The 144,179-nt window shown below is 41.5% G+C and overlaps 4 protein-coding genes and 1 long non-coding RNA gene across 15 annotated transcripts in view; 3 read left to right on the top strand and 2 right to left on the bottom strand.

Annotated features, from left to right (window-relative positions):
* The window catches only part of anxa4 (annexin A4), a 22,409-nt gene extending 3,209 nt beyond the window's left edge, over positions 1–19,200 (bottom strand). Inside the window, exons 1-10 of one of the 3 annotated variants that reach the window (XM_069183023.1) lie at positions 19,084–19,200; positions 10,945–11,002; positions 8,797–8,884; positions 7,937–8,031; positions 5,230–5,343; positions 4,643–4,733; positions 3,769–3,848; positions 3,068–3,124; positions 2,022–2,115; positions 208–303 (exon numbers count right to left, since the gene is read on the bottom strand). In XM_069183023.1, the coding sequence (XP_069039124.1) occupies positions 208–303; positions 2,022–2,115; positions 3,068–3,124; positions 3,769–3,848; positions 4,643–4,733; positions 5,230–5,343; positions 7,937–8,031; positions 8,797–8,884; positions 10,945–10,953 (724 nt within the window). In that variant the 5' untranslated portion in view covers positions 10,954–11,002; positions 19,084–19,200. Of the gene's footprint in view, positions 1–207; positions 304–2,021; positions 2,116–3,067; positions 3,125–3,768; positions 3,849–4,642; positions 4,734–5,229; positions 5,344–7,936; positions 8,032–8,796; positions 8,885–10,944; positions 11,003–15,050; positions 15,133–18,805; positions 18,914–19,083 lie in introns of those variants that run through there. The other 2 variants (XM_069183025.1, XM_069183027.1) reach the window with 2 other exon arrangements.
* A 7,277-nt stretch (positions 19,201–26,477) lies between these two features.
* Positions 26,478–89,473, top strand: aak1b (AP2 associated kinase 1b). Of its 9 annotated transcripts, none has more exons than XM_015364402.2 (21): positions 26,478–27,648; positions 44,687–44,805; positions 45,811–45,919; positions 47,119–47,261; positions 47,591–47,712; positions 48,411–48,492; positions 49,149–49,281; positions 50,219–50,322; positions 51,301–51,380; positions 52,616–52,773; positions 55,696–55,970; positions 56,498–56,842; positions 57,342–57,538; positions 58,182–58,375; positions 59,354–59,467; positions 61,344–61,436; positions 66,539–66,643; positions 67,027–67,128; positions 69,573–69,776; positions 70,665–70,772; positions 85,046–89,473. In XM_015364402.2, exons 1-21 carry the CDS (start codon positions 27,486–27,488, stop codon positions 85,864–85,866), a joined length of 3,771 nt encoding a protein of 1,256 aa, XP_015219888.2. In that variant the 5' UTR covers positions 26,478–27,485; the 3' UTR covers positions 85,867–89,473. The 9 variants fall into 9 exon arrangements, with proteins under 9 accessions (XP_015219888.2, XP_015219819.2, XP_015220007.2 ...); XM_015364333.2 differs by having other exon boundaries at positions 61,341–61,436; XM_015364847.2 differs by lacking the exon at positions 85,046–89,473 and adding an exon at positions 72,918–82,083 and having other exon boundaries at positions 26,480–27,648; positions 61,341–61,436.
* Positions 89,474–90,233: 760 nt separating this feature from the next.
* Positions 90,234–96,792, top strand: nfu1 (NFU1 iron-sulfur cluster scaffold homolog (S. cerevisiae)). Its single transcript, XM_015338498.2, has 8 exons — positions 90,234–90,321; positions 91,751–91,860; positions 92,516–92,651; positions 93,083–93,149; positions 93,503–93,617; positions 94,159–94,222; positions 94,680–94,854; positions 95,659–96,792. The coding sequence occupies exons 1-8, from the start codon at positions 90,263–90,265 to the stop codon at positions 95,701–95,703; spliced, it is 771 nt and encodes a 256-aa protein (XP_015193984.1). The 5' UTR covers positions 90,234–90,262; the 3' UTR covers positions 95,704–96,792.
* Positions 96,793–96,886: 94 nt separating this feature from the next.
* LOC107075819 (uncharacterized) lies at positions 96,887–98,224 on the bottom strand. The gene is made up of 2 exons (XR_001477342.2): positions 98,037–98,224; positions 96,887–97,087 (listed from the first exon to the last, which is right to left on the bottom strand). It is a non-coding gene; the product is annotated as an uncharacterized lncRNA (long non-coding RNA).
* Positions 98,225–98,272: 48 nt separating this feature from the next.
* Positions 98,273–135,235, top strand: gfpt1 (glutamine--fructose-6-phosphate transaminase 1). The gene is made up of 19 exons (XM_006625478.3): positions 98,273–98,397; positions 104,991–105,098; positions 105,281–105,388; positions 106,217–106,342; positions 106,737–106,795; positions 107,431–107,565; positions 108,122–108,183; positions 108,589–108,668; positions 108,869–108,977; positions 109,337–109,500; positions 111,727–111,822; positions 112,690–112,787; positions 113,274–113,394; positions 115,175–115,332; positions 123,724–123,838; positions 124,897–125,024; positions 127,860–128,027; positions 128,457–128,618; positions 131,876–135,235. The coding sequence occupies exons 1-19, from the start codon at positions 98,391–98,393 to the stop codon at positions 131,918–131,920; spliced, it is 2,049 nt and encodes a 682-aa protein (XP_006625541.1). The 5' UTR covers positions 98,273–98,390; the 3' UTR covers positions 131,921–135,235.
* The last annotated feature ends 8,944 nt before the right edge of the window (positions 135,236–144,179 follow it).

Below are 144,179 nucleotides of genomic sequence, written 5' to 3'. Positions count from 1 at the left end.
ATATAAGAATTGGACCCAACACAGCATGCTCTCCTAAGACACTCTGTTAATACCTCTTGCTAAACAAAATACGCAGTATTGCAGTGTGAAACTTGTCATAAAAAGTGTGTTTTTAGGGAAGGATGTCAGGAGTTGCACACACAGCTACCTGAACTATATAAAAGGCTGGATGAGCTAGTTAGCATCACTCTTACATTGTATTCTTACCTATAGCCAAGAAGACTTCCTCAAGACAGCCAGACATCTCCCTCTTAATGCTCTCCTCAATGTCTTTGCCCGAGATCTTCTGATATTCCTGAAACACTGTAAAACAGAGCAGATCTCCCTCACTGCAATGGCACTATCCCTCACCCCAAGGTATGCTGTACAAATGCTCTCTGCAAGATGTGACCTCTGTTCTTATCATTTTATATTATCTATAATTTAATAGGTTGGGGATATATGAGAGGCCAGCAAGTGTGACTCCCCACAGTATCCCCCCCATCTCCTGTGTGTCCCCAGTTGGGGTGCTCATAAAAACGCATGGGAACATTATGCCTAATCTACAAAGTCAGCTTTGTCCAGTCGGAACTGCTTTAAGCATTATTGTTACAACAGACTTCTTATTCTAAGATTTACAAAGGGGAAGCATTCATTGCTAAAAGCGAAGTGACATTGCTGGCAGCCCAATTTACACTTCAACATGCCCCTGACAGAGAGGGGGTTTTCAAAGGCCTCCTAGAAGCTGTTTTTGTGGACACAGCTATTTCAATTGGAATTTATCGATCTCAGCAGAAACTTAAAAGCGAGCAAAACCAAATAAGAGGAAATGCAAAAAGGGAGCAATGAGTAAGACCTGCACATGATATACAATAGCATTTTAATCTTTGCATTCGGGGCTTTTGTGACCTTGCTCTGAAAAATAATTAAAAAATTCCATTATTACTTTGACCTTTTCCCCCTTCAGTTTTATATCCTTAATGCTAACTGCTGGTTCACACGTGCCTGGATGAGAAGCCAACGATGAGAAGATAACTTCTGTGGGATACAACCACAGCTGCTGGCACAGAAACGCCCAAAGAACTTCAAGTTAAACAGTAACCATACAATGGGTCCTACAGTAGTTCTAAACAGGTGAAATTGGGAAAATGGTTATCTAAGGAAACAGCTGTGGTTAGCTTATGAAAGGAAATCAAAGTGGAGTCATTATGAACTCATTGTAAATGCTTTTATTAAATAAAGATGAAGATGAATGTCTTAATAACAAAGGAATCTGTCACTGATCCAACCTAGTGTAATTAGATTATTTGTGTAATCAGACTGTAGACAGTCAATGAGTACAAGTACTTGGGTCCCTGATAAAATGAATGTTGTAAGATCACTTATAAAAATGGGCAACAGAGACTATTTTTTTTTAAATCAGCTATTTCAAGGTAGACATGACCAATTTAACACTTTTTCTACACGTCATTTATAGAAAGGGTCTAAACGTACAGTACCGTCTCACTTGCTGGTTTTGCAACATCAATACCTTTAATTGTACTGTAATAATACTGTAATGTAATAAAAATGAGTGAAAATAAGTAGAGAAATCGTTGGGGCAAATTCAGTCAACTTAAATTTCTTCTACAAGCAAAAGGTTGGAAAGAAGGCCAAGAGCATTATGGAATGTGTGTCTCAACCCCTCCATTGTGAATTTACACTACACCTATCTGGGAGGCCTCTCTGTGTCCCCAGGTATAAAAGTAACAGATTCAGAAAATCTTTCATCCCTGCGGCAACATCCGTCTCAAACAATGTCAAGTTACTTTCTTACAGTATCTCCTGCTTAAAGATTTCCTGATAAAAAGAGACCATAGTACCAACATCTCTTCTAGAGATATTTGTCCTCCTTGTTTTTGTTGTTGTCTTATGGCACAGTCCACTACAAATTTTCCCCGAGGATAATAATGCTGGAATCGAACTGAACACTTCTGAATCAGAATCCCCCCAGAAAGGTGTGAGAATGTACAATTTTCAAACACTGAGGCAGGGAGCTATACCTTGCAGCAGGTGAGGCTTGTTCCGGACACACAGCACTGTCAGGAACTTCACTTCGTCAGTACCCCAGCGCGCTTCCCCTGCCTCGTAGATGTCCTGTCGGAGATGATCACGTCAAGCGACTGACAGAAACTGTAACCCGATGGACTCATACACTCAACTTCAAGCTGTTTTGATCAGGTGATCAGAAGAGACAAACAGTACATCTTGGCAATTGGGAATGAAGAAACAAACATTTTGGCTCCTGAGCTTAACTGAGAGGCGGGTCACTCATGTCCAAAGCAGGTTCAACAGCTTAAACAATGTTCCTCTTCTTTCTACTTTTCAATGTGGAATTAACCTCTACTTGCTCCTTTGCCGCCAACACACATTGACCCAGCTCCCCACTCAAACCTCATCAGTCTTTCTTGGTAATCTGCTTGGTTTTAAAGATTGATCTGCAAACCACCTTAAACTTTCTATAAGGAACAGACTCGCAGTCTGACAGATTGTTCAGTGCGCCCACAACTCATGGTATCGAGACACACTTCCTGTTTTCACTATAACACGATTCCAATCCATACCTTTCTCATCCCACTTCTGTCAGGACTGAATCTCTTAAGTCCTTCCCGAAATTGATTTGTCCCACGATAAATGATTTGTTTGTTTTGTATTTGTCTGTTCTCCAGTGTGAATTCCCATTGATCGGTCTGCACTCTGAAGCAGTGCATGGTTTTAATTCAGATTGGTTCCTGTGACAGTGCATTTACATCATGACCACGACATTGGAATTAAAGGCACAGTTTTTCTTCCAGGAAGATGATTATGTAAATTGCCTACTTTAATCAATAAAAACCACTGCATCCTGTCCTACAGCATGAATTCTTCTTGCCAGCTTCCTCCCTTTAGCTGACTGATTAAATGGCTGATGCCTAACACTCTTGAGGCTCAGACTGCACCACCCATCTTAGTCTATTCTATTCCAATTTTTTTATTTTAATGGAATGGTTTAGTTAATCATTTAGATTTATTGAACAATATTAATTTAAAAAAAAACTGACAGTCTCACCTTGGCATCCTGCACAGCCTGTGCCATGTCCACATTACTGCTCTCATCACGTCCAGCCTGCCAGAGAGAAGAGAAAGGTCATGTCGAGGTTTATAGAAAACAATTAAGATGTAGTGTGCAGTCCGTAAGTATTTGGACAGTAACAATTTTTGTTGTTTTGGCTCTGTACTCCAGAAAGTTGGATTGGAGAATGTCAGCTTTAATTCGTGGGTATTTACATCTATATTGGGTAAATAATATAGAAATAACAGCCTTTTTTATACACAGTCCTCCCATTTTAGTCCAAATACTTATGGACTGCACTGTATGAGTTTCAGCAAGGCAGTCCTCCATTGTCCAAGAGGCTGCATGTCATTGAGTTAAAAACCATAGCATTGGAATTTAGAAAATTAGAAGTGGTAAAACTGTCCATGCCCTATACTTAACTTCATATTTCCCACCTGTTCTAGCAATTAAATGCCTGTTAAATTACCTCTGGGACTTTTCTGACTTACTTCTCTCAGATATAAAATCGCAGTAGAAATGGCATTGTCATGCCTGAAATGGAAGTTTCCACCAAGCTATTTCCAAGGGCTTATGCAGCAGACGTTTTTCTGGTTGTTGTAAATTGATGGATAATGTGGATTTACTTTACTATCAACTGACGTTTCAGATGCAGACCCTCAAGGCACATGATCCCAATGGTGGAAGAGTATTCTCACCGTGAGCAGAGATACCAGGACCCTCTTGAACATTCCAGACGTGTCGGAGCAGACAGCGTCTTCCAGAGTCTCCCCGTACTCTGCACAACACAATCTCATTAATCTCTGGTCACTCGGTCACACCAGCAGCAACAGTCGGACAACATGCATCAATAAAAACCCCGCTCTCACACAGCATGTCCTGTGCCCAGCACGGGTCTTATGTCTTCATTTTCATACAAGCACAGGTCTGCTTGTTAATGTTCCATTAGAATTGTACTGAACTGAAAACACTAAGAATCAGAAGGCTGTTTCTTTGGTTCCCTTTTCACTACGTCATAACCATTACTGGTTAACGGTTTCCCCCTCTCCCCAGGTAAGAAATCCCCTTGAATGTCCTCCAGCATCCCAAAGGCATACAGATGATCTTTGATTGGCTATTATAAATGGTGGTAAAACAGTCCATGCCCTATACTTTACTTCACATCTTCCACCTGTGAAAGCGGTGAAATGCCTGTTAAAGTGGGGCCTTAAAATATAACCTTTTTAACAGCCAATCAAACCTAAACTGCATTCTTTTGGACTGTCGGCGAAAATTAGCACATGGTGAGAAATCCATACAAACATGTGGCCAACACATGGTATGTGGTGTGCTAACCATCACAGCACCACGACTCTCCTGACAATAATGGGATGCTGCAAATGAAGGCAGAGTTGTGTGAAGGGGATACTACCTTGGATAGCATGACATACCAGCATTATCCTGTTCCAGTTCATACTGGTTACATCTCCTGTTATACAAAAAATTCTTTGTGCTTTTGGTTGGCATCATTTTTTTTCCTGCCACCACTATACCTCCGTTTGTACCCCCTCTATGTTCATAAGGGACATGTACCTTTTTTGTAAACTGCTGCGATCTCTTTGATTTCCGAGTTGCTTCGAGATGCCAGGATTTCAATGAGACAGCCTTCATCTGTACCTGCACCCTGGGAGAGAGAGAGGAAGATAATGTAATAATAATGTTTCTTTATTAGCCCTATACAATTTCTTGCATTAGGAATTCGTCTTTTCACATACCCCAGCTTTTCTCCATGGAGACACAGACACACAGACAGGGAGAGAAGCTTGGGGTCAGAGCACAGGGTCTGCCATTGTACGGCGCCCCTGGAGCAATTAGGGTTAAGGGCCTTGCTCAGGGGCCCAACGGAGTAGGATTCCTCTGCCGGCCGCAGGATTTGAACCGGCAACCTTCCAGTCACAGGCGCAGATCCTTAGCCACAGAGCCACCGCTCCGCCCATGGGTGTCAATAACAAACACAAACAGCAGGGAACTCCTTCCAGTAGGGATGCAATCTGATCCTAGTGTGATTTTCTGTTCCGCACTCAAGCAAGAGTAAGATTTGAATGGACAGGTGATTCCGTGATAACTCATGTATCATTCCTGACTGTTTCCCAGGTCAGATAGTGTTCCAGTGGTCTGACCTTCATGGCGTTTCTGAGCTCGTAGGCATCGTACATAGGCGCCGTCATCAGGAGCCCAACCACCACCTTTTCGAAGTTCCCAGTCAGCTCCGATTTGATCTCATCAGGCATGTCCTGACGAAGAGAGAGAGAGATGTCAATCAGTCAAACTGTAGTCAGACTTTATTCCATTGAAGGGGAGATGAACAATCAATTTTGCTCAACTGGACTGTAGCACTATTATATTTAGTGACCCCTTTTTCCACATTCATGGGTCGAATTTGTCTCTGTGTGGTAGGAGAATAAACACAGATGCTCTCTTCCACAGCATTTTCGTCCCACAGTTCTACCTCACCCGACCTGCAGCGGTCTCTGTAGTAAAGACTTAGTTCAGTTGAGAAAGAGTTAACATGTTTATGAAGCAGTGCATCACAGGTTTTGATGTAGTTACTCAATTTCAGGAAAGTGTTGGATATAGGCTGTGTGTAGATCTGTTATCTGAGTAAGGCCGGCATGCGAGTGTTGCACTGCAACATAAAAAACATTAAATTTAAAAAAAAAAGTTCTGTGGTCCCCTATATTCTCACAAAAGGGGGCCATTTTCTTTTATTTGCAATATTAAAAGTTTTAAAGATGGATTGGACCACTCTGTCCAAATGCGTGACCATCATTACATAGTGAAGCATATTTTTAGAATACTTTTCTACTACTTTAGTGGTATTTAAACTAACTCAACTTTTTTACAACTTATGTTTAATCGGGCAAAACAATGCCGTAAATTCTTCTAATTGTGGTTCAAGTGTGTCAACATTAATTTGTAGTTTTTCCGATATTTCTATTAACTATTTGGGCTGAAGGTTGGCAGAGTATGAATCAAGTCTTTGCTCCACCTAATCTAATGAGTTAAGTGATCTTTGGTTGTGGCATCAATCAGTTATGGATTCTTTAAGAAAATGGAGTACTGGATCTATAGAACGGTTGATCTGTCTACACCTAGCTTAGAATTTAATGATTATAACAGTAGTTAATTGTGTCATCTATCATTCCCCTCGGTTCACACAATGATTAAGCTCGGCCTCACATCTTTTGGGCCATTTTCTTTACCATTTCTGCATTTCGGCCAATGGATACAATCAGTATATCATCACACTCCGAGAGCACGCCAGCTGTTATCAGAAAAAGTTCAACAACCTAAACCCCCTGTCGGTGTGTGGGACAAGGAACCTTTTATTGAGTAATAATTCCAGCCATACCGCAGAGTTTCAGTTCTCCTTTTCATATTTAACCGTTGACTTTCGCTGGTCAAACTGAGGGACAATGACCCACCCTCACCCCACACAGAGAGCATTGCACCCACGCACAGACATGCTGATGTTGCCCTTGCTGCCACCTGCTAGAGATAACAGACATTACCACACTGCTGGCGTTAACGATTGTTTACCTGGTCAATACATCAGTACAAGCCTGTGCCTGTCTCTGTCCCCACAATACCTCAATTCCACTTAATGTTTAACTTCCAGTTCTATCAGGATACAAGAAAAGTGTTTCCCACACTGACAATCCAGCACCCTTTAGCTGCAGGAAGTCACATTGTGATATAATACACCTACTGTCCATCTACCTCTATCAGCAACCTTCATTTATAGAAGCAGAGAGAGCCACAGCACTACTGACACCTCAGATTCTTCTCAATTAAACTGGCAATGAGGCTTTTTATGGATGTGAGCCTTTCCTCGATTAAATTTTGCGATTTGAGTTTTGCTCGATTCATAAATAAATTAATAAATTGTGGCTTCCTGTTAATTTGTAATCCAGGCATAAAGGTGTCAGCAAATACTTCAAATCAATAATTCTTTTTCAAAAAGTACTGGTGCTTGTGTGGTTGAATGCTACTAGTAAGCTGTTCTCTAAATTGAATTACTATTTAACATATAAAATAAAAATCGACAATTTGATTGTCTAGAATTAGCAGGGCTTAAAAACTGCAAGACACTAGAACTCTTTTCATTAAGAGAGGGGTCCGATAACTGTATTTATGTAACAGAATGCTTAATTCAAATCTGTTTAAAATAGTTTTAAGAAGCAATTAACATGGTAAAATCCAGCACACCGATTTATAAGGTTGTTACTACAAAGCGTGTGTGGCCTTGCACATGGGGTACAGATCACTCTGCATAATTAAGGATAGTTAAATTGGTTCACAGAACTTCAAAAGCCCAATTAGGTGACTAAAGCCTCAGGTGGAGTTTTACAGGGATATTATAAACACTCAGAGTTTTACATTTAATAGTACAATCTCCAACTTTCTCTTGGTTGAAAACTCCAGAGTGGAGACTCCAAGGAATTAGGAGAATTCGCTGATACAAAAATGTTTTGTTGGTTCTTTATTCAGAGGAATATGAATTCATTTATTTAGAGGAATAGGTCTGCCCCTTCCATTAGATTTAGAAGAAATGAAAGGAAAAGCGCAAAATGAGATTAATACCAGCATTAACCTCCTACTAACAGGTTGCAAGTAGTGGTTATTTCATTTGAGCAGGTGCAGAGTAATTTACAAACTAAAATAACATGAAGACGTGTGCCACCACAGCAGTGAAGTCATTTATACCAAGCAGTGAAGGAGGGGAAAAGGAGTTCTGGCTGGGGAACTGTTCCGATCTGGTGAGAAACTGAATCCATGATTGGGCTGTGCCTGTCAGAGGGGGAGTCTGGAGTACAAGATCTTTACCTTTCCCACTGATGCCTTGAATGCCTGCTTGATGAGCTGCCTCTGGGCGATTGTTCGTTTGGCCAGAACTTTGATGATGGCTTCTTCATCAGTACCTGAGGACAACAAACCAATTTACAGCAACACAACTCTGACGACATCAGCTGCTTTTAGTGCTCCCGTACTGAACCGTATGTCATCCAGCCACTGGAACAATATCTGCAGATTCAAGTCTGAGCTATACATACAAATAATGGGATGCCTACGCCAGCACAGGGTGAGTACAGGGCATGTGACTCTTCACACTCTCCATGAGGGAGCCATTGTCCAACAACACAGACAATGTGAACCCATCTTCTAGCACAGAGCTTCCCAGTTTCAATGCGTTGTCTGTTGCAAATACTACTCTTACTAAAATCAGGCTGGGGCAATTACTCTTCATTTACTTGCATTAACTTCATCTGCACTCCAAAACATCCTCCAAGGAAGTTCATATTTGCCCTGATACATTTTTACTTTTAATAGCAAATCAGTGTAAACAGATAGCAAGACAGTCAAAAATAAACATTGGCACAATTAGATTTACTTCTTATCTTTTTTCCCCTCATTCATTACTATTGCGTGCCTATTGTCGAATCTTTAATAAACTGCGGTATGGTCAACCCTATTTTTTTGGCTATCTGTGCAATCCAGGTGGTGACAGGAGGTCACTGCAAATCTGGACCAGCGATTCTGTTGATCAGGGCAGTGCCCCCCAGTAGCCCTCCAACCAAGGCACAGGGCAAAAGAGCAGGGCACTCAGCAGTGTCATTGCCTTCCCACAACCTCCTGGCTCTCACTGGTCAGTCCCCCACAGCTCCCCCTCCTCCCCGGTCACTCACCTGCACCCTTCATGGCGGCTCTCAGGTTCTGGGCATCCTGCTCTGCGTTGAACCCCGACGCCTCGGTCACTGTACCCCGTGAGCCGATCTGGAAGGTGTAGGGTTGAATGAGGTCACCGCGCCAGTACAGTGAAGGTTTGAAATTAGTTTTAATTGGTTATGGAAAAGACCATCTTTCTCAGTGACCATAAATGTCAGGTTAGAGACGCCTTTTTAAGCATAGATTTAGGACGAACATTTAGGTTCAACATAGATATACAATATACAGCTCCCAGCTGGATGATGTGACAGCAGCCAAAGCGCACCAGTACGCTCACCACACACCAGCTCTCAGTGAGGAAGAGAACAGAGTGATGAAGTCAGTTCAGAGATGGGAATTATTAGAAGGCCAGGACTGGGAAAGACCAATGGAAAAAGTTTGGCCAGGGCACCAGGCTAATGCCACTTCTCTTTTCAAGAAACGCCCTTGGATTTTTAATGACACCAGGGCTAACAACTATTCCATATAGCAGGTGTTTGAAATAAACATTTCTTATCACTGATGAAGCCCACTGTAATGGACTGGCGCCCTGTCCAGGGTGTACCCTGCCTTGCGCTCGTTGCTTGCCGGGTAGGCTCCGGCTTCTCGCGACACTGTATGGTGTCAGAATTTGTGTCAGAATTTTTTAAACAAGCAACTAATGAAGTTTATAGTGTTATGCACTGAACTGGCAATACGCCGTTTCGTTGGCTATATTATCGGGTAAATATGTAACTCATCTCCTTGCAAAAATTCTTGGCAATACCTGGTTGAGACTAAAGAAGAAACGTCGTCTGATAGTGTGGTGATGTTTGGGTACAATGGTTAAAATGAGTCCATTCCCTTTGGATTCCACCTCTGCTTTAGGAAGACCAATGTCAGTCACCTGGTGACACGGCCCAGGCATGGACCAGTGACCTCAGGGCTACAGGGCTCTCGGCTCAAATGGTACAGGCTCAGCTCATCAAGACCGTAGAACTCCAAACTCGTTAATAGCTGGTTGAAGTGTGAGATGAATTTCATCTTCACTCCATTCTGTATTCTGAATAAGGCACATTAATTTTGTATAAATAAGAACAGAACATGGTAGTACAATTATACATTGCCTAAATTACAGAGCAATAAAAGACTTAGGCAACTATTATTATCCTGTAACAATCTATAATTATATGTTGGTGGAAAATTGTTGTCTGGGAGCAGAGGAAGGAATTCTGGGTACTAGACTGAATTTTATTAGGAGCCTATGTATTCTGTCACAGGTATAGTCTGTGGGCATAAAATTGAACTTAAATATCATTCAGCACACAAGATTCCTTTGTGCTACATTAAAAATGTAGGACAATACTGACAGGCTTGTTCCAAGGCAGTATCTGTAGGAAAATCTTAGAATGTTCTACAGCAGAGTACAGAGCAATGAAAAAGTCTGTAAAGGCAAAACTAAACAAATTTTCATCTTACATTTCAAACTGCGCATGCTGCTGAGGTTTCCAGAACTTTCCATGTATTGTAACTGTCCAAACAAAGTTTCAGTTTCTGTAGACTAATCAAAGGTTTCTATTTTCTTTCCTGTTGTAGTGTTTGTTGTTGAAATCGATACAAAAAAATCACTAAGCAAATTACTTAATTAGAGGTCATGGCTTCAGGAAAAAACCTTATTGGTACTGTGAATGTAGCCATAAAAGTAAGGTGTTTCGAACGCAAGTGTACTGTATATTTTGACAGTTCATGCATGTTTTATGGTATGCCTGTTTGTATGAATGCCAGTTAAAGACTTTACTAAAGAGTGACTAACTTTTCATAAAAAATTCTGTATCTTCACTGCCTAGGTTTTTCATTTTTAATAAACTGGATTTCATTTCCCAGTATTCAATTAAAAATAAGGGGTAGGAAGAAACACGTCTCTTTATCTCAACTTCTCATTTGATGCTGCACAAATAAAAATTCTCTCCAGCACTTTCTAAAAAAAAATTAGTAGAAATAGCAAGCCTTTTTCAGAATTCAGAGAACTTTTGGTCAAAACACCCCTCCTTTAAAATGACTGCCGTTAAATGAAAGTCTTCCGAAAGCAAGGATTTTGTAGGACAGTGTCAGTCTCTTTGCACAGACACAGAAATGGACTTTGGACTTACCGCTGCCATGGTAACAGGAGAGAGTCTGCCTCAGAGGTGGAGGAGATGGAGGAGATACCTGGGTGAGCAAACAAAACAGTCATTATAAAACTGAGTGTCTGGACAATGCAGCCCTGTCTGTGATGCACCCAGGGGCCAGGGGCAAAGGTCATTCACCATGTACGGTCATTCTACACTCCACACCAGTCTACAACAGTCACACCATGGCACGCTAAGGATCAACCCTGTCAAGCCACACACTAAACCTGTAAAACTGCAGCTGCTTAAGATACCAAGAGAGTCGAGATGTTCTACAACTCTTTCCCCTCCTCATTCACTCATTCATTCTTACAAAGTGATGCTCTAGTTACTGAAAAACTAGGCAACATTTACCCAATCAAAGCATCATAAGAGTTTAGTTAAGCCAGTTATAATCCAAGTGAGCACTGTCCAGTGGTAACAATACGTCCAGAGACTCTGCCATTTGCTTTTCACTTACTGTAAATATGGATACAAAAAAAAATAAGACTCCCGCACAGACTTATTGCAAAGTTGTTGGAACTGAGGTGGTCTTTTGTGTCTGGACTGCAGGTGAAAACCGGTGTCGGATTGTGAGAGCCGTGGTCAGTGATCCCTTGGGTGATTTCAGGAAGGAGACGGCTATTCCCGTCAGTCTGGTTTAATGTTTTCACAGTAGTAAAGGGTGGAAGGGCACTATTTGCCTCAATGTATGCACATCTACTCTCTACCCAATATAAAAATTCTCTGCTCATCCTTGAAACAGCTTCACTCACTCTGTGTGGTCTTTATCCTCAATGTTGCAAAGCACATGCATGGAATCAGAAGCTTTTCGACTTCTCTCTCCTTAAATGAACCGTGGGGTTATGCTGGTTATACTGAGGGTCATCAAATGAGAAACACAATGTGTTTCATCAGAGCAGACAAGACAGTACCAGCATGAATATAACCATTTCCTTGGACATGTCTAATTTACTGACCATACCCCCAACCCCAAGATGGCGATCAGAGCTATGCCAAAGTTGTATTGGTACAGGTCACAGGGGGACCAAAGTTATAGTAGAGCAACAGTTTAGGAGGATACGATTACTTGGGTATTACATACAATAGCCACTGTGTTTGATAAGGTATGGTGTCACTTTTTCTTCTCTTTCTCTTTTGTGCATACTTCCCTTTCCTTTTCAGCTACTCCTTCCACCTTTGTGCAAACTATACAGCAGACAGTGATCCTCTTGAGAGTGAGTGACACTCTTTGACTAGATCCCCATACATTACCACACAATAAGGGGTGACATGGGTGAAGGTGCCAGGCTGGTGAGGACTGGAGCTGGGGTAGAGGGACAGAATGAAGCAAAGGAGAGAGGAATGAAAGACACAGGTCTGTGCCACCCAACAACCTGTAAGACACACACAGTCCTCAAGCAGCCCTGCTTGTTTACTCCTGGACATTCCTGCCATCGATTCAGAGAACGGTAAGCTCCTGAAAATGGGGCTGGTAGGCCAAAAAGTGTTTAAAAAGCCTGTTGTGGGCAAGGCACAGGCACTTTTTTCTTCACCCCAGGTTCCCAGGGCAAGGGAAGCCCTCTCTGTGTCACTACAGCAGAATGGAACACTTGATTCAGAAGCAACAGGCCAAAGGAAGGCAGCAGCAACACAACTGAGGTACTGCGCCTGGACTGGTTTTCCACCCTTTTTCCTGGCGCCTCAGATGGGACAGAGGCAGCGGAAACTGACTAATAAAGCTCACAGCCATCTGCTTGGGTTGGGAGGAATCCGAGTTTCTTCTGGCCCTGAAATGGTTGAGGAACTGTTTGTAAGAAAGTGTTTTTTTGTTCCCCCCAGCTGTGCTGGGTTTACATTTCTTCTTCTTCTTGGACAGGAAAATAAATCCCTCTTTAGGAACACAAACCCATTCTGGTGTAGGTCCTATCAGCAATTAAAGGAAAGCTGGCTATACTCTATTCATTGAAGAGACCGAACTGTGCAGTTCTTTTTTCCCCTTCTTCCCAACATTAAGCATTGGTTTGAACTGTGGCTTGAGCTGGAAAATCTCTTATGCGCCGTCTTTTTTTTCTCCTGTTTAAGCGGTCCATGCTACCTTCTTGAAGATTACAATCTCCAGTATTGAATCTACCCGTCGTGTGCTGGTGTGTGGATGCACTGGTGGCCTTCGGGTGTTCAACTACTTGTATGAGAGAAGGGTCCTAGCACCTTTAAAATCCTTAACAGCTAACTGTGGTGCCTGAGACTCAATGCACGTCTGCACTGTGCACTTCTTGCATGGTCTACCTTGTTCTTTTCTCCCTGCTACACATTTATTATTTTCCACAACATATTTATAGTCCTGGTTGTATGGTTTCTAATGGACTGTCTACATTGTGTGGTGTTGTCTGTTGTACTGTGTTGTCTGCTGTACAGTTATGTCCCGAGTGATCAGCGCGAATAAGAATTCCAATGTACATATGGCAATAAACTCCTCTACTCTGCTTAAAATTGCAAGGTGGTGTAGTCAGCTACATTTCCTGCACGTTGCCACTATTGTGATACTCGGCCTAGCACTTGATTCATTCATACAGTGCAATTATAAATGACCAGAGAGAATACGTAAAAAAGCAAATCATTTCAGATGACACATACTACATGCGAGATTTCTGGAATTCTGTGCCTTTTGTTTCTCTTTGCTGAAAGATACCGCTACTCTTTCAAGAGACCCAATTAAACAACAGTCTTTAAAATGATCACCTAGCGGACACCATCACCCAAATCATGGTTAAAATGGATTCACGGGACCCAGCTGAAGAGTGACCCAGGAACCGTGACCGTCAGTGGCATTTAGTCTCCCCCTTTAAAAACAACTCACATCACCCATTTAAGACACTAGAGAGTCATTTGTCTCAATGACAATTAGAGGCTGAAGGTCAGCATAGTGCAGTTTTGCTCCGCTTACTGCATCTTACTGTAAGATCAGCTTACATTTTCACTTCCAATTAATTAAGCAGTGAGTCTCCCAGTTTGTGATGACACTGGCACAGAGATCCACTGTGATCAAGAGATACACAGGCCACATTGTATTTTAGGGCATGGCATCTGTAAATAAGCACACTGTCCAAGATTACCTGGGTCTGTCAATGACTGGGTTCTACATTTAAATGGGACTTAACCAGACACCACATTGTGAAATGCATCTCGCTTGCTTTGCTGGAACAAGAGACAAGAATGTTGACTCGGATACACATTTCTACAAGGGGTAGACAATTACTGAAGGTCCACAGAGGCCATGTACAATCAAAAACAACAGGAGCTAAAATCCCACAAATCCATGAATTATACAGTGAAAATGCAATGACAAAATAAAACATTGCCAAGGCTCCAGGATGAGGTGCCAGCAGTACAGATATGTCTATCAGTTTATCCACTTATTAGACACTAGTAACAGGCTTAATCTTTGCAAGTTAAATTTTCACTGTCTCTTTAATTACTCAAACAAGCATATGGTCAGGTCTAGCCAGTCCTTTCTCTGTTCATTCACTGTGCATTATGTAGTAATGGGTATCACATGTACGAATAATAAAAGAGCAGGTTTTCAACAAAAAAGAGATTGTATTCTGTGGTTTAGTTCTACGCTGTGGCAGTTAAGGAATAGAAGTGTTTGCATTAATTAATTTAATTTAACTATCAAAGCAATTTCTCTCTTCTCCAATGAATATGCTGTGTAGTGAGGCCGTTTGAGCATACATAGAGAACACACACATCCTTTGGTATGATAAGAGCGCCATAATCAATTGAATTTATCTCATTTCCTTCCTTTCAGTTTTTAAAGAGGTTTACAACAGGCAATTCTGCTGAAGCTAACTTGTGAATGCCAAGCCAAATTAATAGTAGTCATTAAAAATGCTACAAATATGATCAATAGCAAATACTTAACAAAAGGGAAAGAGAAAAAGTGATGTCAATCACGCTTTTTTATCGCAGAAAAATATAACAAGGGAGTCCTTTAATTGTCATTTTAAATGAGATTCAGGAATAAAACTGGTCAAAACGGATCGGTGAGTGGGGGCAAAGTCACATGCTACACGTATAGGACACTAAGGCCGTGTCTAAATACGCACACTTGCTGTCTTGCGTCCTTCGTATGTCTGTTCTCGCTCAAGTCTGGAAGGGCTCAGGGTGTCTCATTTCTAAAGGTGATGTTTCACAGGGGTGCTCACGACCGTCCCCAATGCCCCCTTCTCTGAAGCCCGCATCAGAACGGGCTCCGCAGCAAGGAACTACCCACAAGTCTTTGCGGAATCGTGACGTTTCATGTCGTAGCCTATCAAAGCGGAGAGAAGTTGCCATGGAGAATATGATATTCACGTATAAGTAAAATTGAGCTTTGTACAGTTTTAAAATGTATTAGGTCACTGTAGATTCATAATGTATATATTCTAGCAACGACGTTTTGACATAAAGCTTTTAGTTTAACACCCAATTTGAAGTGATGAAGATTCGTTTAACTGCGGTGTATTTTGTACAAGGAATATTTAATAATACAAAGCTTTTAGGTATTGTCAAGTTTACCTTATTTAGTTTATCTTGAACGAACGTGGATGAGCGCGTTACGTTTCTCGTACTGTCATTTTTGTACTGGGACAGACAATTGTGCCACGTTCTCCTTAGTTTACTTCGACCGTTTTGAGAAGTGCCCTGCTCAACATGAATGAACCCACGGGTCACGACGTCTGTGCTGGGATAGGTCAAGCTGCGAGCCGAGAATTAAACATTCTTTTTTTTTTAATTATCTGCCGACCTGCACTTAGCCACTGGAAAATCGACATCAACAACAGAAGATTTTGATTCTGAACTCTGTAACCAGCAAGCGACCCCAAACGGGGGGGTCTCCCATTACAATTGTTATAACGACGCGCCCTCGAATACTCACGCAGATGAAGTCCACATGTGCCCCACGTCACAGAAGTGTGGACTTGGAGGAAGGGCTTAGGGCGCAGAGCGAGAACTGGGACACGGCCATTGTGTCTAGACAACTTTTCAAAATCAACCCAGCATTTTCTTTTCTAACTTTACCATAAAAAACAAGTATACAGATAAGAAAGGGGACGTTGAAAGCTACAAAATGAGAACCGATTTCAACATGACATCGTAGGAACTAGTTCGGAAACACTGCAGTGCTCACTCTCTCTACCCTTTACTTTCTGTGGTCGTTTTTAACAGTGGAAAACTATTTAATGTACTGTAAGAGTTCAAATAAAGGTTGCAGAAATATGGCACAAGCCATCCAGCAATGGGTCATTTCCATAATTACCCCTGAATTAATACCTAACTAACCACCTGATCCATGTTGAAAGTATTCATTCCACTCCTGTGCTTAACTTCTTCATAAGAGATACAGTACAAAGACACCCCAGACATGCAGGATTGTAGAGGCTTGGAGCTCTGCAGAAACTGGACACTTTAGATTTAGTGCTCAGTTTATTCATTTCTGTCTTTCAGTTTCATAGCAACTTCACAATGAATTCCATTATTAACAAACTGCTTTCTTGGCGAATTTTACATCCCATCCACAGGTCTAGAGCAAGTGAATGAACAAGCAAAAAACAAAAATCTGGATTTGGAATTAATTAAGTAGAATGCTCCACCTTTTCAAAATGTGGTTTATAACCCCTTCAGATCTCCTTGCTTAGTTTCCAATATCTGTAACAATAGAGACTTCTCCCACATGAAATGCAAATGATGGTGGATTTCACAGCATAGCACAAAGGAGAGTCTTTCATTCAAATCTGCGCTGCATCCAATCCTTGGAAATTTTAAAATCTGGGACTTGAATTGTTGGTATGGATGTCATGAGTGCAGTTTGCTCACAATCTGCAGTACTTAAATCACTAGTATCCGACAAGCTGAGAAAAGTCGTTAAATTTATTGGTCCAATTAAAGCAATAGTTAGGTTTTAAAGAAGTAAACTACAGTGCTTCCCCATTCCTGGTGCTTGTGACCCATTCCTGCTGGAAGTTCCAACCCATCTACAGCCAGAGACAGTAAGAGATGAACCTGGTGCTTGCAGTTATAGTAAGAAAGGAGGTTAATATTAAGCAAGTAAAATGTAGGTTTTTCTTTACTTACCACTACTGTCCCAGAAGGATTTAAAAATAAGCCTGTTTGATTTTACTTAAACAGCCATGTCTCATTTCTATTGTCCTTTTAAAATAAACAGCTCCCCTATAATACAAACATATACTGTAGGGAAGTCCGATAGTGTTAACCAAGTGAACAAAAAAATGACTATGTGCCAACAAGATTGTGCACTACTTGTAGGTGTAATAGAGCAAATGTTTTCACCAAAAGGGATGTTTTAATACACATTCCTTGTTTTTAAGTTATCAGCTGTGTCAAAGAATGAAAGCATTTGTTACAGCTCGCTATCAGTTTTAGTCTTGATTTACTAGTGACATCAAGATCAGATCAGTTCCAGACTGAAAAAATATGATCTGCTAGGAAACACAACACCAGTGTGTCATTCCAGCTCAGCTTTCTATTGAAATGAAGTCTGATTAATTATGATAATCATTTTCCTCTATAGAAGTCCTGTTAAATTATACGTTATGTTTTAGTGAAATCTCTAGCACTGAAAAAGTCCAAACAATGTAATCATTCCAATTGAATTAGCAGCTTAACAAAGGGCTCAGTTAAGTGAAGAGCTGGATCAAAAACCAGGAGAAATTGTCACCAAAGGCCAGATCTGGAATATCCCTCTTTACCATAGCAGCTTTAACTTCAGATCTCTAATTACACCAAGCAAAACCCATGATCAATAACTTATGATTCTGCATCCATACTAGCTATCAGTGTTAAAATGAAGAGGACTTTGCAGAGAACAGCTCCGAGTTACAAAACTGGACATTTTAATCACCATAAGTGAATTGCATGCAGGGTTTTTCTTTATATGTGGTAGAATCATAATCCTCACAACTTATCTGACTGTATAAGATAACTCATGCTCACAAACTATCTTAGAAGTTATCTTTGCATAAATCTAGTTTCAGAATGAAGAGGTCTGAGTGGGGGATGGACTGAGGGAGATATCAGGTAGGGTGATCCATAAGTAATAAATAATGCACGATCGCAGCACACTGCATCAGTGGTTCTAAATTCTGCCCTGAGGTACCCCCGTGTCTGCTGGTGTTTTTTCCCCCCAACAAAGCTCTCCCTCACAGATACTAATTGACACCCATTAAAAAAAAAGGACTTATTTCTTAATGAGACATAATTCAAATTATTGTACCTAGAAACAAGTGTAAACCGTTGCCATAACTTGTATCGGTTAAAATTCTGAAACTATTCGCCATCGGACTGAATCGGACTGATACACGCGCTTTCATTCACTCGCCATAATTCACTGCAACAGGCGAGGGTTACTTTCGCCCTGCGTCGCTCTAACTTTAAAAACTACACCAGGCCTGCGTGACTACACACCCTCCGCGATCTGTATGTTACTTAGTAGCAGCGGAGAGTTTCATCAAAGCATCTAAAGCCCCTAATGGAATGGCCAGAAATAAAAATAAAGGGCAACTTTTTTGATCTTCACCGGCAAATTGAATTAAAAAAAAATCAAAATGGCACACCGCGGTGGTTCTTAGACTTTAAAAAGCAAACAAAGTGTCACAATACAATGATGATAACGAAGTATAACAAAACTGGGATTATTTGGTAATAACGTTTTCTGGAGGACAAGGTCCTTAAGATAAGAAACCGTGCGACCACAAACTTCGAATTCGTGGCCAAGCGCATTTGTCTTTTTTTCTCCTTCTCTGGAGAACTAAACAAACCCGCCCTTCTTGACAGCCTTCAGCGACCAATACACACAACTTACTCGTACTGCGAGTTTGAGTTGAAACCCGAAAGTGAAAACAACAGACGTCGCCGTTGATTAAGCGCAGGTGTTGCATTGATCCGAATTGTTATCCGTGTATAAACATACGTAAAAGTGACCGTTCGTATCCTGTTTCCTCTACTTTCGATTTATTCCGCCCCTTGATAGGTTACTCGATGATGTTCTTCCTTTCGGATGCACGGTCTCTGTTTGAATCCTGTTTTTTTTTATTTTGTTAGCTCTTAAACATACACAGCTGCCATCTCGTAAGCACTCACCTGTCAGTCTTGGGTCGCTTACGACAGTGTCAAGAGGCTGCAATCTTGGAGCTCCCAAATTTGAAGGATAGGAGTGTGTTCAGGGTTTTATGGGCGAGGACAGAAATCTGGGCGGTCCGCAAACTTGAGTCTCGTGTTTCGGCTGTTGAGTAAAACGGAAGTACTGTACATCCCAACCACATTGCAGAAACCTCAGAAACTACATCGGTAGTTGTACCTCCCTACCGGAGCCTGTGCGTTCTCGGGATAGGCCCCAACCTCTCCACGACTCTGAATCGGATAAAGCGGTCAGAAATCGGGTGGCTGGATGTGGCTTGTTGTGGAAGAGCCTGTTACAGTATATATACATACCCATAACTCATACTCTTATTCATAAAGCATTTTGTCAGGCCGACTTTAATGTAAAGCTGCTGTTTAGGGAACAATGTTCATCACTTTAATGTTAACGTCCCCGGAGCCTTGTGAACACAATAATAAACCGAAGCAAACCGGTTGGATGGAGCCACTTTCGTCAAGCACTTTTGTTTTTTAAGACCACGGTAATGGAAAAGCAGAGTTGCGAGCATTTTGATAGCAGCTGTTTTATACCAGTGAATATATTTGTGATGATCACTGTAATAGTTCATATGCGCCAATGGTAATCTAGTAGATTGAGCAGTTTTGACGTTTGTCAGCCGATGAAGAAAATTGTTTCAAACTTTCGAAATTACCTGTTGTTTTTCCTCTCACGTAGGTGGATTAAGGTACATAATTCTGAAAAACCGCCGCGTTATCCTCAACTACCATATACACCCACACTAAACACGCTCTCCTCCATCCAGGTTTTTGGAGTATTATATGTCGGTTTTCATGTTACTAAAAGAAGGAGCTCATTTCTTTCTGTGTCTGTGTGCGCTGTACTGTGACTAGTGAGGCACAGCTGGCTCCACGTTGTGCTCATCACATCAGGCTTGGCAGTCGCGCCGCACCCTAAATGATACGGCCCTCCCTCCATCGCACAGTTCCAAAATAAGTTTCGGGATGGTGACGTCACCCCCCCGTAATCATTCTTGCCCTCTGGAAAATATACGTTTGTATGACTGGCAATGTATACCCTACACTAAAAATAGTACAAAGATTTCTCTAGAATGTCACACCAGTTTTGGGAGCTTTGGGATATTCCCATAGCAACCTTTAAGTTACTTTCATAAATATAGGTTTCTACAAGATGAACGATTTTAGGATAGATTTATTTACTGTATATAGGGATGCTATGTAACACCCCGAAGTACTTAATGGCAGAAAAAAAACAATAGCAAGATAAAATAAAAGCTGAAAGTTACAAAAAAAAGGTTAATTGCACGAATTACACATTTTATATTATGCATTGTAATGCTATTTCATTTTTAGTTTTTTCTACATGTGTTCCATGATTATTTTTAATTATTGATTTGATAGCATTGTGATTAACACTGCTGATTCACAGCTCTTGGGTCCTGGGTTTGGGTCATGACTGGGGTGGTTTCGGTGTGGAGTTCGCATGCTCTGCCTGGGTCCGTGTGGGTTTTCTCTGCGTTTTCCGTACACATTCCAAAGACAAGCTGGCATGAGCAGGTGATGTCACTCCAGACGGTATAGAAGTCTCCTGGGGCAGGAGCCCTGGCCTTAGGGCGCAGTAGAATGTGGAGTAGGGAGTGGAGCAGTGTAGTTGTGACAGAAATGCCTGTAAAAGACTGTGTTTGAATCCTTGCTTGCTTTGACAGTGTCTCTGAACTGTCCCTGTGTGAGAGTGCATGTGTATGAGCCCTGCAGTGGAATGGTGTCCAGTCCAGGGGGGAGTCCTGCCTTGCTGCCTGTGCATTTGGAATACCTGAGACCCCTACAAGGAGTGAGTGGGATTCTGCTGTTGGATAGATGGACTTAAAGGCAGGACTTGAAATATATGCATTCACAAGTGCTTTATTATTATTGTTTTTATTTGCTCAGCAGGCAATTCACAATATACACAATAATACATCATACATTGTAAAATCATCCAAATTCAGTAAATAAGTAAAAATAGAAATGACAAAGAAAACAGCGAGGTAGGCACCACTTAGAATTGCAATGCCTGTGCTGCACAGAAGACAATGAAGGCAATGTCCGTGAAGAAGGGAGCAGTGTGTAGGCGAGGGATCACTGACTACAGTGAGGAAGGAAGGCCACTGAGCAGAGAGTTTCATCAGTCAGTGGTAAACATCTCCAGCAGGGCGACAGAGATCCTACAGGTAATGTCTGCACAGGTGAGGCCCGAGGAGACACGGAACGGAGGTCAGGGGCTGAGCACTCCTGATTTGAATGGGTGGTTCTCTCCTTCCCTGCCGAGCCGGGGGTGAGAATGCAGGGGCCCTGGGGGTGCAGGAGGGGAGAGGCGGAACAGTCTAGAGACAAGGGCAGAGAGAACAACACGTACACTGCATTATGGTTTGGTTTGTCGCCCTATAAAAGCAAATGTGTAAATGTCCCCCAGTGTCTCTGAGAATGATTTATTAGTAGAAAACTATTTCAGTCTGATGAGGATGCAAATCCCTTACACAAGGGTGTCCTTTTTGCATACTAGCACAGTGACATGAAGGAAATGTAGTGAAATGAATGGATGTGTTTTTTGCAGTGTACATTAGATGCACTTTAGCAGCTCCCCACCTGACAGTAGGGTGTCCCTTTATACAGTATATCTGTGATTCTATAACTGTGTATACAATGTATCAGACTTCTCAATAGTTTTCTTAAAGGTTATTCTAGATGCACAATACAGAAAGCATTATTTGCTGTAATGTTTGGTACTTTATTGAAATTCTCCTTCTTGTATAGCACCACACCCACAATAACATGTGGAGTTGTTGACCTGGTTAATTCTGCACTTTTAAGGGAGTTTCCTTCACAGACAGGGTAAAGGAATCAAATCTCTTTTGCCTCAGAAACTATTACCGATGGACCTGCGACAAGCTTTCAGAATCCTGAAAAGTATTCCCAAAACCAGACAAGTGGATTTGAGGATCCACGAAATGCAGACCAGAGAACACAAGTGCAAAGTAAATGAGGCATTAAAGATCTGGAACAAGAGTTTTACAAAAATGTCGAGGGAGTCTGAAACAAGCCATTTGCTGAATCTGATGCCATGAATAAAACTCTTAAAACAAAATGGCATTAAAAATAAATTAAATGGGCTTTTCTTTTGTTCTTATAAACAGGTAAATGCTTTTTCTTCATGTAGAGTGCAACAAGCAGCTTACGAAAGTAGTCCTAGGGGTTTGAATATGCAAAACAAAGCAAGAAACTACCCTTAAACAAATACTGTAATAATCAGTTTCCCTGTCCCATCATGCCTAGGCTGGACACGTGCTACACTTACAGGTAGTTGATATCATTCTGTTAATAGTGATATTACTTGTGCTGTGTCAATACAGAGCTTTTTATGTGGACAATATCAATGTTTTAGCATAACTATGTTCAATGTTGGAATCACTTGAAGATACAACATGACAGTCTAAGAATAAAGATTAAATGAATGACTGAATACATACAGTATTTAAGTAATAAACAGTCCACTTTTATAGACTCTGGCTCCTGTGTCCCTGAATTGGATTAAGTGATTAGACAGATGAGTAGATAGTGGATAGCCCACTTTAAGCAGTATTAAAGTACTTCTTAAAATAATGAATTATTCCATGACTGATATTTTAGTTTTGTTTCACATTTCAGACCATATATCATATACTGCAAGTAAAAAATGTTTAATCTGTCTAATCTGTTTACTTACTGCATTGTCTTGTAATTGTAATTGTCACATAGATCAATATAAAAGTATTTATTTAACACTGTTTTTCTGAGCTTTATTTTTATCATATTTGTCAATGATCTATCCCTCATACTTCAAGTGTGTTGTAGACTTTCTTCACAGAGAAAAAAGAGAAAGCAAGAGAGTTCCTTTAAACATGCTGGAGCTCGAAGGCCTGTTACAAATCACCAAAACGAAAAGAGGCTCGGGCTAGGCAGCTTGTCGGACAGGTGTTGCAGTCCAGCTGTATTATAAGAGCTGTTAGTCAGGAGTCTTATCAGAAGATGGTCAAGCTGAAGAAAATTATCTCAATAGGAAAGAGGGTTATAGAGAAGAAGGTCTAGTCCAGGTAAATAAGCATTACCACCAAACATCACAGGCTCTTAGAGTCTTAAAATGTCAGATCACAGAAGGTAAACATGCCTGGGTGTGGTCAGTACCATGATGGTAGATCTTTAAGGAAAACCTGATGACTCCTGGAAGCGGTGTAACCGGTCTGCATAAGAACAGGCTGCAATTACACAGGGACTACCAGTAGAGGCCGCCAAAGGTACTCCAATTTGTGTGACACGACTCCAGCTGTTGACTTTTAGATTGTGGTGAAGGAGATGGAGAAATACACTTTCTCGCTGGCCTTTTCTTGTATGTTCCCATCCAGGGAGACCACGGTATTTGAGGGTAGGCTCTACGGATGGTGATCTTGGCAGCACTCTTCCACTCTTTTTTAAACCACAGTTTCTAAAAACCAATGCCCCATTACAGTGACCTGGGACACTGTGCTGTGGGAAGTTGAGATAAGATGTTATTCTGTTCTGGATTTGTCAGACAACCTGGCCTGCTTGATGTTCCCTCTTAATTAAATTGATTAAGCAATCTGCTCACTTATCTTCCAGTTCTGTTGAGTAGAAGGGCTGCTGATACTGTACATAAAGATTATCATGCATCATTTTAAGGATCACCCTAACTCACTCACAAGGTGCAAGGCACTAATCAGATTCTGTTTTCATGGACCTCTTTCCCTGGTACCAGTTAGAACAATGCTATTTATATTATTATCCAGACTATTAATTTTGCCGGATAACACAAATAAAAATGTCACATAACTACGTGCATTAAAACTACTTTGAAATATTGCGTGTAATACAGTACATAGAAGATTAAAAACGCATCCAGCTACCTGGGACTGCTGACTACAGTCCCCAGTCGTATGATATAAATAAATTAAAGCTCATTATTTATAATTAGATTAATGACGTAACTGAGACTTCATATGAGATGGGCAAAAACTAGAAAACCCTATACAAGTCACAGACTGGAGCCTGAGTCCCCATTGTTAATGTATGTGATCCATGTAGGAAATACACTTTTGTATTGTACTGAATGGAACTGCACACTGTGACTGCATGAGATGCTTTTTGAAAAAAAACACACACACACCACAGAAAGAACAAAGACACAGGCTCCACCTGGTCTGGAATGAATACCTCAATATACCTTTGAGATATCCCCCCCCAGAATTAATATTTCATATTTTCCCAGTCTGTTTTGAATAGGCTTGACACACTGAGAAGCATGGGTCTTGTGTTGCTTTTAATCAAGTCAGAGTCGTAGAAGTAAAGAATTCTAGCTGTAGGGATTAAGAGGAGTTGCTTATTGCTGACTGTTTTTCAGTAAAGAAATAAGATTTCAGTGACTGTTAATGAAGTACATAGTAATGTTTAGGTTACAGTTTACTTTATACATGACTAAGTGAATGACTACATTGTTCTACTTCAATATTATATTGAATATATATATATATTTAGGAATATATTAGGTATATGGCTATTTAACATTCCAAATATTGGAATATTAATAACTACTGATGATCCTCATACTGCTAATAATAATTCAGAAAGAATAAAAGTATAGTGTACTAAATTCAAAGGCCATTTCCTTTACTCAACACAGAACATAAGCAGTGATGTGATGGCTCCCTCTTAAGGACGTTTTACGCTGTTACCTAGCAGTTATTTTTATATAGATACTTTAATGATCCAGTTAGGAAAATTGCATGTTTATAAGAAAACAGGAAGGGTTACAAACAAGAAGAGGTCATTCAGCCCAACTAGTCTGTTTGTTCATTTGTAGTTGATTGATCTGGGGATTTCAGATGCTGTTTCCTGAATGAAGCCAGCGTATTGGCTTCACCAACTCAGCCAGATAGCTTGTTCCACTCTTCCACCACCCTTTGGGTAAATAAAACAGTCTTCTGTTCTCTGGTTCATGTTTTGCTCTTCATTCTGAAGACGTCCACTGGGCGAGACTTTGTAAAATCCCTTGAAGATTCTGAAAATTTGTATCACATTCCGTTTTAGTCTTCTGTGTTCAAAACTATAAACGTTCAGTTCTTTTATCATGTCAGTGTGGAACATTTTGCTCATGAAGGAGATGTGGAAAATAATATTTATTTCTAATTATACCCTTTTCAGGTCAGTTGCAATAGTAGCACCAACAATAGCATCATTTAAGTAATTCTTATCCTGATTATTGTAATCGGTCATGAGACAGAGTGACTGTCATAATAACGTGCTCTAGTGTACGGTACCATCTGAATATAAAAAGGGATATAGAGAGAACGTGATGCACTTCTTGGTTGAAATGAATCTAGTCCTATATGTGCAGAACTTCTTTTGGGGGTAGAAAAGGCTATACAGATAAAATTATATTTAAAATTAATACTTAAAAGTATCCTAATATTGTTTTCATTTAATTGAGAAATTAAAACCATAAAACATCTATTACTTTTTTTGTTTTATATCGTGATATATTATGTGAATATTAATGCGTTATTTTAGTGCAATATTTATTTTCTACTATCGATGTTTTGTGTATGCCTGTGCATCTGTGTGGTTATATGCAGATACATATATACATAAGGAATTATGACTTTAAAATATATGCAGTATATAGATTATGCGCAGTCATTTATTGATGTACTGCATCGTGAAAGCTAGAAGGCAAAATGGCTCAAAATGTTTGCATTTTTGTGAATTAATTCTGACCGCCCAAGGTCATGGGCGAAGATCAGACAGAAAGGGAAAAAGAGATAGTCTCGGGTTCGTTCATTCATAGTATTCATTCCAAGATGTGGCCTTTCTGTTAAAACTGCAACATCTACACCAAAAACGACAATACCCAGTTGGTTATATATACACATATTATGAATTGAGGACTACACTACAACCTATTCATGTCGCTTCAGAAAGTTTCTAAGGATAGTCGATACCAAACGATATCCAGAGTTTTTCTGGTGAGCAAAAAAACACTACGAGTACCACAATGCTTTGAGAGAAAGGGGCTGATTTCTGTCAACATCGTATTTCAAACTACTTTTGAAATGTAATGCATTGTACGAGGCCGACACACGCATACTGCTCTGTACAATGATTTGGTTTATTTTTAAAATTGTATTAGGAAAATGTTTAATCGACTCTAATTGCGGATGGGAGTTGTAGTTCTTGAGTTGTCACTTTGCGCTCCTACTTTCCTCACCCAGTGGGTGTAAACCAGCCCGGGACTACAATTACCATCCTTCGCCGCGGAGTGACAGTAATTCAGATTATCGTCTTTATTTTTATTTTCAGATTTTAGGAAAGACGATATCGCGTATCTGCAGTGAATCTCAGTGCACCGAGGCCTAAAAATGCGATAGAGTGGAGAAGTTGTTTTTTCCATTTCCTGTTTTGTTGTATTTCCTGGTATGGGGACGAGCCGCTCAGCTGTTTTTTAAGAGCAAACCTAGACGTTGAAATAAACCAGAGGGGGTTTGGGAAAAAAAGGGCTCTGGTTAATTGGGAATTCGTACATAAAATAAACCCCACAGAAGAGGCCGAAAAGGCTTTGAAGAAATCGTGAAAGACAAGATAAATATACCATACTGATGGCAGGGCTGGAAGGAGAGATTTTCGAATAGAAACAAGCATCCGAACTGGGGCAGGATTTTTTTTTTAAGCTACACAATCATTGCACCAGTTCGCTCGCATCCCTGGCTGGCGTGATGAAATGAGTCTCTACCCATGCCTTATTTACCAAGGCTCCGGGGAAGCAATGGAGAAGACGCTGTTTTAAGCTGAGAAGGGAAGAAAAGAATAAAAAAAGATCGCTTAGCTTTGCTATTGCAATAATTGTATTTAACGCCTGAGCATCTTAGCGACATCGTCGGAAGGGGGTAGCTTTTTAATTTTCTTTATTTTTTTTTTATTTATTCGTCATGGATTCGGCCACTTGCTTCTGGGGCGCCTAACCAGTTTAACCTTGGGCTTTTCTTACGTGGAAGATAGGAAAGTGACAGCCGTATTGCAAGGGGCTGTTTTGCCAAAGCATAAGCAGACAGGATCCCTTTGGCACGTTTTCAGGTTCAGCTGAATAGCTGTCATAGCCGGGACACTCGCCGGATTTGGCACTTTTGGCGCTGCCAGTGTTATACCGCCTTCACACCGGAGCTCGAACCTGGCTGGGGCGGACCGGGACGTTTCCTTGGGATTGCTTTCTCTTTTCGCACATTGAACTTCTTTCCTCCTCCTCCTCCTCCTCCCCCCGTCCCGTCGTCCGACTGCCGGGGAAGATGAAGAAGTTTTTCGACTCTCGTCGGGAGCAGGTCGGCTCCGGCCCGGGCTCCGGCGCCGGCGGAGGCGGCGGGAGCGGGTCCGGCGGCGGCGGCAGTTACATTGGAAGGGTGTTCAGCGTCGGACGGCACCAGGTCACGGTGGAGGAGACGCTGGCGGAAGGTGAGAAACGGCCCGGGCACCCTCAATAGCTGCTGCTTTGTCAGTGTGGTTGATGTTCACACGCTAGCAAGTCACCGCTCACCGCTTTTCTGCAATGGGATGGTTAGCGCGTTTTCCACCTGAGGGCTGTTTGGTGAACTCTACCCTGTGGGCGCCACTGTGGACGTTGTCTGGGACTGGGCTCCGTCATACTGCAGTGCATGCTGTGTATGTGAGCCTAAAATATAGATCAGGCTTTAAAACCACTAACGGGTCCATACATGCCACACAGGTGCAGAGCACTTTAGCACTTGCACCCCATCTATAATAATCTTAGATAAGATTTGATTGTAAAGCTTGGACTCAGCTCCCTCAGTCGAGAGACCACACAGACCAGATCCTTCCTGTTCTTGTTTGGCCAAGCATTTTTGCTCTTTATGTGTGGAAGCTTATGAGGTGCTCCCCAATAGGAAACGGGGATTCTCAGAAGCACCCCCTACTTCTGCAAGAGTGGGAGGGGAAAAGTGTGAACCCCTTCACCTGATAATTCCCTGAGATTTTGGGCCCATGTGTGATGAATGAACACGGAGGAGGTGGGCAGGTCCATGTTGTTGTCTTCCTCTTTCCTGTCGCTCCGTTCCTTAGTCATCATGACATTATCTTGGTGAGTGGTTTTCTTGTTGCTGATACTTTGCGGTTTGCTCTACGTGTTGCTAATGAGCGACACCCTCTATTCGGCACCCCTCCCCACACCAGAAAAAAACCCAACAGATTGTCACAATAACTTCTGCAGGAACATACCAAGAACTGTGCATGCAGCAGTCTTATGAAAACACACTCACACATGCAAGTGGAGATATATCACACAAAGAAAAGGGTACTAGGTGTTTCCTCTAGAGAATCTATAAAGTTCGTTGAGGGTTAGCGTTAGTATTTGGATTGTGAATGAAGGAAAAGGTAAATGTATTGAACATATGCCCTGGAATCATCGGAGAGATTCTTGTAAAACTTAAACACATCCATATACTCAAAAAAAGGCTTCTCAGGAGACTGACACTGAGATTTTCTGAGACCGAGATATAAATAACACTCCCCATGTTAAAGCATTTCCAACCATTCCAGGGTTGAATGCTCCTCTGTATGACTCAACACGAGCTGCTGGATGTTTCATGCTGCTTACCTTTTTTGGGATAAGATGTGGAGTGCAAATATGAAGGAAAGTTCTTTGCCTGGTTAATTAACCGAGTTGCAGAAGCAAATCCGCACTAAGTTCAAAAGGCGAATTCATACGTTCTGTATGACATGGAGCAAACCAAAAAAAAAAATGAAACCGTGCTCCTTCAGTCACAATCGGTTCCATGAACCTTGTTTTGTGTTATTTGTATTCTACACACCTGTGCCTGCTTATATGCTTACCAGAAACGTCCCAAGCAGCTGTTCTCTCTGGCTTTGATTTTTAGAATTAGTTTAGCGTGTGGTCGCTGGTATATTGATCTGTACAATGCTTTTGAAGTGTCCAGGATAACAAAGATGTTTTGACATAAGATGCATGGTGGAATTAAACGGCCAGCGCTCACCTGAGAATATCTGAGGTGGGTGGAGAGGAACAGCTGGATCTGTGCCACTGGGCTTGCAAGCCAGGATGTCTCCAAGACATTGTGGGCTTCATTCGAATGGCAATTGCAAGGACAGCATGTTCCCTGGTTTCTGCAATATAGCCGAACAGCTACGCCTTAAAAGCAAAATCCAGCAAGTACTGCAGTCAGCAGAGAAGGCCGTGAGCATTCACAGCTTAGGTTCTTGTGTAAACAGCTGTGTGCTGAAAAGGGAAAATAAATTATTCTAAAATAGCTGCGTCGGTGGCAGATTCATTCAAAAATCAATTGCATCAAGTGCTTCAAAAGCAGTGAAAACGGTGCACATACTGTACCTATCCCACAGTAGAGTTAATCTTTAAGCAGAGTATGTAGTGGAACCCTATGGCCAGGGGTAATAATGTTAATGTAATAATAATAATAATGTTAATCATAAGAATGTTTCTTTATTAGCCCTGTACAATTTCTTGCATTAGGAATTCGTCTTTTTGCATACCACAGCTTTTCTCCATGGAGACACAGACACACAGACAGGGAGAGAAGCTTGGGTTCAGAGCGCAGGGTCTGCCATTTTACAGCGCCCCTGGAGCAGTTAGGGTTAAGGGCCTTGCTCAGGGGCCCAACGGAGTAGGATTCCTCTGCCGGCCACGGGATTTGAACCGGCAACCTTCCAGTCACAGGCGCGGATCCTGAGCCACAGAGCCACCGCTCCGCCCTCAGACTCGAGTCTGGAGTGTCTTACCTCTGGAGATCAATGGTTCATGTTCGGGCTGTGAATCTCATTGATTGTGCCTGGCAGTCTGCAGCCAGGAGCTCAGCCCTGGACTGAGCCCTGTAGGACCCGTCCAGTTCTCGGTTCTCTGGACTGGGAGAAGTTGTCGGTGCACTCCCAGCGTGTCCTGTTCTGGATGAGCTGCGCATGTTTTTAGTTGCTATTTGTCGGATCTGTCTGCCATCTCATTTGCAAATCCCAAGGTGCTTCAACCCTGTCAATCCGGTCAGCAGTAAACACAGCTCCTGTGTATCATGGCAGATGCTATAGAAAACGAACTGTACTCACACTGTTTAGTCCCCCTCCATAAGAAACAATTGAAATAAAGCTGGAATGAGAGAGTAGATGTGCCTGTGATGGACTCTTAAAGGAGCACTTCAAGCTTCGCTTCTGGCCCTCCTGCTGTGTGTCTTGCTGTAATGTGCGATGTTCTGTTTTATGATTGTTTCAGTTTTCAGTGTTGATTGATCGAAACTCTGGTGGCAAACACATTTCTTTTTATATTCTTTCTAAAGACACCACCATCCTTAATTGAAATTGACATTAAAGCAAACTTAATTACAGTTATGTTTATGCTACCAGGGCTCTCAAATTTATCAACACATCAGATAAACCTGTCAGTGATTGAGAGTATCTATTACGTTGTGCTTTTCTTATTGCCAGACTTGTATGGGTTCCCTAGTCTGTCTCTAAGGGCCCCCTGAAAACTTGCACCCTAGAAAATGTACCGTTAAACTGGCTGTTCAAGAAGAGATGTCTTGGACTTAGTCATCTGGAATTAAAAAAAAGGCAGAAAAAGGCCAATTCTGACGCACTGTGTTTTACACTGAAATCTGACCCTGTCGCATATCCTGTCTAATTTAGTGTGGAAATTTCTTCTGCGCAGGTAGTATTCGCTAACGTGGTCTGTAACAAATGACAAAAGGAAAAAAAAATGTTTGCAGATGAATAAGCAACGGTAAAGGAATTAAAGGGAAACTGTGAAATAGAGGGCAAACGGCTCCGTTAAAGTGGGCAACATTTTGATCCGCTGGCACATTTCAAAGAGAGCAGTGACGTATTTGTGGCGCAGAACTCCTAAGTCGTCTCCCGTGTACAAGCCAATCGCAGCGCCACTGTCCATTTGAAGTCAATTACATCACATTAAAAAGCTCTGATTGAATTGTATCTGAGCGTAATGAGCTTTCATAAGTGAGGCATGACTGCTGCAGCGTGTTCCATCCATGCAGCTGCTGGGACCATGAATCTGGCGTTCCCGGTCATTCCTGTTTTCTCCTGGCCTGTGGAAGAAGGGTGTATCATTAAGTCTCCATTCCCAGGAAGGACATGAATTATCGTTAACTTACGGCTCCGTTTCTTTGCTTGTTTTATTTTTTGTTTAAGCCGTTTAAAAACAAAACTGTGTTGAAATATGAATAAAATGCAAATCTGACTAGGGGAACCACCTATTGAGCAGACGTTTCAAGTTGTGGGTCATTTTAAATGTGCCGATGCTGAAGTGCTTATTCCCATCTTCGGTGTGTCTGTCTGGGTGGATAAGATTTTCAGTTGCCATTGATTTCATGACCCTGGCTGTTCCAACACAGATCATTTTCTTCTGTGCTGCCTGACATGCTGTAGCCTTTCTAAACGTGTGAGAGTCGAATCTCCTGACAAACCTGACATCTCATTTCAAAGGTGGAAATTTGAATCGAATGTCTAGATTTATTTAATCGTCAGCTTTACAGTGTACAGTAGTGCGCAAATTAAATCGAATAAATACCATTTGCTGGACTTTACGTTCCACAAAACATGTGTTGTTTAGATACAAACTAAACAAACAGAGAAAAAAAACAGCATTTGACAGGTTTTATTTTACTGGTTATTATTTTACTGAGTGTGACATTTTTAAACAATCAGCGTCTTTCCAGATTTACCCCAGAATTAACAAAAAATCGGTGACTCTCCGGCTGATCCGTTACCCCATCTAGAATTTCCTTATCAAAATGGAATGAACAGGAAATATTCCGAGTATTTTACCTTGGGATATGTGAACATTTTCTTTTTTGGTTTAAAATAATGGATTCTGTGGGTAATTAGTCACCTCTAGGTTTGCACTGAAATGTGTAACGGTTGAAAGAGGATTACTAGTTCAGGAGGTGTTTTACTTGTCAGGTCCTTTTCAACATTGATCATCATGCATTTGCAGCTGCTGTTGTTTCTGCTGACATTATTCACCTCCTTAACTCTCAGTGAAAAGATACCCCTTGCCTTAAGTCCCCTGGTAGGAAGAGTGTGTTATGTTGCACTATTTCAATCAATCAATCAATCAATCAATCAATCAAAGTTTATCAAATGCACAACAATATAGCGCGCAGCAGTAGTTGCTGGCAATGAAATGTCTTTTCTATGAGCTCACCGGATGGGGGGGATAAAAGTCACAAAATTAGTTACAAAATAAAGTTACATAATGATAGATAATAGTGCAATAGAAATTGAATAGAATAAATTCAGACAAAACTCAATATAAATAGAACTGCTATGTGTCCAGGGTGTATGCAATAAATTATGTCCAAGTAGTGCAGGATGCCGAATACGATGAAAACTGTATGTCCATGTAGCCATTACGGGTGATTTGCTGAAGGGACTGCAGGTCTTATTGCCTGGAGGTAGAAGCTGTTCTGTATTCTGTTGGACTTTGACTGAATGCTTCGGTACCATTTACCGGACAGTAGGAGAGAAAACAGTTTGTGACTGGGATGACTGGGGTCCTTGAGAATGGACCTGGCCTTCCTAAGACATCTAGCTGGGTAGATTTCCTGGATGTTTGGTAGCTCACAGCCAGTAATGAGCTGCGCTGACTTCGCCACCCTCTGCAGTACTTTGTGATGCCAGGCGGAGCAGGTCCCATTCCAGGCAGTGATGCAGCCAGTCAGGATACTCTCAATAGTGCACCTGTAGAAGCTATTTGTGGTGTACGCTTGACCTCCATGTTTCGTCATGCTTTGAGTAAGTTCTTCGTGTGCTCCTGACAGAGTCAACCCAATGGGCTTCTACAGAATCAACAATAAAACATAACTCAGAAGACAGAAGTGGAAACGATAGAAAAGAGCACTTAAGACTGCAGACATGAGGCACTTAATTACACACAGGGCTGTGGGAGTCTGGATCATGCTACACAGTCATGTTCTTGATGACGAAGATTTCCATGGCTTCCTTCAGGAAAGTGCTGGACAAGACCATTGGATTAAACACTTAGTAGAGGCCAGAGGAGCTTACGTGGCTGGACCTAATTTTTGCTGGAACAGTTAGAACAGCAAAGGACCTACACTGAAACTACAACCCTTCATTTAATTTGATCCTTTTTAAAGAGAATATTGCATCATTCACGCTTAATGCAAGACCAGCGGGGAATGTTTTCACACTGTAGTTCTGCTGACAGCTTGGGTTGAAATACGTTGTGAGTGATAATACCTATAACACAAGGAAATCAGCTGTAGTCATTTGTTCAGGAAAGGCATTGTTAAGCGCTCCTAAGTGTTATTGTATAGCGATCTGTAGTGTGGCTTTCTGTGTGGCTGTTGGCAGGAGAAGCTAATGCACAGAGCTCTCCCGGGTTCAGAACACTGGACTCCAGCCTCAGTGCTGGCGTGCTCGTCTGTGAGGTAATGGGCAAGCCGCTGCCCTGCAGGCCCGCAGGCCCGCAGGCCCGGGCTGTCTGTGGAGCTGGAGCAAGTGGCGATTCAGTAAGTGGTGGAGAAGACACACTGCCTTCAACAAACAGAGGCTGCCGAAAGAGGTCAGAAAGGTGGTGTCTCTGGAAGATCGACTAATCTCTAAATCTAGAGAAAGGGAAATCAATGAAAGCATTCTTCAGAGCGCTTCCTTGTGTGTATTAAAAAAAAAAGGGTTTAGTAAGATGAGATGCAGTTTTCCATACTGCCAGCGCTTACTCATTTTAAAACCCACTCTGCTTTACATTATATACATAACATTCACTTAATGCCCTGAATTTGAAAATCTCGGTAACTGGGAATTTCATAAGCAGTGGAAAGCGTGTGGTCACTGTAATTGGTAAAATATGGGACTAATCTGGAGGTTTGATGACCGAAGACTGGTAAATCCAGAAAGGATGTAATGTAAAGTAGAGGTCTGACATCAGCAGGTCTTGGAAAAATTACAAAAGATTTGGAAATAAAAAGCAATAGATGTAAAAGAAGAGATGTGTGATGCCTTGGCCTTTGCTGTACTGGGATACAATTTGTGCAGGACTGCTGGTGTCGATAAAGAAAGATGAAAAGTTATTGACAGTTGCAAGGAGTGGATTTAGGAGACTGTTAAAAATAACAAAAAGAGAGATGACCAGAAATGTAGTGATCAGCAATAAAGTAGGACAGAGAGAAGTCGTATTGGACAGGATATGGAAAAAGAGGACGTTTACGGTTTGGTCATCTAATGAGAATGAACAACAAAGGATCACAAGCCAGACCTCTGCACAGCTAGATAATACGAAGAAGAAGCAGAGGAAGACCTTCAAGGAAATGGGTTGTAAGATGGCCATGAGGAAAGCAATAGACATGACAAAAGATGGAAACTACTGCTATCATTTTGTTGCAACCTGGAGACAGCTGTCAGATGAGAGAGAGGTTTAGGAATTCAGTAAGCTAGGAATAGCATATTTCAAACTCTCTGATCTGATCTGTGGGAGGTACTAAAACCTACTGTTGATGTAATAGGCCTTGCTTGGTATTCAACTATATTAAGTGCTCATTAAGAGCATACAATCTGTGTCAGTTATAAGTGTAGCCATGTGCATAGGTTGTGCTCTGTGATATAAATCTTGTACATTGGAGCTGCTTTTGGGAATACTAGACAGGTGAGCACTTTCTATAGGAAGATGGAGGTGATTTCTGCTGGAGGCCAATAGGGTTTTAACTGGTGTGTGCGGACTATCAATATATCTTGTATTTATGTAACATTCCCTTTCTTTTGTCTTTAAAACCTAAGTAATGCTTGGTCTTATTTGTAGTTCAAACAAAGTACTGGCACACTCAAAATGCACAAACTTTGACTTTCACACATTTCACAAAAACCTTTTGATTCTTAAGCCACTCCAGTGTAGATCTGGATTGTTGTGTAGCTCAAAGGTGAAGTTTTGTCTCAGTTTTAGGTATAAAGCAGCCTTTCCTCTACAGTTTGCCAGTACTTTTCTCCATCTATACTTCCATCAGTCTTGACAAGTTCCCAGTCCCTCTGATGAGAAGCTGAACTATAACGCAGTGCTGCCACCATAACTTTACTTTAGATAACACCATAACTTCCAGCCTTAATGCTTTGTATTTAGATCAAAGTTTTGATTTTGTTTGGTCTTCCCATAAAATGTTTGCAACATCTCTTTGGTGCTTTATTTTAAACTGTGCGTAGGATTGGATATGTTTTTTTCAGTTCTGTGTAAACCCCCATTTTTTCCGTCTAGCTTTGTAATATCAGTGTTACCTGTGCTTGCACCTTGCAACCTTTATTATGCTCCTTTTCTTTAACTGGATTTGTTTTTTCCTCACTTTCTAAAATTCGTTCTTTTGCCTGTTTTCCTTAATTGACTTATTAAATCATTTGAGTCATACTTTTTTAACCTTTGGTTTTCTTATGCTTGGGGAAAAATGAGTTCTGTATTTTCTGCAGAATCATTTTACTGTACTCGACCGATTAAATGTCATCCAAGTAATATTGATAGATATTGATTCTATATTTATCCTGACGTGTATTACCTCTCTTCAGCTCTGTCTCATTCTTTCATAGTTTGTTTTCCCTAATTGGAAGGCATTTGTTTTGGAATGCCTTTGCCTGTCCAGTTTTAAAATCTACCTCAAAGCGTACCATATTGTAATCATTGTTCCTTAATGGTTATATCTAATAACCCTAATGGAGATATTTGATCACACGTTAGATGGCTGCTCGGAATTATTGTAATGATTTACATTCAGTATAGCTCAGTTTAGGTAGAGAACATCACGGCATCTTTCCCTCACATTAGTTGCAAAAATCGCGAGCTGATGTTCATTTGCAGTGAAATGAAATGGCAGTGGGACACTGTAAACTGGAAGCACATCCATGTAATGTTTCCTCAGAAACTGGTGGAAACATTGCATTTTAAGATGTTATACAGTTTGCACTGATCCTTGACAGCCTGCGTTGTGAAGTCTTGACCCTTGGTGGAGCTCGATCCAGTGATCTCTGCGGTGCTCCGTTGATGCCCCCGTTCCTTCAGTGTGACTGACTCCCAGGATACCCCAAGCAGGGGTTTCGGCCCTCGATACGGCTGCGATTTCATATCCTGATCCTCTGGAGGCAACAGCTGCATTTCTTTTAAAAAACAAAATGCTCTCATTTGTAGAATCATACCATCTGATTTAGGAGGCCACCTTGACCAGTGATGTTCCATTAGCAGTTAGTCTGCAATCCAGTCAGTGGCTCATGGACATGAAATCCAGCTTGAAGGCATTCAATGCCTGCTTGCTTCAGTGCAGTGATCCTGTGCATCATTTTAGACTGATTTCAGAATTTCTTTTGCAACGTTTTCAATGTGTTAGTCTTCAGTTGCTTTTGTCCAGTTTAGAAAATGCAAACCCGTCTCCCTCTCCCCACTGTACTCTTCCAGAATGCCATCTCTTCATCCTCAGAGGTAGAGTGTAATGTTCAATATGGGAGACCTAGAGCAGGTGTCCACCGTGCATGGATATCACTCATGAAACTGGAGGGGTCAGTGTGATGTGGCAGCCCAGGAACCCTTTCCTAGTCATTTTTAAAAGTAGTCAAACACATAAGGTTGAACTGAAAAATCATAGGTCCTCCACTTATTCAATCACGGTATTTGAGGCTTGTAATTGAAACACTGATTTGATTTAACTCTGGGAGTAGTCCCTCTCCCCAGCTGTGGGCACAGAAACCTTCTCATGTTACTGTATATTGGAGCTCATGTTCTCAGCGTCCTGGTTTTCTTGGTTTGGCACTATCAAGCATCCTGGACTTGGAATGTGTTTGTTTAGAACTGAGCAATAAGAGCTGGAAGGGACACTACATCCCCTCCATCACCCATATCAATTGGGAAACAGCACTCCAAAAGTGAAAGCGTCCTCTTCAAGCACGCAGCATTGACAGTGTTTTCATGTTTGAAAGCTTGGCAGGACAGTCTTGCTGACTTGTGTAATTAGTTATCAACAGCAGCTCGTGCAGCCAGTTACTACTTTTAGAAGTATGCACCCTAGAACACTCACTGACTCTTAATGGCAGTGGCACCAGCACTGTTGAACAAAGGTTTAATTTGGTAGATTAAAAGAAATCCCTTCTATCAATTCTACAATTGATTTTATCGTTTTAATGCGCCGATGTAAGGTCTAGAATTCAGAGTTTTATAGTGTATTTTGAGGGATCCATCACACACCCACATCCCTATCATTCCCCCCTCCATGAGTCAGATCTCCATAAGTATAAAGTATTGTGGACAGTGCAGGTCCTCTGAATGTACATTAAGCTTCAATAATGATGTAGAGACCGTACATGTAAAACAGTAGAGTATATATAATTTTTCTTTAGTAATTTAGTAGCTCCAATTGTCTTTGCTTTCTCCCATATTTCATTATAAAAATACATTTTATAATTGCAGTTCCTGCTGTTTTCTAGCTATTCCTTCTCATTCTTTTCTGAACTAGTTATCCCAGAAGTGGGAGGTTGTCTCTAGGGCTGATCGCAGAGCTGGAGTGATGCTTTCACACATGATACAGAGTTTGTGACATGGACTCTTGGAGATCGGTACCTTATGACTCTGTAGCACTTCATCTATCACCATGCCACTGTACGTCAGGGACAAACAAGATAATATCAAAAGCCATGGTTTATATCAGTGTCAATTTCCTGTTTATTGCCTGGTAAATGAGTTCTGCTCTTTCTCAGAAGACTTTGGCTGATGGAAGGGAGTGCACTTTGATCTTTGCAACTTTGATCTGCTTCTCTTCTTCATAAGCAAGGACCTCGAGGAGCCTTTTGAGAAGAGATTCTGCTCTGGAACAGCTGATGCGAGCAATAGTATCCCATTGCAGTGAATCCCTAAGAAAACATCATAGTACATAGCGAGGAAATTAATTGTGGGTGGGCAATAAGCAATTTAGAAAATATAATGAGAAAGAAAACACTTCTTAAAATGAAAATAATAAACAACCCGGATAACAATTCAAAATAATATCATCCCATTAAAACAGTGTAAAAAGGGGGTGGAAATATCTAGAGAGAAGCAGTAAAGAATAATGTAATGGGGGCTGAAATATGTTTTTCAGTATTATGACCACAGAAGAGCAGTGGGGTGAAGCGAAGTGTCTTGTTATCTCATGTCTTGGCCAGCCCCTGCTCTGCGTTAGCTTATCGCCCTGTCTGGAGCGTGCACAGCACAGTGCCGGCGTTAGCCGAGAAGGCCATCTCCTGAATAATGGATAAGGCAAGTGATTTATTTATCACTGGTGCGGATGGGCATTTCACCATCTGTATTCGCAGGGTTTGCCAACCTGTGGCAGCATGTCATTCTGTTTTAATGCCTTGCTGGTGTTTTACTGTTTGCAGGTTCGACTGCGTTCACTCTTAGCAGTGAGTAACAGCACGTTGGTACACTTACAATAAAGTTCAACAATAAACCCTTTATAGATCATGAATGCAGTATATTAACTAATAGACTTGTTGTAAACATTGTTCGTGTCTACTAATGTAGACTTGTTAGGCTATCTTCTCATTTATCTAATACATGAACACATGAATGTAAAATTCAACATCACACTCTCAAGTTTGTTTTTTGATCTCTGTAACACCTCGTCTCAGACTGTATTGCCGGAAAAAAACATTTCACTTGTTGTTTTGCTTTTACTTCCAGCAGCATTTATTGTGTGTTGATTTGTAAGTTTCCTATTGATAGTTCAGACTATTATTCTTTCTCTGTGAAGTGTTTGAGAAGGCCTAATTAACATTATTGAACCTTATTATAAAGTGTTACTCATTTTGTCATTTATAATTATTATTACTAATTTGATTTAACTCTTTAGAATTTATTTTTTCTCCCTCAGGTGTCCCCCATTTTACAAAACCTCTTATGTTATGAGCTGAAGCAAATCAGGAATCCCATGTTGACGAAGGTGACTGAGCTCCTTCAAGAACCAGCTGAGATTGTGAGGTCAATTTAGGGACTAGCATGATGGGGCAGGTGGCCTTCTCTGGTTTGCAGTCTTATTGTTCAGTCTCCTCAGATCGCTGTGTGTGTGTGGGGAGCTGATTTCCAAATCTTTTCTTTATTTTTGTGTACAAGAGAACAAAAATATTAACTAAAGTTAGAGACATCAAGTGCAAAATGTGCTTTTACTTCTTTTTCAAGCCTTTTTGCCAGTACGAATCAGTGATTACAGAAAAATAACTTTCTTAATTGGGTCATTAAAGTTCTGAATAATCTTTCTGCTCAGACACTGACAGTGTAGGTTGTGTTTCTGCAGTGTGGCTTGTGATAGCGGTTACCTCTTGTGTGGACCAGCAGATGCTCATTAATAACTGTTCCTCACATAAGTACTCATGAAGACTTTATTCTCACACTTGTACAGGTCTTTTCCATTTAAAGTGCTTTCCATTTAAAATTGGAGGGGAGGGACCAACTTCATTCACAAATCTGGGAGATCTGTGACAGCTGTGATGGCCAGCAGACCCACTGCACAGTAACTCAGGTGGAGGAGCAGGAATTAGCAGTTGAATTAAAGGGGAACTTAAAATGGGCCAGACTGTTACAAACCCTGGGCAGAATTTAGCCAGGTCACAGAGATTTACAATCCAACCTTGTCAGCAGTAGCAGCACTGAAAGCAGTGATACTTGTACTTGATCCTGGAGGGCTACAGTCCTATAGGCTTTCCAGGGTAGCAAATTCATTCCAGAAAACTAATTAATTCTATCAGGAAGTAATCATGTAGAATGAGAACCAACAGTTAATATTATAAGTTTAAAGCTTGTGTTGCATCGTGTGATGAGTTGAAATTTGTGGAAAAAGACATTCAACCCAGTGACCAGTGAACTGCAGAAAGACTTCTTCATTTCTTTGCAGTTAAACATATAATTTCATTGTCAGATTAACTAATATTAGGCTTAATCTGAAGGGTTTTTTAAAAATTGAATGTTAAATGAAATTATTTGACGTTTTGATTCTGTTGCATCTCAAGCAGAGAGCTGATTAAAATTGTGATTAGTCTAGGGATTGATTAAGTGAAACTGTTGGTATGAAAACCAGAAGACAGTAGGACGGACATTTGCTCTGTGTTTAAGACAGAATGGTCTTATTTCAACACAAGATTGATCGTGAGTGCATGTTTTATACTTTCAACAAATTGAGACATTTTTGTGACTGTTCCTCTGTCAGCTAACAGTGACCAACCCATCAAATTAAAGCTTTGCAAATCATATTTTGAATGCATGATGTTTCCTTTCCTGAATGCTCTTTCCAGCCCCTTCTGGCGTTTCTGTAAACAATGAAAGCTCTTCTATACCACAAGTCTGACATAACAATGCTCTTATTTCTGAGCATGTAGGCATTACACTGGCTGTAATTACTTGCTAACATTGATAGCTCATATTTAAAATAAATGTTATATTAGATTTCAGAAATGTGTTGGAGTATTTTAATAATATTTTGGATAAATGTTGCTTTGTCTGATGCTTTCGTCTGATACACTAGACCTGCACGCAGTCTAGTTTTACACCCATGTGAATGCAGGAATCATGAGTTTAACAAATAAAAAGACATTGTTTTCCACTATTGATAGCACTGATATTGTGTGCGTTCAGTGCACACACTCAGAATAAGGCAGTCTTGAACTGTTACTTTCACATGTTGTGTCTTCTCTGATGTTAATCTTCATTAATTGAAAACGCACCAGAGGATGTTTCACTGCATAGAGGAAACTGCATCATTTCCGTTGTGATCAGACTGCGTTAGGACATGACAGGTGCTTCACAGACACTGATCCCAGCAAGGCATCCTGGGCTGGACTCTCTTGGTGCCTACAATACAGAGATGAACTGCTTCTTCCTAAGAACATATACAGAACTGTGTTTTATTGACATGAAGACCCCCCGGAGCAGCCATAGGTGAATTGTGCCATTTTGTACATGTGTGCCCTGTGGAATATCAGCTTTGTCTGAAGGCCTATGTGTCATACAAGGCACAGCTGCAAACCAGGTACCCCTGTGTTTATACATTCTCCCTGTTGTGCATTGTGTTATGTTGTACAAAAGGGGTGTTCGTTTCAATCCTGTGGTGCTTTTGTTTGCGTCTCTGCATAGACCTGTTAATTGCCATCTTCCATGATGGTGTTTGGAATGGTCCGGCTCTTGGGCACTGCACAAAATGACAACTAAGTGGGTGGTGAACCCCAAAGGCCTGTTGACTGAGTATTTTGCAGCTTTAAAACTGGGAAAGCAAGAACAGCCAGTCAGTCCCCAGGGGCTTACTGGAATATAAGCCTGCCCCACTTCTGTCTTTGCTCAAAAGCAGGCCTTTCCTCCCTTCTCTCAATACTCCCCTAACTAACTGAGGAGAGGACAGCAGCACAATAGCACTGCAGTGCAAGCCTGTCACTCACTTCAGACAGCTCTGTTTCAGAAACATGCTTGTCATGCAGGATAATACTGTTCCCTGCTGAAGCGGTATCTAACCTACCCGGATGTGGTGTTTAATACAGTAAGAGAGAGCATATTTATTGGTATTCACCTAACGTGCATTTCCAATTCCCCATGCATGGTCATTTCTGTTGGTGTCGGAAATAATGTTTCAGTTGCCTAAACATAAGTACGTTTGGATTTTTTAGAACTGTAGTGTTATGCGTCCCTTCTTGCTAAACCTGCCATTAATTTGTCTTGTCTTTGCTAACTCCTTTAACCACTCTTTAAACATTGTGAGTTTCAAGTATGCTGCTGTCAATTTCAAACTGATAACCTCTGTAGAACTTATGGTACATGACAAAGCCCTTAGACACTGTGTTGATATCTAAGGGAAGCCGTTATGCTATTGTTGCATGTCCATTATTGCATCATTTGTGTCTTTAGCACCAGTGACTCATTGTGTTGCATTGAGCAAGCTGCTGAAACTCTTTGTAAGGGACTCTCGCAGAATATGATGAAATGCAGTCTCTAATTTCCTTTAGATAGAATGAGACCTTTTTTAAGTGTTGTATACATTCATGTTAACACTTCATAACCCGATTGCCTCAGATCTCAGAAGCTAAGAAGGGCTGGGCCTTGTTGCTATTACGATGGTGCTTTAGACCAGTTAATGGATCAGTAAGTGGCTCGCAGCTCCTCTGATCACTGACTCTTTTAAAGAAAGTCTCCATTGAAGTGAACTTGTTGGCTCTTCCCATGAGGAAACGGGTTGGTAATTGGAAGACACATTTGTTAACATTTGTCAGTTCAAAAAGAAATCGAGCGGGTTCTGAACAAAGCAGGATCTGCTGATTTTTTTTTTGGGAAAAATAACAAAAGCAGTTAAAGTTAATGGCGATTCGAAAGTCGCCTCTCTTTTAATCTAATTGTCACACCTGAAGAAGGCTCCACGGCCGAAACGTTGTGTTCTCTTTCTTCTTTTTTTCAGCATGGAATAAACCTATTACTTGTTCCTTTGCAGCCTACGCATGCTGACGCAGCTACCCACCTGAACTATGTATGATAATGTTTTTCTTTTACAAAAAAGAACTAATTCGTGCTTGAAGTGCTGTAAACAGGTTAATTTGAATGTTGCTGTCCAATGGTAGACTAATTCCAGAGCATGTTTTTCACTTGGGTTTTCTGGGCTGGTCAGGTGGTGAGAAGCTCATTCCTGAAAAGCAGTTAACAGGCGTGGCCACTTAGCTGTTGTGCCCAGCCCAGCCCTGCTGCTTTTGTGTTACTTAGCCGATCAGGAGCCTGCTCTCCTGGTTCTGCCACCCTGTGCTGTGAGCTGAATAGGAGTAAAACTGCTGTGTTGCGTCACACGTGTCACGTGAGCAGCGTTCTCCTGCTGTTTTCTTATTACTTGCCACTTGCACAGTAATATGTGCTGTGACTCATTCCCTGTTATCTTATAAATGCCGATTTGGCACTGCGGCTAGCTACCATGGACAAAAATAGCTCGAGAAAAGTCTTTTTCAGAAGAGATTGCCAGGCGTGGTGCAGGGGAAGTAAATTAAGGTTGTGCTAAGCCAGAAGCAATGTATGCATCTTCTGAGTAATTCCTCATTTCATGTTTCCACCTTCATGTCTATAAAGCCTGTGCACAAGGCTTTCTGCTTGAATATCTACAGTAGGTATCTATCAGGCACTATCTGGTTCAATAAGCTTAGAAAGGTAAAAGAAGACACACAACGCAAGCTAGTCCTAAATGAATTTACTAAAATGACAGCTATACCTGTAATGCAATGTTTTCCAGGCCCGATCTTGCATTTAATCTCTGTTTTCTGAACCTTTATTTAACCAGTTCTTTGCTTTGATCGGTTTCTGCGCCTAAGTCTTAGTTTTAACAGTAATCTCTGTTTTGTGTATTTCCGAGAAAAGTAAAAAAACAGATCTCTGTTTCCACTTATTTTGAAACAGTTGGTTTCTCATAGTTTTCTAAACTATGAGTACAGAAAATGATGGGAACAATGGTGTGTCAAACTCTATGTTAATTAGCATTCTTAGTGATGTGTAGGCTCATTAATTAAATTCCATCTGGGCATTTAAGCAAGAATCCTAAATGAAAGGTGTTCTGAAACCGGCATCTGGCACAGGGTTCAGACAAATTGTTGTTCATGACTCCCCGCTGTTTGAGGGGTGAAACTGTTTTTTGAAAGCTTAATTAGGATTAATGAAGAGAAAGAGCTGAGGTGGAATGAAAAACAGAAGAGACAGCATTAGGAAACATTGGAGTAAAACCTCCTAGGTTTCCAGTCTTGAATGTAATTTGTCCATAGTTATTATCTCTGCTAGAATACACAACGTTCTACATTCAACACCCAACAGGTAGCAAGTCTGATTAATAGCTGTGACCTAACTAGCATACTAAAAATGTGTCAATTGATGGATTCCAACAAAATTATTGGACTGCTCTTCTCAAGGCTAGTGAAGTTTTGTATTTTTAAATACTGTATTTGTAGCTTAATATAATATTTTTAAAATGTTTTTTTTAAATGTAAAAACTGCTTCCCAGAAGCGGTGTCAAAAGCTGTAATCAATGTTTTTGTGCTGGGAATGTTTCAGTGGCTGTGGAACCTCACCTTATGTCGTATATTATCCCAGGTGGGAAATTTGCTTTGCAGGCAGATTAAAAGAAGTACTGTACACAATGCATGATACACTTAACACAGCCTGAATCAGTTAACAAATAAAAGACATTCATGCATAGGATTAAAAATCAAGCCAGAATCTTTAAATGCTCTCGCAGTCTAAAAACAAATAAAAACGGGATTGTCAGTGACTGAAACAGATACTTAAAATACACAATGAAAACAAAATCTAACTATAAATTACTTGTGCAAAGTGAGCAGGTTAATAGCTGTGGAATACAAGATACCTTTATTCTATACTGCTTGAATCTTGGTAGTCTAGGTTGATGCATTAATGGATGGAGCTCAATGGGGTGATCATGACATTAACGCTTGTCACTTGGTCCCTTGTGTTTTTCTACAGGAGGCTTTGCGATCGTGTTTCTCGTGCGTACACACCAGGGTGTGCGCTGCGCCCTCAAGAGGATGTATGTCAACAACGAGCATGACCTGCAGGTGTGCAAGAGGGAGATCCAGATCATGGTGAGGCTATGGCTAAAATTACATATTTCAGGGTTAGAAAGAATCAGCATTGATGAGTGGATTTCAGACCACTTTAAAATGTACACAGCAATGTGTTAAAACTCCAATGTTCACCACAAAATAGACAATTTCCAGGTATGCGCAGTGCCATGTCCTGTGATTCAGAATGAGGCAACAAGCCTTCCGGTGACGTGTGGCCTTATTACATCGCAAATAAGAGGCTTGTGAATGCCTCTTTTAATCCAATAGAAGTATTGCTCTTGATTTCCAGATGGTTTTGCCAACAAATACTACTTGTTAACTCTGCATGCAGATCACGTTGGAACATTTCTGTGGTGAAATGTCTGCTGCACAACCTGTATTTATTTGCTTGTACGTCACATTACATTAGTCCTGGCAGTGACTTGTGAGCCGCATCGCATCGTAATTCGTGGGAACTTGAATGAGAGCTTGGGACAAAGTTCACGATATGGTGCTTAATTCGAAATGTGGATTTTTTTTATACAACATCAATGAATTGATTTAATTGAGTAACTCTTGTATTGTATTGTATATATTGTACTATTATTATATAATTCGTTACACTGTGGCTGTGTTGTGTGTGTTAAGCTGCTGTTGCACTGCAATTTCCCTCACGGGATCAATAAAGTATCTATCTAATTACCGGTCTGAGAAACTGGGGATGATAGTTCCCCTTTAAAAATGAAATCAGATGAATTTCTCCCTAATAACTTCTTTACAATTTGCTCATTACACACTTATAAAAAATGACTCTGAAATTCTGTTGAAGTCAGATTTGTCATGAATTATTCTTGGGTGTGGGGGCACATGTGTAAAATCTGTACCTGTCATTTATACTCCTTTGTGTTTTTTCGCAGAGTTTTGGGTCAGTGTGTTTGTACTGTGTCTTTGGTTCTTGATTGGTTTGTCAAACTGGGAGACTGCGGGACTTGGAGTACTGAATTCCCAAGCCCTGCTTGATAATCACCCTGTGTTTATGTTCAGAGAGATCTGGTTGGGCACAAGAATATTGTGGGCTTCTTGGACTCCAGCATCACAGCAGTGGGCTCAGGGGATGTTTGGGAAGTTCTCATTCTGATGGACTACTGTCGTGGTGAGTCCCTCGTCCTGTGCACCAGTCTGGGCCTGCTTTGTTGACCCCGTTTTCTCTGTCCCCCTATATATGTATATTACCCATCCACCAATCTCTCTGTTCCTGTGTCTAGCTTGTCGGATTGTCCTGCCAAAACTCAGTCTGGCTCTTGAGTTTGTCTCTTGTCTTCCTTTCTAACCCTTGGTATAGACCTTGATTCAATGGCATTCTTTAAAAATCAATGAGGTTCTCATTAATCATAATTAGTCTGCACATTTATGCTCTAGATTTTAATTGCTTAGGTTGTATATTTCTGTGCCTTTTGTTTGATTTATTGTGAAATGAGACGACGTGAAATAAGAGCCACTATAGAAAATAAAGATTATTAAATTATGTGGATGTGCTAAATATTTTTTACATTTATGCAACAGATTTTTGTGTTTCTGCTTTTCATATCTCAACCCCTGTATGCTTGTCTGACTCTTAAGTCGGCCGGTCTTCAGTCTGTGTGCAGTGTCTCTCTCTCTCTGCCTCTCCTTATCCTTCTGTGATTGTGACTCTGTGTCTCCTCTGTCTGCCTAGGCTGAAAAAGCCACTGTGGAGCATACAGTACATCTCCAGCCCAAGTCAGGGATAGAAGATTAAAATTAAACATTTTAAATAATATATGGCATGCAATATAACAATGACACACTTTTGCTTGTTTGCTAAATAATGGATGAAAATCTTTATAAAGAGTAACAGCAGCAGTCCGCAGGCTGTGTTTTCATACACGGCTTTTACTTTTTGTGGTTCTTCAACAACAGGTAGCATCTGCAAACACTCATCAAGGCATCAAAGTGTGCGGTAATAGTTAGGAGAAAGGCATCTATGATAAAGTACACACAATAGAAAGTCTATTCTATATAAAATAGTCTATTTATATAAAATCTGCTCTATGGAAACTACTAAAACAGAGTCACATTTGCCTTTGTTTTTTTAAAGGCAAAAGATCACACCCCTGTTTTATTTCAAAAGAATTTATATTGTGTTTTTGAAGATTACATATAGAAAATTGCCGATCAAAAGAGATTTTTTAACTGTCTTGGCTGTCTGCTAGCTGGTCACTTAGCGACCTCAGTTCTTCACTTGATTTGAATGCTGTGTGGTGCCTTTGCTCTAGAATGGGCTCTGCATTCATTCAAAGGGGTTGTTGACCTGTTTGCCCGTGTGTCCCGCAGGAGGTCAGGTGGTCAATCTAATGAACCAGCGTCTGCAAACGGGCTTCACCGAGACGGAGGTGCTGCAGATCTTTTGCGACACCTGCGAGGCAGTCGCTCGGCTACACCAGTGCAAGACTCCCATCATCCACAGGGACCTCAAGGTGAGTGTCACAATCGCTCAACACCACCCTGGACTCCCTGCTCACCAGTAATGTACTGGAGGAAGTGAGGGATGTGTGTTGATTCCACTTATACTTGAATTCCACCCATATTGTCCCAGTACATTTATACCTGTTTTCAATCTTCCCCGAGAAGAAAAGAGCACATTGAAGGTTTTAGAGCAGAAATGCTCCTTTAAAAGGCCCAGAACTTGGCTAAAGCTTTTCCTTTTGGTTTTATAGGGATATAGGATTGGTTTCACACATTCCAGTTAGCGCTAGTCCTGGACTTGAATTGATGACTGAAGCTCCCACCTCCCTTTTCTCTACAGGTGGAGAACATCCTGCTCCATGACCGAGGCCATTATGTCCTGTGTGATTTTGGCAGCGCCACAAACAGGTTCCAGAACCCTCAGAGCGAGGGGGTGACCGTTGTGGAGGATGAGATAAAGAAGTGAGTTTGATCTTTGAGCCCAGACCAGCTTCACCTAGGGGAGGAGAGGGGAGGGGGGGTGTTAAGTCCCGAATGGCAGGAGGCTGAACACAGAATGGGCTGTACTGTAAGTAGTTTCGACCAGGGCATCTCTGAATCAAATAGCTCTTAGGATTAGGATGATCAAACCGAAAAGAGTTGCGTTTTTTTATCATATCAAATTAAAAAAGTATTGTAATTACAGTATAGTAGTTGTAAAGAGGATGTAACACAAAGAAGTTCAAGAAGGTAACTGTGTCAGCATGCGCAGGCTGCAAAGGAACAAGTAAAGGTTTATTCCGTGCTGAAAAGAGAAGAAAGGAAACACAATGTTTTGGCTGTGGGACCTTCTTCGAATGTAATTTTAGAAAAAATCAGTGCATTTATTAATTAACGTATACTTTTTTGTTGTTTATTAAACTTGGCCAAGAAGACCAATTGAGTTTAAATCCACTTTCAAGAGACACCAGGAGTGTATGGATGGGGCAGGAAGCTCGTTTCAACCTCTTTTAGAAAGGAGTTTTTATCTATATCTAATAGATGTTGTGAAAGGTTTTCTGATAATTTGTCCTTAATCACCTGAGTTAATGCAGAAAGTTCTCTGAGATCTGTCAGGTCCTCAATGTCGACATGTTTAACATGTCATTTAGAATGAATAAATTGTCTTTACTGTCTCTCAGGTACACTACCCTGTCATACCGGGCACCCGAAATGGTCAACTTGTACAGTGGGAAGGTCATCACTGCTAAAGCAGACATCTGGGTGAGTGTCCAGGCTCCACTGACCCAGATCCAATGGAAGTGACCTCTTTTGCCACAACAATATCCTTCAGTGTGCTGTGAAACTCATTCAATTACTCCATGATCTTTGAAAGGTTCTGGACGAAATACTCAAACAAGCTAACAAGTGCTGTTTGTCAGCTTAGTGCTTGGTGTTGTGCTGCATGTTTAGCCCGCTCAGGTACTGTAAGTATGTCAGGCCTCAGTATAGAAAGTGAAATATTTCCTTTGATGTTTGCTGCTGAACTAGGTACGCTTTGCCTTGAGAAAGCATTTAGCAGTGAAGCTGGTTAGTTGACTATAAAAAGTGAGTGAAAGGCATGTTTTTCAGATGTTGTGTTTCTGTGGTTGTAAAACGAAGTCTGTTTTCCCATACTGTGGCTATCGGTGCTTTTAATTAAAATCAGTGCATCACGGAGGGGGAACAAGACTTCTCTTGCTTTGTACTTTGAGCCGTTTTAGTCTTTCTGAGCAGCGGGCTGCTGAAAGTAATACATTGGCTTTCCAGCTCCATTAACAAAATCTGCCCAGGAGCCTTCCGCCTGTGAAATAGATTTACGTTCAGTGTTAATTGGGAGTCTGTTTCCTGTATGTGCTCTTGTAATTCCTGTGCTGTGTGTGTATGTGCATGTGTTCCAGGCTATGGGCTGCCTGCTCTATAAGCTGTGTTACTTCACTCTGCCCTTTGGAGAGAGCCAGGTGGCCATCTGCGACGGCAGCTTCACCATCCCTGACAACTCGCGCTACTCCCACGACATGCACTGCCTGATCCGTGAGTGCCCGCACTGTCTCTCTCTTCCAGCCTGTCGTTGTCACGTACGCTCTCTCTGACCCATGTCCCAGACAGCTTGTGCTGCACCCTCTCTGATGCATGCTGCCTTAATTGTCAGTGTTGTCATCTGTCTCTTATTGTGTCTCCTGTCCCATACACACTGCAGTACTACCGCCATGTGCACAGCCTGACCAATGAACATCTTTCTCTTTTTCTTGAGTGTTTTTCTCTCATCCTTTCTTTGCTGTAACTGAGGCCCCTGTGGAATTCACAGGTTCAGAGCCTGAAAACTCAATGTCAGTCATCCCTTTAACCAATAAACTCACCATCCAATGACTAATTCTGTAAGTTTCCCATTACAATGTGTGACAACGCCTTCTTCACGAATCCCCCATACCGCTATGTTTGTCTTTGTGATATTTATCCTTCTCTCCCTGGTTTGTAGGACATGCTCCATTTCACTGAGGGTATTGCTGTCTGTTCTTCTCTGATGGTTATCTGCCCTCTCAGTTTGTCTGTGTGTAACTTCCCAGACTACTTGATGGCTGAATTTCTGGCGATATTTTTTTTGCAGTTCTTCTTTTAGTTCTAAAGTTCTTATGTGGGGTCCTGATAAAATATTATATTCCCCGTTCCCAGTTTATACTTTTATTTTTAATACACCAACTTGTTCTGGTGGACAGTTTTGTGCCATCTGTGTTATAACTGAGAGATGCCTGTTTGGCTCTAAAAGTCACGTATTCTCTGACTTGTGAGATCAAGAGCATTGAACACTGTTCCTGTGACAAATACTTGTAGAAGAAATTTAACGTTGTGCTCCAGGGCTTACAGATGTTACATGCAGTAGAAAAACAGGAAAACTTTAATGTGATGACTATATTCATTACCGTTGCCTTTTAGCTTTTTCTAAATCCTTTCCCGTACTGTTCTTCTACAGGTTACATGCTGGAGCCAGACCCTGACAAGCGCCCTGATATCTACCAGGTGGCCTATTTTGCTTTCAGACTGGCCCGCCGTGACTGTCCTGTCCAGAACGTACAGGTACCCCTGCTTTATCGTCTCTGCCTGGGAAAATACAGTGCCAGACAAACCAACTGCAAAAAGCTTTTTTTGTTAGAAAATATTTGGACTTAAGCCTTCAGAGTCCTGTTCTATATAGTCATATGTTCTTAGTGAAATAATCCAGACGATTTGCATTAAATGTTTGCTGTTAGCATATGTCCTTTCATTTTCTACCGATTTACCAATTTTCTTAAACAGTTGCATAGAGCCCTGTTAAACCAAACGTCACCAAGCTAGTGCCACTTATTCCCATTTTTAAACAATCTGGGTAACCCTCTAATGAAATTTGTCATCATGTCTTTATAATCTCCACATGCCTGTGCTCTGTCTTCTGCCAAAGCAGGAAAAAAGGTGATTAACAGGAGAAATGAGGTACTCATTAAACATTAAACATGCTTTTATATTCAGGGCTTTGGACAAAACCCCAATATTCATAGCTTTACTCAGTGACACATATTTTCTGCAAATTGGTAAGCATCTGTTTCCTTGTAGAGTGAATGAATATGTGAAGGAATATACATAGGCATGTCACATAGGAAACATAAGAAGATTTGTGAACATCAATAAAAGGTCATATTCAAATAGTTTACAGGATAAAAATAAACAGGAAACAAATTTTAAAAGTTAGTGAACATAAACATTATTAAGAATATATTGCTATTCCTACAAAGATTGTTCCACAGGATGGTTTTTAGTTCACTCTAGTGTTTCACAGTGTGAAATGGTCGAGCGCTCCTCACGATCCGAATTCCCATATTTCGGAAATCCGTCAATTGACCTTTTGCACCTAATTATGAAACCAGTGCCCCTGTGCTGGAATGACAGCAGATAATTGATATGGCTGGTACTGTCACTGTTGGAAATGCACTGCTATACCTGTATATTCATCTGGGAAAAACCGAGGAAGCTGTGCAGCAGCCCTTTTATCCAATAGTCCTCTCTTTCCTATTTTTCCAGAACTCTCCGATTCCAGCTAAACTCCCTGAGCCAATCAGAGCCAGTGAAGCTGCGGCCAAGAAGAGCCAGATCAAAGCCAGGTGAGCTCGAAGGAAGGGATTAGGGCATAAGCACTGGAGGGAGTCTTCTGTATCGGAAGTTGATGGATTGTCATTGGCTGCCAAGAGTTCCATCCTGCACAAGTCACATGCTTGTGTGCAGTCAAATGGTTGCGCCTTGCTTTGTCAAGACAAGAATAACTTGATTAAAATGATAACTTTAATCCAACCAGTTTCCTCCTACTTCTTGTCATTTCCTGGGTTGACCAGTTTATTTACTGATCTTTTTTAGTACACTGGCAAGGCAGACTTGACAGTACAGAAGGATGACTTAATCGACTAAGCCTGTTCTCTGTGTTCATCAAGACAGGGTTTTTAACTGCCAGATGATGGCACAGCCTGCCACACTTGTATCCACCTTTTGCTAGCAGAATTTGCACATGTAATTAGGCAGTACACTCTTCTTTTTTAGCCAAGTGCCACAAGACATTAATATTTTTAACAAGCACATTACTTTTTTACTGTTACTGAAAGCAGTATCAGGATTATGTCTGAACACATTTGTATAATCTTGTAACCCATGCTGGAAGCTAAAGATGAACTATTTTCCGCACCACAAAGAAACTGGCTTGCGTGCACATGGTGTGAGCTCTGCTAATTTCAGGAGAGCAGAATAATTAACAGTATCCTGTAAACCATGAAAGGGTGCTTAAATGTATAGGTGTACCAGAGACTGGACACGAACCCCTAAAGAACATGGAGGGCCAGTGTGTCTGCAGGTTCTTATTCCAGTTCAGCTCTTAATGAACTGAATCATATTATTATTGATTTAATTTGGCCAATTTAACAACTTTTACCAGTTCTTGAGGTGTAGCTGCATTGATGAGACCTAGTAATCCTGCAGAAACAGAAGTCCTGAGGGAGCAGAACTGGACACCCCTATATAGAATGTATAAGTGCTTTGCAACTGTTGGAAACTGTCCCTCAAATATTTACATCCCACTGATATAAACACAAAAATAGAAAGACTAACAAAGCTTGGACAAATGTGGCTAGGGGTTAGGGTATAATTTGTTAATTGGGTTAAAGCAATTTTACTGGGTTAATCATGAACGCCTGTATCGTACTGCCCATACCCCTCGTGCAGTGTGTGAGTATTTATTCTCGAGCTGCTCCGTGAACACTGTGGATCTAAGCAAAGTGCTGCTTGTCTTTTTGTAGTTTGTGATGCAGCATAATGTCTTCCCATCTCTCACCGCATGTCCCTCTCTGCCTAGGCTGACGGACCCCATCCCGACTCTGGAGACCTCCATCGCCCCTCGCCAGCGTCCCAAGGCGGGGCAGCCGCAGCCCAATGCTGGCATCCTGCCCATCCAGCCCGCCCTCACCCCTCGGAAAAGGGCCAACGTGGCAGCCGGAGCAGTGCAGCAGCCAGGTACTGCCGGCACGTCGCCCCACGTGGCTCTTTCCAAGACCACTCTTTCTTTTTCCACTTCTGCATCTGTGGGCTTCACACAGTCAAGGTCTTCGATGTGCGTTTCGCTCAGCACAAGTCGAAATCCAGCTCCCCCGAGCTTTTATCTGCAGCTGGGCCCCCTCGCTGTCTGTGCTACGGGCCCCTGCAGGGCCTTCGAGCCTCCTGGCTAAGGTCTCACACCAATCCACTACTATATCCAGTCTGATTGTCTGGTTAAATGGATGAATGCTAAGAACATAAGAAAGGTTTCAAAAACAAGAGGAGGTAATTCGGCCCATCTAGCCTATTTGGTAGTTAGTTGCGAATTGATCAGAGACTATTCTTTCCAGTCCCGAAACATGAAGCAAATCCATTGTTAGTCCTCAGGCTTGCAGCATATTGAAATTTTATTCTACCTATGCATGCTAATCCTTGATTAGGGGGCCTTGAGTTGTGCACAGCCTCATTTGTAACCGGTACTGGTGTCCCTGTAGCTACTCCACATTCTTTAATCTTAAGAAGCTATTAGGATATCAGCACGGAGGCTGTAAATAAGAAGAGAATGAAAAAGTAATACTGTGATATAGAAATATTGTGGTAGAAGTATTTGCAATTTATAAAAAAAAAATCAAAAACTTTTTGAGAAATGCTCTGAAATACTCTTGAATCAAGGATATTAGTAACACAGGGATGCCTGATTAAATAAATGTCAGTAGCCCTGTACTCTGCTCTGTTTAATCAGTATTCTAATATGCATGATTTTGGATTAATAGCTATAATAGAGATTATTAAAGTAATGCAATTAGAGGATCATAAATAATTGTATAATTAGTGACTTAATGTGGAGGTTATATTGAAATTTTGATTCCAAAACCAGGTTGTGCAAAACACAGGTCCCTACCTATATATAGAAAATGTAATTCATTCAAGTAAAGATAAGTGTCTGCAGTCCTCCTGGCGCTGGATTTGAGATACCTGATCTTAACACTGCTGCAGTGAGTTTTAGTTTTGGACAAAGTGTATCTCTTACTAAAAATAGATTCCAGCAGTGCATATGGTGTCTTCTTCAGCACAGAAACCACTGATGTGTGTTGGGCTCATGCAGTGCCACTCTGCAGTCAGTGGGAGAAATAGGGTAGGAATACTTAAGTGAGCTCAAATTACTTTGATAGGTGATAGTGATGCCAACAGCGATCTCTTGAGCACTGACATCTCCATGTGTCTGTGTCAAGGCAATTTCTGTCTATCAAAGGCTCTTAACTGTGATTTTAATGCAATTTAGATGTGGTGTTTCTGACATAAAGATACTGGGAGAGCATTAGAACTCTGGTTTGAGGATGGTACCCCAAAAATTGAGTTCTGTACTGTAAGTATTTTATGTTCATTGCTTAAACATATCAGATAGCTAAAAAAAGCATACATTTTATGTGTTTATGCTTGCTTTTAATAGATGATTCAAGTTATAAATAAAAAAATAAATAAATTGAATATTTTTTATACTTGATCTTGAAAATATATCTCCAATTAAGACAGCATACTTTATCTTAAGCATTTGTGTTTTTTTTATGCTCTTTGATTTCCATGTATACTCACCTGTTTGCTCATTACTGTTTTAGGCTTATTTCCCGTTTCCCATCTAAACCTATGGGTGTTTGTCCTAATGCATGTAAACAAAGGATGTAACGGAATGAAACTAAGCACAGAAAAGGCCTTGCAATTCTATACAGTTCAGCACAGTGTGGTATAATTTGTATTTTAAGTTTTATTCTTTCTGTTTTCATTTTGTTAACTCCAGTCTTTATCCTGAACAATGTTTTCTGCTAATGGTAATACCAGTCCTGGATTGGGCTCAGTATAAAGAATACACTTTATCCCTTGTATCTGTTTAAACTGCTCTTTCTCTTTCTCTCTCTGTGAATGTAAAATAAAAAGAAATCCTCATTGGTGTATTCCTGATTTATCTTGTCCTGAAAAGAATGGGAAATCAATCAACTGCGAAAAATGACTTGCTGTGCACGCTGCCGTGCATCACTGAAATCTGGTTTGACAGGGAGTTGAATCGCTCTATGCCACTGGGACTGAAATGTGCATTTTTTGGACTGAGCCCAGTGGAGGGCCTGGGGAATTTGGAAATGTGGATCATTGCCAGGCAGGTTCAGCATTGGAGAGTAGGATAAGAGAGAGAAGGAGAAAGGACAAAAGAGCTTTACTCGTATCTCATCCTGCTTTGGTGTGATGTTCCAGTTGTCCAGTAAAAAAAAAATGCATTGAGCGATCTTGACTTTTAGCCTGCGGCATGGCCCTGCTGTTTGCGATGCTTAATGAACTTCTTGTTAGAATTCAGTCATCTCTGTATAGACCTCTTTTAAAAGAATGGACAAGACAAACAAGGCAAGGCCTTGAGATGTTTTGTGTCAGAATATTAGTTGCTATACAGAATTGTGTATTCTGTAAATTAACAAATTAGATCAACCAGGATTATTTTAGGATTTCTAAATGAGATAGCCATGTGGAGTTCAGTCTGTGTGTTCACTAACTTTCCAACACGTATGGCATTTGCTCATGCAATTTCTGATCTGTACAAAGTAGTTTTTTATTACTGTTCAAAACTTTACAGTTTCAGCTTCCCAGCTGTGCTACCTCTATGTGAACAAAGGATTCCGGGAGCTGAGAGGAGGGAACTCATATAGTTCCTATCACTGGCAATGATAAAATGATCTAAAATTCCATGTATTCAGGGTAAACCAGCTTGTATTCCATTTGCAATATTTTTGCAGCCAGTTTTGTGGGTGACCATTTCAAACAACTTTCGAAACAACTGATTATTGCGTAGTTGAACATGCCTTACTGTTGAGAACATAGTGAAAACCTACACCTACATTCCTACTCATTGTTTTACAGTTGTGACCCTGGGGGCAGCCCAGCCAGCCGCGATCATCCAATCCCAGAAAGCTCAAGCTTCCCAGCCTATTTCTGCACAGCAGCAAGCTCCACCCTCCCAGCCACAGACCACACCTGCTCAAGTGCAGGCAACTCCCCCTCAGGCTCCTCCCCCGCCCCACCCCCAGGCCACACCTCAGCATCAGCAGCTCTTTCTGAAGCAGCAACAGGCTGCCTTCTTCAGCCCTCAGCAGCAGCAGCAGCAGCAACAGCAGCAAGCACTCCAGGCTCAGCAGGTGGGATGTTACAGTGGTCTCTTGCACAGGAAATCCCAAATTATTTTCATTATGAGACCTTTCTTCCAAGTTGAGACATACAGGAGTGATTCTCCATAATTTAATCTGATATATTAGCGGGTGGCCCATTAATTAGTAGGCCAATGAAGTGGCAGCTCCCACTTTTTTCTTCCTTCAGTATTATGTCGTTTTTTTCTCATTACTCTTGGATCTGTTTTATTGCTGCAATGTGTCTGTACTGTGGCTCTATATACTCTGTTGTCTTGATTGTTCACTGAGATCTGTGGGTGCTGTCTGGAATTCAGCTGACTGACCGTCTCTGCTGAAATGACCACAGAGAAAACAAAAACCCAAAGAATGAGCTCCATAGACTACGGGTCCGAGTTGAATTATAAGTTAAAGCGCAGCACAAATCCATTTAAAGAACCTCTCCCCTTTTTCAATCCAAATCATTTCTATAATAGTATCTGCTTTGCCATTTCCCAGCGTTGCAGGTCTGCTTACTCCTCTCTGTCTTTAATTGGCAGTACCAGGCCATGCAACAGGCAGCGCAGCAGCAACTGATACAGCAGCAGATGATGCAGAATTTCTACCTACAGCAGCAGCCGCCTCAGCCCCAGCAGGCATCGCAGCAGAGGCAGCCAGTGCAGATCCTGGCCCCACAAGCGGCCGTGCAGCCGAAAGCCAAGCTGAAACAGCAGCAGCCCGTTACTCCAGGGGTGCCCCAACAGCAGCTGGCTGCGCCTACCCCCCAGAAACCGCTGCAGGCTCCCACCCAGCCACAGCAGCCGGCCGCCGCCCAGCAGCCCCCGACTGCCCCACCACAAAAGCAGCCCTCGCCCCCGCAGCCTGCTGCCCAGCCTGAGCCGACGGTAATACAGTCACTTCTCGCTGGTGGACGTGCACCAGTTTACCTTTGCAAGCAGTCCAATGGGGGAAAAGCAGGGAGTTAGGAGGTGGTTTATTGTGTTGTACCATTTTGCTGCAAACCATTTGCTACAGATTTCCTGACTGCCAGTCTTAAACTAGGCAAAGACATGGTTTTACTATGGCGATCACCAGTGGTTGCAAGCTGGGATATTCTTGATCAGTAATGCGTTCGGTCACCACGTGATTTCACTGTCTCCTCTTCCTTGTCTTGGATTTGTCTGCCTGCTGCGTTTTCTGCCTTCCTTCTTGACCCTCTATATTTGTCCTTACTGTGTGTGTTCACCCAGCCTCCCCAGTGTTTTTGTGTGTTGGGACAGCAGAATCTTTAGCCCCCCTACCTAAATGAAAGCACTGGAATGTTGTGATCTGCAGTGCCTGTCCGACCTTTTTGGTAGCTTGTCAAACTGTAGCAGTTTATTCACCGTCTCTTCCTCCTGCCAGCCTATTCCTCCAGCCCGGGCATCTGGAATGCATAAGGTTGGCTCTCTCACGCCCCCCTCCTCCCCGAAGGCAGCGCGGGGGGGGCACCGGAGGATCCTGAGTGATGTGACCCACAGCGCAGTGTTCGGGGTGCCCATCAGCAAATCCACCCAGCTGCTGCAGGCTGCTGCAGCCGAAGCCTGCCTCAACAAGTCAAAGTGAGCACGACAGACCTAGGGGCTTATCTGGATTGCTCCTTGGAGTGTAGAGTGGTGTGGGGAAGCTATTCCTGAGTTTCCTGTCAGGCACTTAAAACTTGCGTCCCCCCCCCCCGCCCTTTCAGTCCAAAATTTTTGCATTCATAATAGGCAGCATGGGTCAGTCTGAACCGAGTGTGAAACTACTCCTGAGCACCTTTTGGTTTCAGATATGCTACAAACTGTTGCATGTCTGTGATGAACTGATGAAGTGTCCGAATTTGAACTAGTGATGAAAATGTGAAACCCCAGAATTCCTTTCATTTAGTAGCCTTGTTATATAATTTAAGGTTTCCATGTCATCTGATAAGGCCAGGTTTAGTTTATTTTTGGGTACCATGCAACATGACATCTACTCATGAAAATGCAAGAGAGGACACTCTTCTACAGCAGTAAAAAGGCAATAGCAGCAACGCAGAGCAGTGCAACAGTCTGCTGGTGTGAAGCAGAGGGTTCCGTTGTGGGATCTGGAAGTGCAGCAAGTTCAGTGAAGGCTGAATTTTGCATGGTAAAAGCTGGTGCCTCCTGACACACTTTAATGGCCTTTGGTGTGTGCTGTTATGCCCACTCTATTGCTTTCCTAACCTGTCTATCTGCTCCCCAGATCTGCGACCACCACCCCCTCGGGGTCTCCGCGCTCCTCCCAGCAAAGTGTTTACCAGCCCGCCGAGCCCCCCGCCGCCCCAGCCCTGCGCAGCCCCACTGAGGTGTCCACCTGGAACCCCTTCGGCAACGACAACTTCTCCAAGCTGACCGCCGAGGAGCTGCTGAACAAGGACTTTGCCAAACTCGCTGATGGTAAGACATCACTCTGCTGGGCAGGAGCTTTCTGCCATGTGACCCTATGATATATAAATAGAGTGTATATGCTATACTACTTACCTCAGTATGTGTGCAGTATATTAATAATACATTAATGTATTATAAACATAGTCATCTGGTAGTATACATTATTTACAGAGAGGCATTTTGCCCACATTGATAAGTTGAAAACTTTTAAAAGAAGCAAGCAAAGTATTCATAGTGGATCTGAGTTCACTAGAGTTTTTTGGAATTCTATGAAGTTTCTCTTTAGTTGAATCATTTGTTGAACCGATTTGGTACGATTATAATATTATTTGATATTAAGTTGAGTGCACGTATTTCAGATTTTTTTAGAAAAAAAAAGTAGCATCTCCTAATAGAATTAGGGCAGCAGTTTTAGGTTTGTAGAACACTCAAGATATGTCTTTAGTTTAGTCATTCTGATGTGAAGACAAAGAATATATATCAATTTAAAAATGAATATTTTGTTAAACTATTACTAAAATGTTGATTTTCAAAAAAGGGTTTGTTTGAAGAATTCTTACTAAGGATTATGGGTCAGATTTTCTAATCAATGTATCGGTCTCATAGTTTGTTGATTTCCTGTTTAAAGGGAATTAAAAGTCAGTAATATTTTCAGCACTTGGCACAAAAATCCAGTTTGTAAAAGAAGGTGAGGTAGCTGATCCTATTATTCCAGGATTAATGAATTTAAGAGAACCCCTTTGTCACAAAGTTACATTGTAAGTGAATCTTTTTCTCTTTTTATAAAACCTTTTTTCTCTGGAGTGTGAAGTCATTCCTTCTCAGTTCAGTTGAAAACCACTAGTCAAGGAACAATGTATGAAAATGTGGAAGAATCAGCAGCACACCTCAGCTTTCACCTTGAGTTGACAATATAAGGTGAGACACCCTGGAATGACCTAGTTGCCTGTGTCATTGCTCGTCCTCTCTCCCCCTCTGGGCTGACAGGGAAGCCAGCAGAGAGAGTCAGCACTTCCACGGAGAACCTCATCCCTGGACTGCAGCCTGCTCCCACGCCCCCTGCCACTGCCTTCCCTGTTAAGCCGTTTCCTGCCGGCACAGGTAAGACATTCTGTCACTGTCTGTGTGCCTGTCTGCCTCTGTCCTTCCATGCTGCTCCTCACCCTGCCTCCCACAGAACAAGCACTCCGAACCAGACACAGGTAAGACCTCTCTGAATGCCCTTGCCCTCCATGTTGTCTACAACCCTTTAATAGGCACTTATCTATCTGTTTATATCCTCTTACTCCTCCCTGTATGTTCTTCCTTCTCAAAGTGTCTTGTCTTATGTAAGGTGCATCTGTTCAGTCACTGAGCTAGGAACAGTTCTCAGTGGCAGCTGTCGATGTACTGTGATAAAATCTGTCTGTGGTGGGACACCTCAGTGTTTGTAGTTTTCCTCTTCATGATCGACGCAAAGTGCGCAGTGTACTGAAGGGGAAATACTCTGGCACAAGGGCAGGAACAGCTTCCTCCCTTGAGGTTCTTATTGACACGAGAGGCTGTATACTTTCCACAAAGGAAGGTTTCAAACTGCACACTTTCAGTCTACTTCTGTAACTTGCACTGCTCTTCCTTCAATTAAAAAGTGGGTGCATTTCAATTATTTACAGCATGGTTGGTTTAACTTTCTAATATCTCACTGACTTTCCTCTCCTCTATGGGTTGCTTTGCAGTTCATGCAGATTTCTGTCCCTTTCTTCTGCATTTTTAACCAGTCCGGCTGCAGCCCTGTTCAAGCACTCTCATAAGAAACACTGCATTGTCACCCAAACACAAACTACAATAACAACTCTTTAAACTTAACTAGTGCTTTTCGCCCCAAAGGATCCCAACAAAGAGAAGAGATCCCACTTAATCCATCTCTGAGTGGCAGATTCAGGCACTGGTCAGCCCCAGTACACATCAGATGAGGAGGGGGAATAAGACATTGCTTTACGAGTTGAGTTAGGAGGGACCTTTCAGAAGACCAGACTGTACAAGCTCAGAGCGCAACTTCGCGAGGAGACCAGGGTGAACTCTCTAACTAAAAGTGCCCTGGGATTTTTAATGACCATGTAGTCAGGATGTCATTTTAACATCTCATCCAAAAGACAGCGGATCCTGCTGAACACTGCCATATTCTCTGGCTTCTGTTCACTCTGAGCACCTTCTCATTGTCTCAGTAGCTGCAGAGGCCGGTTTGTTTTGTATAATACAGCAACCATTTTCTGTTAGAAATAATTTTCCAGAAAGACAGAAGGCTCCTTTCTTGAAAAATTCCTTTTGTGCAAGTCCTTATTTTTCCTTTTTTAATTTATTTTAAGGAATGACCGGATTCTCAGTCTTGATGAACCATAGAATTGCTGTTTTGGGAGCTCAGTTTTTTGTTTTATTAATTTGCTATTTACGAAATTAAGCAGTTGCCACAGAAACAACGAAGATCTCGCCAGCCTTTATCTCCCTTACATGTGGGATATGCACATTCTCTAATAAAGAGAATGGATGGATTACTACTGTTAATTTAAAATTTTGGCAATAGAATCAGGCCATCCACCAATCAGCCCCTTTTGCTTGAAAGTAGAAATTTGATTTCAGTGTTTCTTGATTTGAAAGGTTTTGAGATGACTAATGATACATACAGTTGTCAACAAAAGTGGTGATAATGCATCTTATGGGGAACCAGAGCTTTATTGTGAAGATTCAGCCACTTCTGGCTTTATACCTTTTGTCAGTGTTGACAATGTAAGATGGGTTACATCAGTTACCCACATTAGTAAAGTGGGATCTAATATTATTAATATGTTGCTTGGTAGACTTGTGTGATGAATTCTTTCTATTGTGTGTCTTTCTGCACTGCTTTTTTAAAATGCTAGGTGCATTATTATAGCTGGCTTCACCTTTCCGTCCTCTCTCTTTCCTTCTTTCTCTGTCTCTTTGTGTGTATCGTGCTTAGCAGAAAGGCCTGCTGATATTCTCAGCCTGGACTCTGGTGGTGGACTGTTAAGCGTTCCGGATCCCTTCATCCCCCTGCCCCTATCAGATACCCCAGGTAACAACCCTTCCCCCTCAATACACACTCGGGGCTGTGCCACTGAGAACACCAGAGCATCCAGACCTACAGGTGTAACTGATTGTGATCCTGTCTTGCTGGCCACTTCATCAGTACAAGTTTGTACTTTAAAGAGCCCATTACAAATTGCATTGTATTCTAGCCATGATTTCATAATAGTTTCTAAAATCTCAGTCTCTTAATACCTGGAAACAATCAAGTAAAGCACTGATTTAAAAGGATTTAGCGGGATTGAAAATCATTTAACTATATTCCCCTCCAGGACCAACATTTGCCATCTGTGTTTCCTGTGATTTTGTCTGATGTCTGGCTGTGTTATTAGAATTTCTGAGTCCAGTTTGACTGATTAATATTACCTGTCTCTACATTACTGACATTCCTGTTTTATTTGGGTGGTGTTTCATTGAAAGGGTTCATTCATTAGCCTGGCTGGCCACTTTTTTGTAGGAATATACTCTGGTACTGGTCTCTTTACTACGCTGGTGACTTTGAATTCTGTGTTTGAACATAGCCTGGTGCAAGGCTCATTGCTCATTGGCATACCCTGTGCTCTTATGAAAGTGATAATGAAAAGGTTTTCCTGTATGGTTTCAAAGGGTGATTGAAATGCATGAACCCCCAAACACATATGAGGCACATTGTAGATGTTTATGAGGTCAGGGCCAGGCTAAGTAATGTGAAGTGCTTTTTTTCTGGTGGTAATGTAGAACTTTCTTTAGGGAGCAGCTTTGGCAAAGTCTCTTTATTTTCCGAATGTACCTCCAGTCATAGAAAGCAGTCTGGATCCTCCTGTGGAAAAGATAATGGATAAGTATAGTGTGTGCAAGCTCCTTCTGTCCTTGAAAAAAATACTTGTGGTAAAGGCATCTGTTAAAATTTTTATCTGTAGAGGATACAGATTGAAGCTATGAACTTTTCTAAAGCATACAGATAATTCCAAAAATTTTAAAATTCTAAAGTATACAAATAGTTGAGGTCAGATAAACCTAAATGTCCCTTTTAAGGTTAAACCCAAGTAAATATACGATTTGTAAAAAATGCAGAAATGTGCACTTGGTGCAGGTTAGAATTAAGTGGGAGAATTGTACAGACAAGCTGTGAGCTGAAGATATTACAGTCCTAACATCCTAGTTCCCTGTGCACACAGAGCTGTGGTTTATAGGTGTTGTTAATCTCATTGACTTTCACCTTGTAGTCCTATTATTCAGTGCTATTGAGCAGTTCTGTGTCTTGACTTTCCTTAGCAGTATGAAAAGGCTGTAGGTAGCAAGCTTCAACTGTAAATGGGGGTTTCAGAGGCAAAGTATCCAATAAACACAGTTGGTACTCAGGTGTGGGGGGGCAGCCATGTTTGAGTGAAACAAAAATAAAAAGACGCTTAGATCATCAGCTTTTTTCAAAAGGGAAAGAGTAGGCTGTGGCTCAGTTACAGTCTAGCTTCCCACATTGAAATTTGAATGGTTTCTAGCTACATCTGAAGAGTCTTATGTAGTTTTTTTTTCTTGATTTTGTTAAAGACAGTGTTGATGTAGCTATTGTTCTGTCAGGCTGTCCAGGAATTGGAGATTTTAGCAGACAATTCAATATAACAAAGTAACGTTCTGTACTGCTTCATGTACACTCTATCGGAGTTCAGAAGCCTCGTGTGTGGTAATTCCATGCAGTAGGGGGCAGCACTGATGGCTGAAGGTATTCCCTGTTACAGCTCTCAGCAGTGATCTCTGACCTCTTTCCCCAGTGAAAGGGGCTGGGGGAAATCTGTGCTGCGCCCTGTTTTGAGAGCCCCACCCTCTTGTCCCAGTACCCCAATCAGCTCTGAGGATTGTAAGTATAGGAGAAGTTGTTTGGGGATCACATGCACTGATTGACGTTTGAATTTGGTGACACTAATGCTGTGTCATTAATATTATTCACATGGGTGAGACGTCTGCCTTATTACATCTGCTTTTACCAGACATTTCATTTTGTTTGCAGTTTGTATTTTTGTTTTCTTCCTTTGTTGCTGTCGTTTTCTTCCTGGACTCTCATCTGCCAGGCTTAGAAACTGGCAACAACATCGATTCCACAAGGCAAGATAATAATAAGTGAGGTGGGGAGAAATATCAGTATTTCACAGGAATTTGTGCACAGTGCTACAGCAGTGCTCTTCAGAGCATTGTGCACTACTAGCATATAATCCTCCCATCTCACTTCCATGTGATCAGTCCTTGAGGAATCTTTCTTGGGCAATGTTTTGTTTGAACAGCAAATTTCCAGCAACCTGGCAATAGCAGCCTCAGCAGAAACAGCAGAGGGGAGTGACATCAGGAAATGAATTAAGTAGAAAGCAAAATAACAGGGTAAAAGCAGATGGGGAGAGTTCTTTCTTGAAATGCAGCTGAGCAGTAAAAACCTCAAGCATGCCTACCTGTTTATATGTACCATGCCTGGCCTGTCAATGACAGATTTATGATGTGCCAATGTTTGGAAAAACTAATCTCCAGTGTACTGGTCACATTTTTGCATGTGTAGGACTGACTGGGATCAATCCTGGAGCTCACTAACTTTTGTCTCATGTTAGTCTACCGTAGACTTGTGTAATCAGCATGGTGCCATGAAGAACTCTTAGAGTCAGCGGTGATCATTGAGGACCCGTGTTAACTAATTCCCTTTGAACATCTTGCCCATTTGGAATGAGTTTTCCCTTGTGTGTTTTGTTGATCGTGGATATGTGCATGTTTATAGGAAGTTTAAACAGAGGGCAGTCTGAAAAGTTAACCACGTGGTTATTTCAACTGAAACAAGCAGCATCTGGAAGTGCTATGTACAGAGTGACTCAGTACTCCCTTTGCATGATAGTTTGACAGCAATAGACAGCTAACAGGGAAAATTGAGTATTTCATTTTTTGTTGGACTGACTAATGTCACTGCAGTTTATGGTGTTATTTTTTAATATAAATAGACCACATTATCACATTTAGTTTTAATTATATGAACAAGCTAGGTGGTTCAGTGGTTAAGATAAGAGTTTTGTTAGTAGACAGATGCTGCTTTAGGCGATTCTGGGTGGCTGAATCATGAGTCGCCCTCGGGTAATGACACCATTCCTTGTACTCCAGCCTTTGAATGAAACAAAGCTGCAGTCCTGCTTGTAGCAGCTGTACAGTGACAGTTGTGGATGCATTGTTCACCAGCTAGTTCCTGTATACTCCAACTTGGATGAAAGCATTGCCTAAATAAATCATAATTAAATAATCTAAATAAAGCCTAAATAATTACCTAGATAATTCAGGTGCTGTTGCCCCTAATTCAGCGTCAACCCACGTTAGAAACAGCTGCTTTGTTCCATAATAGAATCATCTACTGAACAAGACAAAAAATTAGGTTTCTTTACACTCAACTGGCCCTAGAAAAGCATTACCTAGTGTAGCCATTCAGAACTGTGATCATAGCAGATTGGCATTACCTCATCGTATGAAACAAGTCTTCTGGTTTAGCAGGTAGAATCCAAGCTGCTTTTGTCCTTGAAGTCAGTCTCTCTATCCAAATTAGGTCAGACTTTGAAATTAACATAGGTCTCTTGAAACATCCAGTCATGTCAGCACTGCAATCCTGACTGCTATGAATAGGCATGGCGTTACTGAACTTTGCGTTTTTCTTGTTACAGAATTCACTCCTGCAGTTCTGGATTATATCCAGCAGGGGCAGCTGCTGTACGTATGGACGTACCTGTGAATTACTTCCACCTGCTGGATTTAATTTTTACAACTGCTAGCAAAAATAACATTACAGTATTGCCTTTTTGCAATCAGATTGTACAATAAAATTAACAGATTTAACCTCAGAGCTGGCTGTTCTCATACCATTCTAGACAAAAATATTAATTTCTCTGCACTTTTAATTTTGAGCATATTCCTGGTTGTAAGTTTGTTTTACTTGCTGTTTACCCTGTTGGAAATTAGAAATATATACTATAATATGCAAAGGAGTTAATACTGCTAACAGGAGGCCTATAGATGACAATTTTACAAGCTTTAGACACTTGTCAAGTGTGAACATATTAATTCCTTAATAAATTCATATACAGATGTGCAGCAAAAATGCTGTTAAATATTTATTTTTTTAATTTATCATGATTTGTACTTGAGCCTGCAGCTTGTAAAACCTGAAATGGGTTATAATATTTTTCACATTTGATTTATAAAAAGAATTACATGTATTAGATCTGGACCTGATGTGCAGGTGTATGTAGGCATAGCAGGTATGTGATCAATGTGTTGTCTATGGCCATAGTTGGCTGTGTTTCACCAACACCTAATATTAGATGGCGTGTGGCTTAGCAGAAAAGGGGAAGACGTCAAAATTTTCAAAAAGTCTATTGTTTTGATTAAATGGAAAAAAAATGTGAACATGATGCACACCTCATATTTTTTAGATATTCCCAACCTGAGTTCAGGTTTCCGAAAGAACACCACATTAAGTTCACAGGATTTAATATGAACCTGCGATGTTCTATAGAATGTGCCTGGAAGAAAAGATACAGAACGAAGATCAGGCTGTACGTTCCCATTAGAGTTCGAAGTCTGCGGATTTCAAAGCAAGGCCACCTGAATCTCCATGAGCCTGTCTGAGTGGAGTGAACAGGGCAAGATGGATAAGGAATGGGGACTAGATTATTCTCCTGTTCCCTGAATGTACAATTCCACCATTCTGCTACAAGCTTATCCTGATAACTCCGCTTCTTTTTTTTTTCTTGCTGGCTTCGCTCTGTATATATGATTATTATTCTTTCTGCAACCTCCATCTTGGTCTCCGTTTCTAACGCTTCACTTTGTTCTCTTTTCCTTAATCCCTCCTATCCTTGTTCTGCTTCCTCACTCTTTCTCCCCTCCCTTCTGTAATTCTGTTGCTCTCAACCCTCCTTCCTCTGTTTATCTGTGTTCATTTCTCCCTTCACTCTTCTCCCCGAATTCTCCTAATCTCTCCTGCCCTCCTCCGTGTCTCTCCTGTTCCTTCTTCCTCCTCTCCGACCTCCCTGTGCACCTTTCCCTCTGTCTCCTCTCTCCACGCGTTGAAACTCTGTCTATCTGGGTGACTCACAGAGAAGCTGATCGAGGGGCTGAAGTCCCCCGAGACCTCTCTGCTGCTTCCTGACCTTTTACCCCTGGCCGACCCCTTCGGCAGCTCAGCAGAGAGCTCCAACAACGGTAACTGCTCTGTCGCCTGCCTTGCTGGCCACCTGTCTGTCCGAATCCCATTGGCTGCTGGTGCTCCATGTTGCTGTGGGAGACATTGGCGTGCCTCAGCCTGCTTCTTTGTGGTGTCTGTGTGCAGTTTAAAACTCAAGCTGCCGGGTGATGCACATGTTGCTAATGTGGTGCAATGTGATAACCGTGTTTGCATTATCAATCTGGTGGAGTACTAACTGCATGGAAACATGAACCCTGAAAATCTGTCGTCGAATGCCTACACCCTACCCCCGCATCACTGCGAGCCCAAGAACTTCCTCTCTCTGGTTCCAATGCTTCGTCTCTGCTGCTTCGAACGTGGTTAATCCATCTCTCTCTCACACGTCTCCTTTCTCACACAGGTAAGGTGGAGGTGTGTGTGGATTCGCTGATCCCAGGACTGGAGCCCCCCCAGCCTCAGCGGCTCCCATCCCAGAACGAGTCGATCTCCTCCAGCTTACCAGGTCAGCTGACGCTCTGTGTAGAGTGTTAGGGGTGCTCACACGTCCCGGCTGTGGACTGGTTCATACTTTGAAGACCTGACATACAGATCATGTCTTAATCCAGGTTTTACCTATCACACATGCTGCGGGTGCTCCCAATATGACTTCATCATATGACTTCTCATACAGTCGGCTAGCTCAGCTGACACTCACGAGGAGAAAAACACATCCTATCCAATCCTGTTTTCCAAGGCTGATCTTAAGAGATCCTTAACATGAAAACGTGAACCTACCTTGGTAATTCCTTTTGATTTGTTTCTCAAGCTCTTCATTTGCTGTTCTGACAGCTTTTTTTGAGACAAGCTTCGACAAGTTTGCCACAAGCTTTTTTAAATGGTGAGCTTTGCACAGACATACTTGGCCGATCTGGTGAAAGCTATCCCACACTGGTAGCAGAACTACTGTTAATAATTTACAAGATGAGTGAATGCATAACCTGCTTTCCTGCACAAACCTGGTACACTTTGGTTATTTAACCAAGCGTAAGCTTGAATTCTTGTAAAAAGAAATGGCAGGGTAATCGGTATTTAATCAGTATGTTTTTCTCCTGTCTGTGAAATTGAGTGAAATTGCAAATCAATGGCCCCAGCTATGTCATGGTAGAGTGCTGTGTGTATTTTAGGCTGTACTGGATGGGGATGTGTTTGTATGTGTGCTTCCATATAACCTGTCCTGTAAAAGTGGACTGATATACAGTAGGCAGGTGGTTTCCTTACAGGTCTTCCTTCCACAGGCAGATCTGTACGTCCTCACAGGGAGTTACAATAAAGCAGTCAATGAGAATCACTAATATATCATGGTAAAAAGGGCTGTTGCACTGTGCGGGAGGTCGACTTTCGGGATGAGGATTTCGTCAGATGCGCCTGTGTTCTTTTAGACTGTGTGTTTCTTGGCAAGTTGTCAAGGGAATCCGAGCAGTTGAAATTCTAAAAGAGGATTATAATAGAATTTTGTTTCTTAAATTTCAGTTACTAGATATCTGCAGGGATTTGTGACTTTGAAGACTTTTTCAGTGCCCTTTGAGCTGAGGAAACTTTCTTTTTCTGGAATAGATTTCCTTTCTCTGATGCAGAGTCCACACAGAGAAGGGAATCAATATGGTCAGCATTCTGTACTTATTGTACTTTAAACAGCACCATGGATTTTAGCTGTCCACTTAATCCTCCTGGCTTCATTTTGTGTTTTAAGTTGATTTAATGAGTTTGTGTTGGCAGATTGTCTTCCGGAAACATTTTACAGCTACCCCTGTTACTGTATATTCAGTAAAGGCATTTTGCTTCAGGAACGAGTTAGAATAGAATTGCAGGCTCATTCCCCATTTCAACTGCATCAGATGCAAAGAAAGCTAAACAAGATCATTTTAAAAGTCCTGTGCAGTGTGGTATGTTGTTTGCAAGACATAAGTTTGCTAAGGTGATTAGTAATGTAAGCTCTGGTCAAATAAACGCAGCCTTCGATCAAATGCAGGTGTCAAAATGTCAGTTACACCTTTCATATTTATGTATTTGTGTACTGAAATAATTCAGGGTTGGGAGTGAACTCCCACATGATAAAATGTAGCACTGTGACACTGCTTGGCCCTCAGTCCTGCGTCCTGCTGATACCACCTGGACGAATGAGGCATTGTCTGGCTTTGGGCTCAGCTCTGAAAGGGAGGATATTTGCTGATTCCCTCTGAGTTTCGGTTCAAAACCCCGTTTTCAACAGCTAAAGTGTAGTGGTGGAGCAAAATCTTACCAAACCTTTCAAACTAAATGGCTGAAACTTTTATGAATTTTAATATGAGCTACTTGTATTTAATTTAACAGTGTATACTACAACTCTTCTCTCTGTACTCAGTTTTTCCTTTATTACCTTATTACTTTATCTATGCAAACCTTTATTAGGAATACTGTTGTCGAATGCTATTGTTTTTACTTTTAGAAATTTCGGTTTCTTACATTCCTGGTTGTTTTGTCTTAAGGGTCTTAGTTAAATTAAAAAACTGTGGGTGTTGGGAAGACTATTCCACAACAGTTCCTTTGAAATGGACAAACTCCGATTTCAAAGATTTTCGCTGGCGGTTAAAAGACTTTGAAGATCATTTGACAATGTTCAAAATCCTACATGGTTGGAATGCGCGAAGCCTGGGGCAGTTTTGGTGCGGTACTCGGTGATGTTGTGATAAAAAAGGCTGGAATGGATAATCTGGGGAGCTGGATTTGTTTTCGGGGGCCCATGGGAGGGACGGCCCTGTGCTGTAGCTTGTTAGGCCTCACGACGGAAAAAGGAGGGCTGCATGGAAGGGTACTAACTCTAACAGGCTTCTTCTTCTGCTTGAGCTAACATCTTGTTTTACTTTTCTTTTGTCCATCTCTGATCCTGCCTTAATAACCCCCCCTACCCCACCCCACCCCCTCCCCCAGACTCTCTGACTGGGGAGGACTCGCTGCTGGGCTGCTCTCTCCTGCCTCACCCTGCTCCTTCCTCCTCCTCCTCCTCCTCGGGCGCTGGACCCTCCGCCTCCTCGCCTTCCTCCTCCTCTGCCTGTGCCGCCGCCCCTGCCGGTTCTGCTGCCTGTCTGGATGAGTTTGCCCCAGTTTCTCTCGCCTCCGCCCATCCGCAGTCGGGTAAGACTCACACGGAACCCCGCAGGGGGGGAAATAGATCTGCAGCCACGCATCGTGAACTTTAAGAAGTAAAGTCGTTTCCACAGTGGGGACGTCTCTGCATTGTCCATCCAGAGTTACCTTTGTGTACATACCTTTTAGCATGTTCTCTTTTTTCCACTTGGCCAATAGTAATTCGAGCAAAAGCTGAAAGAAAGCTTTTAAAATAATTACAGTATCATTATTAGCAATTGCCTTACTATTGCTTCACTATTGTAAGAACTCCTCTTTGTTTTGTTACACAAATCAGTTCTGTAGCCGTTTGCTTGCTAGCAATAACCGCTGGAAATAACCCTGTGTAAATCTGTCCACAATAAAAGTTTTACCTCTTTTTTATGTGGCCCAAACAACTGGTTTATTAGGCACCACTTGAAAAGAGAAAAGGATATTCAGTCAAAGCATAAAAACCACTATATACTTACAGTAGACTGCCCATCATGAATATAAAATGGGTTCGCATTTTTTGCTTCAGTTGAGGATTGTAAAAGGGCGAGTGATGCCTATGGTTAAAGCACTTACATTTTTAGTCTAGAGTGTGGACTGTATACAGTAATGCATACTGCTCATCAGGGATCTGAAACTAAATTTGAAGAGGAATAATCCCCAACACCTGACATTCAGTCCAATGACTCAGCATTAGTTAGAACTTGAATGATATGCTAGCAGGGTAACGGCCTCCCTGCACAGCAGTATCATGGAGTGCTTCTCTTATACAGGGCAATCGCTCATAGTCTGACTGCCTGTGCTTCTCAGTGTGGCTGCTCTGCACTGGCAGTGCTGCCTCCTTGGCCCTGTCCCCAGCACTAACACCTCCCCTCCTCCACCTCTCTGTCCCTCCTCCTGCTGCAGACTCCACTTACCTCATCTCGGGCTTTGATCTGCCCGAGAACTCGGAGAAAGGCACTGAGGACGAGTTCGACCCCATCCCCGTGCTCATCTCCAAAAACTCCTCCCAAGGTAAGGCTCGGATTCCCACTACCTCCCTGCCCCGGAAGGGAGGGGATCCGGCCCCAGCCCCCTCCATGCACACACGATTTCCAGCAGGGGAAATTCCTCTTTGAGAAAATGTACTTCCACACCGCCCATAGAGAGCGAGTGGGTTAAACACCCCCATTGTGTGCCCTCTACAGGCTAGCTGTCTAGTCAGGGGCCTAAATCTGTTTAATCAGTATGCTGTCAGACTAATTGGCGGCGCGTATTCTCTAGTCTATCCCCGATCAAGCAACAAGCAGGTGCTTGGCCAGTTGTTTGTCATGCCCTCCATGCTCCTAACCAAAGACAGTGATCACTGTGGGCAAGATTCACACCTGTCTTGAAAGGCACACCCTGCTTCGGAGTTCAGAAGAGCTCTTTTTATTCATACCAGTTTGTAATTAAAAACATTCCACTTTCCACATATTCCACATGTTCATTTTTAGAGGTTTTCCAACTACATAAGGCTCTTAGTTTATTTTTTGAGATCATGTCCTGTAGACATTCTGCTTACAAGATGAATAGATGTTTTCACTGGCCTTCAGCTTCTAATGCAGAATGTCAAAATAGTAAAGGGTGACTATCCCCACATTGCATATGTTTTGTCAAATACTAGGGGTCATATTTTACTCATGTTAAAAAAAAAAATCATATTGTTTCCTTGGGAAGTCTCTAGGCCTATTGTATCCTGCTGAACACTTTTGCAGATAAGGTGCTATCCCCACAAATTCCAATACAAATTTCAATACAGTACCAATTGGCACACAGTGATAATTAAATATCATTACTGGCGGCTCTATTTTCTTTGTTCAATATTATATTGTGGACATTTTTCTGGTGGAGCATGTCTTTTAAAAGAGGGAGGGCAAGTCTTTTTCTTGGTGTCACTTCCCCACTCAGGACAGTGGGAGCAAAGTGTGAAATTCTAACTTCTCCCTTCTTCCAGTGTAAGTTTAGAGAGAGACTCTGTGGCCAATTAGTAAGTCATTCTAACTTGCCGCAGGCCACAGTCAACGTGTATGAGCAAACTAGGATACATGATATACATGGATTCACAAAGGAAGTGTGACAATTGTAAATTAATTTCATTGCATATTTCAGACATACCGGTACTTTTCATAGACCTGACCAACCCTCTGGATAGACTGCCGCAAGTTGTTCCACCTGTGCAGTTGCAGCCAGCTGACGAGTGTTGGTCAGACATTGTTGTCTCCACTAGTGAGGTGGTCCTACAGATACGTATTGGTCTCGGGCCAGAGAGATTTATAAAAAGACCTCCCCATGGTTTTATTGAAGTTGTGATGTTGTAATCCTAAGTGAATCAAACACTCCACCACTGGCAGAAGACGGACGTGTAATCTCTGAGCCGTTGACATATTACCCCAGAATGGACATCATTGACATGGAGAGCATTGAGCATCCTGAGGTGCAGTCATTCTGCTAAATTATGGTTTCTTATTGGAGTTTCTTGTGCTGTAGCCTCTGAACTCTGAAAACCATTGTGCAGATTGGTCAGAAGATATTATTAACCTGTGAAATGGCATTCTGCTTTCCAGGCAGTGACCTTTTCCTCACAAAGGTGATTTCCTGGTTTCTTAGACCTAGTCTACTGATTGTTGAACAAATAACCTCTCTCGCTAGGCAACTTCTGTCAAACAAGCCAACTTCGGTTGTGCCGATAATCAGTTAAATTTTCTTGAATAACTTTGCGGCTACCTGATCGTTTTGCCAAATGTCACTCAACTCAAAGCAAGTGTATTTTTATGAAATCACACGAAGAGCTCACATTGCAAGGAATACATTTCTGCTCAATCAGCAAATCTCATGATTTAATGTCTGTAATGACTGTGTGCCAAATGGTCTGTTGATGTAAAAATTAGACTTGGAGTTTGCATTGAGATTGTGCATCAGTGTATGAACAAATGTGGAAACTGACATGCAAGTAATGTAATATAAACTCTATAAGAGGAAACCATAAGACCTTTAAGTAGAATAGGTCTCAGTTCAGTACCAGTTCATGCTTTCTCTTTGGCAGGGCCAAGGGACAGCCCTGCTTACCGTATCTCTCTTTTTTTTCTTCTCTCTTTTCTTCTCACTCCTTGCTGCTGTCTCTCTCTCTCACACATATAGGTGGTCACTCTCGCAACAACAGCGGCAGCTCAGAATCCAGCATCCCTAACCTGGCTCGATCTCTGCTGCTTGTTGACCAGCTCATCGACCTGTAGGGGAAGGGGGCGATGCACTGGGGCGGGCAGTTCGAGGGAAGGGGCATCATATAGCTTAGGCCACTTTAATTGGGTCCTCACTTGCAGGTTCCCCTTGGCAAAACCTTCTCCCACCTCCAGACAAACCATTTTCTCATGCACAGAAACCCTTATTTTTTTTTCTGTCTCGTTAATGGTCTTCTGCTCAGCCCGTATACCGTTCCCTCCAAGTTCTCCTTCACCATCTGTATCCCTGTCTTGGTTTCTCCGTATTTTCCAAGTGTCCGAGTGTTCAGATCGGCTCATCTCCCAGCTTGTTTGTGTCATATGTAGTAAGGGTTTGCTGTAGTCAGGCATTCATTTTTCACTTTGTCTGGGCTGTCTGAGATCTGCTACCCAGTGTTTTATGTTTTCGCATAGCAACAGCGCTTTCGAACCCTTCGGAGCACTTTGATATTAAACATGTATTAGTGTGTTTTGGAAAGTTGTTAGGTGGGTTTCTGCAAAATCCCTTCTGCTGTGAAGCTTCTTAGTTCTGTCCACTTTGTCATGTCCTTAGTCTATCCAAAGCATTATCTTTACTTGGATTCCCTGACAGCTTATCTGTACAGATGTTTTGCTACACTTGTCTATTTTAACACTGTTCAGGGTTGATCACACATTGCTTAGCCTCACTGCAGTGTCACAGAAAAGCATCTGCTAGCAGTGGATGATAGCTGAACAGACTAGTTGGAGAACATTTTGACATTTATATAATGTAAAATAATAACCCCTTTGTGTGCCTACTTGAACCCTGCCTGTCCAATGACTACAAATCCCACAATTCCCCACTTACCCATTTCTTCATTACCTGCATAATCCATGACCCTCTGCTCCCTTTGCCTACAACATCCATAGTGCTTTGCTTCATTCCAGTGTTGTCCCTATACTGTCTGTCCTTGTACCAAAGGCTCTTGCATGGAAATTGTGCATATTCAAACACATGTACCAGTTACAGCTTTTAGTAATATGGGTATTTTATTTTCATATGTTATTTTGTGTTTTCTTTTTCCTAAGTGGGCTGGCACACTTATGTTGAAATTCTCACAAATTCTCAATTTTAAATTTGGGAGATCCTGCCAAATTAAGAAACCTACCTGTGTGTATGTTAATATGGGTGTGGCAGATATGCTCTAAACATGCACCTAACATGCTGCAGCTTACAATGGGTGTGTTCAGGATCAGCATCCAGCTGCACTTTAGATTAAGTAAGACTGCAACTTCGATTGCTTGATAAATACATCAAGCCACAGATGTCAAAAGATGTGTCAGAAAGGCATCAAGTCTCTGACTTGGTTGAATCCGGGTAGTGAATTAACATGTACTGTATACATTCTCAGCATTAAATGGTACAATCCTGAGATGGTTATCAAATTGTACCACAAAGCATACTGGTCAGACCATGAAATGCTGAACTATTCTAAGACATCTAGTGATCATAAAAGTGTAGAGTAATTTGTGCATGCCTAAACCTTCAATTAGGTTTTTGCAGTACCTTTAGGAATTTGCTTAGTCATGTGCAGATATGTGGTGAGCCACAGGGCTAGTGGGTAGCGTGTGCCAGTCTCTCTCATTGGTGTTTATGTATCTTTCCTACTTTTGGATCAATAGTGGACACTTGTTACTATAGGTCTATGAAGGTTGTATGATCACAAGGAGCTGGTTGCTGGTCTTGAACACATCCCCAGACTAAATCAGGTTTTCATCAGATACGTGTCTAATGTAAGCTAGATGCAGGAAAAGGTAACCGTTTGATCAAATTCACTCAAGTCCTGCATATTAAGACAATATGTTTTCTTTTGCAAACCAGCCATTGCATTTCAAGTAGTTTCTTACCCTAGAGCTGCTTCTTTCCCGAAAAACAAAACTAATTTTCTCATCACCTTTGGTATATGACCAGAGTTTGCTCCCTGGAGAATTCCACAGACAGATTTGTCAGAGGAATTGCTTGTCTCCTGCAGAATCAGTTACATACTCCATATTATTGTTCTGTGGCTGTTTTGAATTCAAAATTATTTTTCCTCAGATAATTTAACCCATTCTGCAGAAGACAAGAGTCTGTTGAAAATTCCATGTTTGTTGAATTCTCCCAGGAGAGAGATTTAAAACCTCCAACAATACTAACAGTGACAATCAGAAACTGTTAATTATTTTGAGTGTGAAGCACATGCTTAAGGACTTGAGTAATTTTGGATGGGCATAATTGGTGTAATTAGTATGTCTACATATGGTACTGAATACTTGTGTCCTGGACACCGCTATGTTGTGCTGCCCTGCACATGATTCAAAGGCAGAAAAATGTGGAACAGCATTAGTGAGTGTTAAAGCTGTGGGTATTACAACTCCAGTAAGATAACTTGAAAGGGGTAATTTGACGGTTTAGGGGTCACTGGTTTGGGATGCACTGTTGGACACCGAGAAAAGCTGCCTCTCTGTCGAAAGAACTTTGGATAACACTGCATCGGTGGGCGGACTCTGTCCCGATAATAGGATGCTACAGACTGAAAGGGAACCAGGACTGTTGCGCTCTTAAGAGAGTACTCACCTCTGAATCCCCGGGGTGTTTAGCAAAAGATAACCAGGAGGGCGTTAATACTGACTTTTGCGGATCACCTGGACGCTGAACAATTTTTCCATTAAATTTGGTTTTATGTGGAGAGTGGCCGGTATTCCGGATGTTGTGTGCCCAAGCCACAGATGTCACCTTTGTGCCGTTTTCAGTCCTGCTATGCTGGCACTCACTGCCCTGCCCCCTCCCCCAGTGATGGCCATCTCGCTTTCTTGACATTCCTGAAGTTCTTTTTGCTGATATTGTCCATATTTGTTGTTCTTTGGTTTTCTTGCAAAATGATGTATATTGTTAAACTGCAAACCTACTGTAAAGTGTCTTTTCCCCCTCCAGCACATCCTCTTTCCCTGGTGTATAAAGTCAGTTAGAAATGTCCTTTTCTTTTTTTCCCTTTTTAAACAGATAGTATAAGTACAATACATATAAAGTGTTTAAAAGTAAATACAGATATTTCAAATATCACAGTAAGCATAAATGTGAATATAGATAGAGTGCTATAGAATGAATGTATGGAGTATCAATATATAAATATATTATTCTTATGATTACAATGATATATTATAGTTTTAAGAGGAATTCTTTATTTCTGTCTTCTTTATGACACTGTTCTCAAGAGTGTAAAGATAGTGTCCCTATATCTATCCTGTTGCAAGTGTCTTTCGTCTTTTCTTTCTGTGTTTGAGAAGGCGGCCAGCTGTTTATTTCTTCACTGCTTATCAAGCAGAGATGAGAGCAGGAAGAAGCTTCTGAGCTCTCTCCTCTCGGCTTGTCTCCCTCTCTGTCCAGTTTGGTCTGGCTTTCAGCTGGGAGTACTGCGTCACTCCCAGTTGGAAACACTGAAAGGAACTTATCATTCTTGGCTGCTTTCTGTAACCCTGGCCATATGATGACAGGAAGTGTTTATAAGCTAGAACAGGAAGTAGTAAGACAAGAATCATTTTAACCATGTACACCTGAGTGGTTAAAGGGTTAAATTAAAGAAAGTGTGGGATGTGTTCTTCACTCAAATGGTAACATTAAACATATATATATGTTTGTTTATAAGCCCTCCTGTGTTCAGTATGGCTGTTATATTTGTGGAATTGGGAAACAGCCTTTAAGCTCTAAATTGCAAGGCTTTCATATTGACTTAGTTTTTTTTTTTTATTTGTGATTTTGGAAGAGGCAAAACTCCATGCAAAGGAAACTGTAACCTTTATGTTAAATTTTATATTTTTCATGTAAGCACTTATAGTACCTAGCTATATATTTTATACATTTCGTGTAAACACTAACCTAGGTGAAAGGTAACTGGAATGAGTCTCAGTGCTTTATGTGAAGTTAAAGGTCTAATATAGTATATTATATATAATTTTCACATCAGTAATAGACGCAAAAGTGAATTTTTAAGTAATTAAAAATTAAAAATTAGATAAAAGATTTACACTTACATTTTTAGGAGTTTGGGGGCTGTAAGACCTTTAAGGATTTTTTGATAGTGTATTTTAAAGGGTCTCTGTTGATCTCCGAAGAGCTGTTTTTGTTGGGAACCTCTGTGTCACATTTAAACTCTCACATTTAAAACTGGTTTGTATAGAATTGTATGGAAGGGTGCAAAATTCCATGTTTTATGTGAGCTATCCTGATTTGCCACACTGGGGATATCAGTTTAATTGTCGCATCTGTACTTTTGCTTGGCAGGTCGTAACAAACACCCAGCTGTTAAGTAGGCTGCTAAGATTGAACAGGGAAATCATAGCATGCATGTATTGTCCAAAAACAATGCAATGCAAAAACGTCTGTATTTAAACCAACACGCATGAGGATTTTATTCTAAAAGAAGGGAAGAATAAGAAGGGATGAGGATTTTTGTGCAGTCGGTTCAGTTGGAGGTGGATTTATATCAAGTTATCTTTGGGGGAGACTAAGCCAAGCTCTGCGTTCTCTGGCACCATCTGACATTATTAATCTCTGCCTCGAGCAGGTATGTTTTCAAGACACTGCTGCTACTGTGCCGTAGGTAAAAGCCAATTGGCTCCGTACGTAAGTTATACAAATAAGACTTGATACCTGATGGTTGAGTAGGACACCGTCCTTTATATGTGCAATTTCCTCTTAATCTTCAATTGTAGTCTCCTTTTTTTTTTTGGGAGGGTTGACAATATGAGTTGCATCCAGAGTCTGAACTCTTGACATTCATCTTCCTGCAGGGCTGCAGTCTCACAAAACTGCTAATTAACAGTTAGAATTATAGATCGGTATCAAATAATTGTAGACTCAAATGCAAAAAGCCCCTCGCAGTCAGGACAATTAAAGGACAGCTGCAATGTATTTCAGTTCTTGTCACATTTGCTCTCTTGCCCATGCTTCCTGGTTCCTGATGGTTAAATGCCAAACAAGCTGTTTGACTGGTCTGCAACGACCAAGAGAAAGTTATGAATGGGCATACTGATGTGTCTGGGGTGTCCACAGAGAGTATTCGAACCCTGGTGGCTGGCTCCAAAGCCAAGTACATGACATAATCGTTTCTGGTTCTTTACCCTTTGGACAGTTCAGTTTCAGTTTCACTCCTAACATTTTAGTAACCTAAAGCACCTTTTTAATGAACTTAAAGAAATTAGCAGCAGTCTCAGTAAAGCAAAGGTTTAGTTCTAATGAATGCTAAGTTAAATGGTGTGAGACAGGTCAGGGCAAAAGAGGAAAGCACTGAGGTTCCAAAGCCCAGGGTTTTAAAAAAGCCCTGTTATTGGAGGTTTTCCACATGAAATGGGACATTTTTAGACAAGTGAAAGATAGGTTGTTTTTTTTCTTGCACCCAAGTGCATTTTCTCCAGTGGTTTTGGGTTCCTCCTACTTCACAACTGCTATCTCTTGTTTCTTGTAATTGGAGTTAGGTGAGGCTGTGCTCTGTGATGAGTCAAATTTATTTGAGCTGTACAGATAGACATGGAAGCCAATGGGATCCACAAGAAGAGATACTGTTGCCAATTCATCTCTCTTATCCTTGTATTATGTAATATTCAGCAAATCTGGCTGTGATAAAGTTAACAATTAATTCTGTCTGCTTGTCTAACTCCTTCTTTTGACCAGTACCTATTGTTGGTGGCAGCTTGCTTGTATTAATATGAACAGTACTGATTACACTTACTACAGGGCCAGAATGCACTATGACCAATCAAAGCAAGCACTCTTTACTTTTCTGTATATATAAAACGCTCATATTTGCTGATTTTTAAACTTGAGTGGAATCTTTCCACTGTCTTTAATGTGACTTTGAATTGTTTTCACGTGCATCCTGAATGTATGTGAAGACGAAACCTAATTGTCTTCAGCCGTCACCGTGCATTGTACCTTAACCGATATGTAAATGAAATGATACCACTGCTGGGAAAGAGCTGTTTTAATGACTTCGAACAGGAGGAAATTCAGCTCTTCACCTGAGTGTTTGAATTTGTACTAACTGCTGTATGTTCCTGCTAATTCTTGTGTGTTAGTAATAAAGGTGAGGCCTTTGAGTGAGTGTTACTGCTGGAGGGTTATTTTACTTGTAGGACCATTGTAGGTGTGCTATTTTACTTACAGTCTTGCTAAGTTTTATAGCACATTACACTGTTGGGAGTTGGGGGTGCTTTGGAGATTTCTTCTGTGAACTACAGCAAAATTATCCCACTTTGCCTCACCTTTAATGTCTGTCCATACCAGTTGAATACTGGGATATGGGATATGGACTTACTGTATTTTCCTTATTGGTTAGCAATTGGCAAGTGTGAAGAAACAGCAGCATGTGCTATACTGAGAGGCCGATAATAACTGGGTTTTTGCTCTGCTGTCCTTGGCAATGGAAGCCTAAGCTTATAGTTTGTTACCCAATTTCCTTCTTTGTTCCCTTTGAGGGTTTTGTCATCAGCCAACGCCTCAAAGGGGGACTGAAACCAGGGATCCAGCTTCTCATTAAGCAAAGGAAATCAGAACATAAGATGGTTCACATTTTGTCTACTACAAATTAAATTTCCCATTGGAGAGTTTACCAGTTAGAATTTGCTTCAGTACATCTGATAGAGTTTTCATGTCCCATTTTATACTGATTCTCCTTTTTATAAACCAGGGGTGTCCAATCTTGGTACTGGAGGGCCAATGTAACTTCAGATTTGTGTTTGAATTCCGCCCATGATTACCTGAATCAGCTTGTTCCTGGCTTTATTTGGCCCTGGTATTCCAAGTGCTGGTACTTTGGAGAGACATAAAAAACCTGTAGGCACACTGTCTCTCAGGGACCAGGATTAGAAACCTCTGGCATGAGCTATTCCTTTCTGTTCTACTATGTTGAACTGTAGACTGTGGTGATAGTTACTGCCATAACTAGATGTGAAAAATAATTCCTATAATCATAGTCTAGTGTATAGAAGCATAGTGAGAACGGGGTCACGTCAAATGAATACCTTAAACACCCACTTTGTACATACAGTACATACACATTAACTGCATAATCAACAAAACATAGGACAGCACGTTGAAGGAATGGAAAATACAAGGTGAAGGTTAAACATTATTTTGCAAATTTGCTGTGATAAGGGGTTTGGGAGTAGATGCGTGTTGAGAGTTTTCCATCAATGAAACTGTATGTGTGTGGTGGTATTAGTGAGTCCAGTGATGGCTTTGTTATAGACTCGTATGGCATGCACAGCTTCAGGCACTGGCATGCTTTAGGCCAAAGGAAAACAGAAAAGACAAAGGGGTGTGTGGCCCTTTTTTTAATTGAGCCGGTGAAGAAATGCATCCTTTAACATATCCATCTCCAGTATAGTCTCAGCTGCTCCCTCTGTTCGGTCTTTGGACCATGCCTATATTGTGTGGCGATTCTCTTCTATGTTTGTTTTTTGTGTACCTTTAAAAGATATTGAGCCATTGAGACGCATTCATTTCAAGGATGCTAATAAAGTTAAGGAGTTATTGAGTCCATCACTGGGGTTGGACGAGGTTTGGTTAATCCCTGTTCTTGAGATCTGTGGGAATTGTCGGGGTGCTTTTGTTATGATGGCAGTTCCATTGTCAGCACCCTGGTCTCAAAGGCTTGTTTCCTGTGGTACATCTGGGTGAGATCCCCCTTCTCGGCAACCCCTCTTTTTAAATAGGAAGCAGGGCTGATGAAGGAAGATTCTTCCTGATGTCTCTGTCTTCTCGATGGGCTACTGTCTCCTTTTCTTCTCGGAGGACTGATCTTTGATTTCTTCTTTCTCCCCCTCTTCCCGTCCTTCTGATCCAACTCGTTCCTCCAAGCCCATGGAGGCTACAAACATTCCCTGTTTGTAGGGAGGATTGTTTTGTGTTTCTAAATTGGTGCAGCAATTTTAGATTTCCTTGGAACTGAAGAAGAAATATTTGCCTACCTGTAGATTCTCTTCCCCTGCTGTTGTATTTGCGGCGCGTTCGTTTGCCAGGCTTTGGAAGGTCTCGGCCACATGTTTTTACTTCAGTCTTCAGCACCTGCTTGCACTGCAAAACTCAAGGATTCGAGGGGAGTTGTTGATCTGAATGTTCCCATTTTTGCAGCAGCTGAGCTTGCCTTTGTAGAGTACTCTCATTTAAATAATACAGGGTAAAGCTTAAAATAATTCACTTGCTTTCCTATTCATTCTCAAAAGATATGGTGATTTCAAAGATTCTGAAATGCTGTTGCATTCTTTAGCTCTTACAGCATGTCTTTGGTATGAAAGCAGAACATTACAGAGCCTACTAATTGGTGTTTGTATTTTGACCAAGAAGTCAGTGATCTGCTCAGGGATCTGAAACTAATGTTTTATCTACCCCAAAAAATCCATTTAAGGATCCAGAGAAAACCTCAGTCAATCAAACCTGAATATTTAGTGTCTGAAAACAGAGGGTCACAGGTTACTTGAGCAATTTGAGTTTTGCGCTAAGGCAAAAGGATACCGTTCCTTCCTTTTTAAAAGTCAGGGTTAATTGCACTTTGGCTTTTTTGGTGTCATCACCCCCGTGCTTTGGCTAATTAAAGCAGCACAGGAATACTCGCACATTGAACCCTGCTCATCAGACTTGCAGCATGTGGGTCACTCTAGTGTAGTTCTTGCGTAAGCTCTTTAAAAACAAATTAGTAGTGTAAATGAGTGTGTCTTGATGAATGTTGTAAATTGCCTTCACCCCCATGTTGAGTCTCTCTCTGTCCTGTTATCTCTCTACTCTCTCCACTGTACAGCTGAGTCTCTTGCAGATTTCTGTGTGGCTAACCTATGCAATCCCAGTGCTTAACCTTATTCTTAGACACCAGAGTGCTGTATTTCAGTAGAGGTCTAGCCTTGCCAGTAGAAATTTACTTCTGTGTTGCTGTGAAAAACAAAAACAAATTGTACCCTCTCTGTTTGGAAAAAAATAATTATACAAAAACGCCCAGTTCTGTGTTGGAGCAACAATGTATAATTCAATGTGTATCTTCTATTTTTATGAAATGACAAAAAAGTGTTAAATAAACATGTAAATGTGAATGTAACATGGGTTTGTGTGAGAATTCCTTGGCAATACAAAGGGTTGCACAATCTCTGAACTCACTGGTGTTTACTGCTGTGCTGAGTGTCGCATACAGAAAGAATGCTTTTGTTTTGGTTTATAATAAGTGCTTTTTATCAGCCATTATATATCTTGGTTAAGATGCAAGGAAAAGAACTGTTGTCAAGGGCAATTTCCTTCTTCTCTCCAACTTAAATGTTCCTTATGGTTATACAGACCATATAAGGCCATCCAATTAAAGTTGTTACAAGTTAATTATCTGTGGCAAACAAAACTATTAGTGCAAATACTTAAGCCTCTTTCACTGTGAATGGATGTACAAGCCTTCATTAAGAAAAGAGATGCAGATAGCTTTGTTTTAGTTTATTGTAGCTTTAAGGATAAGAAGACCAGCAACATAGCAAGAGAGATAATTAGGGCCCTTTATTTGTACTGTTATACAAATCCAATATGGCCTGCCTGTGTTGTTTGATGTAGTTTACAAAGCTCCCTGAGCACATCACTATAGCTTCATTCATCAGTTAGGCTGATAGGGTCTTTCAGTAATGCAGCAATATGACACTGATACAGCTCTTGTTGCTGTCTGCAAGAGAAACCAATTATACATCACACTCCGGGGTTTGAGGAAACGAGAAAAACAGAACTTCAGCTCCACCTGAGGGTAACAGTGAGGTATTATAGAGTAGAGATGATGGTGGTTTGAATGCAAATAACACTAATACGTCTTTACAATTCAAATAGCTTACTGTTTGTGGCTGGTGAGAGGTAGGATATGCACTTCACAGTATTTGTACTTGTACTTTTGGATCCACCTAATTTGTCCAAATCCTTTTCCATGCAGCCTTGTTCCTTTGCACAGGCTCTTTACGATATCAAGCATTCTAAAACATCTGGAGAAATTCTGATTGTTGGTGGGGGATACAGCAGCCATTTTCTTCCCTTCTCAACTTCCACACAGGCTAGCAAATAAGGCCCGATACTCCAACCACCCACAGTGGGAAAGGTTGGGTGCAGGGATTTTTCCAGAAAATATTTTACAACACAAAAAAGTCACCCAAGCAAGATATGCAAAAAAGAAAAAGAGCAGAAAATGTCAACCTTTTTCTGTAAAGAGAAAGAGCAAAACTTCAGGCCTCTTTCTTAACCAGCTCATTCACTAAAAATGCCTCCTGTAGGCAGGTTCAGGTGCTTGTATACAGTATGTTCCTGCTTATTCCATTGTTCATTTTCATATACTGTTGCCTAGCTCGAGTATATGAGCTGCTAGTTGATGCCTGGATTCCACCAGTCTGGTGTACTTCGGGTTGACTTCAATATTAAATAAGAGGTAAACCAAAGTCCCTACTTTTTCAGGCCAGTTACAGTTGTCTCAGTCTCACTTGGAAATGCAAAACCCTGTTCCTTAAAAAAGTGCACTGAGGCAACAGCACACACTCACAGTTGTCTCCGTGAAACATTCCAGTTATCACTCTCAAAGAAGTAATTGTAGAAAGAAAAGACATAATTGCAAAGAAATAAGTGGTGCCCTCTTTCTGAGGACTTTGGCTAGATCCTTTTTTCTAAGTCCTAGAAAATACATGTTGGACAGTGAGTGAGGACGTCCCTGTACTCCGATTGCTTTCAGGAACGGCCAGGCGGTTTTCTTCGGCTCCTGCACAGTCTCTCTCGCTCAGTGTTCGCACGCACACATGCTTGCTTTTTCGCAATCGGACGCGCCCTCGCCTGCGCTGCTCCCACAGGCTGTCACTAACCCCTTCCTGTTCCAGGCGTCTGGCTCGCCTGCTTCCCTGTGCTGCCCAGGTAAGACTGCTGCCTGTCTGCTCACCCTGGCACCCCCGTAGGGACCTGCGTTCTTCCTCTCAGGCCTGGGCTGTTGTGCACTTTCCCGTGTTAATCCCAATGTTTCTCTGGGTGTTTTTTTTATGTTTTTACCCTGGAGAAACTGGGGTACAATGATGAGCATTTATGGATCAGAGGTGTTACTGTGAGACTGAGAATGTGATTCCAGCTGCAAAGCAAATTGCAGTATAATGGTGCACAAATCACAGGCACAAACTTTCAGGAAATCAATCCTTTCCAAGTAAAAGGACCTCAACAATTGTAAACTACTATACCTACAGTAAAATAGGAATGTCTTATTCTTTAGTGGAAATCCCTGTTTTCAAATGCAGGAGAATTTGGAAACCTGCTTGCTTTTTTACACAGTAGGTAAAGAAAGTCTGTCAGCAAGGGATTCTTGCAGTGGTCACGTCACAGTCTGTAGGACTCCATTTGTAGAAACAAGCTTATCTGTCTGTTGTAGCTATCTTTGTGCTGCTCGGTGTTGAAGTGTTGTTAATGTGTACATAGTGATCAGAAAATTATATATTGTGCTATTGAGCATCACAATTCGTCTTTGGGATTAAGCTGTCTTTCTTTCCTGGAATGCAGAATCCACAGACCTAAATCTATTGTGACAGGCCTTTTGGTTTTGATTGCATTGTTAAAAGTAAAATAATTACAAGTACCTTGACTTTTACAACTCACTGGTGTCAATAAATTAGACCCACAATGGAGGTGCAGTGAGAAGTAATTAATTGTCACTGATTACTGTATGATTGTTATACTTCATGAAATAACTCAAGTAGGGAGCTGCGTCAGCATGTGTAGGCTGCAAAGGAACAAGTAAAGGTTTATTCCATGCTGGAAAGAGAAGAAAGGAAACCACGTTTCGGCTATGGAGCCTTTCTCAGGTGTGAGCAAATAACTTTATGAAAAAAACTGTTGCTTCTTTGCATTATCTGCTGTGGTGTAATGATTAGAAAACAAATTAAAATAAGGGAGTTAATAGTCACAACATGTATAGGGGTTTAAAAAAAAAAGATAAAGATACCTCTTTGCAGAACCCACTCTGCATACTGAATTCTTGCATCTTTATGTTCATTCTGCCATTTCTTTATTGGCAGATGTGCAGAGGGAGCCCAATGGCTATGGACTGCTGTGTGAAGGGAGCAGCCCAAACAGAAGGGTCATCCTGGAGTTTGACAGCACTGGTCAGTCCCAGCCCTTCAGCTCGGGGTCGCTGCACTCCAGTGAGGAGGAAGAGGGAAGGGAGAGTGACGGAGAGGAAGATCACCATGACTGCAGTGGCTCCAGACCCCTCCTGATGGATTCTGATGAGGAGGTGGAGCAGCAGCAGCAGGTGGAGCAGCAGCAGCAGCAACCACAATGCCAGGGGGCCAGACAGGAGTCTGTTGAGCTGCCCCCAGCCTCTCATCTTCCCCAGCCCACCAGGGAGACCATGCTGGCTCCTGACATCTTCTCGAAAACAGTCTTCCAAGCAGAGCAAGAAGAAGGCAGTGATGTTTTCAGCAATGCTCCTTTCCTCAGTCGCCCCCCTGTCCCTGCAGATCAGCCTGATGTCTTCCTCCAGGCTCCATTCGGGAAGAAGAAGGAAGCTGGCAACTCATTTCCATCCCCCCAGCCTAGAGTGCAGCACCCTTTCCAACCTTACCCCAGCCACGGGACCCCAGAGCAGGCTGTCCTAGGCCAGACAGCTCCAAGGTCATTCCGCCCCCAGTCCCTCGCCAAGTATTCCCGGCACTATGACGCCCCTGTAGCCCAGCAGCCTGTAGCTGCCCATCGTGTAGTTTCCAATGTGGGCCGGCAGGCTGGGGTAGGCTCAGTACCCGTGGCTCCAAGGCACTCCTGGACTTCAGAAGTGACCGCTGCTGATCCGTTCGTTTCAGCCCCTTTCCACCTTAAAGCTCCTAAGGAAAAGCCCTGAAGATGTAGCAGGTAGCCAGGCTCCTTCACGTGAACTCTTCTCCCTGGATCTTTGCCAACCAGAATACTGGGGAGCTGTACATTCATACTGAAATTCAGTCCAGTTGTACTAGTGTATAATTCCTCACAAAAGCTCATCTTTTCTTTATGAACAGGGTGTTAAGCTCATCATTATCATGAGGATAGCAGGGGCTATTAAAGACTCAAGGACGTGAAGGCGTCAACCCATCATCTACTTAGTGTTACATTGCTACAGGTTACAGATGAATTTTAAGAAGTGACTTGGAGTCAAAGCAAAAACCAGATGACCTTGCAGATTGGACAACTGTAACTTAAGCTTGGAACTAATGCTCTTAAAGCCAGGGTCTTGAACTCCTGACCTTGACAGCAATGGGCAATGTCTTCAAGTTTTCATTCCTCACCTACCTCAGCTCTCCCTTTTCCTCAATGATCAAATTATTCACTTAACCTGCTGTGCTTTTCTCCAGGTTTCAAGCCAGCAAAGACCTTAATTTTGGAGTTCTTGGTTCCCGTTCATTGATTAGAGTCTATCCTACAAAATGCTTCAATACGTACAAATAAGCAAGTACTAAAAACTGGGACCACTTAAGGAATTGTGGTAACCTGAGACATTAGGTGGGATTTATCTCATGTTACGTTAATGTCCCAGATAGCGCCAGTTAATTTTTCTTGTGTAGTTCAGTTGAGTGATATGCAGTTTTACCTAAAACCAAAATCATTTTGTGTCCCCTCCCCTTTTGGAATGGAGTTTAACATCCCTGTATTTTCTCGCCCGGGAGAAGGTGTTACCTAAATACACACAGTACCTCCCTTTTCCAGATCAATCCCGATAGCCCTCTGGGCACATTATTGAAGTGAAGACTGGTAGGTGGTAGCGACTTCTGTATTCTTCAACACTTATAGGTGTTGGTTACAGTCATTCTTGTTTTTCTAGCAGTCTAATAATCCTTCCCTACCTTGTTTTTGGGCTTCCAGTTTGTCTTGGGAATATTCTAGGATTCTTTTCCAAAAATGATTCTTGAATGCATTACTGATAGTCTCACGTCTTAACTTATTAGCTACGTTTAGAGGCATTTGAGCACTGTATGTTTAATATAAGTGTGAATTCACAGTACTCCGTGCATAAATCTCAAGACCCTGTTCACATGGAGTCAGGTTAACACCAAGAGGAGCTGCTAGTCCATTGTCACTATGAATCGCTGAGTAATTACTAGACGTCTCTTGTATTTTACCACTTATGTGAGAACTTTCAGACAGGCTGTATGAATTGCTTTTCTTTTGTTGTTGTAGTTTTTGTTTTGTTCTGAGGGGTGTTGTTTTTTTCACTACGTGATCAGCTACAGTCTCCGTCTAAATGGATACGAAGTGTGGGGAGGGAGTGGGGCCAGCACTAGAACACACGTCCCCATGTCATAGAATGGAAGGCTCTGTTTTTAGACGTTTGCTCTGTGCTACAGATACACTTGAATTCCTGGTTTACATTTGGGGTACGGTCGCCCTCCTAACTCCAACTTATGACTTGATTTTGTTTTTGTTTTTAGCTGTGCGCATTGAAAGAAAAATCAACAATCCAAAATGCTGGCCTTGTCATAATTCAGTGTACCTTTTGCAGAGGAATCTCCTTTTTATCATCCTTGCGATTATTGTACAACAAAGTGCTGAAACTGAATGCTGCTGACAGGGTTGCAGGGAGACATGCAGTTACAATTCTGAATATGCAAGCAATTGGGACCTGAAGCTAAGCTGGTGTGTTCTTGACCTGTAGGACTCTGAACACTATAGAAGAGCTCTGTAACTCAACACTAGAATGTAAGCATGGCTACAAATGAGAGGAGGCCATTTGGACAACAGGACACATTTGGTTCTTAATATTTTATTGTTTTGAGAATCTCATTTGTTGAAAGAAACCAGGTTTAGTTCCAGATACCAGAGAATATTGGTGTAAAGAAGTGCCTCATGTTTTCAGTCTTGAATGCAGTTCCTCGGAATTTACACTGGTATTTATTGAACTTAAAGCAGTCTCTTGCTTTGACTTGGCCATGTGGCTTTGAGGATCTGAGTTTGTATTAGGTTTTCTCAAGTTCTACAACCTTCATTACTAGAGAGATTCAATTATTTCAAATTGTACACTGTTCCTTTTAGGACAGGTAGTATTCTGCTTACTCCTCAATGCATTGTGACCAATAGATTCAGTTCCCAAAGGTCACTATATCTCTGAGTATCTTCTTTTTGTGTTCATTGAATACCTTAATCTTGAAAAGAGAGCAGCAGATTCACAGAAGGTGGTATTTCTGTTGCACTACTTTCAAAGTATTTGTGACTTCAGTGAAAGCTTTACAGTGACATCATAAAAAGACATTGTACACTGGTTAAGAAGACTAGTTGACTTTTTTGGAGTAACCAAAAAAGCATTTCTGCTTCTATTTAACATGTACATGTACACTTTAAATGGTGTGGATTCATAGATCAGCTATTCATTGTATCAGTAATTGTTATATTACAAAATTCACTTAGGAGTTGAACTGGAAACTGTTCTTTGCTTGGAAATGCATCTAACATTGACCTTGGGTTTTGGTAAAAGATTTTGTGGATGTACCTTATCTTTCATCACATCACTGGAGTCCCACGAATGAAACTGTTTGAAGTAAAAACCTAAAATTAGATAAGGTAGACAAAACAAAATCTCCAGAAACTTAATCCCAAATAACAACCTTTTGAATTTCTCATTTAAAGCCTTATGGCTTTTTGTGACTTAGTTTTTTATAATTTAGGAAAACGTGTATAAAGTACATGCCTATGAATTCTCTTAGCTCATCCATACAGAGACAGAACTGTGTTGAAGACCGGAAATGCAACTAGTAGGTAATACAGATTTCAACTTGACTTCTCCAGAAGAGTAAGTTCAGTGTATGTTGCAAAGACTTTCTTAGTAATTTTTTACAGTCTAAACCTACACCCTTCCCACTCCGTTAGTCAAAATTGTGAACAGTGATGTGTGAGCTAGACTGTTACATGTTACCTAATGTGCTACATCTCACAAAGGGCCGAACTCATGCCACAAGTCAGAAGTTTGCACTACTTCTTTCTCAACATAAAATGTCTGCATGTAAAATTATGAAGAGAAAAAGAGTGAAAAGAACACTCCTTTGACTTCCTGCCTTTGTTTAAAGTAATTTTTTATATAGTTGAGATTAAGCTAGTTTATTACACTTCTTTTTGGTAATATTAACATTAATGGAAGCTTTTTGTATTGGCAAATACACCTGATGTGCAAACCTGCCCACAGTGGTATGTGGTGGATTGTTAATCGGTGAGTTAACAACGTGTTAAATGTATTCCTCGATCCAATGTGCCTTTTCTTGTCTTACTTTCTCTTTTCTTTGTGCAGGGGGCCTGTCCCCCCCGTCTGCGTGGCCAGGCTCTGGTCAGGGGCTTTTGGGGTCTGCGGAGGACTATCCCATTCCCCTGTTCTAATTGTGAAGGCACTCTGTGGAGATACTTGATTGACCCAAAGCACTTGGCTGTTATCGAATGCTGTCATGACAAGCTATGTACAATTAAAGAAATAAAACATGAAATGAAAGGCAGTTATTGAACTTGGTACATCATTGTGTGTGTGTGTGTGTGTGTGTTTAGGGGAGGAGGGCATTACTATATCTGTGAAGAACTGTGAGTTCCATCTCTTACTGCAATGTATATAAACAAAAGCAAATGCATGATCTTAAACCTTGCCAAAACCATTTTGTTTTACGCCTGCTCTTACCCCATGCCCAGTTTCATCTCAGTGGTGTGTACAGTACATTAGTGAATTGTGACAGTAAGTCTTAAAGAAATGGAGGTCAATGGGAGGTCTTCACAATGAACAATAAGAAATGAAACGAAAGTCTGTCAGTCCTTTATACTTGGGTTTGTTCAACCGTTTGGAATACACATTTCAAACCTACAAATTCACTCAGGAGAGTTACTCCAATTCACTTTTTGTTTGCAATAATGCTCTTTAAAGCCTTTTAGGTAACTTTTATGTTTAATTATCTTAGTATAAAGAAGCTGGATCAAATCAAGACTTCATGTGGCAAATTTAAAATGTATGAGATTACATTAGCTCTGCAGATTATAGATGGGCCTGCAGTTATCTCAAATGAGCGATTTGTAGTGCTGAAACGTTTGTAAATAACCTATATAGAGCTACATTTTAATGTCAAATGTATATTTTGTGTAATATGATTTTTAAGTAACATCTTTTATTTCCATGTATATTTCTACGGCTTATGAGGGAAAAAAAAAAGGTAAACCCGATTCACTTCCAGAACACCCACCAGAGCGACTTCCGCCCTTCAAGGTGAAAGGTACTGTGGGTAACAGTGCCACTCACAAAAATGGCGGCCTGCAGGTTTGTGGGACGAGTTCTGAAGTTGTTAGCGTTTAAACAGTTGCAGTAAGTTTTTTACCGTCTCTTGATTTTAAATTGCTAAACGTGCTTAACCTGACTTTTGTTATTTTATTGTCAAGGCAGAAGATTGAAATGTAGCTAGTGCTGGTAGGCTTTTCAAGTCGTTAGTCCAGAGATCTGCGTGTTTTCCCATGATAAACAAGTTGGCACGATTTTATCTTATTTTGCACTACTGTTCTGCAACTGCAGATTGTAACTTGCTGGGTGCTAGTGTGGGATTTTGATGCGGTTTACAAAAATAATTCGATTTTGTGCAACTAGTAAGATTAAACATTGTGAATCTCTGGGAAATGTAGGGTTCGCTGACCTTGCTCTCTCAGCAGGTTTACAATTTCTGACTGTTTCCTCACTTAACACCTGAAAGAACTGCCGTGGAGTTAAGTGCCAGAAGACACATCAACGCGGAGACTTGTTATAAATGTAGATATTGTTATACAAGGGAATTAATGTCGATGGTGTTATTAAAAAAAAAAAACTTTCGCAAATTAAGAATGAATTGGCTTTTTTAAATCACCCCAGAGTCTATAATCCGCACGAATAAAATTCCTATACGTTTAATGAAATGCTTTCCCAAGTAAGAAGATATCGTCTTGACTTGACCAGTTTGATAATGACCTGAGAAGATGACTTCCGTATTCCGTGTACTTTGCCAGTTTTACGTTCGGAACTGCGAACATAAAGGGTGTTATATTAGTGCTGTCTTAATTGAAATAACCAGTGTAGGAAACTGTTTCTTATTTCAATACATTACATATAATAAGTGTCCAGTTACTCCATACTCCAGGGCGGCACGGTGGCTCTGTGGCTAAGGATCTGTGCCTGTGACTGGAAGGTTGCTGGTTCAAATCCCGCGGCTGGCAGAGGAATCCTACTCCGTTGGGCCCCTGAGCAAGGCCCTTAACCCTAACTGCTCCAGGGGTGCTGTACAATGGCTGACCCTGTGCTCTGACCCCAAGCTTCTCTCCCTGTCTGTGTCTCCATGGAGAAAAGCTGGGGTATGCGAAAAGATGAATTCCTAATGCAAGAAATTGTATAGGGCTAATAAAGAAACATTAAACATTATTAGAAAGCTTGGGATTCGTTCAGTTTTGTGACACTAGGGGGGCAATTGTGAGCTGGTACAAAAGAATAAGATGGGTATATCGCACCGTAAATTAACAAAGTGAAAGTACTTTGAATGTGTGGAAACTCGCGTTAAAAGTAAGTCGTTTTGTGCCACGTGTTACCAGGCTGCTGGAGCACCCAGGGAAAAGCCATGCAAACATGGGGAGAACATGTGAACTCTGTACAGAAGGTGCCTCCTGCCAGAATTAAATACGGGATCCAAGAGCTTTAGGCAGTGGCATAAACCTACGTCCCACCTAATTGGAAAGTTGTGATTTCCTTTGAGTAGATTTTTGTCCTCTCTCCCTAGCCTTGCAGAAGCCTCTGTGAGGGTCTGCCGGTACTCAGGGCTGTGCTGTGCCATACAGAGCACACACACCCGGAGAAGGTGGACACAGCTGTCGGCTTCACACATTCCAGGTATGAGTGCCCCGGGAGACACCGTTTTCACTGGATTCATCATTGGCAGATGTTGCTGGAAGTCAGGATTGTTAGAGCAATTGTTAACAAGTGTGCAAGATTGGCTTGCAAATGTGCCACAGGAGTATGAATGGCTTTTGAAGGTATTTTCGTTTTTTAGTTATATGTTGTAACCAATAATCCATTATGGAAAAGGTGAAACTGGCTTAGTTTGCCCTAACAAATATGAAATTCCCATCAGAAGGTGTTATTGCAGATAAACATATATGAACATTAAAACTCATACTGTATACAATTTAAAACTGCACAAATTTGAGATTTTTAATGTTGTTTGCTACCTTGAGTCTAATCATCGATGAATGTGATACACTCTAGTGACTTTAAATGCTGCATAATCACTAAACTGCATCATTAATAAGAATAAATTGGGCTCAGGTGATGTGGTGATTCACGATAATTGTCAATCCTGCTGAAAAGAAACACAGGAAGGAAGGATGTCTCATTTTGTGTGCTCCACTATGGTTTATACAAACACGTGTTTTATAGATTTAGGTTGTGTTCATATCCAGATGCATTCATATATTGACTTTACCTGCAGTCTTGATGGACAATGATTTTTGTCAAGAGAGGTAAGAAATGTTTTGTTGTTTTTTAGTAAGAAACATGTTCATTCAGACCCAGGACACACCCAACCCAAACAGCCTGAAGTTCCTGCCAGGCCGAATGGTCCTGGAGTCAGGGACCATGGACTTTGCAGGATACAAGCACGCCTACTGTTCCCCACTGGCCAGGTAATGAAATGTCCATGTTCATTAAGACCCATACATATCTCAATTGCAATAATAGATGTTATTTTAAAATAAATGATCCTCCAAAATATTTTTTGCAGTTGATCTCAGATGAACCAATTCTGCCTTAAAAATGCAGTTCATAATTTTGTAAAACGTGTAATTAGGTTATCATCTCTGGAAAATATCCTGTTATTGATAGATGCTTCCATGCATTTTGTAGAAATGACCACAACCTTCTAAAATATTTCTGAATGTCATGTGTGGCTGTTTTTCTCTTAAATTTGTACATTCATTGGTTCTATTATTTTGATCCTTTTCCAGGGACTCCAGTTGTAGGTGTTTGATTTCAAGTCAGCTTAAAAAAAAGCTGTTCTAATAAATGTACTGTCTGTGGTCTCATTCATTCCCTGCAATTTCTTCCTCTTTTTCAGGCAGCTCTTCAGAATTGAAGGTGTTAAGAGTGTCTTTCTGGGGCCGGACTTCATCACAATCACCAAGGTAAAACAGTGACACCTAGAGGAAAGTTGAAGAAACTGTAAGCTCTAACTAACAGTATTAGGTGCATTCAGGTGACGGCAATTACTAAAGCTATGTCAGCTAGAACTGATTCTATACTGTGGAGTAAAACATTTCCTGCCTTGTAAGCAAGAGCTCTCCAAGGCATGGATCTTAGTGGTGTGACAAGATCTAGAACTGTTTTCTTTGCACTCAGCCTACTTTATGGGTGGTTTTTGAGGATTTTCTTTCGCTTCTTCTTTCCTGCTCCCCTTACCTGTACCGTAACAGCTTCGTGCTTTAATAGTTAATCAGAGAGAGCGATTTTTTTTTTCCATCCCTGTACTGACACCCAGGAAGACGCTGATCTGGAGTGGAAGGTGATGAAGCCTGACATCTATGCAGCCATCATGGATTTCTTCAGCTCAGGGCTGCCAGTGGTCAATGAGGACACCCCTCGTGCAGATACAGGTACCTGTCCCCTTGGAGAAGGTACTTCTGGTATTAAAAAGACCAGCAGGCAATAAATGCTGTTTCCCAGCAATACTCCCTAATAACCTGACCTGATATCAAACTAATATACTGCCATGTTGCTCACACTAGTTACCCAGATGTACCCTCGGATTTTCTACTACTTTTGCCAAACAGAAATTCTAATATCCAGAATAAGTCCACACTGTGAGATCTGTAACTATTGAACATCCTCTTTCTTTGCTTTTGTAATTAACGGCATGAAGGGTTATGGCTATTTCACTGACATTTCTGGTTGTGCCTGGTTAGTTTTGCTCCCCGCCTGCACCTGTATCCCTCATTAAAGGGAGACAAAAGGTGGAATTTTGATGAGAAAATCACCAGTGTTTAGGCTGATGCCCTTTCTAGTAGAGCTGCTACAGGGCCCCACATAAAATTCAGATTTCAAATGTGTAAATTGCACAAGAGAACAATCAATCTCATGAATCTAACATTGTTTGAATGCCTGTTTTTTTTTTCTCGGTGATTCTCGTCTCTGCAGCACCCTCAGAAGAGGATGATGAAGTTGTCTCCATGATCAAAGAGCTTTTGGACACCCGCATCAGGTTCTGCCTAATTAACAGTACTGTTTTGGTGGTTGTTAATAAACTACAATGTGTATAGGAACAAGAAAAGTTTTATTCCATGCCAAAAAGGGAAGAAAGGAACCACAGCGTTTCAGCTGTGGAGCCTTCTTCGGTTGTGTCACCATGCTCTTTTCAGCATGGAATAAACCTTGACTTGTTCGTTTGCAGCCCATGCATGCTGTCACAGATACCTACTTGAAATCCAATGTGTATATTCAAACTTCAATTCATTCTGCCTTCCTTGGACAGTTTGTGCCTTTGTTTTAATTGTGCCTCCATTTCACAGCCTTTCACAGTTGATTAATCGTCTTGTGTACTTGAATCCACAGAATCAGTCAGAAACAACGCGAGACTCTGTAAACTCTGCTGTACGTTGAAGTGGCTCTTGCCGTTTCTGATTCTGTTCTTTTTTTCTCTTCTTTTCCTCCATTCCCAGGCCTACAGTTCAGGAAGACGGCGGCGATGTTCTTTACCGGGGCTTTGAGGACGGGATCGTGAAGCTCAAACTGCAGGGCTCCTGCACCAGCTGCCCCAGCTCGGTCATCACTCTTCGTAGTGGTATCCAGAACATGCTGCAGTTCTACATCCCAGAGGTGGAGGGAGTGGAGCAGGTAGGCACCGGGACAAACACAGGCACTGAAAGTAACATGATGCACCCCCAATGTTCATGTTTAGGCACAGACACTGAAATGGAAACATGCACATACACATGATTAATGATACAGATGTATGTTTTGTGGTCAAAAATAAAAAAAAACAAACAATTGAAAGTCTTTTATTAAGGTGTTGGGGATCATGCACCAGTATGGCCTTTATGTGCCATGACATAGAATCTACCAGTGTCTAGAGTTCTATAAGACGGATGCAGCACTGTTCTTCCATGAGAAAGTCAGTCAAGTCATACCTGGTTAATAGAAGAAAATTCTCTCTCAAGCACCATTGCAGAATAAATGCTCGATTGGCTTCAGATCTGGTGAACTGAGAAGGCCATGACATCGAGATAGTAGTGTCATGCTCGGCTGTAGAGTTCTTCAGCTTGGCCCCAGGTGTGCCATCATTCGTTGTTCAAGAACATAATAAAGGATGATTCATCTGTCCATATCGCATTTCTCCTGCTACTCTGTAGACCATTGCCTGTGCTATTTGCACAACTGGACTTTCAAACATGCATTGCAATGAGTGGTTTGTGTACTGCAAGCCGTATAAATGGCTGACCCTGTGCTCTGACCCCCAGCTTCTCTCCCTGTCTGTGTTTCATGGAGAGCAAGCTGGGGTATGCAAAAATACAAATTCCTAATACAAGAAATTGTATATGGCCAATAAAGTGATCTTAAACCATTTCTTCACTAGCAACCAGTGAATAACAAAGGCAGTGTCAGGCAATGACTGTAATTCATCTTTTTTTGTTGTTGCAGGTAAAAGATGAGGAGGAAGAAATGGAACAGGGGACCAAGACCTGAGAATGAGTGTATCAGGCCCTGGCTAAGATGTGTGCATTGCTACTTTCCCCCTCAACCCTTTCTGTTGAATCAAGCAGGTTCAGGAACTAGTCCACCATCCCAGTGTTTTAATGTAGCTAATTTAAGACGGAGTCTGTAGTTCTGGGAAGTGCGTATGTATAGCCAGAATCACACTAAGTTTTAAGGAAAAAAAAATCCATACTCCACCATGGAGACGTTAGGTCACTGAGTGACAGACAGTGTGTGCTAGAAAGAGCTATAGCTTACCTACAGCCCCCAACTCTGTGCTGCATTATTTTTGTGTCCGAAGAACCAGGCTTTTGAAAGTTTTTTTTAATCTTTAGGTTGAAAGTGTTCATTAGATCTCCTTGCATGCTTTATAAATTGAGACTTGATATTTATTATGGAAATGATTGCAAGGAAAGCAGGCCTAAATTGTGCCAATATTCTTGGCTGCAGTGATTCACATGCCAGGACTCCTGCCCAAAATGCTTTTAAATGGCTTATTCTGATATTTTCCAGTTTTTTTCAAATTAAGTTAAAATAAGTAAAAATATTATAATATGTATTTAAAATATACTGTTTCTTCATTTATATCAAATGGTCTTGGTATGTTATTGGGAAACAGTTGTGTAAATACTATTTCTGTTAAAGATAAGAATTTGCTGATTAGATACTTGAAATTGTCACTTTTATTAACTTATATTCTCAGAATGTGGAGTTATTTTGTATATGTGAAATGCTTCGTTTCATGACCAGTACCAGTTATTTCACATCAGAACAGAGAAGAAATGTGTCCGATAAAAGTTTTTAATGAGAATTGTTACCTGTGAATTCAGACTAAAAGTCTATGGGATTGTTAATATGGTTTTAAACTGATTTGCCCCTTTATGCAAGACTGTTTTGTGTAAGATGTTGTGTAAGAAACACTGAAATTGTAGGGATATTTCTTGAATTGGAAGTGTAACAAGAAAGAAAAGTGGCATTTGGGATCTCATTGTCTCATTTTTCTACAGAGAAATGTATTTGCGTTTCCTCAACAAGATCGCCTATATTTAGCAATACAAATGCATGCGTGTTTTAGTGTTACACGTGATACCTCAAGTAAAAAGCACATCACTGAAAGAAAACTCCAAAAGAACATTAAGTGTGAACAAATGTTAGATCATTTCTTACCACCTAGTTTCTGTAAAATGTTTGCCTTTATTTTCATTACATTTTCATTTGCCAGTCCATGTTTTTAGAGGAAGGTAGAATGGTGACACTGGATGTTGGAACATGAGGTTACAAACAAGGAGACTGCACTGCTGAGATGGGCGTTTCCATACATGAGAATCCTCGGAGAACAGGTCTCTCACTGGAGAAATATTTGGTTGATTCCATGCTGGAAAGAGAAAAAAGGAAACAATGTTTCGGCTGTGGAGCTTTCTCTGGGTTTAAGAAAGATAAGGCAGTCAGTAAAGATAATATAGCCTGGGAAAACAAAAGCCAGGAGAGAGGAGGAGGCAGGAGCAGGGGAGAGGCAGAGTGGCCGATCATTTGGTGCGAGGGCGAGAGAGGGGTGAGACGAAACCCCTTACACCCAGAGAAGGCTCCACAGCCGAAACATTGTTTTCTTCTCTTTTCAGCATGGAATAAACCTATTACTTGTTCCTTCGCAGCCTACGCCTGCTGACGCAGCTACCCACCTGGATAAATATTTGTACGCACAGACGAATCCTTTGACTAATCCTTTTTTTTTTCACTTTATAATCCAAGCAGTTTGAAATTGCCTAACATGACTCCATGCCACACCGCAGGCCTGTGCTGAAATCTCCCACGTCTCTTTTGTGAACCACAATTTCAGATTTTGCATATATGGTAGATTCCAAATGAATAGGGATTATGAACTAAAAACAACTAATTGTAAAGTGAAAAAAATAAAGAATTAAGATGCCTCGGAACCGTTCGTGAAATCGTATGATATAAAGGAACAAGTAAAGGTTTATTCCATGCTGAAAAGAGAAGAAATGTTTCGGCTGTGGATCCTTTTTCGGGTGTGATACAAAGGCAATGCCACAGAAGTAAGAGAACACATTTATACAGCTGCACTCGTAAAACACGCATATAACTGGAAACATGACTGACGTATTTAAAAAATCAACCCAGAGAACTACTTTAGGACCAGCAATGAAACTAAGCCAAAGGAGCACACGCAGAAAAAGTACATTTAGGATTAAAATCAGGGATCACTTCACAATTCGGCGCTTGATCGGAGTGGAGTCTGGGATAAACTACCCAGCCATGTTGTAATAGGTTACGCATGTGTCTGAGAAAAGGCTTTAAGCACGTACACGTCTGTTTTTGATGTGACGACATCCTGCAGTCCAGGGCATCTCTGCTATAACGAGAGACCTGAAATTGACATCTTGCCTAGTGGGTGCTCCTTGTCTCTCCTGTGAGCTTGTAGGACCCTCCTTCGCCGACCTCCCTTTCTCTCCTTCGTAGAGGCGGATCTGCGCATCCTGCTGCCACGTCTAAACTGCTGTCGTCGCCAGGTAACGGGAGTGACAGCATTTGAACGAATCGGACAGGGCCATGTAGGTGGTTACCTGGATGGTGACCAATGGGATTAGAGATGAGGCGGGGCTTGTACAACAAGGCTTCTGAGGAGGAACTAGAATCGCCTTGGCAGCCAAGACGTAGACATGTGTGGTGAGTGAAATCTGCCTACTATTAGCGGTATATCTTTATTACTTTTATATTGAATTTTTAAATAATATTCTAGGCAGACGAGATACAACGTGCGAAGGATTACGTGTTCTGCTTCGATAGGAGTATGAAGTTACCTCTGCGGTCTTTGTACTGTATTGTCCCATAGGCATATTAAAATATCACCCTGCTTCACCCGAACAGTGTGGTTTAGATTATTGTGATCGATCACATCATTTGCGCGTCAAGTCGGATATGTTCCTGCCTTTGCTTGACGGATATAGGCTATAAAGAAATATATTGTTAGGAAAACATGGCCTGAGTACAACATCCCTACCCTCGAATGATTAATACCTGTAACAATTCCGGAGCGGCACAGGTAGTAGGATTAGAATTATGCATCATATTACTACACGGGAAAACCCGTAAGTATTTACACTTATAGTTTCTTTTACGACACTTTTTTTAACTAAATACCCACTGTTTGTGGGTGTAGTCGATAGACACTTGGCTACTACCTTGTAGTACAAGTTGGAGTATCAGTCGCTGCTGTTTCATTTTCCAGCACGTAAATCTTTCGTTTTAATGTTCCTTTTCTGCAAACATGCTCTCGGTCAGCATGTGCAGAAGGCTGGTTAACTATCTGGGCGGAACTGGGCTGTGAGGGCCTTAAGGGAAAATCTTCTCTTTTAGAGAAGTGTTTATCTGACAGACTGTAGCAGAGCGCACGATTTTTGTTTCCAAAGGATGAGTGAGATTGTGCAGGGAGACGTACTGTAGGAACTGCTGGCGGCGGTGGGTCACATAGCATTTTAGCCTTTACACAGCAACAAAATGTGATTTTAAAACGCTGGATTCTATCGCCTTAATTTTCATTTTTCTTGCTTTTGGATACCATTGCCAGAGATGCAAATAAGAGTAACAATCCATAGCAGTCTGGCTCATTGTTGTTCATATTAATTACTGGCATGTTTACTGCTTTTTCTGATGATGAAGAAAAACATCTGGATAACTGTTGTCCGTCTTAATATAAACTCAATGCTTTTGGAAGTTAATTGTCTAGACTCCACATTACATTAAAGCGGAAATGGCTATGGTATAATATGAGTCTTATGTCTCTGTTGACATTAACACCTTGACATTGTTACCATTACTTAGAAATAATCTGAATGCCATTCATAATGATATTTCTTCTCATCAATGTCCATTTTGAATTGGGTTGGGAAGGTGGAAGGTATTTCACTTTTGAGACTATTAAGCACACTATTAATTAACTGAGAATTATTTCAGAAGCTTCAACATTCTGTACTTTTTTGCACAATACAAGCATTTTAGAAATGTAAAAGCACACCTGAAATTACAGTCCTGCTGTAACTGAAAGCAGTCATTTTACACTATCAGACATTTTCTCAGTTGCGATCTGGATGTTTTACACAACTGGCTGATTGCAGATATATTTGTCTTCTTTAAGGTGGTGTGTTTTAGAAATCTTCAGGACAGTTACACAGCAGGTCTGAACTCAGATGACACTCATTGCCCTTGTGAATCCAGTAGAGTCCTGGGCAGAGTCCTGCTTGTCTAGGATTGAGCAAAACCTACTGCTTGGTTTATTTGTCTGTGTGCTGTGGTGAGAAATAGGTTCTGCAGTGGCAACCCCTACCACCATTCTTTCTCTGATGAGTGATTACATCCAGTGCTAAACCAAGCTGTTGTTCCCATATCTCCATTGTGGGCAATGAAGCAGAAAATAGAGCTGAAATAAAGTTATGTGTTATTGTTTTATACTTATATACTTTTTGTTCTTGATCTTAAAACGCCTAACATGAAAAACTGAAGCCGTGTAATATAGTACTTCATTCTTTGAATTTTGTCTAGCTTAAAGGCAACCAAAAACTGAAATAACAATCCTCATGCTAGAGAAACAGACAGCAGTTTTAAACATGCCTAGTTTAGTAGAATCAGTGGTAGGATAATTTCCTCTCATACTTTGAGAAACTAGTTTATTACTGCAGTAGCTGGTTTTTAGGATTAGCAGTATATTGTCATAACAGAAACAGGAAATGAACCTCTTCGTTCTATTCAATAACCTACTCCTTAAGGATAACGACAAAGCCCTCAGGCAGTTTCTTGACTTCATCCCACTGTGTTACTAGTTTCCGTGTACCTGTGGGACGAGTAGTGCTATATCCAAAACACTCGTTTCTTGTTGTTTAGATTAAAGATCCCAAGAATGACAATTCTCTACTGGGTCTTGCTAAAAAAACACAGTTACTTTAGAATGTACCAAGACAAGCCAGCTCCACCTTGTATCGAAACAGTCCACTATCACATATAGCTGATGATTTGATCGGGTTCCTGGGTGATTTTGTAAAGCTCCTCTTTTCACATAACGTGGCTTTTTGTACTTTTGCAAACTGAACCCGTTTGCCAGCAAAGAAATCAGTCAATGTTGCATAGGTTATAAACAAGAAGGAGGGTGACGGTTATTCATGAAAGCAGAAGCATAGAAAGCACATGACCTGCTGTGTATAATCATAAGGAGTTTTATAAATGGACAAAAACAACTTGATGGAGGCATCCGTGCATGGGAATGGGGTGCTTGTGTTTTTTGGGATGCTCAGGAAGACCTTTGGACATATTCATCACTTTATCACAAATTTTGTAAGGCACTTCTGCTTTTCCAGTCATCACAATTGATATCTTATAATGCAGGTAGAAACACTTAATCCTTAGGGCATGTACTGTACAGTTACTCTCTTACAAGTGATGTGTTCTGAGTATTAGTATCCTGATAGAAAATCAGGTGTTATTTTGAGCTAGAGAATGTCCCTCTCATTTTCTCTCTCCCACTCTTCATCCCCCTCCTTTAAAGTTTCTCACTACAAAGGATAGCCTTGTTTTTAGAAACCTCACCCTCAGCCAGACCATCATAGTCCTATAGTCCAGGAGTCTCAGTGCCCAGCTGTTCTCAATGGAGGCCTTGTGCTTTGGTTTACTCAAAGGGAATGTGCCTGAATCCAATTTTAACCCCCACCACCCCACCGCATGTGAATAATACTAGTGCAGATCAACGAGTTTCCCCTGAGTCATTGATTTGCTGAAATGCGTGTTATTCAGAATTGAAAGGGGCCCTGTTAAAGATGCTTTCAACAACACTAGAAACAACAGTCACACAGTCCTGCTTTTTTATTTAGGAAGGAGGAGACAGGGAGGTGTTCCAGCATCTTTAAAAAAAAAACTTGATCAGAACATATGCCAGCACATTTGCATCTTACTAGATTCTCTCTGAACTCAGGATTTTGTATACAGAAACTTGGGATCCCTGTCCAGACAGGTTCACATCATACTCCCATTGTAAAAGCATTGGTCTGTGTCTGTGTTGATACAGGTGGTTAGAGAGAAGCTGGTGGAATGCGTTTTGCAGTACTGTCCTCAGTTATGGAATCAGACAGAAACAAGTACAGCATCTTGTGAAAGTATTCAGACTCTTGCACAGTTTTCACATCTTGTTTTTTGAATGCTTGAAGTTCTGACACTTTGATTTAGCAGTTAAGATATGCTATGTACACAACCTGCACCATGCATTCAAAGCTCAAAACAAAAGCAAAGTGGTAAATACTGTAGGTAATATGAAGGATAAATGGAAATGTCATGATTGCATAGGTATTTAAGCCATTCGCTAAGGTAAAAATGAATTAATTTAGGTGCACAAAATGACTTTAAAGAGGGGGTGAGAGCACTTATCACTGTGCTTTAGTTTTTGCTGCCATTTACTGTAGCTTAAATTGTCTTTAGAAGTCTTCAGTTTGAGCATTCAGGATCTGAATGAAATATAATGTTTTTAAAAGTTGTTTATTTATCATTTTGTAATCCCCATAATAAGGGTCTGAATACGTTTGCAAGTCACTGTAATTATCAACGCAGTCCTGAACTGGGAGCCTGCAAACAACGGAGAGATGGTCCAAATCCCATCTTAAATTGAACGTAGTAACATTTCACTTTTTTTCACCAAACGTTAGCACCTCTAGTAAGTATCAGCTTTCTGCATGAATGTATTTTCCTGGTCTTGCATGGTGCACTATACAAAGGTACCACAAGGTCTCCTGGTTGTGTCTTTGTTGCACATCATCCCTGTCAAGAGTGCTTATTTTAATACTGCAGGGCTGTTTCTGTATATACTTAGCTAGGGTATCTTATCTTTTTCTGATTAGCCAGAGGTGTGACAAATGGCTTGCAGTCTTCATATCTGTTGCGCTTTCTAAACATCAGCATTCTTCTTTCACAGCCCCAAGCTGAAATCTGCGTGCTTCGGTACGTCACCACTCCTGCTGTGTTTGCCATTTTTATTTCTGACTCCACCTGCTTCGAAACCCGCGTTTGACATCATTAAATCTTCCCACTTTCATCTGATGGCGTGTAATGACATCAGCAGATCGTTAGTTCTGTTAGTCACTTTACTTTAGTGCTTCTGATTGCTATATAGCGTTTCTCTCAGTATAAAGAGGCTGTAGTTATAAATTAATACGTGTTTGCATCATGAAACTGAATGTTAGATTGAGTGGTTAGGTGCTCCCATGTTTAAGGAGAAATAAACCTTTTTCTAGCAGGTTCCAGGTTCAGGTTCAGTGAAAAGAAACTGTAGCCACTCTGCTGCACTGAGATGTGGGTGTGTTATTTACCTCAACTATAATTTGTTTATCCCTGGTTCCTGGCCTGGCAAGTAAGAATAATCTTTTTAAATGTTAAGAACCAGATTTTGGCCTCCAGAGATCCTGTATGAAGTCCCGCACCTCTCAGTACCATTTGTAATAGTGAAACTTAGAGCTCAAACAGAACTTTCTGTTTCCCTGGGTTTGTATTTAGTCCTGCATTTAGCTTCCATTACCTCTCAATGACTTCCCCTTTGCTGAACTGGACAAGCTGAATATTGCTTCCAGTTCTAAGTGGCTGAGATGTTAACGTTCCGCCAGCAGTAAGGGGCTGTGGCCCTGGAGAACTGAGTTTGGAGGCTCGATGTATGAACGACGTCTGTGTCTGTGGCGCCTAGTGTGTGCTGAAACGGATAAATATAGATTTTTGTGCAGTGTGAGTTTTGTACAGTAGGCGTTATTGTGAATAGAAGGAGTCGCTCTTGTCTGTCCTGTACAGCCTGTCTTCCCTAAATGCTTCAATGCAAGAATGCAGACCCTTTACTTTTGGTTTCAGGGTATATTTAACACCAGGATCAATGCTGGTAATGGTACAATGGGACAAAGCCAGAAGCGACTGAGCTATTATCATCAGTGGTTTAAAGAAAGGTGCAAAGCTGAAGTTCCTTAATTTTTCCTATTTTTCCTCTTTAGTTGTTGTTCAGTGAAGTTCTCAGGCAGCTTGAATGCCCTAAGCGTTTGCATTGTGTTCTATATGCTCCTTGTTTTGGCCCAAATTGACTTTCCCAAGCTGGGTTTCTAAGATAAATCAATAGTTTTAATTTCCTACCTCAAACCTTTTCAGTCCTGTAAACTCCTGAGAAAGCATTCATATCTGTGTGAACTGATTGCTTCCTCTTTCTTGTTTCTTGTTATCCTGATAAATAACATCCATATGTTATCAGCTTGTTTCATACAGAGCTTACATGTTCTATTCAAATCATGTTTGGTTCTATGTAAAATACTTTTGTCTGTGTTCATGGAAACAAACTATCTGAAACCCTGATTTCTCAGAAATGGAGGAAGTGATGTCAGCTCACTGGGGGAGGGGTGTTAATCTGGCAATGGAGAATATAGATGGATGTTATGTGATTGTGCATAACATCATGCTGGTCTCTTTTTAATTAAGATGGTCATTTACATGCTATCTAGGAGGCTGTGGAAAAGTTGTAATGTTTTTTTTCACTTTCACTTTGGGCTGAAAGGCAAAACTTTTACACTTGATGTATTTACTGTTTTGTATTGAGCCAGTGCCTAAGGCATGTGGAGTTCATGTCAACCCAAAAGCGAGTGAGGAGTGAAAATAGACACACTTTAAAAAAAAAAAAAACCTATATTGGGATTCCTTGTTAAGATCATTTGAAGGGCTCACATAGAGCACAAGTGTCCAACGCTGAGGAATTGAACACAGTTCACAATGTAATGGCTGCTGAAATGAGAACAGAATACAGGTTGTTTCATAATACACGTATACAATATACAGTGTTTTACGTAGAAAAATGTAAGAATACTGGAATATCCAGTTATTTGAAGTCTCATCCTAAAAGATTTCCACAATGGGTGATAAAGTTACACGGTCTCTGTAAATGGATAAAGACAAGTGTTTTTCAGTTTTAACAGCGGCTTATTTAAAATCCTTCCTGAATGGAATTTTCTAGAGCTGCCCTGACTCTCCTGAGCATTGTGCAATGTCGATGTCCAACACCAGTCCTGGAGGACACCCGCGGTTTAAAAGAGGCTGCTCCAAATGAACGCTTAATCGCTTAAAGGAACAAGTAATTGAAGATTTTGGCCAACTCCCTGGCCAAGCTTGAGATTTAAAGAGACTTTTGTATAAGAAGTCTGGGCAGCCCTCCTCAGCCCTGCTCTGCTCCTCTGTAATCCCCTCTCTCCCTTCCTGTCGGTCAGGAATCTTTGCCTACCTGAACTACCACGTGCCGCGGACCCGCCGCGAGATCCTGGAGATCCTCCTGAAGGGGCTTCGGCGCCTGGAGTACCGAGGCTATGACTCAGCCGGTGAGGGAGCAGCCGAATCTGTTTGTTGTGTGTAGCCGGGAGTCACCATCTGGTTTTGTGTGTGTGTGTGTGGATATGAGGTTTTTTTGTGTTGGTTTCTGGTTGTCTCTTGCATTTGTGAGCCAGTGACTCTATCTACAACGTGTCGTTGTGAGTCTGTGTCCTTGCCTCCTGTCCATCAGGCGTGGGGATTGATGGTGGCAACAGCAAGGATTGGGAGACCAATGCCAAGTCCATCCACCTGATCAAGCAGCGTGGGAAGGTGAAGGCTCTGGACGAGGAGATCCACAGTAAGGGCCTCTCGGTCTCTGGCAGATGAAAACAGATGTATTCACAAGCCTGCTTGTCTACAGTGTCACAGGGCCTCAACACATCACCAGCAGTTTTGTTGCCTCATTCGGAATCACAGGACATGGCACTGCGCACACTTGGAAATGTTGTCTATTTTGTAACCTAAATTGAAGGTTTTATAAGTTACTCTGTACATTTAATTTTAATTGTGCTTTGAAATGTGCTCATCAATTTCTGATCCTTTCCAACCCCAAAGTATCAAAATAGCAGGGCAGTTCCCCATTGAGTTGACTTTAGCACTGGGGTCAATTAGGTAATTGGATCAAATAATTGAATATAGTGCTGATTGCTTTGCAACAATTTAAAGAAAAGGAAGGGTTGAGCTTACCTACAATTGCTCCAATTCACCTAAAGAATGGACTACTTTTTTGTTATGATGTCAGTTTTCTGCTTGTGGATAAATATAGAGAGGCTAAATATAACCGAATAACAGATCTCAACTCACCTCACTGTAATGGGATTCAGCAATCTATAATTACAAAAATCAGGATCTATTTGGGAAGATTCAGATGTTAAATTGCTCAAACTTTCTCACAAGAAAAACAACAAACAGTTTTCTAATTTTTTAAATAATATATAAAATAATAATAAAATAATAAGGATCTGTTCATTATTATTTTTTTCTCTTGGCTATGACTATCTGATCTTCCAGTTTGGTATGTCCTGTCCTGAATTGAGTAAGGGCTCTCCAGTGTTCGGAAGGCCGTCGGACAGAGCGAAGGTGCTGGCGGTTTCTCGCAGTGTCTGTTTCTCTCTCTGGTCTGCAGAGCAGGAGGATATGGATCTGGATGTGGAGTTTGATGTCCACGTAGGAATCGCGCACACCCGCTGGGCCACTCACGGCGTCCCCAGCCCCGTCAACAGCCACCCCCAGAGATCCGACAAGGACAATGGTGTGTAAACGCTACGTTCACACTCCTGGGCTCGGTGCGAAGCTCATCAAACACGAGAAACATCGGGATCTGTCCTTTTCTTTTCAAAAAAAGTGTGTCAGCTGATCATGATGGGCGATTTGGGAGCTGAACCAATACAAACAATTTTTGGTCAGTGGTAATCATGGAGATCTGATGATTGAGACGTGCACATGACAGCTCCAAAGTACTGCTGCCAGTCACAATGCTAATAGCTCCTGCACAAGTCACAGGAGGTGGGATGACAGGTGGTAGTTACTCCTAAAGGTCCTGTTGATTTGCTTAGTGCAGGCTACGAGTACAGTAAATATTTTTTTTTATTTATTAAAAAATAAGTAAAAGACAGTAATCTGTTCTTGCATTTTTTCATTACCAGAATTTATTGTCATCCACAATGGCATTATCACCAACTACAAAGACCTGAGGAAGTTTTTGGTGAGTCAGAAATGATTGAATTATTATAGCTTCAAATAGCCTGTTGATAAACAGGGTGTTCCTGTATTTCTTTTCCATGATCTCACATTAGCAACCCTACTCCGAAGTCCAGATAAAAATGTTCCATTATTGTAGACTGAATGTCTGCTCTGTGGAGCTGTCCAAGCTACCACTGCAGTACAACAACACAGACCACTTTCCTGTGCTGTAATCTCAAACGGCAGCTGTTGACATGAGCCTCTTTTTCCTACTTGTTATATAACTGAATAGAAATCCTGAGAAAAGGGGCTTCCGGCACAAGTTATGTTAATTTGGAATGATAGCTCTGTCTGAATGTCGTGATCTCCTAGATAAGGAATCCTCCAGCTTCCGGAGAGTTATGTGTGCCTGAACACACAACACACAGTCCTTTTGATCCATTCAGTTATAGTGCTTCCATGCAGCCCACACCTTAATTGTTACATTCAACCTGCCAAATATGAAATAAATAATTTAGCTGTTCGGGGACATGGATACGAGGAGCTTGTGGGTAAATAGGCCTGGATCCATGGTATTTTTAACGGTGGTGGTGTGGGGTTCCCTGTGCTTTTAATTACGGCAGCATGTTGTCTCACTGGATACCTCCTCATTTGCAGGAGAGTAAGGGCTACGAGTTTGAATCGGAAACGGACACAGAGACCATTGCCAAGCTGGTCAAGTACATGTACGACAACCGGGAGAGCGATGACATCAGTTTCCCCACCCTGGTGGAAAGAGTCACGCAGCAGCTGGTACAGTGCTACAGGGGAGGGGGTGGGAGCTGGGTGGGAGACTGGGGTATTGCTTCTTTGATTTTTGTATGTTGGCTTTCGTCTTACGGTATCTTATTCACGTTGGCCTGAATTATTTGTTCAGCGAAGTGTAGATGAATATGATGGCTGTCCGAAGCCCACAAGTCTGAAAATTGATCAGACAAAAATATTTTTTAAATGTTTGTTTTGTAAGCCCATTGTGGTCAGAAGTCATAGAGAGTCCACTCAAAAACCTTGAGCGCTCATAAGCTTGTGATCTTCCATTTCAGCATCCCAAAAATATTGCACAACCTACATTCAGCAGCATAAAACTACAAATATCAGTGTTTTACCGATGTACCTTGTGCTTTCCCTGTTCCAGTGTATTCACAGCAGAGGAAAGACATGCTGTGAAAGAATGCCCTACATGACACAGAAAAACCACAGGTGTCAAATGTACAACAGTGGCAAATCACATTAAATTGCAGTGATGCGGTCCGGTGGAGCCTCAGTCAGCATTTCATGCAAGAGTTGAGCTTGGTTCTGTGTCTTACAGGAGGGGGCGTTCGCACTGGTCTTCAAGAGTGTCCACTTCCCCGGAGAGGCAGTGGGCACCAGGTACGCACACCTGGCATCTCTCTTACCCTTGCAGCACAGTTTAATCCACCACCAAATTCATTTCCTGATTTTTTTAGACAATCATTTGTTATTTTTCTGTTTCTCTACCCTAATCTGCAATTTCTAATGCCTTTTCAATCTGACTCACCGCTGCAGTTCTGGATGGCTGAAGATGTTTCAGGTTAATCGCTTGTTTTGCAAAGGTCATGTCGGCAGTATTATTGACTTTCACAAGTTTCAACACCTTGATCTGTCGCCTTTGCCGATTAAAGGGGACCATTGTAGATGACGGCTGAATCTGCAGAATGTGAATGGGATAACACAGTGTTGGTGTCTGGTGCTGGAGCTGAGAGTCAGTGGTGCTTTTTGGACAAACACTAAGCGACTCTGTTCCTTTCTGTGCAGGAGAGGGGGTCCCCTGCTGATCGGTGTCCGCAGTGACCACAAGCTGTCCACTGACCACATCCCTATCCTCTACCGCTCAGGTAAGCCCAGGCACGGGGAAAGGAGCATCTCCTGCTTTTCCGCACAACATTCACGTGTAGATCCGTAGCCTCTCCGGCTCTCCGCCGCGTTCCGAGCAGTCGGGCTCGCCGTGTTAGGCTCGGCAGTTCGCCGCCGAGTGTCGACCTGCAATTATAAGAGTGACGCTGGTGCTGATCAGCAGTTTGCGCTTTCTCTCCAGCGGGAAAAGATAAGAAAGGCTGCAGCACCCTGCCGCGCATAGACAGAGACACCTGCCTCTTCCCCGTGGACGAGAAGGCAGTGGAATATTACTTTGCTTCGGATGCCAGGTCAGTCTGTCCGTCTACCCGCCCCTCTCATCGCTTTGGGAGTCCCAGGGGAAAGTCTTCATCAGGAGGTCTCCCTCTCTGATGAGGCATTTTTTTTACAACAGCATGACTGTGTGGCGGAATAATTCACTTTCCAATTTTATCTCCCGTGCCGCCCTGAATGAACCTTGGCAATTGGGAAAAGGGAATGTGCTGTGTTCCCTGTCATGCCTGTTTGGAGCTTCTCGTACTGCTGTGCATTCATGTAAAGTCCTATCGGTCCGATTGAACAAGTGTGGCTTGGTGCCAGAGGGTAGGTCTATGTGAAAAGTCTGTATGGTTTTGATGGCGGGGGGGGATTCTCTGGTTGTTCTCGGCAGCGCGGTGATCGAGCACACCAACCGGGTCATCTTCCTGGAGGACGACGACGTGGCAGCAGTGACGGACGGGCGGCTCTCCATCCACCGCATCAAGCGCACGGCCGGGGACCACCCTGCCCGCGCCATCCAGACCCTGCAGATGGAGCTGCAGCAGATCATGAAGGGTAGGGGTCGGCGCGGAGGAGGAGGCGGTCCCGCCGCTTCTGGGACTGGAATAATGACGTTTATCTTGTATAGCGCCTTTTAAAAGTAGCTTTTCAAAGCGCTCCACGAGAGAAGCAAAAAAACAAAGTTAACACGGAGAGGAGGTCACAAAATTAGCACCATGAGCGCAAGGGATTGGAAATGCAGCAAAAGAGACAAGGAGCAGAGACAGACCCCAATGAAATAAAAGGTTTTGAGTCTGTGCTCTGATCTCCTTGGGGATAGGATTCCAGAGCTCTGGGGGGGTAGCAGGAGAGAAGGCCCTGTCACCCACGGAATGTAAACGGGCTTGGGGGACCAACGGGAGACCAGAATCGGACAAACAAAGGTTGCGAGGTGGGGACCAGGAAGACAAGGCAGATAGGTACTGAGGTGCCAAACCACGTGGAGCCTTGTAGGTGAACATGAGGACTTTGAAGTCGATGACGGAGTTCCCTCAATCAGAAAACACTTTGTTCTGAGATGTCGGTGAACTCCTGGTCACTGATGGTCGTTAACAATCCTGTTTTTCCTGTTTGGAAGGGCAGCATTTAAAAAGAGAAGGGGTTGGGGCATTATCCCTAGTCTAGCAGCTAAATTCCAGCCCTGGGATTGACAACCTGTCTTTTCAGTTCCTCCCTTTGAAATCTTGTGTATTGGGCTGCTCGGATGCTGCTGTTCCGTACTCCAGAGAGAGCTGCATCCTCATATTTTTCTATGAGATGGCACGTCATATTTTTAAAGCTACTGGGGAACCTTCAAGACGAAAGCTGTATCTGCAGGGCTTAAGATACATTTTCTGACATGTTTACCATGAGAATGTAGAGAGACCATACTGCCTTAACCTCCATTAAGGTACTCACGTGGGAAGTGTTTATATGATATACATGTTCATGAGCACTGATATTAAACATGGACTGGCCTTCCAGCCTCTAGTTTAAATACTCCAACTTTTCTAGTTCACAGTTGCGAGCTGGATTTCGAAATGACCAAGTCCTGCCTCTGTGAATACAGAGTGTCGATATCATTAGGTCCCACTGAGTTTTCAATTGCAATGCTGGATCTACATTTAGTTAGCGTTGAGTTTTGAAAGTCTCGCCTCTTCGCGTCATCATCAGGCATGCTGTCAGTCCCTGCCCAGCAGTTCCTTTCTTTCCACGCACAGCGTGAGATCACACTAGCAGAGGTCACTTGACCACACAAACACACATGCCGCTTCTCAGGGTTTGAGCGCTGGCGCGTTGCCTGTCCGTTGTGTGTCAGGAATGCCCAGACTGCGTTCCTCTGTCAGACCGGAGGGAGACAAGCTTGTTCACAAAACCACTGTGGGCAAGAAAGCCATATCGCGCTGGGTTTGCTCACTAATTCTGAAGCTGTGGTGTATAATCAGCAGGACACAAATGGGTGAGTGCCACACCACAATCGTTACTACTTATGACGTACCCATCTGGAGAGACTGCAGTATTAAATATTAATGACTTGTAGGTTGTGCCTGTTAAAACTGGAGCTGAATGAACATTCCACTTGTTTAAAGACTAGTGATAAGCCTTAAATCTCACCCTGTGTAACAGTGGAATTGTCTGAGAAAAATCCTACGTTGATTAAAAGGTGTTGGTTTGGTCTTGCTTTCGAAGACATAAGTTTAATTTCAGATCATGGGTGGAAATTAAGTGCCCATTCAGCATCATAGTCGTCTCTTCTATTGTGGGACAGCATCTTTGTATCTGGAGGAATTTTAAGTTTATCTAGCAAAAGCGTCTTCCTTGAATCCAGGTGTAGACTTGGTGGGGTCACAATTGGTAAGAGTTAATTTTCTCTCTGGCCACCAGAGGTCACTATTGTGCTGTGTTTCCAACAGCAACTCTAATGTATTATTTTTAATATTACTCAAGTACTTTCTTTTTGTAGTCAACTTTAGGGGGTGGAGACAGGACCCTGTAGTCAGCTGCCACACAAATAATAGTTTTAAGCATTAGATTTATCAATAGTACCGAATGTCTTGCTTGTGAAATGGCAATTAAACACCTACAGAACAGATCATATTTTGATCATATATGTAAAAGGCTACACCTGAAATTCATTGGTGATTTCTGTTCGCACTCAGATGGTATGATTCAGGTTTTACACACAAACACTTTGACATTGTCAGGTGAGCAAGAGTCCTTTATAAATGCAAGATGCTTTTTTTCTCCCTGTTTTCCCTGCAGGAAACTTCAGCTCCTTCATGCAGAAGGAGATCTTTGAGCAGCCCGAGTCTGTGGTTAACACCATGAGAGGGCGAGTCAACTTTGATGACAACACAGGTAAGATCTTTGAAGCTGTAAGTGCAATGGAAATATTTTATGATTCGGTATCTAATATTGCATTGTTAGTACAGTTAGTCAGTCACAAGTTTGCATAATTCCGTTTACATGCTATTTAAAAGCATCATTGTCTTTTGCTGTTTTAAATCATGGAAGATTAGCTGTAACTTTTTCTGTGGCATCCTGTTAGAAACCTATAAGAGTTATCCAATAAGTCTCAACATCTGAAGTTAATTATTCATCCTGTTGTGGCCGACAATCATTTACTTCCCCTCATGTCTTTGCCTTTTCAACGGTGAAAATCTGTTTTTGCTAGAAGATCTTTTTAGCGCAAGAAAGAACCTGGTCGGACAAAAATAAAATAAGATGCATAATGTCACGCAGGCTCACAGTCGTAAACCCTCTTCTGTTAAAATAAGCTTACCATTACACTCTTGGAAGGGTAAAAGCAAAGTGCTAACACTTGATTTGAAAAGCATGTCTTTTGAATGACATGTGTTGTGTGGCAGGCAGCACAGTGGGGCAGTGATTTGCATTGCTACCTCGCAGGACTGGGGCGCTTGGTGTGAGTGCATCTGTACAAAGATCCGTAATTTGCCCTGTAATGGGCTGGTGCCCCTCGAGGGTGTACCCTGCCTTGCGGCTGTTGCTTGCTGGGATAGGCTCTGGCCCCACCACTACCCTGTACTGGATAAAGTGGTTAGAAAATGGATAGATGCGTGGAGCACTGAGTCTGACACTGAGTCTGACACTGAGTCTGACACTGAGTCTGACACTGAGTCTGACACTGAGTCTGACACTGAGTCTGACACTGAGTCTGACACTGAGTCTGACACTGAGGTGACTGACGGTGCGTGGTTTTGGCAGTGATACTGGGTGGCCTGAAAGATCACATCAAAGAGATCCAGAGGTGCCGCCGGCTCATTCTCATCGCCTGTGGGACCAGCTATCATGCGGGAGTGGCAGTGAGTAGTTCTTCTTTAACCAGACCGGGCATGATTAATACTGTATGATTAAATACCAACTTTGGATTTAATTTGGTACATGACCAACAAGTACTTAAAAATAACACTGCTTATGACAACAATGACGATCCCGAAAGTTCATCTTGTGCAGAGTGACAGCTCAAATTCCTCAGATTATGAGGATCTTTTAAGTTAGTCATTGAGGATCATTTTAATCCACTTCAGACCTAATACCCAAGGCTAACTGCAGAGTTTACATAGGTACAGTATATATATGAACTCCTGTGGGAGCGAAAACCAGAATTTGCATTTGTAATTGAGGTTTCCAGCTGCATTCAATCACAAAAACAAAGTACCAGAAGTTTGGGGTGAGAATCAAAACTGAGATTTGTAGCAGTGGCAAAGTTCCCTCATTGCTGGTGCTGCAGAACTGACAGTGAGGTGCAGGTGTGACCAAGCAGAGTCTGTGGTCTCTGTCAACTTCAGACTCGCCAGGTGTTGGAGGAGCTGACGGAGCTGCCCGTCATGGTGGAGCTGGCCAGTGACTTCCTGGACAGGAACACCCCCGTCTTCCGGGACGATGTCTGCTTCTTCATCAGCCAATCAGGTGAGAGACGCCTTCATCCGCCGACTCCCAACACACCCCCAGCCATCGCATTAGCCAATCAGTCATAAGCTGTCCTCGCCATATTCTCAAAAGCAAGCCATCCAGGTACCTAAATATCAAGTTATTTTTATTATTATTTTTTTTAAATCTCTCTTCTTGCCCATAAGACATGCTATTTCATTTCTCTTTCCTTGGGACCTCTTTAACACGTCATGGCAGATTGTTTGGCAATAGATAAGCCTGTTTGACATGGCATAACATCTCTTGAAAAAACAGAACTTGTGCAAACCTTAAGACGTATTTAAACATGCTCATTTTGTCCAGTTCTTTGTCTGATAGTTAATTTCATCAGAAAAATGTGTTGGTTACATATTATATACCACGTGTTCATGCCAGCAAAGAGAGTGCTGCACACTTATAGACCTTCCCATCCACAAAAGTGTCAACTTATGCTAAGTGGAGATGAATGTTTTCTGTTCTTTTCTTTCTTCTACACTGTGTTTTGTGTGCAGCTGTATCTCATTGTTTCTGATTTAGGATGTTTATACTCTGAAAACGCTTTTCAGAGCTAAAGGAGAGGATCTAAGTGTTCTGCTGGCTCAGAGTGGTGGCACTGAAGCTTGTGCAACACTTATTTGGTTATCGTTTGCCATTCCTGGCAATCCGGTTTGAGGAATCTGGACCAGTAACAATCAATGAGCAGGAAAACAACTTGAGAGGATTACACAAAAATGCACAATAAGTCCGATATGAAATGTGGCCGATATGACCTGCCTCTTGGAATAGAGTGGCCCATGACTCCTGATTAAAGTAGTCTGGCAGGGGAACAGGCTTTGCTAGAAAGATCTTGATGGCATGTACAGAACTGTTTCCATCAGTGACCTACTTTGAAGAATCATTAGTCCTTTCTAACTCTTTTCTCCTCCCTGGTGGACGAGGGCCAGTTCCGAAGTGGCTCACGTTTAGCAGTTCTGTGAAAAGCTGCTTTCCTTGTTTTGTTTGGAAAGCTTGCCCAGTATGTGTCCCAATATATATGAGCAGCTATCCTGGCTATGTGCCGTCAGGCTGTCCCAGTGGTCTAATTACTGACAGGCCACTGAGAGTTACTTGGAGCACTGCAGCCAACAAATGCTCTATTGCCACTGCCCCAGCTATACCTGCATTCAGCTATAGTTTGCTTTGTTGAAGACACAGGCAGCTTGTACCATGTGCAAAGCGTTGCTTAATCTAAACACTGTCTTCATGTTTCTGGCTGAAATCTGAGAGATGCATACCTTTTCAGCACATTACCCTGTAAGCGTCTTTTAATTACTAGTGTTATACTAGTACTTTCTGCGCCAATTTCTACGTTTTTCTTTTTGTCCCAGAGCACATATTTGGCCTCCAGATCCTGAAAGAAGTTGAAAAAATTTAAGTAGCCACAGAAAAAGAAATGTTTTTTGGAGAAAGTTCAGCAAATTGAAATTTGGAAACTTGTTTGGAATGGGGAGAAGTGGAGCCAATTTTTCCACTCAAGGAGAAGCTCTTTCTGAATGCCTGTTGCACTCATCCATCCTCCTGTGGACTTGCTGTCCACACAAATCGAAGTAAATTGGCCGCTGAGCATTGTTGTGGTGCCCAAACCCATCCCAGAAAGCCAATTAACCTTTTCAAAGGACTTTGAAAGGATCTGAGATCTGCTGCATGTTTTGTTATTTCCTACATGTGTGAATGTCTCTGTGAGGCAGTCCGTCAGGCATGCTTTCTCTAGGTCTGAGTAACAGTGTGTGTTGTCTTCCAGGAGAGACGGCGGATAGCCTGATGGCCCTGCGCTACTGCAAAGAGCGGAGTGCCCTGACAGTGGGCATCACCAACACTGTGGGCAGCTCCATCTCGCGGGAGACCGACTGCGGGGTGCACATCAACGCAGGGCCAGAGATAGGGGTGGCCAGCACCAAGGTGAGTGACAAAAGGCGAGAGAGTGGAGGGGAGTCTGGATGCAAGGGCATGGTCATTACACCTCAAAGTATTATTTGGAGATTAAGACATAGGGGCCATGTGAAAAACTGCCAAGCTTTTTCCAGCATGCTAGCCTCTTGCACTCACTTTTTTATTGGAAGTACCTGCTATGTACAAAATGCAGTGATCTGCTGCATTTTTAATAAAAGCCCTGAATGAAAGAGTGCATGGGTATTGGAGTAAGGAATAGAGCAGGAGATGGAGTGGATGAGTGAGAGGAGAAATGATTGAGGTGTACGTCAGCCTTGGTCTGGATACAGAGGTCAGAAATCCTATGATCAGAGGGAGAGGTGGTACAGTGAGTCAAGATGGAGAAAGAGACTGAATGAAGAAGGGAAGAGCAGCTGTTTACATGATATGATGCTGATTGGATTCATTCAAAATGGATGAAAGGGAAATTCATTCAGGTTTAACAGGCGTAGTTGTATCATGTGGTATTTCACACCAGCACATTCTGAAGCTTTTTATTCATTTTGTGGATGGAACCCAAGGTCTGGAAAACAAAAAGTTTCATCATGGGAAAAGTGCTTTTTATATGGCACGCCAAGGCACACTAGTTCTGAAGTTAAATATATTCCACTCTCTTAACCTATATAACATCTGCAAATGAGAAAGTTCAGAAATAAAAACCTAGAGAGAAACGTCTACACGGAATACATATGATAGCCAGACCTCCTGCGTGTTTTTGGAGCAGTGAGGCACTCTGGAGTCAGCCTCTGAGCTGCTCGTTCCCCTGTGGCAGCTATTGATACCAATGGTTCTGAGGGCCAGGATGGCTGTAGCCTGTAATGAGATTCCTGGGAGAAGGTGGGAAATGGACTTGGACTCATTAAAGTGGTGGTGGCTTAGAGCTCATGACTGTCAAAACCTTCAACCCCCTGCTGAAACATTAGACATGGCCTCTGTTCTCCAATTTAAACATTGGTTTGGGAATATTGGAGAGGACCAGCTGGCAAGGTGGAGAGGCAGCTGAGCTAATGTGATTATTGAGGAGCATTTTCATTGTGTGTAGCTACACACCATCAGCTTTCTCTCTTTAATAGAATCTACCCTTTCAATTAAAATATAGATTTCATATCGGTTCTTCTCTGAAGCTGAGGGTATATACATCATAACCTTTGTTATTTCCATTGCTTAGGTCTTATAACCTTAAACGTAGATTAATTCATCAAGATGAATCAAGTGAATAAAGTAATGTTGCCAAGCTTTCACAGGGAGTCGCACTTGGACTGCTCCATATTTGCCATATGTTTGGAGATTAATAAGCAAGTGAATGCATGATATAACTTTACAGCCACCCTGTGCTTCATTACATATTTCCCAGAACAATTTTACATAATATTGTAAGAAAGATTGCAAACAAGAGGAGGCTGTCTGGCTCAGCTAGCCCGTTTGGTATTTAGTAATTAATTGATCCAAGGATAGTGTTGGTCCATCGCCAGCCCTCCTCCCTCCTCACCCCAACTTTAGTCATAAAATAAAATAAATAAATGCCTTTTCTCTTTAAACAAATTCTGAGAAAGAAAAATGGCAAAGGAGCTCCAACTGCCACAAAAACATACTTTGATTTTCACAAAAATGGCTATTGTCCTAAACTGCTGCCATAAAAAGTGTCTATGGTACTCTCAGACTTGAATTTTTCAATTAGGAAATCCAACTAGGCTGCAGGGGTTTTGTGAAGTATCTGCAGCTCTTCTGTCAGTACACCCGGTACTCCGTCAGCTTGGGGACTTGATGGGTTGTGGAGCAATGAAAAGAATGCTTGTGCATTGCAGAACACAACAGCTCAACCCCGTGCTACTCGCTTCAAGTCCAAGGACATAATCCTGGAGATTTCAGAAGGTATTCTGTTTATCGTCATCAGCCTGGCATATTCTTGTCTGCTGCTGTGCATGAGGTCTACTACTGTCTACTACTGTTGTATGGACTCTTTGATAGAGCAAGCTAACTGTTCCATCAAAATAAACTTCAGACACAACATTTCCAGAAGGATTGTTTGGAATTGTAAGGAGAAAACGGTCAAGTTAAAATTTCATGAATTGTTTAGGCAATTGACTTCAGGGTTTTTTTTTAGAGAGCGCAGACTGTACAAGCCCAGAGTGAAATGCTTAGAGATCTTTAACAACCACGTAGTCAGTTGAAGGTCTTCTATTTTTGGGATGTTTCTCATCCCTGATGAGTCCAGGTTATAAGGTAGCATTAGGACAACAAGCACTTCTTTGAAATGTTTGCTAAATGATAAAAAGACTACTCAGTAATTATTTCAGTTTGTGACCCTAACTTCCATCATCAGCCTCTTTAATGTTAATTCTCAGGATTTCAGCTTTTGATGCTGTGGAATGTTTTTACAAAGATCCTGACTTTATATGGCCTTATATGCAAAAGTCATAAGCTTACAAATGGTCATTTCTGCTTTCAAATTCTTTAAGGAGACTGCCAGAAAGATTAATAACTCAATATAGATGAAGAGCCTCATTTTTGGAGAGCAGTCACGTAATGTATTCTGTTGTTTTCTGAGAGACACTTATTTAGTGTTTCATGTTTTTGATGTTTTACTTTTTTGGCACTTAATAGTAGCGCAGGGATTAGTTTACTTTAAAGGGGCTAGAATGTTGATAAAAGAATATCCTGTCGTAAACGAATTGACCGTGCTGACTGCTGTTATTTTTCTGCGGTGTGCTGTTTGCAACAACCAGAGCGCTGCTTGATTTAAAAATTCTGAGACACGGCAGTGTCTTGACTTTTTCCCAGCTAAAAACACAGATATTTATGGAACAAGACCCGAACGGCTTTACACTTCACATCACAGCCACAGTGTTCCTCACCTTGTAAGCAGTGCCTTGCGAGAGTATTCAGACCCTTCCTATGGTTTCCCATTTTGTGAAATTACACACATGTCCCAATGTTGCCAATACTTTGTTCCATCTATCCTCCCAGCAGTCTTGCCAGTCCCTTCTAATGAGAAGCAGATCTATAACGTAACACTGTAGCACTTTGCAATTTGCTGCCACCACAATGCTTAAAAGTAGGGATGGTGTTTACTGATTGATTAGATGCACTGTTTTGAGTTTGCATCAGATGTAACACTTTGCAATTTGACCAGAAATGATCATTTTGTCTTGTCTGACCAAAAAACCTTTTGCCACATGTTCGCAATAACACAAAAAGTGCTTTGTTGCAATTCCATGCAATATTTTCAGATGGATTTTTCGCTTTGCCATAGAGGCTAGCTTTGTGGAGTGACGGGGATATTGCTGACTTATGTGCATTTTCTACGATCTCAGCCCTTGAACTCTGTCGCTGTTTGTCTCACAGTTGGATCCCTAACCATTTTCCTTCTTGCCCATCTGCTCGGTTTGGAGGGATCAATTTCACCAAGTTCAAAGGATATTCAGTGTGTTTGTTAAACCCTTCTCCTAAACTTTGCTTTTCTGCAACTTTATCACAGAGTTGTTTTGGAAGCTATCTGGTCTTCATAGTTGAATACTCTCTCAAAATTTGCTACCCAACCAAGGGACCTTACAAAGACAAGTATATTTAGAATTCATGTGAACTACTACTCACACAGAGAACACTCAACTAATTATTGGGCTCATTAAATTTTGTGCACCTATATTAATTTAGGTTTGCCACAGCAAAGAGTTTGATTACTTATGCATGACTTTTCCACTTTTCTTTAATATTAATTGTCTAGTTACAACACTGGAATTTGAAACATGGCTGTACAGTTGCTCAGCAGTGTCAGCTGGTTTTTGTCCACTGCTGTGTGTGGCACCCCCTGCTGGTGCATAACTGAGTCTGGGAACAATTGTCTGTTTTTCTCTCCCAGCTTGCATGAGCAGTTTGAAGTACCTCCCCCCCTTCCCATTTCTGAGTTCTGATCACACTGCACCTCTATCCAGATGCTGCACATGTGGATGAATATTAAACCAAGCCAGGAGAGATTATACAGAGTTTTAACCCAAGTCCCCACCCAAAATGATATTAACTGTTATCCAAGTGATGAATGATCTGTTGGAAGGCATGCTGGATTAGCACGATAATGGCAGGACTGTCTGCGTGTAGAGAGCTGCAAGTTTAGTGCATTGTCTGTATCATCAGTGTTTACATTTTTTTAATTATGTTTAATTTCTGCCAGGTATTTGTGTCTCTTGGTTATATCGTGAAGGGCTTGAGGTTGGTTTTGATGGGAGGTGCTCTGTGGAGTTTGTGTCTGTACAGTGAAATACAGCTAGTTGAGGTCTGTGCAGTGGCACACAGGCCACAGTAGTAACACAATCACAGCCAGCCTTTCTCTATAATAGCTTTAGTCCTGTCCCTGACAGATGCAGAGCAAAAATTGAAAGCTTCCACTTTCTCTTTCTGAAGGTTACACTGCAGAAACAGTTTAAGCATCAGCAGAAAGATGCTAAGCAGTAGAAGCAATGATGAAGTCAAGCAAAGCACACACAGAATGGACATGCGGAGAGAGAATTGAGGCAAATTATTTATTGTTTCTCCAAATGAACCACTGGCTCAATTATTGAAACAATTGTGGCAACACTTCTGTTTTATTTTTTCACGTGTTCTTCATCTTCAGATCCCAAAACAATAAATCACATAACATTCACGAGTTTCTGGCAGAGCAGATTTAAGACCGTCTGTTGCCTGTCTTGAGATGGGGAAGATAAATCTTCTTGCTGTCTTGGTCCTAAGACTGAATATGTTTAAAACTGTACATTACAGGAATGGACTGTATGGACTGTATGTACTATATGAGAGGACCAAAAAAAATCTATCTGACAGTTCTTGAAATGAAAGTGATGTCTATCTAATGAGTCAGGGATGCCTGCCAAGTCTAGAAAAGAGGGTGTAGTCAGTTTTAATGTTTTTTTCTAGATATTATTCATGATGTCGCAGTGATGGGTTTAATTGCACAGGTGGTGATTAGATATGACTTTGGGGAATAGAGAAAACTCCCATTACACTGCACTTTGATTCATTCGATCCATTTCTCATTTTATGAGCTGTACTTTAGGTTCTTGTGTCTCGGCCAACACCAGCTGCACAATATTTAAACCTTTTTGAGTAAAACCATTGTCCAAACTGTGAGGTTAAAATATTGTTACTAAATGAAGGAGCGCTGGATGCTTGATTAGTTAAGCTTGGGTGCCAATTGTCGTAATTAGGACAGTAAGCAAATTAAATAAGGTCAGATTTAAAGTTGAAAATCAGGTCCTGACACCAGCTTGGCTTGTCTAGAAGATAAATTCATAAAACACCCCACTTGTTAGGCAATGTTATGTTTGGTCATGTGGGTTCTTTCTTCCTGCTATAGTGTAGTTTTCCAGTAAAAGAATGGGCAACAGTTTAAACTATACAAACGGCAGAATCTCCTTTTGGCAAAATTCCACAATTTACTTAGAAAGAAAAGATCACAACACAATAGCAACTCATTGGTAGGATAATTGGCAAGTCAGGATGGACCAGATAATATGGTTGGATGGATTCTAAGTTTTTGGATGAAAGAATCATCACTTCTGTGTTGTATGAGCATGGGTCTCGTGTGTTTGGGCTATTTTGTATCCTTTGGTACCGCAGCTCTTGTTAGAATAGTAAAATCGATGGATCCCAGAGTATGTGGGGAGATTTTTGTTTTCAAGGAACACCCTTCCCTCTGCTCTGACCTTCAGTTAGGTCACAAATGGACATTCCAGCAAGATAACGACCCGCGCGTACTCCAGATCTGCTGTCACATGTTTAAGGAAGTATAAAATCGAGTCTTGGTTGGGCATCACACTCTTCAGGTCTAAATCTGATGCGCCGTTTGTGCCATGAAGTGGTTCACAAGCGCAAATTTGAATAAGCTGGAGAAGCTCTGCCTGGTCGGATGGTGAAAAATTCTTACTGAGAAGCACTTGAGCCTTTTAAAAGGCTACAGGACTCACCTTCTCTGTTGTCAAAACCAAAGTAGGACAGATAAAATACTGGTTGCAGGAGGGCGAATAATATTCAGATGATCTTGGACATATGTGTTTTGTGGCAGCACGGTGGTGCAGTAGTTTGAATTGCAGCCATGCAGCCCTGGGGCCCTGTGTCCGGTTCCTGGGGTGTTCTCTGCATGGGGTTTGTGTGTTCACGTGGGTCTCCTCCAGGTGCTCTGATTTCCTCCAAAGACAGGCTGCTTCTTTAATTGGCTTCTGGGAAAATTGGCCCTGGTGTGAATGAGTGCATGTTTGTATTTGTAGGTGCCCTGTAATAGTCAGGCATCCTGTCCAGGGTGTGTCACAACTTGCACCCAGCATTTCCTTGAATTGGATAAGCAGTTATTGAAAGTGATCTGACAATGAGGTGATATTTGTTTTGTAATATTGAGTACCGATAACCTCACATTTTACATTTGAATTTATTTATTTAACGAATGACGTGTATTTGTATTTGTCTGTTGCACTGTATCAGGATTACCAATAGGAATCCAACTGTGCTGTGAGGCTCTGATGCCAGTTTGTGGTAGAGTTCATTTATTTTTATGATTGTTTTCGGTCGAGAGGGAGGTGTTGGAGACTGGATCTAAAGAGCTTTGCGTGATTGGCTGTCAGTGTTTTCTTAATTATATACAGAGATGAGATCATCCTAGTTTATTTTTTAGAAGTTGGTTAATTTGATTGCCAAACTTGGAATGTTTAAGACCAATTCAGTCCAAGAGAGGTTGAAGTTATTGCATCATGAATCGTGCAGAGAGCAGAATTCTGTTTATTTAAAAATGCAGGTGTTTGAGAATTTTGCAGTAAAAATAGCCCCAAATATCAAGTTGATACATTTGTTTTTCCTTGGTCTGCGGGTGCAGTTCAGCAGTTTTACTGTCTTCCTCTAATTCATGCATTTCAATACTCAGAAGCTGCAACTTGTTCTACGTGCAGATAATGGCTAACACATGACAATAGAAATAGTCTCCCTGGAGAATACAGATGAATCTCACTTCAAGGACCATGGAATGTCAGAGAAAATAAAATAAATGTTTTGCTTCTTGTTCTGCAATACAGTGTGCAAGCTGGGGATATTGTAGTTGCAAATGAAATGTTGAACAAAATTAAAAAAGGGTTTGGTGATGAAGTATTGCATAAAATTTCCTTCCAGAAATATGTGTAGGATTTTCCTGGAGCAGCTGACTGTTTTCTTAGCGTCTAGTCCGGGATGGAGCTGTTTGTGTGTCTCTCTGCCAGACTGAGCTCCTGGTGCCAGTACTATGTCCTTCTTTTGTACGTTTTGCCTTGGAAAAGAGGCCCATCTGACACAGAATAACATATAGCTCCCAAAACTGGAACCTGTCTTTCAGTCAGCCTTTTTTATGTTATTGACAGAGAAGGCTTTCCCAAAGGGCACTAGAAAAAGTGAGTACTAGGTGGTCTCCTTGATGAGTACAGTGGTTTATTAGGCATGTCCTTGAGAGCCTTGCTTTGCCACTAAGTGCTGCAATGAGCAAGTTATTTATCCCTCCTTGCTGAGTCCTGTTACATGTAGCTCTAAGGCACAGTCTGTTAATCCACTGCCCACTTTGTAATCTCAGTCACTTTTGATAACAGCGTCTGCTAAATTACTAATAGCTCATTGCTCCTATACCTTCACTGCCGGGCAGTCACAACACAAGACTCGTGGGAGCTGCGCTCTAATAACAGATAACACAAGGCTCTTGGAATGAAAGGCCCTATATCCATGCAAGTTGTAATATTGCCAATTAATATTCTAAAATAAAATTGAATTCCACTTTTGGAACCTGCATGCGTTTTTGTGTTTTTCTTGGACCATGTTGGCACTGGTATTTTGGCATCTTGACCATTTTTCCATGGTGTTTGTCAGCTGTGCTTTGTGGGTAGTCCATTAAATCCTGTAGCTGCCTCTTTGCCCTTGGCAATCACTGGGTAAATCTGCAGAATGTGTTAGTTTGCATCTAACAGTTTAGGATCCGGGAGTGTCATAATGTCAATTCTGTATGTGTATGAATAACAGAAACAGCAGATCTGCATGTACACCAGCCCTTTGCAAATACTGTGAGTCTTTGTCTGCTGAAATGTCTTATGTTGACACAACTAGCCACAGGTTTTACTAGGTTCCTGGTGACAGGATCTAAAGCCATATTGGGGTTATTAATTAATAATAATAATAATAATAATAATAATAATTGCTTACACTTATATAGCACTTTTTCTGGACACTCCACTCAAAGCGCTTTACAGGTAATGAGGACTCCCCTCCACCACCACCACCAATGTGCAGCATCCACCTGGATGATTAGGTGGTGGTATTAGGCCTCTTGCTCCCCTCTCACCACATTGTTTTGTGTGTGTGTTTCAGGCCTACACCAGTCAGTTTGTGGCTCTCATCATGTTCGCCCTGCTGATGTGTGATGACCGCATCTCCATGCAGCCCCGCCGCAGAGAGATCATCCAGGGCCTCCGAGTGCTGCCAGGTAAAAAACTACCTTTGGCTGATTTTCAGCCGAGATGTTAAGCCCAGAGGTTTGACAGCCTGTTTTGATTAAAGATTTCATGGCGCTATTGGGGATACCCAAGAGTGGGGGTATTAAAAGCCATTTCAGCTTCTCTAAGATTGACTTATATCTTATCCCTGTAATAACAATAATTATACTTCTGCTCCTAAAATTGATCATATTATTATATAATTAAATGCACTCATTCAGGCTGAGCTCTATAGTCCAAACAGGTTTGACTCTAGGCTTACAGGTACTGGGTCAGTACCGTCAGAGGTAACAATCCCATAACAGTCTTTTATCTAATTGAATTACTAACAGAGGTATAAAATTGATGCTTGAGCATAATAAATGATACCTCTCTGACTTAAGACTTTTGCACCTCAAATATATGGGCTCTAGGCGTTTTATCTGTCTAGATAAATGTGGGCTCTCCAGCTCTTGCTGTTAATGTGATTTTTTTAATGTAATCCTTTGCACTTTTTGGCTTGCTAATGGAATGTGCCTTATGAATGATGGGAACAGAAGCAATTAGAGAGGATCTGTTTAGATTACCCATTCATTTTTTAGAAAGGCTGTCAACACGCGTTAAAAACCAGCAAGGACTGGAAACGGCACAGATGTTTTGACGTCCAGCTTCAGTAGAAGCAGTTAATAGGCTTTTTGGCAATGAGCTGCACAGCAAGACAACAGAATGACTATTTCTGTCCAGCCATTTCTCGGTGTGCTTGGTTCAAGTTAACTTGTTTCAAGCAAGTGCTGGTCTTGGGTGTTAGGAAAGGAAGGCTCTGCTTCCAGGAACGTTCTTTCTAGAGACTGGGTTTGTAAGGGGAAACCTGGATGATGGATCTTTCATAAATGCATAGGAAATGTTCTTGATCTAGTGAGCTGGGCTGATTCAACATGGTGCCTTTGACTTCAGTTGTATTACGCTGGAACCCATGTATGCCAGAAGTTCTTGTCATCAGTTTTGCTTTTTCCTTGCTGTTCCTAGCCAAAGCGCAGGCTTGTTCATTCTTTCCCCTGGTGTGTTTTAGATCTGATCAAAGAGGTCCTGAGCCTGGACGAGGAGATCCACAAGCTGGCCACAGAGCTGTACCAGCAGAAGAGTGTCCTCATCATGGGCCGAGGGTACCACTACGCCACCTGTCTGGAGGGAGCTCTGGTCAGTGCCTTCAGGCTTTCATGCTTTGGATTTCTTTTGTTTCTGGATGATAATCCAACAAGCAGAGGTGCGCTTCCTCCTGATGCTATTAGACAGCGGGATTGGAGTGCTACAATGGTCCTAGTCCTTCTGAGGTGCCTCTCTGCCTTCCAACAGAGCTGGTTTCCTGGTCTTTCCTACTGCCTGTCTGATTGCTAAAGCAGAGCTGCTCATTCTCCGGGCTTCTTCTCTCACAGGCGGACCAGGCAGTTTTCATTAGTCGGTGGGGTGTGTACATACAGTGTCTTTTGCTGTTCGTGCATCAGTTGAAACCATGTCTTTTTGGATAGCTTTTTATATAGATTTGTACTGAACACATTTAGGCAATTTTAATTCACCTCCTTCAAAGCAAACACAGAGTACCTGGGATTTTATTAAATTACATTGTTATCCTAAGGAACTGCCAGTCAACACACCTATGTGCTCCCTATTGACCCATTGAGCCATTGACTTAACACTTACAGTTTAATTTACATTGTGCTTCAGTACACATTCCTCACCCCTTTCTATCCGGAGTCCTGTTTCCCTTGTAGGAAGTGCCTGAAACTAATAAAAAAGCTACGGAAAACGTGTTCTCTGTTATGTAAGAGAATCAATAAGATGATTGCTGTGGTGCAAATGATTCTGAATATTATGTATTTGGAAAAAACTGTTTGGAAAGATTTGTTTTTGTGATATCCTGTATTGAAAATCTTACATTTTTCCTATTGTTTTATTTATTATAAATTCAGGCCTGAATGTATAGTTTATTTTTGGGTAGAAACCAAATATCAGTTTCTCAAGGGCACAAATAAATTTGGCACAAACTGCATGTCATGAAAGAAACCTAGGATCCAACTTGAAATCATAAATTTAGAGTTGAGTCTGATTATTCCAGATTACAATGCAACACATTACAAAGTGTACAAGACAACTATATTTTCAGTTCTGCTCTGAACTTGGATTGTATTCCAAGTTAAAACAAAAAAAGAAATTGGCATGTTTTGTTAAAGTTGTATGAATTGATTTGATCCTAGAGCCAGGACTATCCAGGAGGGTCTAGAACATTTCCTGTTGTTGTGCTTCTTCCCAGTGGCACCTTTTTAATTTTTTGTACATTCGTGCCACAGCAACTTTCTTCAGTACTTCAGTGGGCATTGTTTTCTGGAGCCATGTGTGTGAAATGCCTTGCTCAGGGCTGGTACCACACAAGCTTAGAACCAGCTGCCTTGCAGTTTACAAGTCCAGAGCTCCAACCACTATCTCACTGATGCCTTTGTCTGCATGTCTGGGAAGATTTTACAAAACTACACCTTGTTAGCAAATCATTTTGGTGTTTTTTTTCCCCAAAATGTCTGAAAATCTTCCATGTGTGGTTTTAATCAGAGCTCTGAATTACAAACAGGAAATAATTAAGGCAACACTCAAGTGTCTATTATTTTTAATACTTTTTTTTACGTAAATAATTCTGCTTCGTAGACGTCCACTTGATGCAAAAGTAATGAACTCCTGCTGTGTTGTTTTTACATGGAAATGTTTCATCACCCCAGACCATCCCATTTCACCCTTCCAGGAACCTCTTCTAAACCCCTCAGGAGGTGCCAGTGCTTGGAAATCAGTAGGGGACATTGAATCTGACACTGCGCAAACAGATACAGAGCCCTCCAGAATTATTCATATAGCCTACAAAATAGGAATTAAAAGCATCTTGTAATGAAATGAGTAACAGATAGTATAATGTGCACTGGATAAAACAAATCTAAAAGTTTTATGGTTTCATCACAATAGCATTGCACAGAATAAAACCATAATTGAATTCCAGAAAACATGAAGGTCACATTTATTCACCCCAAAGTATTCCATTAAATAAAATCCAATAATAACATTCTGCCCTATGGGAGTGCATATCCGGAATTATAGTTTATATATATATATAGTTTCCCATTTCCCTGGGGCATAAAAAGAGGTAACACAATATTTCTGTAGCAGCGTGTATTTTCACAGTGGTCAGAGAGCTCTGTGACTGTACACAAATGGTCATTTATCAAATCACTTTATTAGCCCTATACAATTTCTTGTATTAGGAATTTGTGTTTTCACATACCCCAGCTTGCTCCCCATGAGATGCACAGAAATGTTGTGAAAGTATTTGCTCCCACAATGAAATATTGTTGGGTGTGTATTATGTTTTGGGATGATTTTGCATCTATGGATACTGGAGACCTTATAAAGACACGTGAGATATTGAAATCCAACACATACAAGTACATTTTGACCAAACATCTGCTACAATGATTCCAATTGACAAAGAAATGGTTAAAAGCACACAAAATAAGTGTTCTCGATTGGCCATCTCAAACTCCAGGCCTCCCTCTTGTTGAACGTTTGGAGTTTGAACTCAAGAATGCAGCTCACAAACAGAAATCAAAGGTCTAGAGCAATGTTGCCTTGAGGAGTGGTCAAGAATCCCACCTCAGAAGTGCCAGAATCTCCTGGAATACTACCAGGAGGCTGCTTGTCAGTTTTCTCCCTGTCACAAAAGGATCTACTAAATACTAACTCTTAGGGAAGTGAATAAATATTAACCTTGTGTTCATGGTCTTAAATTTTGACAATGTGACCTTTTGCTCTTCTGCTTATCTTGCTTGTTTGGACCTTAATCTAGGAGCTAAATCAACCAAGAATCTTACCGAGCCTTTCTTGAATGTTCCTAGGGAGTTCGTTTTAACAAAACAGTGGAAGCGATTTGTTCCAAGTATGCCCCTTTTTTCAGCACTTAACGAGCTTGAAAGGTACTTCCTCTTCTCCCACATGTAGAAAATAAAAGAGATCACGTACATGCACTCGGAGGGGATTCTGGCCGGGGAGCTGAAGCATGGGCCCCTGGCGCTGGTGGACAAGCTGATGCCTGTCATCATGATAATCATGAGAGACCACACCTACACCAAGTGTCAGAACGCACTGCAGCAAGTGGTGGCCAGACAGGTGAGAGGGACTGCTTTTCATTTAAGCAAACTGTTTTCAGAAGTTTTTTTTTTTACCCCATTCGTATCTGTAGTTATGATGAACAATGATCTCAGTTCCTGAAATTTCTAAAGGTCATCTCCTTTTCTTTCCGGTATGGATTCATTGCCAGACAGGATGCTGAGAATTTTTTCGAAAGCTTTAGGAGGTGATAATTCAGAGATGCTCTTGACTTTGAACTGCAGTAGCTATACAACGTTTCCCAGAAAATGTGCAAGATATTTATCTTGCTCTCACAATACTTCAGTCTGCTTTTCGGTGCTGTGCCAACCAGAATAGAGTAAACCTGGAATACATTTCTGTGATTTTCTTATACACCATATTTAAAAACCATGGCATTTCTACAAGCTATTGGAATGGCTGCAACCCCGTTTGTGATTGTTGTTATAGGGCCGACCCATTGTAATCTGTGACAAGGACGATTATGAGACCATCAAGAACTCCAGCCGGACCATCAAGGTGCCACACTGCGTGGACTGCCTCCAGGGCGTCCTCAGCGTCATTCCCCTGCAGCTGCTGTCCTTCCACCTGGCTGTGCTACGGGGCTATGATGTGAGTGATACAGGCCTCCTCCTCCCTGCCTTGACTGTCCCCTCCACTTGTAGCCCAAGTTCCGTTTCCCAAGATCTGGTGCTTAGATCATTTTCAAGAACATGGCACACTGGAACCATGTATCTGAGGTGTTTTTGCAGATATCCAGCAAAATGTAGAAATCGTATCCCAGAATAAAGCCAGTCAGCAGACATTTTACCCTGCAACTCACAATTGGCAACCTACTGAAGCTAAGCAGGTGTGAGCCTGGTCAGTACCTGGATGGGAGACCTCCTGGGAAAGGCTAAGGTTGCTGTTGGAAGAGGTGTTAATGGGGCCAGCAGGTGGTGCTCACCCTGCAGTCTATGTAGGTCCTAATTCCCCAGTATAGTGACGGGGACATGAAACTGTAAAAAGGCGCTGTCCATCTGATGAGATGTAAAACCGAGGTCCTGACTCTCTGTGGTCATTAAAAATCCCAGGGCGTTTCTTGAAAAGAGTGGGGGTGGCCAAATTTACCATTGGCCCTAACCAATCATGGCCTAATAATAACTCCCATCTCTGAATTGCACATTGGTGGTGATGGAGGGGAGTCCCTATTACCAGTAAAGTGCTTTGAGTAGAGTGTCCAGAAAGCGGTATAGAAGTGTAAGCAATTATTAATTATTATTCATTAGAAATGCCAAGAAAATTCCTTAATCTGTAATAATGCTCTTTCTGAAAAGCAGATTCTGAAAATATCTTGTTTGTGTCAGGAGGCTGTACTGAGGAGGTCGATTCTTATTTAATTTTTTTTTTTGGACAGAAAGTTCCCTTTAAAATGAACAATAAAAAGCCATGTTTTTTCAGTTGATTTGGAACCTCATCATTAATTAGATTTCCACTCTTAAAACATCTCCTGCCAAAGAAAACTCATAGATTAATTTGATTTTCAAACTGTAAAAAAATACTTACCACTCTTTTAAGATACATTTTCTATGAAAAATAAATGAACATTTTGTTTTGTTCTGACATCGGACAATATTTTTTACGAAGCTGCTAGGTAAAAAAAAACAGTTATCTTAAGAAATCTTAACATAACATAAGAAATATAAACTTACTTAGGTTGCATGTGTTACAGAACTACTGTATTATTAACAGGTTTAAATGAAAAAAGCACTCACCAGTGACCTCACACGAGAGTGTAAAGTGAAGTTTGAGCCCTGCTCTCCACAATGAAATGTTCTCAGTCTCTGCTGTGAAGTGTGGTGTCAAAGGAAGCCCACAAGGTGATCTGCATTCTGGGCCCGTGGCTTCCAGTGCAGAAAGCACAGAGATAACCAAACTGAAGCCAAGATGTACTATACACTCTGAGCCTATGGGTGTTATTAGTGATAACTGCGTTCCTGTTCAGGGTGGCCATAAAGCATTTCAGAATGCCACAATTAAAAAGCTAGCCACAGCTATCTCAATGTCCCAGGACAGTGCCAGCCTGGAGTTACTAGTTGTATTGAGTAATAATTGGCTACACCAAATCTCGGCCATTGATTAGTATATGATTTCCATGTGGGTGGCATATGTCATTAATGCAACATATGCAGAAACCTCAAGACTGGGCAAAATACCCATTAAAAATAAATGTTCAATCAACCATGTAATGTCTGTGCTCTGAACATTGAGTTCAGATACAGTACAGTGAAGGTGCTGGGAGAAGATTGATACACTTACTGCTTTTTTGAGCTTGGTGACCATTTTTCCAAGAAGAAAATGTGTTCTAATTCTTTATAAACATCAGGACTAGTTTGTTGCAAACTTCTCTCAACAAATGATTCAATTTCTAAAAACACTCAGCAGTGATCCAAAACTAGTTGCGTAATTTTGGACTTTTCGGTTTGCTCTGTGGCTCCTGTGGATTGTACCCTTCAATGCAGTACATCAGAGCTCACTGCTTTAGAAATGTCAATCTGTTGACACCAAAGGCTCCACATATTGCAAAACCCAGTGCAAATGATACCAGGATCACCTCTGAAAGAAGATCAGTGTAACTTCAAATTAAATCAACAAAAAATCCTGACAAGGATCACCAATTACTGAAATGTTGAGAGAAAGGAATCCTTCCCATTTGGCTTGAATAAATATGGTGAAAACATTGGAACTTTGGAACAAGGTTATAGAAGGGTCAGTAAGTACATCTGCTTGAAATGTAGATAAGAGGGTTCCTTTTACTGGGCAGCTGTTTCAGTGACTGCGCACACAGACGTACACACTCAAACAGACATGCATGAACTCTCAGTGGGCACTGGTTCACAGGAGTGTCATCTAATGCCTAAAACTGAGGTGCGAGTTAGTCTGATCATGCAGTATGGTATGTAAAGCTGAGAGAGGCCAGTGTGAGGGGTCAAAGCGATTGGGTTAAACAAAGCTTATTCCTAAGATGCTGGTGCTTACATCTTTTGAGCTGCTCTTGGGTACATCTGCAGTCCTTGAAACAAGCTGGTCCTGTCTTGTGGAATGACGTATGATACAATGATCAGCGCACACAGAATTATTCCCACCATAGGATTATTATTTCCAATGTCCCTTAAGAAGCAGAGCTACTGTGTCATGGTGTTAATGGAATTGCTAGACAGGGTGAGGATATGATATTGGGGAGTTGTTGTTTTTTACAGCTCAAGGTTAACTGCTTAGATAAGCATCTATCCCCTTAAGTTATGAAAAGCAGACTCCCAACATGTTGAGGCACTGAGAGCAGTGGAAGAGTTGAAATGAAACTTTTCATCTGGTCAAATAAGGGTTCAGTGGTATAACTGAGAGTTCAGCTGGAACCAAGACCAGCAGGTGTGAGGGACCGAGAATCCCATTTCACCGTGGTGATGAAGAGTTCATAAATGTAGTTTAACACCTCCATTTGTATGATAGGGTACAGTGATAAACTTCTGGAAACTAAAGTGTAGAAACTAAATCCGAAAGTGTAGCAAAGCAAAGGAAAGCATAATAAAACAATAAATCTGTGGTATAATCATTGCAAAACTGTGTAAAGACAACACAAATTCAAGCTCCTTAAATGTTCATATTGATTTAAATCTACTTCTTTGCTCATGTGGTAGAATGAAAAGTGTTTTGCAATGCAATCAGGTGGCTGATTCTAAGTAATTTCTGTCGATGTTTCAGCCAGTGTGGCTAGATGGTACCGTTGTTTGAGCTGGAGGGCACACAGAGGGGCCGGGTGACTCTTTGCTCCTGGGTGTGTGTAGTGGGTGCAGCCCGTTGCTCACCATGTGGTCTTCTTCTCCCTGCAGGTGGACTGCCCCAGAAACCTGGCCAAGTCTGTGACTGTGGAATGAAGCCCTCGGCCTGGAGGGACACGGCTCTACTGACACATCGTTCACTCAATAGCAGCTGTAAAAATGAGAGAAAATTCAATCAAACAAAAACACATTATTTTAGATGAGGTTTCAGATTTTCTATGCGTGTTGTACAGTACCACATCCATTTCTGTGTAATGTAGTGCTCCCCCAGGTAGTATACAGTATGCATTGAATCTTTCCTCTTTCTTCTGCATTGTTCTGTAAAACTGGAGAACCTTTCTGAATCGTGAGCATAGAATTTAATATTTTTTTATTTTATGTCTTTATCAGGTTTGTTGTTGTTCAGACTGGCAAGGTGTGGGACAATTTTGTTACAGACACTTTTAGACCTGTGAAGCAGTTTGCTTTCGGTTACACTATTCATTTGGAGATTGCGTTTCGTAGTTAAATGTGTTTCTGCCTCCACTCTGTACATGAAACATGAAGGAATGGGTGGGTGTTGAGCAAATGTGAAGGAATGTACTATGAATCAATGTATGTAGGCATCTACCCTGGCCTGTTTTAAAACAGAGTACCCCAGTCTGAGCCAAGGGGAGTCCTGAAGCAAGCGTTTCCTGGGGTGGGCTGGGCTCTGAGTTTGTCAGGGCTATAGGCTTTCAATTGGTAAAGGCGTCTTCGCCCTGAAAGCAGACCAAGGATTCAGATTTTAGTGTGTTCTGGGTAGGAGCCATTAGCATAAGAATTTAATCAAAGTTATGGAGCTGTTAGGACCTTCACAGTGTATTGATCCAAGCACTTCATGCCAATTCCCAATGGATCCTAATGATCTCCTGCCCAGTTACAGTTTTGTCACTTATTCCACTACTCTGTGTAAAGAAGTGCCTCCTGTCTTCAATTTCAAATCCACTTCCATAAATTACTGTAGTTCTTGCTGAAGGTTGTCTTTGCCAGCCCTCTAAGAAGAGCTTGACTCGCATGTCACAGGCTCCTTTTCTCCGCAAGAGTGAACTGTTATCTTGTTTGTACCTTTCAAAAACGTGAACAATCGGGTCCGTTCTCCATCCACACGAAGAAATCTGTAAACCCATGCATCATGCGGGTTGTTATTTTGTACACCAAAGGGGGAAATAATCATCCTTAATTATCTTTCCTATTAAACCTCCCAAAGCTGACTATATGATAAAACCCAGAACACAGCTAAAGGAGAGAGGGAACAAACTCTTTCCTTTGGACACAAACCGCGAATATTTTTTCCTCCCTCGTGTCTGCATGTTGGTGTTCACGTTTAACGATCCAGATGTAAATGAAAACATGCAATGAATATGTGGGTGTATAAAAGCTAAAGTGAATACTTTTGTTTTCCTTTGGATGTTACTTATGAAGATTTGGGGTTTATTTGGAATTGCAAAAAGCTAATTTTGCACCAGAGCCAAAACATTTTGCAAGTCAAATCATTCCCTTCAGTGCACTCTATGTGGCATTTGTATGTTCTCCCAGTATTTCTGTGGGTTTCCTCCAGGTGATCTGGTTTCCTCCCACAGTCCAAAGATATGCTGGTAGGTTCTGGAAGACATTGGCCCTGGTTTCAATATGTGCATGTTTGGTAAATTGCTCGCCTGTCAGGCATGGGTTTAGATTTTATTTAATTTGCTGTGACCCAGCTTAGTTAGCTGAGTAAGAAGCATACTTATACCAGCATCGTCAGAAGGCTAGAATAGGAAACTCAAGGGCAAAGTCCCGGTAGGTCTTACTTACTGGTTTCTGTAGCGTCCTTCAGGCTGCATGTAGGAGCTCAGGAGCTCAGGGCCTGGTAATGATTCTGATCAGGATGCACTGGGAGCAGTTGCTGTGAGTGATCTGCCAAGATTATTTTGCACTGATATTTAGTACAGACTTGAGTATAACAACAAGACCACCCCCTTTCTGAGATGTCACAGTCTTGACACTGTTTTTCCACCTTGACACTCAGAAGGCTTCCTCATCGGAGTCTCTGGTTTTCTCTGGAAGTAGAAATGAAGGAAGAGGGGCTGTCACAAAGCCTGCCCACACCTTGCCGCCCTGTGTGAGATTTTAATGTAGTTGTTGGACCAAATCCCTGTCGCAGAGTTCCTGATCTTTGTGACACCCCTCCCCCATTGCCCAATTTTCACCCTCCCTCTCAGTGACTCGAATCGTTTGCTGGTTAGGTTCGCATGCAGGAGCGCTTGGAGTGGGGGTACACATTTTAACAGTCTCCTTAACTCACGGGATCTTAAAGACAATTTAAATTAGACGCTGGGGGAGAAAAAAGACAATTGGATGGTACGTGTCAAGTTTTGCTAATGCAATTGCTAACGAGGCATGTTCTCTTTGTTACTTTATGTGAATGTTACCTAGTTCTGTAGACACAAGCAGGGTTCTACACGGGCTAGTCAGCCAATTCAGGTGCAGCACAATGAAAACCTGTATTAGGATCATCAGAACGTGGCTCATGCAGATTCATTTTGTGGGTGGTTACTACAGAGCATGGACGTTTGTGTCCCGTGCTAAAATAATGAAACGATATGCACTATCAATGTGTATTTATTGCTTACTTACTTGCCTTTTAAGCAGCAGTCAGCCATCATGAGGCAGCCTGTTTTATTTCTCTCATTTAGTGATGCCGGTGGGTAGCAAAAGGAGTTGGAATGAAACTGGAGAATCAGTTCATATTAACGCACTTGCTCATGCAACGTGTGCAATTGAACTCAACTTTAATATTCTTTTTTCCATTATGGTCTCATTAAGAAAATGCCTCCACTTCAATTCTGTCCAAAGGCAAGCAGATCAGCAGACAATCAAAACTGGAAATAAAGGGTCTTAGAGATCTGACTGTGCTATTTCTCTCAGTTGAACTTTGCCTGCACATCCTACCTGAATTGCATGTGTTGGACCAGTGTAGAAGTCTGCATGCTGCTCTGAAGCTGGCATTGGGGGGGTTTGGCTAGATCTTAAATGCTGTATAGAGGACACTAATTATGCGTAGAACTGGACATAACAAAGGAGTTTTCTTAACCAAAGCTTTTGAATGCTGGTCTGTATCTTACGAAATGGACACGAAAGCCTTGTAGTACATCGAGATGGATGCAGCCTGTTTTGTTTTCACTGGCTGTTTTTAAATAGATCATAATTCCATGTTTAGAAATGTGTTTTCTCCTTTCCAAACTTATGTATGTATGCTGTCCTGACAAAATACAGTTCCTTGTAACTACTAATAGTGGCTTGGGTTGTGTCTTGTGGTTCACCCCTCAGAGACGAATGTCTATTCAATTGTGACAAGGGAAGTGGTGTTATTTATGGTGAGGGTTGAATTCAATAAAACTGTTGAATTTCTTTCTGTTTTGCCTTTGAGTGATGGGTCCGTCTGTGTGGACAAGTGCAAGCGCATCTCTCTAGCCAACCTGCATCTCTTCCTTGCTTGGTTTTTTAGAAGAGAAAAAAAAATTCTAATACTGCAGATAATATATCTAATAAACTAATATAATCGAAAAGAAACATTCAAGAGCCACATAAGGACTCTTAAACTTGCATCGTGAGGATTTATTTGTTACTTTTCATACAGTATCGTGGTTTTATCAGCAGGAAAATGGGTTATATAGACATCATTAAAAGCTTGTGACCAAGGAATTTTTTCCCCTCCTTTCCAAAGGCTTATCAAATAAAAGGTTGATATTTTGCTGTAGAGCAATACATTTTGAAAATGCCTAAGGTAGTGTGGTAATGCAAGCTTTTAACAATGCTGGGAGAGGGTGGTGTTACAGACCAGGGAGTGTAGGGACAGCAGCCACTTGAGTAGTATGGTTTGAGCCTAAAACTGGGCTGGATAAGACCACTCCAGTTCACTCATCTCCATGCTTCTGTCTCCCTTGTGCCACAGCTCTCTGTCTCCTTGTTGCCATGCCATACAGTGATTCTTCAACCATGCAAGTCCTTTTTCGCCCCAGGTCTGACCACAGAGTGTTTTGCTCTCACATCATCTAGTCCCCTATTGTCTGAAAAGGACTTTGCACCTCTCCTGTGTTTTATGGTCTTTTTGGTGATGAAGAGGGCATCATCACACAAACTAATAGGCATCATTTCAAAACTCCATTGTGACGAAGTTAATAACGGCAAAAGATTAAATCATGGAATTTGCAGAAGCTCGAAAATTAAAATTGCTAGCGAGTCTTGACTAAAACATTAAATTGTGTTAATGCTGTGATTTAAATTGGGTTAAGCTGAATGTTGTAAATGTCATATTGGACAGAGCCACAGTGTTCATCTGTTACACCCTCCACGCCTCTGCAGTGCTGATTCTAAGAAACATCAGTTAATGTTAAATACAGATAAATTTCAGATTTTTTACAAATGTACAGCATCTAAACATTTTTCAACTATAACGTTATTTGACGTAAGTGAATTGTCTCATGCTCCCAGAGGTTTTGTGATTTTTTCATTCATTTCTGTGGGATATTTTGGAATGGAAGGCTGCGTTTTAAGACCGGATTCGGCTACATTTCATTTCAAGCCTTTTGAACGAGGCTGGTGAGCTGACGCTTCCTTGCTCCGTCTTGATGATGCAGCACGGTGGTTATTTTTTATTTTCTCAGCTTGGCATGGCATTCAGTCGTCTTTCTCCGCTGGCACCTCCTTGTCTTTCAGCTCTGCAGTCTGCCACATCTGGACTTATGGCGGACTGGCTGGTGCACGCACAGCTGCCCAGATGTTCCCCCCGATAGGCAGGGCACATGACCCTGAAGTCCAGGGATGGGAGCAAGTTGTGGAATGAAGCAGTAACTGGAAGGAATCCCAGGGAGGCTGTAGGCAGAGATGAATTACAAATGAAGATAGCACAGGGGCTGAATTATTTCTCCTCCCCTGCGGACTTTCAATTTGAGAGAGGCAGTTGAGCATTTTTTCCCCTTTGTGTCGGGGAAATCTATTAATAATACAACTGGCAGCTTTATGTAAGTATGCCAGTAAAGAGAAGTAGCAAAACTAAACCATTGTTATAGGACATACAAAAGGTCTGGTACTAGTAGAAATGCAAATAATGTTATTTAACTACACATTTGTCACAGATCTCACCCAAAACAAAATAATGCTTAATTTTATTTATTGTTAATGTATCTTTATTTTCTGCAAATAATTTTCTAATTAACAAGAAAACGTGGTCAATACTGTATAACGGTTTCCATATGCTTGAATCACAGAATCCTTTACAGTTACAAATATGTGAAATCAAGCCATCACAAGCTCATGAGCACACACAGGTCTTCAAAATACTGTATGGCTGAAGGAAAAAGAAAATCTCTAAAGAATTAAAAATGTTACCCTTCTGACCACAGCTTAATGATACTCGAATCTCTTCAGAACCTAACATAGCTTGGTAATTTAATTTTGAGATTTTTTTACAATGTAAACACAGAAATGCAGTTCTTCGTAACATAAAAGGTAATTTTTCTTTTTTTTTCTTAATGCATAAAATATGTTTTTTTTTTCTGATTCAAAGAGAGACAGACTTTTAACACTTGACTGGGTTCGTTTCTGGGGCTGTGTGAGGTGAGGATGAGATCGCTGTAGCCGAGCCCTGGACTGCTTGGTGTTCACAACTCGGTGAAATGTGCTGCTCAGCAGGTTCAGCTCTGACAATAGTAGTGGAGGAAGCCCCTGCAACTACAGTCCACCTAAATAAATTCCAGTCAATTCAAAAACACTTTTCTTACAGTTGAACATTTAGTGTCCACTCCTGTTCATAGGATTAGAATGGGATTTTTAGAATAAGCTTTTAAGAAACTAAAACATGGATTTGTTATAAAAAACAACAACACGGAAGCAAGGAAGCAGTTGTACAGTATCTTGTTCACGTTCCTCCTGTTCATAGGAAAATGTAATGTGATACGGAGCCACCATTGTGTCCTCCTTTTACTAAGCGATCTGTGTGGGTTGCCTGATACAGACAGATGTACTATTGTCTTGCCCAAGGTAATTAAAATATGTGATTATCCGTTTAAGTGCTGTACATTGCAGTGAAAATTTACACATTAGTATCTGGTACTGTGTTTATTATTTTTGAAGGGAATAGTACCTCTTCTGTTTCAGATAAGGAATACAATCTGGGCATTTGGAAATTAATGTCTTGTCTAGAGTTGACCCTGTCTGTTGGATTCTGGGGTAAACACGTATGTATACTGTAGTTCAGGTGGGTAGCTGCGTCAGCATGCGTAGGCTGCAAAGGAACAAGTAATAGGTTTATTCCATGCTGGAAAAGAAGAAGAAGGGAAGAAGAAAAGAAGAAGAAAGAGAGCACTCTTTCTTCTTTTTTCAGCATGGAATAAACCTATTACTTGTTCCTATGTATACTGTAGCAAGCCAATAACCTGTTTCCCTTTGACAAGGAATGTTCCGGTTGTTGATCACGTATCTATTAATTTCGGTTTGCTTGTGCTGGAGAGAAAAGGAGAAAGTCTGTTTTCTTGCTGATCGCCAGCATTTCTGCAAGCATGGTGTTGTTCATAAGAGCAGCCATCCCAGAGGTCTGCATCATAAAGCTTTATTGCGGTTGGAGTCCAAGTATCTGTTACTGTCCAACAATGACAGCACTGAAAGCTGTGTGCAAGAATGACTTCTCTCTGAAGGATGCTCAAACTCTTATTTAAAAAAAAATAGCAATTGCAGATGTTCACACATGGAGAAAGGAGATTTCATTTTATTTTACTTACAAAAACATTATTAGTTTGTTTTTTCTGTTGTTGTGTTTCAATTGAAGATGGTGTGTTGTTTCATCCAGTTATTTATAAAAATCCCTCCCTCCTTGTGTCCTTGCTAACAGTGCTGTGGCTGGTGTGATGCAAGGCCAGAATGATCTGATTGCTGTTATTTTAATTCACTCAAATTTAATTCAATAAAATTCACTAGAATTCGCTAAATTCTGAAAAGCATTCTCCAAGCTCTCTGAAAGGAAGTTCAAGGTGGCTGCAAGTCAGATGGTGTCTGTTTTTTTTTTCTTTTGATTTGAACCTTGCCAGGGCAGCACTGGTGGGGTGTATGCTGCCCCCTGCTTGAGCTGTGTTCCTAGTGAAGGAGTGGAAATGAAATCAGCAGTAAGGTTGGCACATGTGTGAAGATTGTCTGCAGTTTCATGAGCAATAATGGCCTGTTTTAGATTTCCTTTTTCATACCTGCTCAACGTACAGTCCCCAGTCTGTGATTTACCCCTCATGCCACATGTGCTTTGGGAATATATCCCTTGTTTTCCGAGGGACACCACCAGGATGATGTGGACTGGGATAAGGGCACCATCCCAGCTGTCACAATGTTAAAGTTATCATGAAATCTTTATTTGCAGCATACAGTATATGTACATTGGGCAAAGGCACCTCCTCTATTTGGAGAGGTTTTAAAGGCCTGTAACAAGTAGACCTTGGAGATCTATAAAAGTCCACATTCTTCAAGAGCAGCAATAAAGACAGGAATTTTTGAGCAGTCACTACCTGTAAACACACACATTACTCTTTACTGTACTGTGAACTCCAAGGCATGATCCTGCAGCAAAGAGGAGGCCCCCACTGTTCCCTTGAATTCCATGTTTCAGGTTTAACCAATTAAAGATATTGCTTGCCATGTTATTGCCATCTGGATGATGCAGTTGATAGTATTTTTTTTTTTTTAGCATTCAAAAAACATCACTTAGACCAACACATTTACCAAGTACTTAGGAAAGTGATGCATGCCAGTGTCATTTGTACGATGCCTCAGGACAAACTATTCAAAAATGTGGAAAATGTCAAGCCTGCCTGTGGAAATATGAGTCTAGCGGGGTTCCTGGAGGTTTTTCTGAAGACCGGCAGCCAAGTGTCTGAAATAATGGCTTTGACTATGAAGTGGCTGAGCGCCAGCTCCCCTCACCAAGTCTGTGGATCCTTCATATGGCTCTCTGTGCTGCGTTCTCTGTGCTGCGTTTGTCTCTGCATTTCCCTTTTCTTCTACCAATCCATAGAACATGCAGCAGGGGGCTCCACTGGGGACACCTCAGAGCTCCGAGCTCCTGTTCAGGAGAATCCAATAACCGATTATCGGCTAGTTCAAAGTCCTTGTTGGTTTAGTTTTCGCACAGCTCATAACTTTGAAGTGCAGTCGTAGTGTTCGACTCTGGGCTCCTTTGACAGCAAGAGAGGAAAAGTCTTTAAGGCAAGTGTTCAGAGTGAGACAGGAATCAAGTGTGATTCTCTTTAATAGGGACACAGTTTGCATAATTATAAAGCATGCAAGGGACAAAGCAAAATGTCTCAGATGCAACATGGTAGGTGAAGGTGAAAATTAAGTCAAGAGTGTCTAACTTTGTGTTAGTAAATGGTCCCAATTCTGTTAAAGGCAAACGAGGTTTCTGAAACAGCAATAGTAAACCTCAGGACTAGCAGTCCACACCATCGCAAGACTTATAGGACTTTGAATCTCATAATAATTCATGAATTGATCCTTATTGGTTACTTAATCCTGGGTCTGGATTTCCCTTTTGAGTTTGCTCACCTTTGACTAGGTTGACTAGTTTTGACTCTTTTGCTCCCGACAAGTCAAATAGCGGTTAGGACTTTGACATTACTCTTGTCCTGACTGGGCATGTCCACTTATGTTTTGTTAATGATAGCCTCTTAGGAATTAATGCAGATGTCCTTGACAATTCCTGGGCCTGCTTGTCATTAACATCAGCCTCGGTGATTGCTGTGCTGTGGCAGTGTCCCTTGTCTGCATATGACATCACAGCCATCTGCTGCACCTTCTAGCATTTAAACACAAAATCCACACACTGTCCTTCTACTGTTCACACCATGTGCACACATTTGACATCCAGCCCCCGCAGGTGTGCTGCCATTTCAGTCTTATTCGCTGAGGAGATGCTTTAACTGAAAGCAACTAATGATGATCGGAGGGGATGAGGGAGCATCAATTATGCTATTGCAGGGTTGGTGACAAATCGTTTTGCATCTCATCCAAAAGGATCTAATGTAACGAGAACTAACTAAATGCTGCTCAGTATAACACACGTTGAGAGCTGGACTAAGCTGGGAAACCATGTGCCTTACCAATTCTCCACCACCTGTATTGGAATTTACCATTATATGCCTTTTATTACTGTGTTTAAGGCTTCTGGCATAAAGTTTCTATTTTTAATGTAACTGGAGGCAAGTAGAGAATGGAAGCAGGTATTGAAATATGTTGCATCCTTTGTTTCCTGTGATTTGTTTCTTATGCTTTAATTCCCATTATCCTGCTTTCCATGAAAATGGGAATTCATAGTTTGATTGCTCATTTTGCAATACTTTTTAGCAGGGACAGTGCAGGGGGGAAATAAATCAGCAACCTTTGTATGTTTGGAAAGTCATTTTTGCTGGAAAATCTGGCTAGCAAATCCAAAATGTCAACAGGGGACTGTCAAAATGTGCATGTATTGAATGAGAAATTAAATAAAGAAAAACAAACAATAGGATCATATCAATTTTCCTGTGGAAAATAACCCAGCTATTTCTTTAAATTAGTAGCAAGCTGCAAGGATTTTACTGTTGTGTTTTGGCTGTATGCGTTATGTGTGATGGTCTGCTAAAAACATTTCAGTTTCTTTCTTTGTCCGAGGATTGCATTTGTTACGGAATACTTTTTAGTTTTCTTAGCTATAATAAATTCAGTCTCGGCTCAGATTTGAAAGAGAAAATATTTTTTTGCAAAGGAAATGCTTTTGGTTTCCCAACTCTTATAGGACAATTGTATGAACAAGCCTTTTCTTCTTTAAACTGAATTTTTAAAGCATAGAACCTGCAGTATTTTCTCCTCTTGAACTCTGATTTGGAACGGTCGGAAGCTGATTAGTGTGCTGTGTTTTTGTCCTAGATATGCACAACCTCTGGCACAGAGACATTCTGCAATATTAGATTTCAAAATCAAATTTACACTTAATTTCATTAAGCCTTCCAGTTAGCATTACACTTGACATGAACACTTATTCTTATTGACTGTGAAAGAGAGATCCTATAAGATTTACTGCTGAAGTGACTTCTTGGATGAGGTCAGTCACTGGGACTGATTGGACCCTGTTGTCTCTGGGCTATAGTACTCATTCTGCACTCTGGGGCAAAGGCTTCTTCAAGGTTTTAAAATATGGATTCTTTTTCAGAGTAGTTCTATGCACTTTAATATGCACTGAGGGATAGGGATCACTATTTTCTTTAATTATTACATGCTCTTTTTTGTACTGACCTTCCTGATGTTTCACCTGTGTAAGGTGAACAGTGTATAACTAGGGGGCAAGAAAGTGAGAGGGCCCAGCTGGGAGTAACTCATACAGTAAATCAACAAAACAAAACTAATCTGCCTAAAATTCTCTGCCTAGACCTCATTTTGTGTGCACATGTATCACTGTTGGAACTTTGATTTGTCTGGGTTCCGTATGCTTGTGTCCATACAGTATTTGGATTTTTATTACAAGTGCAAAAACATTACTGCCGAGAGAGGGGCTATTGCACAAATTCTTATGCACACCATGATTCCATGCCGTGGGTCTCCAACCCCAAGTCTCGTTAGTTTCATACTGTAGGTCACCTGTTTTTGAAGATTGGCAACACCTGTTAGAAACAGTATTGATTAATCGAGCAAATAATTTGTTCTATTAAGAAAACTGGTTCTTGAGGGCAGAAGAGTACTTAAATGTTTTTCCAAATTCCTTAAATACTTGTTTAATCGATCACAATCACATTGTTCCATGTAATTAGAAAATGGTTATTTAATGATGACCTACAAAACCTGCATTAGGGCATTCCAGCTCAAATACCATCACTCACTTAAAGGTGAATGAAACTGGTCATCATTATCATTATAAACGAATCAAATTGAAAAGTCATTGGCCTGTGATACATGATGCTAAAAGTCTGTTTTTTCAACTCACAGAACCTTAGTTTTACATGTCATCTGAAGAATAACATATCAACGAGGGCTACCTGTGATTGGAACAGACTGAATACTTGGTATTTAAGCAGCTGCTTAGCACTGTTTGAGAGATTAAGGCATTCCTGTCTTGGTGACAGGATAGGAAAAAGGCATCAAATCTGCCAGCTCTACTTTTTTCTCTTTTGGACTCTCTAGGCTGATGCTGTTTTTTCACTCTTAGAGGTAGTGGGCTGTGCAGCTGCACTGTCAGACCTCAGAAATGTGGGCTGGATCCCTGTAAGAGAAGCTTTATTGTTATTTATTTTCACCGTGCGCAAATATCCCTCTGCATTTCTCTTCACAATATCCATATCCCACGCAGACTCCACTGCCCAATGTGAGATTATTCTGCCCTGCAGATACCCCCCAAAATAACAAAATTGTGCCCAGAAATGTCATAACATTTACAGAAGCAAGAACAGCCCTATGTGTGTGGAGTTTACAGATAGGAACAGGAGAGAGAGATTGCTATGTGCTTCTGCAACTTTTTTGGTTTAGTTTTTGTAACTGTCATTGGTACTCCTACCTGTAGGACTCTGGACTGGAATTCTGGGATTTCTGCAGAAGTGAAGGACTGTACAAAAAAAGCATCAGGCGAGGGAAACAGTATATTAAGGGATGTGGAAGCATGGTCAATGCATGCACTGCTTTGATGGCTGTGATGTCTTAACCTGTGCTTTGCTGTGAATTCTCCCCTGCTGCAGTCATGCACCGCAATCGGGAGAGATGCTTGCTTGGAGCACATGTTGGGTCTGTTAAACCCAGGCGTCGCTGGCTCAAGCCAACTTGTGTCACTGGGGCGATTTATAACAGGGATTTCCCAAGAAGTGGTGCACAATTGAGCAAGCGTCACGAGAGGGGTGTCCTTAGAGGGGTCAGCCCAGCTTTCTATGTACTTGTTGCACAACAGTAACTCTCGGGACGCGCTTGGCACCTGCTCTTCCAGTCAGTACTTACTCTATTCCAAGGCACTGTGCAACCACAAGTGTGACAAAAAATGGCTCTAACAAGTCTTTGTTAGTTTTGCCTTGTCCAACCCAGGTCTTTCCCCTCTGTTCTTCATGGTCTTCCAAGATTCTGCGATTTCCAAATTTGTACTTCAAAAACATGTGAGAGGTGTTGTAACCCTTCCTCCCCGGACTCTCTCACACACATAGTGGCCCTATTATAATAAGCACACTTTAATAGAATAATATCTAACATATAACATTTAACACACCCGAAGAAGGCTCCACAGCTAAAACGTTGTTTCTTTTCTTTTCAGCATGGAATAAACCTTTACGTGTTCCTAATATCTAACATTGCTGTTATTAGAACTAAG

Source organism: Lepisosteus oculatus, chromosome 2 (assembly GCF_040954835.1).
Source record: "Lepisosteus oculatus isolate fLepOcu1 chromosome 2, fLepOcu1.hap2, whole genome shotgun sequence".
In the NCBI taxonomy this organism is placed as follows: Eukaryota; Metazoa; Chordata; class Actinopteri; order Semionotiformes; family Lepisosteidae; genus Lepisosteus; species Lepisosteus oculatus.
Note: the sequence above shows the minus strand (reverse complement) of the source record. Positions and strands in the feature narration are given on the sequence as shown.

Excerpts from the sequence above, each read along its gene's own strand:
- aak1b (XM_015364333.2), top strand. The coding sequence starts at position 27,486 with ATGAAGAAGTTTTTCGACTCTCGTCGGGAGCAGGTCGGCTCCGGCCCG. Across the intron at positions 55,971-56,497 it reads AAGCACTCCAGGCTCAGCAG|TACCAGGCCATGCAACAGGC; the intron begins GTGGGATGTTAC and ends TTTAATTGGCAG. Across the intron at positions 61,437-66,538 it reads GCCCCTATCAGATACCCCAG|AGAAGCTGATCGAGGGGCTG; the intron begins GTAACAACCCTT and ends GGTGACTCACAG.
- nfu1 (XM_015338498.2), top strand. The coding sequence starts at position 90,263 with ATGGCGGCCTGCAGGTTTGTGGGACGAGTTCTGAAGTTGTTAGCGTTT. Across the intron at positions 90,322-91,750 it reads TTAGCGTTTAAACAGTTGCA|CCTTGCAGAAGCCTCTGTGA; the intron begins GTAAGTTTTTTA and ends CTCTCTCCCTAG. Across the intron at positions 94,223-94,679 it reads CTTTTGGACACCCGCATCAG|GCCTACAGTTCAGGAAGACG; the intron begins GTTCTGCCTAAT and ends CTCCATTCCCAG.
- gfpt1 (XM_006625478.3), top strand. Across the intron at positions 113,395-115,174 it reads CTTCTTCATCAGCCAATCAG|GAGAGACGGCGGATAGCCTG; the intron begins GTGAGAGACGCC and ends GTTGTCTTCCAG. Across the intron at positions 128,619-131,875 it reads CTGTGCTACGGGGCTATGAT|GTGGACTGCCCCAGAAACCT; the intron begins GTGAGTGATACA and ends TTCTCCCTGCAG.